Source organism: Vidua chalybeata, chromosome 24 (assembly GCF_026979565.1).
Source record: "Vidua chalybeata isolate OUT-0048 chromosome 24, bVidCha1 merged haplotype, whole genome shotgun sequence".
Lineage (NCBI taxonomy): Eukaryota > Metazoa > Chordata > Aves > Passeriformes > Viduidae > Vidua > Vidua chalybeata.
Genome location: NC_071553.1, coordinates 2,565,984 through 2,703,049, shown reverse-complemented (window position 1 = coordinate 2,703,049; position 137,066 = coordinate 2,565,984). Strand labels below are relative to the sequence as shown.

Sequence of the window (137,066 nt, the reverse complement as noted above, 5' to 3'; positions counted from 1 at the left end):
GTGGCAGTGGAATCACCAGGATTGCAGGGTGGGAGCGTGGGGCTCCCCCATCCTCACTGCCCCTGCTCCGTCTGTGGGTCAGCAGCAGCCTCGGACTCAGCCAGTGCTGGGGGGTTGCTCTCTCCGTGCCAAGGCTGGTTGGCATCGGGGAGGGATGCAGCCAGAGGAGGGCTTGGTGTTTGCAAGGGAAGAGCTGGACCTGCTCCAAATTTCCAGGGTGAGAAAATCTCCCCAAGTCACGCTCCAGCTCCAAACAAATGCTCGGCTCCAGGGGCTGCCGATGATTCACCCGGGTGAGACCTCAGTGCTCCCACCTTGCAGCCGCCCCCTTTCCATCTGAGAACTCTCAGGGAGGGTCAATTCCCAATTAAGGGGGGATGGCTCCAAGATTGCCTGGCTGTTGCCCAGGGCTGTGATCCCAGCCCCACTCGCCTTCACTCCCCCGAGGTGGCTGCGCTGCCCGGGAGCCCTCCTTCCCTTTTATTGCCACGAGGTGAATTAATACCCATTTCCTGAAGCTTTTATAGTTTCCTCCCAAATGGCTCTTACACCAGGGGCATATTGGGTTACAGCAAATACCAGCAGCAAGGAACGAGCCCAGGCTTTGCTGTTCCTAAAGCCACCGGTGCATTTGGGGACCACCAGCCTCCGGTCCCTCTCCCCCCAGCCACTCCCTTCCCCCAGAGCCGGGTGGATGCTCCCAGCAACAAATGATTCCCTTGAGATGTTGGGAAACAACGAGGACTCTTGTGAACCTCTGCACGGGGAACACTGGGCTGGCTGAGCCCCTGGGGGGTGGGGATTTGGGGGTGGCCCCTGGTTTCGGGCTGGTTTCGGGGTGCCTGGTGTGGCTGCTGAGGCTCCTGTCTCCGTCTCGCTCTGAGCGCACGCACACCTCTTGGGCTGGTTACTGTAGAAACGAAATTAGCACGGGGAGGGAATGCAATCCCAGAGCTAATTAAGGTAATTACAGCTTCACACCAGCTGCTCACGAGGTCCAAGGACCTTCTGTAACTTGTGGAGAGGATCAGGCGCTCCGGGGGACTTTGAATTCCGATTCCCTGGGACCACGCGGCTTCCGTGGTGGTGGCCCTTGTGTCACTCGCCAGTGTGACATTGAGCTGGGGGGATGCACGGCGCCAGATGTGCCTCCCAGATGTGCCAGCCCCATTGCAGCAGTGGGTTTCAGGCTGTGACTGGGGCCTGGGGTGTGTTTGGGATCCCTGGGGAGTTGCTTTGGAGGGGGGGTCAGTGCTGGGGGGCTGGCAGGAGGTGCTCTGTGAGCCCAGGGAATCCTGCTGGAGGCTGTACTTCACAGATATGTCAATTTGGCTCTTCAGCTGGGGACATGCTGACCTGGCAGGGAGGGAAACTAGAACTGGCTTGGGGTCCCCCTCCATCCCACATGGATTGGCTGGCTGGGGCCAAGGGTTGCAGGATGGGTGCAGGCAGCGGGGAGGTGGCAGGACCTGGAGCTGTTGGGTGTCACGGATGTTTGGGTGGGGTGCTGGAAAATGAGACTTCTGCTCCAGGCTTGGATGAGCCCACTGGAACCAGTTAGACACGCTGGGGATGGGGTGAACGACCATGGGGTCTGGCACAGGATCACCCCCAGCATCCAGGGGGGCAGGAGCATCCCCAGATCTCCCCAGCCTCCTTTCAGCTGGCAAAATGCTACCACCCAGCGGGAGCCTTCCCAAAACCCATGGATTTTTGGAGCTGATTCCTGGCACTGGTTGAGACGGGAGCCAGGAGAACGTGGCCAAACGTGTTTGTGCCGTGGCCGAAAGTGCCCGGTGGCCCGGCTGGGGCAGCGGGGGCTCCGCTGCCCGGGGACCCGGCGGGCTGGCGGGGCCCAGCGCTGGGGACAGGAGCGCCGAGTGCCGCGGTGTGTCAGCAGCAGCGCCGGGAGCGGGCGGTGATTCACGGCTTCCCAGCAGCTGATATTTATTACTCAGCCTCGCTGCGGGGCCGACATGAAATGTGGTACGGGGAGGGGGAAACAAGCACGGAGCGGGGGGCGGCAGCGTCGCCCGTGAAACCTGATGGGTTTCCCCATCCTCCCCCTCCCGCTGCTCTCTCCGGCTGGTGGATTTTGATGGAGGAAAATAAACGCTCACAGAAATTGCTCTCTCTCTCCCGGCTTGTCCCCGTTTGCCCTGTGCTTTGGCAGCTCCGCCGGGGTGGGCTGGGACGTGGCGGGAATGGGAGCGAGGAGGGAGGGACGGCAGGAAGGGGCTCCCCTGGGACGCTTGGCCCCAGCAGGGTGATGGGACTGAACTGGGACTCTCCTTCTGAACGGGACCCCCCTCCTGCAGCCTGTTCTCCGTGGCTTTGGAGAAAGCCAGTCATGCTGTGGAACTGCCCGAGGTATGCGGGCATGAGAACTGCCCAGGTCGGTCCACGGATGAGAGGCAGGGATGGGATCCCATGGGATGAAGAGGTGGGGGAGAAGGGGGCAAATCCCCGAGCTGGTCCCCAGAGCTCGTCTCACACACTGAGGAGGGTGGTGTGGGGAGAGTGAGGCAGTTCGGGTCTGGGGGTGGATCCTCGGCAGCAGGATGGATCCACGGTATCAGGATGGATCCACGGTATCAGGATGGACCCATCAGGATGGCAGCAGGTGGATCCTCGGCAGCAGAATGGATCCATGGCAACAGGGTGGATCTGGTGCAAAGCGAAGGAGCCAAAGCAGAACGATGCAGCTGCTGCGAGGGGACAGATCCAGCACAGAGGGATGGGTCGGGTGCGGGCGGCTGGTTGTGCTGCAGGGGATGGAGCTGCTGCAAAGGGACGAGTCTGATGCAGAGGGATGTGACTCAGAGTGACACGAGTGCGGGCGGGCTTTGTGTATCTCTCCCCAGCCCTGCCATCAGCCCCGGGCTGATCCCCTCTCCCACACTGGCAAGCGGGTCCATCACCTCCCCTCGCCCTCCCAGCAGAGCCCCACCTGTGCCTCAGTTTCCCTGTGCAGCAAGGGGCAGAGGCTGCTCCGTCCCCGTTTCCCTGTGTGCCTCCATGTGTCCGTCCACCCCTCCGGCGGCACGGCGAGGACGGGGCTCCGACCTCCTCCCGCAGCAGCCGGGAAGGGCCGGTGTGAGCTTTCCCCGGGGTTATTTATCACCAGCTCCAAGTGCCGGTGCGCGGCGGCAGCTCCCGGGGATATTTTTAGCCCGCTGCAGGGAATCACGGCGGCGAGGGCTCGGGAGCAGCAGGAGGGAGGCAGAGAGGGAGAAGTGCCGCAGCACGAAGCCCTGCCAGCATTCCTGCTCCAAAAACCCTTTCCATGGAGGAACCCTGCTCCAGGATGGCTGCGGGGTCACGCCCGGGCTTGGTGCCGTCGCATCCCTTCATGGCCTGCTGGGACCCGAGGGACCAGGTCCCTGCGGCACCCGAAAAGCGGGGGCTGCAGGCTGGGCTGGGGCACGCACCGAGGAGCCGAGGGCGGCTGCAGCACAGGAGCTGTGCAGGCTGCTGCCGTCTGCTCGAGACAGGAAGACATTAGAGAGCAGCACTGTCTGCATCCCTAATCGGCCTCGCTCCGCCGCTGCCGCCCGCTCCCCCTCCCAGCGCTGCGCCGGGGGCTGCGGGAAAGCCGGGCCGGGGACCCCCGGGAAAGCAGGGCCAGGGACCCCCGGGAAAGCAGGGCCAGGGACCCCGGGAAAGCTGGGCCAGGGACCCCCGGGAAAGCAGGGCCAGGGACCCCCGGGAAAGCAGGGCCAGGGACCCCTGGGTGCTCCATCCCTGCGGTGGGTGCTGCTGCCCGCCCCGCTGCCACCCCTGTCCCCGTGGGTGGGTGCTCTGCAGCACCCGTGTGGCACTGCCACACACCCCCGTGTGCACATGTACACACACACACACACACACACACACACGTGTGCATCCCTGGCAGGGAAAGAGCACCCACCGTGAGCTCTGGGCTCACCCACCCAGGCCTTGCTGAGCAGGGAGGGACCCCTTGTGCCAGCCCCCCCAAATGCTTTGTTGTTTTGTTCTCCTGTGACCCACTTACCCCCAGTGCCAACCAACAACACTGCCCATTTCCCATGCCCCAAAGCCCGTTACACCCTACAGCAGCTGCAGAACACTCGGTGGCTGCCTCCCAGACACCCCAGGATTTGGGCACATGAGGATCTGGGCACGCAGGACTGGGGCTGGGCATCCCTGGGTGCAGGGCTGGGCACACAGAGCTAGGGCTGCACACCCCAGGGTGCAGGGCTCAGCACCCAGGACCAGAGCTGGGCACCTCAGGGTGCAGGGGAGGATTCCCAGGATCGGGGACAGACACCCTGGGGACAGGGACAGACAGACATTCACCCCTGGCAGCACCAGCGGGGCAAGGGGCTGATGTGTGAGGCACCGCCCTCCTGTTCCAGGCAGTTTCCCAGTTTATTTTCTCCCCTATTAGATTCCAGCTGGCAGGATGGTTCCTATAAATATACATAAGGGCTCATTTACATGACGGTTTATTCGGGAGCAAATTCCACAGCTGCCTGGCAGACGCTCGCTGCAGTGGGTGAGAGTCGTGCCCGAAACCAACCCTGCCTCAGTTTCCCCATCTGCAACCCAGGCGACAGGGAATGGCTTTCCCCACATTTTTGACAATCCGTTCCTGGAAAACCCAGCGTGTTATTATCAAGGCTATTTATAGCCTGGTAAATGTGTTATTAATATGATTATTTGCCGTGTGGCAATGGGTAATTGCCCTGGGTGGGGATAACACCAGCATGTGTGAGGTGCTGCATGGGGACAGTCTCAGACCCAACCTGCCTCCAGAGGGGGAAACTCACCCCAAAACCCCAGGAGGGCACTGGGATGTGCCTGGTGGGTGATGGGGTCCCAGGGCACAGCCAGGGACTCAGGGCAGGTGAGGGGCTTTGGTGGCTCCGTGCTCCAGCGCTGGAGTCCAGCTCTTGTTTCGATCATGATGATTAGCTGAGTCACAGCTGGGGTGCTGCTAATTAAATGTATTTCTTAATTAACAAGATCACAGAGAAGGCCTGCCAGCCCGGCTTGGCTTTCAATCACGGCTGACAGAGGCAGCTGCGGCCACGGGGCACGGCGGGCCCGAGGTGTGGCGAGCACCCCGGTGCCCCGCGGCCGCCCCGCTGCCCTCCTGCTCCACAGGGCCGCTCCCACAAGCAGCAGGAGTGTGAGGATGAGGAGGGCTCATGCCCGGCATCACTCAGCCCTGGCTGTCCCACTCTGGGGTGCAGTGAGTGTGTCAGGGCTCAGGGCTGGGCCACCCCCTGCTCCTGCCCTGTGACTCAGGGCTGCTTCATCCCTCCCTGCCACCTGAGCCCCGACCGAGCCTGGCTATTAATTAATATTAATAATAACCCCCTGCAGCTGCTATTCACTGACCTCAAAGCACAACCTGAAGTAACCCCTGTCCCGATGGGGAAATCTCCACTCCCTACCGGATAGGGAAACTGAGGCACAGGAACTGGGGCAGGAACCGTGCCAGAAGCTTTCCCTGCTCACCCATAGAGCCCGGAAGATGGGGAAGCAAAACCCCAGGGACTCCCCCCAGTCCCACGGCGACGCATGGACGGATGAACCAGAGTAGGTGGAGAGGGTTTTCCTAGCTGGAGAAAAAAAAAGAGAGAGAGAAAAAAAAAAAAAAAAAAAAAGCCCATTGTGCCCCCCATGCTGAGCTCTGCCCCGCGGCAAGGGGCTGCCGTCTCCCTGGGAAGTGGGAGGCTGAGCTCCCCGAGGGGATTTCGCGTGTCCTCGCCCGCCGGCGCGGGCGGGAGTCGGAGCTGGGGCTTCTCCCGGTTTTTGGCAGTCTGGTCATGTCCTGCCGGCAGAGCAGCAGGACTGAGTCACGTTCCAGCGGCAGCAGTGACTCACGGCCACCCCAGCCTCCCGGGGAGCAGCCGGCACATTGCAGAGATTCCTGGATGGAGGAAGGAAAATAAAATTAAATAATAACAACTGCCAGCTTCCCCCCCCACCTCCGCCCCTTCTTCCTTCCCCCAGCCTCCTGCAACACAGGCGCAAACAGCAAATTCCTGCGCCGCCGGGAAACACCTCCCGCCTCGCCAGACGCCGGGATGCACGACCTGCTTCTCAACTGCACGAAATGCCCTTTGCCGGCGGGGGCCACCGAAAAGCAGGTGGAAGGTTTGCCCCCTCAAACTCTCCCCCGAGCATGGGGACACCCCCACACCCTCACGGCGAGGTCCTGCCCGTGCATTGCAAAAATGGGGTGCAGCTGGGTGGATCCTGGGATCCCCCTCCGGATCTGAGTTGCTCCCTGAGGGACTTGAGGGGGTGAAGAGCAGGGGTGGGGTACCCCAGTCCTAAGGTTACACAATTCTGGCTGTGGGGTTTGTTGGTTTGGTTTGGGGTTTTTTTGGGTTTTTTTTGTTTTTTGAGGGGGGATATCACCAATATTTTCCATCATTTAGCATCATGTCACATCTGTAAATCCCCGCATGCAGGGGGTGCCCCCCAGACTCAGGGGACACAGGGTTCCCACGTGTCCCCGCAGCCCTGGCACGGCGGGAGCGATGCCCTGGGGCAGGGCTCTGCTGTGGCTGCCTCCCAATTCAATTTATTTATTATTTAAAGCGCTTGGCGGGAGCAGCGGAAGCCCCGCTGGGCTGCAGAGGCTGCGTGGTGGGAGAGGCTGCGCTGCCGCAGCTCCGGCACCGCGGCGCTGCGGCCGCAACTGCCCGAAATGCCTCGGCGAGGGGGCAGCTGCCCCGCTGCCCCACAGAGAGGGGTGTGCCACCCAAAATCTCACAGTGAGGGATGTGCTGCCCCAAAAGCCCCACGGCAAGAGTTGTCCTGTCCAGTATCCGCAGTGAGGGATGTGCTGTCCCCGAGCAGGGACTCTGTGGGTCACAGCCCCTCCAGGGAATACCCCTGTGGAACTCAACACCTACAAGCACTGTGTGGGGCTGGCCCCTATGGAGCCCAGCACCCATACAACCAAAGCCCAGGGGTTATAGAGCAAAATCTGCTGCCCCAGCAGAGCAGACACCTAAAGAATAGTCCCTAGAGAGCACAAAACCCATCCCATGTAGTGCAGAGGGACCTGCAATTAGTGAGTGAGAGAACATGCCCAGTGGAACAGTCCCCGAAGAGGGGGACTGCCAAGCATGTAGAGAACCCCCCTACAGAGCCTGTCCCTATGGATCAAGAGCCCAGACCCCACAGAGCAGCTCCCAGAGCAGCCCTGCAGGCTGGGGCTGTGGGCTTCTATAGGCCCACATGGTTTCATGCCACCCCTCACCTGGAGGGGCACCAGCCCAGGCCCCGCTCAGCCCCTTCCTGGGGATCAGGGGGAGATTGCACCACACAGAGCCCTGCAAGGGGGGACCACAGCTGTGCCCCTGCCAGCCCCCTCTGCTCACTCGTGCCCTGGAACCTCTCCACATGCCCCTCCCGCAGCGGGGATGGAGGTGTGGTACCCAGCCAGGGTTTGGGATGAGCACGGGGCAGTGGAGCTCTGCAAGGCAGCAGCTGCAGGGACACCGGTTCCCCTGGGCCGGGCTGGGTGCTCTCTGTGCTGGGTGTCCCGGCCCCAGCACAGGCACTGTGGCTTTCACAGGGTATTTTGGTCAGTGCTTACGGGAAGAGGTGTGGGGGGGCCCGTGGGGGGATGCCAGTAAATGGCCTCTGAGCCTTCCCCATTCTCGAGAATAGGAAACTGTGGCTTCTGCACGGGGGTTTCACTTTCTGTTCTGGAGGCGGGAGGCCAAACTGCTCTGCTTGACCACTGCTGTGGCACCGCCCAGGGATTGAGACAGGACAGGCAGGGAAAATTCATCAGTGTATTCTCTGCACGTGTAAAAATGTTGGGGTTTGTTTGTTTTGTTTTTTTGTTTTTTTTTTTTTTTTTTTTTTTTTTTTTTTTTTTTTTTTTTTTTTTGTAGGAGAGCGGAGTTGGGGAATCATACAAACCCCCTAAAGTTTGGTCTCCCACTCTCCCGTTTGGGGATGCTCAGGGCAGCGATGCAGTCTCCCTGTCTTTGAGGGTGGCACGATGCCAAAGCCACACCAGTGGCCTGCCCTAGTGCCCTGCCATTCGTTCCATCCCTGGGCCACCTCTCCTCTGTGGCAGTCCCCTTCCCGAGGCACTCATGGGTGCTGCAGTGGTCCCGAGGGTGCTGGGGGGTCAGGAGGGAGGAGAGCAGGAGCTGGTAAAAATAGCCCCAGGTGCCCTCTGCCCCGGGAGCAATTCCTCACTGGGTAAACAGGAAATTTATTCTTAGGCCATTCACGAGCTGAGGGCAGCTCTCTGCTCGGGGCTTGTTTTGTTCCTCGCTGACACAGCGGTGACACCGAGGTGGAAGGGCCACCACGCAGAACCTTCCAGCCCCGCGGGCTTCCCCTTGCTCACTCTTTCCTCCCCGCAGCACCCTGCACTCCCCGGCTTTTCCAGGGCTGCTGGGGTTTCCCCTTCCCACGGGGTGAGGTGGGAGGTGAGGGCTGTTTGGGGTGTCTCTGGAAAGCCTTGTTTGTGCTGTTTGCATCTGGGCTCAGATGGCATCCTGAGGGGCAACTGCTTTGCAGAGCTCTCATCCTGACATCCAGCTTCCTCCTCTTCCCCTTCCTTGACAGGATCTCTTGAGCTGGAGGAGGTAAAGCCACCATAGTTTACCCTTTCCCAGGATGAGCTGAGTTGAATACATTGAGGAAGGACATTGCTCACAGCTTTTTCCTGTCTCCTGAAACCCCCCAGAGTGATGACAGCTGTGGTTCATCTTTACCCACTCCCCCATCCTTTCCCCAGGTGTTGTTCCTATTTGCAGTACCCTGCTCCACCTCCCTTCCCAGTTTGCAGGGATGTGTTCAGCCTGTGACACCCCTGGGCCCTGCCCGAGGCTGCTGTGCTGGAGCTGCTGCATGGTCCAGGCAGCAAGCCCTGCCTGCCAGGGACCGTGGGCTCCTGCAGCTCTGTGCACGAGGCCCCTGGCAGGCTCAGAAGTGGCAACTTCTGCCTGGGCAACATTTCTGGGGAGCTAAAGAGAATGCAGAGAGAAAAATGTGGGGCTGCAGCCTAAAGCACTGAATGAAATGAACAGGGGTGCTCATTATGCTGATGGTGGAAAGGGGGGGATCCCCCGTATCTCCCCAGCATCACAGCAGCACCTGTGTGGACATGACCTTGTCCCAGAGTGTTTTCCCCCGGACATGTAACTGAGGGAGGTACAAGGGTGGAAGGTGCTTGTGGGCAGGAGAGTGCAGGGAAAGTCTGGGATGGGCAGGAGTGTGGGCTGGCTCAGTGAGGCAAGTGAGGGCTCTCTGTGGTTAAGGGGTTCCCCCACACCACGGGACTGCAGTGTGAGGCCAGGAGTGGTGACAAGCTGGAGAAGGGACATCCTAAATCCAGCACTGGGGTTCCCTGGGCTGTGAGGCTGAGCTACAAGCTGGGTGCCTGACATATTTGTGACATATACATCAATGTGGAGCCACGGGGACAATCCCACGGGGCTCTCTGCAAAATAGACGCCCAAAAAAAGGCTACACGGAGTGCAGAGGGGGGTCGCAGGTGGGGTTTATCCCAGCAGTCCCCGTCCCACGGGCTCGCCCGGCTCGGGGCATCCCCGCCCGGCTGCGGAAGGACGGGGCGGTGCTGCCCTCGCGTGGCCGCCGGCGGCACCGCACAGCGCCCGGGCTCTGCGGGGCGCGGGCTCCCCAAAATCCCCCGCTCCCTCCGCTCTGTCCAGCGCGGAGCGTGAGCAGCGAGGGAAAGGGGATCCAGCTTGTCCGTGTGCTGGCAAACGTGTCCCCGCCTTGCCCCTATCACGATGGAAAACCAGAATGCAGAGATGTCGGCGGTCTGCCCAAAGCCAGCAGTGAGAGCAGGCAGGGGAGGTGTGACCCCCAGACAGCGCAGGGGTGGCAATGGCCTCATTCTGCTTCATCTGCACCCTCCTCCTCCTCCTCCGGGTGCGTGATCCCCGCTGCAGAGCGTGCCATGGCCTTCATCCAGCGTTGCTTCAGCTCCTCAGTGTCGGCCACGAAGGTGAACACCTGCCGGGACTGCGCCAGCTGGAAGAGGTGCCGGGACTCGCTCTGGGGCATGTCCCGCACATGGTAGCCCAGCAGGGGGATGGAGGTGTGGGCTCGGACGTCCTGCCAAGGAGAGACAGCGGTGGGAGGCAGGGGATGGGCACAGCGGGAAGTCCCCTGGGCACAGCAGGGATGTCCCCTGGGGGTGGATTCGCGGCAGGCCTCACCTGGGGGGCTGCATAGATGTAGAGCACGAGGGGATCGTCCTGTGGGATCACGAACCAGCCCCGCGTGCTTCCCTTGCCGTTCTTGTCTAGCAGCTGCAGGGAACTGCAGAGCAAACTCCTGCTTGATACCTCTGCAGCTCCTTTCTGCCAAAATAACCAACAAATCCCTCAATACCCAGTGCAGGTGGCAGAAAGGACACCGAGCGGAGAGAATTTCCTGGGGAATTCCCTGCCCACTTCAGGAAACCCCCCAAAGCAGGTCCAGGTGAGGGGCTGTCCTGGCTGTAATGGTGCTGCTGACATTCCGTGGTGAAGGGAGGCTGCTTGGTCCCAAGGCTTGGAGCACGAGGGAGGGAGGGAGACCAACTTATGCACCTTCTAACTGCTGTGGGAGTGACTCCCACCCCTCCTGCTGCGGGTGCAGGGCCAGGCTGGGACAGCGAGGCTGGAGACCGGGGTGGGTGGCAGTGCTCAGAGCAGGGCGGAGCTCACCTCCAGGATGCCTTTGTGCTTCCCCTTGCGGTCCTCGAGCACCGTGTGGCCGGTCAGGAAGATGAAACACTCCTGGCAGACCCGGTTTGGGCGGTTCCCATCGTACTGCAGCTCGGCCTTGTAGTCAGAGCAGCGAGCACACACCACCTGCAGCCACCAGGCAGCGACACTGGTGACACTGGGGCAGGCTAGGGGACCCAGCGACAGCTCCATGAGGAGCTGAGGGGCAGGAGCAGCCCTAAGCCAAGGAAAGGGGTACAAGGTGTAGGAGAGGGGCACTCCTGGCCCAGCAGCCACCTGAGCAGGCCAGGAGGGAGGGAGGGGGGCGCGGGGGGGGACTCACATATCCACAGGCTCGGCAGTGGTGCCTCCGGCGGGTGATGGCGTTGAAGGGCTCCTTGCAGCGCATGCACATGGTCACCAGATTGTCCCGCACCCACTGCGGGGCTCGGCGGCCCAGCTCCTCTGTCTGGGGGTGGGAAACCATAGTCTGGGTGTCCTCACCCCTTCCCCTCCTCAGCCTCCCCCCAGGTCGGTTTAGCTTGGGAAACTGAGGCACAGCAAGGGGTGTTCTCCCAGGTGGGGCACAGGGAGAGCAGAAGGGTTACCTTCAGTGCAGGGGTGTCTGTCTCCAGTCCATGGACTGCTGTCTTAAAGGTCTCACTCCTCTTCTCCTTCCTGTCAATGGCATCTTGGAAGGCCTAGAGGGGAAGGCAGGGTTGGAGGGGCACTGGGGGTGCCCTGACCCAGGGCATCCAGCTGGGATGGAGGGGCTGTGCCCCCTCTTCCAGCCCTCCGTGGTACCTTGATCCAGGCGTTCATCTCCTCCCCAGACCTGGGTACAAAAAGGACCTGGATGAGCTGTTGTCCCTCCTCCCCGAGGGTCTGCATGATGTCACCCTTCCCCTTACCTGGCTTGGAGCTCCAGCGTCCGCTGCTTTCCCGACACCAGGAAGGTGTGAGGGAACTCAGCGTCCTTCAGCTCCCGCACCTGTGGGAGACCAGAGAGAAGATGTGGAGCTGAACCCACTTCCAGCAGCCCTGGACCTTTCTCCATGACGTGGGGCACAGGGATGTCCCTCTGGCACAAGCCCTCCAGCTCCTCAGATCCCACAGGCACAAGATTTCACTGGCATTTCCCAGGATCAAGGTGTCAACTCCACTCACAAAGCCAACCCTGCCTCCAGCTCCTCCCTCCCTCCCTCCCAAGGAAGTTCGGGCAGCAGCCACATCCCAGAGCAGGGGCTTTTGGAGCAGGCAGGAGCTGGGGGAAGCACAAAGACAAGGTGTCTGTCTGACCTTCATGCCCCCCACATCCATGCGGAGGTGGACCTGGAACTCGGCGCCCACCTGGATGACCTTGGGCACGCAGTACAGCAGCATGTTGTTGAACTGGGAGGGGAGAAGAGGGTGGGTTGGAGCCCAGCACCGCCTGCTCCGAGCTTCCTGGGGGGCTTCCCTGGGGTCTGAGCTCCTTCACTGCCCAGAGCTGAGCTGGTCCTTGGGAAGAATCCCACCTAAAGCGTATCTGTTTCTGCCTCTGCCCCCTCCCACCCTGCAAAGGTGAAGCATCTCCCAGGGCTGCCATGCCCAGGGATCAGCAGATTCCCAACTGTGCCCTGCACTGAGCGAGGTCAAACCCCCATCCCCCAGCTCTGAACTCAGCCCCTCTGTGTTCAGGTGACCCAGCAACACCCTGGCCAGGCTGTGCTGCCCCTCTCCCCACTCCTATCCCATCTGCTCCCTCCCCTTGCCCCAGGCATCCCAGCTCCCACCAGGAACAGGTACTTCTCCGATGTGCTGTTGTTGCGGGTGGAGACTTTTTGGATTGGTCCCTCCTTGATCAGCTCATTGGAGGGATCCACGATGTCATCCTCGAGGCCCAGCCTCTGATAGACCACCCAGAGGTTCTGCAGCCGTTCCTGGGGGAGGCAGAGGGACCTGTTCTTGTGGGGTGCTGAGCAGCCACAACCCTGTCACTGCTGGGTCCCCTCCATGCCCACCTCCCAGCCTGTTGCTGAGCTCTGGAGAAGTAGCACAGCTCTCTCAGCCCAGACTGATCTTTGGGAGCAGCTCCCAGCTTTGACCAGTTGGTCACACCCCACCTGATGTTACAGATGTGTCTTCCCCAGGCTTGGGGTGGTGAGGTTGGGCATTAAGAGCAGGGTTTAAGCTCCACAGCTGAACCCACAGGGCTCTTGTACCCTTCAGGGGACTGTGCTGTGAGCTGCAAAGCATTTCCAGCTGGGACAGGGCCTCACCATCTCGGCAATAGCTGCATTGGAGTGCTTGGCCACCATAAAAATCATCTCCAGGGCCTCTGCAATGAGAACAGACAGGAGGTGAAACACCTGCTCTGGAGCTGTGGGAGGAAGCTTCTGGCTCTGTCCCTCATGGATGCACATGAGTAGCAGCTGCTGCCCTTCCATGAACACAACCAAAGTGGCCCTGAAATGCTGTGCAGGAGTCTGGGTACAGCTGGACTGCACATGGAGGGGCCTTGGAAGGACAGACAGCCCACTCCTGTATCCCTCCATCCCAGCAGGGCTGGGAACTGTGTTATCCACAGGGGTCTGAAAGCTCCCCCAGCTGCTACAGGTCTCTTTAGGGGATACTGTGGACACCTGACACACCATCCTTCCCCTCCCCAGCTCCTGAAAAGGAAGATTAATCCCTCTCCCTGGTAGAAAAGGATCAGACTGAGAGGTTTATCCAAGGGCACAGGGCAGCTGGTGAGTGAATCCAGGTTTTCTGGTGCCCACGTACAACACCAGGGGTTGTTATTTCCCTACAAACCCACCCTGCCGTCCCCACCGTGGAGATGCAGATCCCTTACTGTCGGCGTCGCCCCTGTCGGGGGATTGGGGCGGGAGTTTCCGGACGTAATCCTTCAGGAGGAGCTCGTAGCGCGGGATCCTCTGCACAGGTTCCAGCATGTGGTGCTGCAGCGTCAGGTTAGCGCAGACCTTCCTCTTCTGGGCAGGGACAGCAGGCACGGAGAGAGGAACAGCGACCAAGGCAGCTCCCACCCTCTGTTGTGTCCCCGCTCCCAGGAGATTTTGGGAGCTCTGCTGCAATTCCCCCAGCCTGCACTTACCTGGATGTCAGCAATGAGCTCCTGGAAGGGGGGTGATTTCTCTGACCAGGCAGTGATGAGCTCCACGGCCTTGTCGAAGTTCTTCACGTACTCCCCATACATCTTGAGAAAGGGTGCAAGCTTCTGGATGACATCCCCAATGCGGGGGTTGCGGTTCCTGCAGGAGGGAACCACAGCAGCTTCCTCAGGACAGACAGACAGTGAGGGATGAACTGAAGGACCACGGTGGAGGATTGAGGTTTTCCCTGCTGCAGGCAGCTACATCCCCACACTGTTTCCTGCTCTCCAGAACAGGAATTGTCCCCACCTTGCAGCCAGCCTGGGCTGTTCATACCCAGGCACACCCTCAAACCACCTGAGATGTCACCCAGGTTTCCATACTCTGATCTGAGTGTTTTAAGGAAGTGTTTTCCGGCAAAAGACACTTGGAGCAAAACAGGCTGAGCTCTGGTCCTGGTGGGAGCCCAAACTCAGTGCTGCTCCCCAACTCTGGCCAAACCACCCAGGTGTCCTGCAGCTCACCAATCCTTCATGCGCTTCTGCAGCTCTGGCAGGAAGAACTCAGCGTGGAACTGGTAGATGGAGGAGATGTTGGAAAAGATCATTTTCACTACCTCCTCTGGGACTGTCTTCCCAGTTTTGGCTTCTTTCATCAGCTCTGAATAGAATACCTGGAAGAAAGAAGGGTGAACAAAAAGGGTCAGGGAGATGCTTGAGGATCCCACTCCCTCTCTGAGACTGGTCCATCACCCAGTGAAAGGCCTGACTGTGCACTAGGAAAATCCCAGGCCCCAAGAGGAGAGAGGGATGGAAGGCTTTGCTAGGACAAGGGTGCTTCCCAGAGGTGTAGGGTGTAGAAAAGGCAAAGGCCAGACCCAATCTCTGGCTGTAAAGACCAGCAGCCCACGTGTTTCTCATTTTTACACCTTCAATCCCTCCAAGATCCCCTTGCACTGGTCCCTCCACTCCCCAGTTCACCTGGTCAAGGAGGTGGAGGCGGTTGACATAAGCCTGCTCTGTCTCCAGCAGCTCCAGTGCGATTTTCTTTTCCTCTGGTTCCTGCATGGGGAGCAGGGCTCAGTCTCATGGGCAGGGATGAGACCCTGAGCCAGCCATGCCTGAGTGGGTCTGGGGGGCCACTCTGACCAGCCAGAGTGCCTGGTGGGCACCCACCAGCCTCTGGAGCTCACCTGGCTGCCAGGCTCCAGGCCTGGGCCCTGTGGCCTCCTCCAGTTGTCCTCACGGATTTTGCATCGCAGAGAACGGAGGCATTTGAAGCTGAGTCCACGCTGACCTTGCTGATCCTCCTCCTCCTCATTCTCTTCTCTGGTCAGGGAGCACCTCTGGCTGGCAGGGAATGCTGGAAGCTGCTGGGGCTGCCTGCCTGCCTGCCTGTCCCTCTGGGCTGATGTGCTGTCCCTGCTACAAAGGAATGTGATCAGCTCAGCCATTCCCCCAGCACAGCCCCCAGGCCCAGCTTAAAGCCACCAAAAGGGACAAGAGCAGCAGCTGCCCAGCGCTGACACTGCTCTGCTCCGCTACAGCCCTGCAGTACAAACATCCTCAGCATCCTCCACGGGGCCAGGATCCAGCCTCTCTTCTCCCAGAGCCCCCTGCTGCTGTGCCCAGTCCCTCTCCTGCTCTAGAAAAGCAGGATCCTGCTGTTTATCCCACCCACAGCTCTGGATTTCTGCCTGCTGCCACCACAGAGGAAAGCAGGGAGAAGCCAAATAGCCAAGAGTTTTGAGCAAAGGGCAGGCCATGTGTGGGTGGTTTTATAGACAGGTTGTTTTTGGTGGTGTTCTCTGTTCCCTTTTCTGGCAAAGACAAAGAAAGCAGATCCAGAGAAGCATGAGGGAGAAGCCAGGCCATGAAGGTGACAGCAAGTGACTTGTCTGTCATCCAAGAGCTGGTCACTGCAGGAAACTGCTCTGGGCAAAGACATCCACTGTTGGCCTGCAGACAGGAGTGGGATGGATAGGATGGGAAAGACATGAAGAAATTGGACACCAAACTGCAAAGTTTTGAGGATAGGAAGTGACTTGAGGGGCAGAAACTCATCTGAGGACGATGTCAGCTCCATCCTGTGCTCAGGATGTCTGTGAGCTCGGGAGTGCACCCACAGCCATGCACAAATCCCCTCCTGTGCAGGGGGGCTGGCAGAACCCTTCAGGGACAAAGAGGCTTTTTCCATCTCTCCGGTGCCTCCCAAACCTGTATCAGCCTAAAGCCACAGCTGAGTCCCAACAGGGAACTTCTCTCTTTCTACTTATGCTAACTTAGGCCAAACCATTGTCTGCTCCAAAATGCTCTGCTCATTCCCAGGTTCCTCAGCTTCCTCTGAAAGTCCCAAGTTACTTTTATTTCCTCTAAATCATACTCGTACTCCAGGGCAAACAACAAACACACTGCAGCAGTGACATGGGGGCAGATCAAACACTGCAGTGGTTCCAACACAACATCCCTGTGGGATGATGGGGACAACCACAAAGCCTGGGAAAAAGCACACAGCAGAGATGCAGGAGTTCCTGGAATGAAAGGAACTCTCGTGCCTGAGCATCTTCAGGAATTGCTGCAAAACTCACCTGCCCAACCACCCAGCCCCTCCAAGGCTCACTGAGAGCATCTCATGGGTACAAGGAATGGCAGGATTCCATATCTTGATCAATCAGATAGAGAAACTGAGGCACAGCCCTGACAATAACTCACCTGAAGCCTCAGAATTACTTTTACACCAGCACCAGGGCAGATCCCCTTGCTCAGATGCCAGCACATGCTGTCTGAGGGTCCCAGCTCACACTCCAAAGGAAGGGGCTGTTTTATGAAAGGAATTCTCTCTTTCCCTTAACATAATGCTTTCTGTTTCCTTTCCTAGGAGCCACATCTCTGCAAACAGCTGGACAGTCTGAGGCTGGGACCCTCCCAGACACCCAGGCAGTTAATTCCCAGTGAAAATGCCTGCCTACATATTTGCAAACCACAATTGCTTTCCCCAGCAGCAGCAGCAGCAGCAGGATGCACCAGGCAGGCTGAGTGTGAAGATGCTGGGTGTGGGGGAATGGCCTGCCACAGCCTAACCCTGAGCCACACAGAACTACTCACACCCCACTGAGGTTTTCACATTCTGCTCATGACCCGCAGCAGGAGGAGGACACTGAGGCAGACCCAGAGCTTCTCCACAGGCTCCAAACCACCTCCACAGTGGGTTTCTTCCTTCCCAAACCCACTCCACGTGGAGCCCTAACACACCCTCAGCACCCAGAGCCCTCCTGCCTTACCAGTGCTCTTCAAACGCAGCCACCAGCTCCACCACACTCTGCTGATAATCTGCCTTTCCCTCCATGGCACGGGCTGGGAGCAGGTCCTGGGTGTCCAGGAGCTGCAGGGGCAGGTGCTGGGGGCTGCAGCTCTTTTCTCTGTCCCCCTGTCTGCTCTGAAGTGTTTCTGGCTCCAGTTTGGGAACAAGGATTTGCACGAGGCAAAGCCCACCCGCTGCCCTCTCTGTGGTAGCAGAACTTGTGTCTGTGTTGGCCTCAAAAGGGAAGGGAAAGAGGAAGCACAGCACTTTGTGGGTAGGAGAAATGCTGAGAAAACACTGGGAATCACTTCAGTTTGGGAGGGATCCAAGTGGTGGCACAGCCAAGGCCAGAGCAGCAGCAGGGATGGTGCAGGGCAGGTGACCTGGGACACCTCCCGGCCGTGCAGCCCAGGCGGGCTGGGCTGTGTCCCACCAGGGTGGGCTTCAGGGTGGGAGTCTGGACAGTCCGGATGGCTGGAGGGGCCAGGAGGGGCTGGCAGGACCCTGGTGCCCAGCTGGGGCTGATGTGCCTGTCCCAAACACCAACACCTGCATGGCCGTGGGGCCAGCCAGGGACCGCTGGTAACAACAGACAAGGATTTTGGTAATAACCATGAGAAAGAACAAGATGTGGCCGGAGAAGGGGCCACGTAGAGGTAGGGCAACACTTTTCCAGAAAGGTCTGAAAGAGCACACTGTGCATGAGAACCAATTTGCATGGCAAGTGAGAAACCCTTCCCAGAGCTTGTGCCCCAGGAGCCTGGGCATCCCATCAGCCAGACCAATGCTGGCACCAGCACTGGAGATCTGCTTTCCTCTCTCCTCTTTTCTTTTCCTTTCCGTTTTTTTTTTTTTTTTTTTTTTTTTTTGTTTTTTTTGTTTGTTTTTTTTTGTTTGTTTGTTTTGGTTTGGTTTTGGGGTTTTTTTGGGTTTTTTTCCTTTCCCCTTTCCCCTTCCCTTCCCTTCCCTTCCCTTCCCTTCCCTTCCCTTCCCTTCCCTTCCCTTCCCCTCTCTCCTCTCCTCCCTCTTTAACTCGTATCCTCTTTTCTCTCTCCCCTTTCCCCAAACCCCTCTGCCGTGTGCCCACAAACCCGGTCAGGCACTAACACCCAACTCCACAAATCCCTAAGAACCCTCTCCGCTTTCCGCGGCCCCTCCGCCTCTCCCGCCGCCGCCGCCATCGCCGCCCCTCAGGCCGGGCCCCCCTCCCGCCCCGCGATGGTTCCTCCCGCCGCGGTTCCTCCCCCGCCCCCGCGCCGCGGTGGTGGCGGCCGGCGCGCGGCGCGGTGACGCGCGAGCCATGGCGGCCATGGCGGCGCTGCCCCCGGGGCCGCTGTCGCCGCCTGGCGGGGGCGCGGCGGACGCGGCGGGGCCTGAGGGCGCCGAGGGCCTGTTCGTGCTGCTGGGCGCGGGGCTCGCCGCCGCCAGCCACCCCCTGCTCTACGTCAAGCTGCTCGTGCAGGTCCGCTCGCGGGGGAGCGGGGAGGCGGACGGTGGGGTGGGAGTCCCGTGTGTAAAGGGGGTGGCGGCTCCAGGATAACGGGAGGATTTCCCGTTAATGCTCCCACGGAGGCCTCCGTGCGCTGGGGGTCGCTCTGTGTGCAGCTCTCCCCCGTATAACGGGCCCCCCTGTGCCATGGGGGCACCTGTGGAAGGGGGGGGGGGTCTCAGTGCATGTAACGGGATGGGGTCCCAGTGGGTGCTGGGGGATCGGGACCCCGGTATAACGGGAGGAGGAGGATTCCTGCAGTGTCCCTGTGGAAACCCCCGTGTGCTAGGGTTATATGTACGGTATGTACAGCCCCCCTCGTTACAGTGGGACCCCCTGTGCAATGGGGGCATCTACAGAATGGGGGGCACCTACGGAGTGGGGGACCCCCGTATGTAGCGGGGTGGGGTCCCAGTGGGTGCTGGGGGATCGGGACCCCAGTGGAACGGGTGCGGGTGGATTCCTGGTTCGTGCCCCTGTGGAGGCCTCCGTGCCCCGGGGGTCACGGTACAGCCCCCCATTAGAACGGGACCCCCTGAGCACTTCCAGAAGGACGGACATCTGGGTAATGGGGTGCCCCATGTGTGAGGGAGTGGGCTCCCCTATGCACTGCTGGACCCTATACAAAAATGAGATCCTGTATAATAGGAGGATGCCTTCCACAACATGGGCACCCTATTTAGGGAATAGGGGACACCATATAATGGAGGCGTGAGGCCCCCCATACAGTGGGGGGTCCTTTGTAGTGGGGTGTTGGGACCCCTCCTGTGACAGGGAATGGGGACACCCAGTAATCTGGGAAGCCCTATAAAATTAGCCCTCTACCATGGAGCCTTCCATGTAAGAAGGGATAGGAAACCCCAAGACCCTCTCAGTAACAGAGACCCCCTAAAATGGGAAAGTGGAGGACCCTCTGTAACCTAGGGACCCCATAAAATGGGGAAAGGAGTGCTTGAGAGCGACAGGGGGATGCTGGGATCCACCCTGTTCATCCCAGGGACTTTGGGAACGCCAGAACAGAGACCTGCTGACGAGGTTTCTCTCTCAGGTTGGGCATGAGCCACTACCTCCAACAATTGGAAGAAATGTTTTGGGAAGGAAGGTCCTGTACCTGCCCGGCTTCTTCACCTACGGTGAGTGACTGTCCCTCCCTGCCAGCACGAGGTCCTGCCCTCATGGAATCAGGGCTGGGAGCTGCCAGGCAGGCTGAGCTGACCCCCAGCAGCACTCCCACATCCCCTTGGGATCATCCCGAGGCTGCAGTGAGGCATAAACCACCACAACTCCTTGTAAGGCTGTCAGAGTCATGTACCTGTTGCTGGAGAATAGGGGTGTTGTTGCTGCATTGTGTCCCTGTGGCACATTGCTCTGGGTTTGCACCGTGGTGGAGGGGTTTGGGGGGTTTTAGGTGGTGTAGGCTTGTTGCAGGAGGTTTTTGTGTGTTTTGGAGGTTGCAAAATACTTTCCTTCTGCTCCAAAACAGCCCTGGAATAACCTGCCCCCTGCCCTGCTCATTTGTGTTGTAGATGGAGCCCTAAAGGGACAGAAATACCAAGAAAAGGGCAGGTAATATGTTTAGAAGGAAAAAAAAAAAATCAGTATTTTCCTGTTTTTGTGGGTGCAGCAGCATGGGAGAGGTGGGTGAATACTTTGTGACCTGCTGTCACAGCAGGTTTGCTGTGGGGAAGGGGAATGCACTGTCCTGGCAGCTGACCTGGCCAATCCCAAAATCAGCCAGTGGTATCCATGGGGTGGAACCAGCACAGGAGCAGGATGAGAGCGCTGGAAGCCCATCCTGGGACACCCAGGGCTGGAAATGCTCCAGTGCTGCCCTTTGGAAGATGCAATTTCCAAAGAGATGGGCAGTGTTGGGTGATGGGGAGGTGCAGAGCCCACCTGGCTTTGCGTGGACAGCACAGGACAGGGGCCAGCAGCAGTCAGCAGCCACCAGCACATAGTGGGTTCTATCCCACCTTATTATATGTGGGAGAAATGGGATCTCTGGGCTTTTTTTGCAACTGGAGACCTGAGGAAGTTTGCCTGGGTGAAGGTGGTGGGGCAGGAACTGAACATGGGTTTGTGAGATCCATATGAACCCTGAGTCAGACCTTCCTGGGGTGGAGGGAGGAGGTGACAGCACAGAGCACATGGGATGATCCCCCCTGCCTGGTTCAGTCCAAACTGCCTTCAGGTGAGCAAAACCATCAAAAGACAAAATAGCCCAAAATCGCCCAAAATATTGGAGCTGTCCTTCTAGATTAGGCAGGTGGCAGTAAGAATTCTTGTCCTCCAGTAAGAAGTTTCTTTAGGACTGTTAACAATAAATCACTTACTGTGGGGCCGTGGAGTGGCTGCCGTGCTGAGCTGAGCCTGGCGTGGTTTCAGCTGAACTCTGGGGCTGTTGGGGTGCTCTCCATGCATGGTCCCCTTGCCCACTGACAGCAGCCTGGTGTTGTCCCACCCAGCCAGACACATCGTGGAAGTGGATGGGAAAAGAGGCCTCTTCCGTGGCCTGACTCCTCGCCTCATCTCAAGCACTTTATCAACCATCACCAGGGGGAGTGTGAAGAAGGTAAAGGTCGGCTTCTCTCTCCATTAATCACCTGCAGGGTCAGTGCCACTGCAGCAAGGGCTGCACAGGAGGACTGATGCACCCAATCCTCTCCATCTCCTAAGGGAATAGTCCTCCAGTGCCCTCATCCCCAAAGCATTTTTAAATTTATAAACCATTTACATTTGATTTGGCATCCCCGTGCCTTGTATCCTCTATCACCAGTTTTGTGACTCCTCTATTCTTCTATTTTACTTTCCATCCTTTCTTCTCCTGTGTTCTTTCTTGCCTGTTTGCCTTGTCCTTGCATCTAGAGCATGGCTTTTCATGGTTTCCCTCTGTCCTCAGACATTGTGGATCAGCATCTCCATCAGTTCTGACCATGTTGCTTCCCTCTCCACTCAGGCTTTTCCACTGGAAGACATGGAGCATGTGTCTAACAAGGATGATGTGAAAACTTCACTTAGGAAAGTGGTCAGAGAGGTGAGAAGTGGATATTGCCCATTAATGAGTGGTTGGGGATGTCCCTGGGGATGTGGGTGAGATTACTTGGAGAGAAACTGGGGTGAGAAGTTTGTGGTGAGAAGTTTGTGGATTTGTTTGTCTATCAGTTTAGTGGCCATTCTGTGTCCATCCATGAAATAAATCACAGGAGTAGAGGTTTACCACAAGAACAGATCTCAAAAGAGGGACCCAAAATGTGTTTCCCCACACTAAGGGAAAGGGTCTGGGCTGTGCAGGAGGAGCAGCACAGCTTTTCTCACAGGTGTTTTCTCCTCCCTTCCCAGACATCCCACGAGATGATGATGCAGTGTGTTTCCCGGCTTGTCTCACACCCGCTGCATGGTGAGTCCTGTCCCCTGGCTGCAGCCCCCTCCAGACTGGGCATCACCCCAAACCCTGCTTACTCAGGGGGATTATTCTTATGATACTTCTCTATCATATGAGGCTGATGCTGGGCTTTGCCTTCAGGCACTAACACAGCTGAGCAACGAGTTTCTCTCCCCACTCATCCAGGACCTTGTCCTAGAGATCCCATTGGGGTTAGGGCCAGTAGCAGCCTTCCAGAGCCTAAAGGGGGTCCAGGAGAGCTGGAGAGGGACTTTGGACGAGGGCATGGAGAGACAGGACACAGGGAATTGCTTCCCACTGTCAGAGAGCTGGATTAGAAATCCTTCTCTGTGAGGTGGGCAGGCCCTGGCACAGGGTGCCCAGAGCAGCTGTGGCTGCCCCTGGATCCCTGGAAGTGTCCAAGGTCAGGCTGGACAGGGCTTGGAGCAACCTGGGAGAGTGGAAGGTGTTCCTGCCCCTGCCAAGGGGTTTGGAAAAAGATGATCTATCAGGTCCCTTCCAACCCAAACTTCTCTGTGATCCTCTAAAATCCTTCCCGCCACTTATAGGCTCAGGAAAGGCCCCAGCTTCTAATGAGTCTTGCAGTGCTGATGACCACTGAGAGGAGCTGGAGATGTTGTGAGTTGAGGGAGAGCAGAAGGGTCATGTTTCATTTTCCTTCACATCCATTACAACCCAAACTGGATTTGTTTGTCTATCAGCCCTGTGTTTGTTTCCTCCCAGTGATCTCCATGCGCTGCATGGTCCAGTTCATAGGCCGGGAAGTCAAATACAGGTGAGTGGCTGCAGCTGGGAAGGGTCTGGGCTCAGGGGTGCCAGGTGCTCCCATGCCATGAGGAATAGGGTTATCCAGGAGGCTTGAGAGACTGAAAGTGAATCTGAGCTGTGCTTAGAGACTGGGGCTTGAAGGGATGTGGGAAGGCTGGGCTCTGTCCCTGACGTGCCTCTGTTCCACCTTGTGCCTGTGGGGGTTTGGGGCTCTATCACCCCTTGCTGATCACACAGCGAGTCTCCTGCCTTTTTCCTTTGGCTATTAATGGAAAGGGAAGGCAGCAGGGAGGCAGAGTGGATAACACAAAGCTTTGCTGCAGCCCTGCTTAGTCTGTAAAATTTTTCCAAGCCTTTTGCAGCACCAGCTGCCTCTCTGCAGTGCAAAACTGCCTGTGGAGTGGCGTGGAGGCACGCTAGACAGGATTGCAGCCAGCCCACGACAGCCAGCTCGAGCTCCCAAAGGCAGGACAGGGTTCTTGGGCTTAGAATCAGCCAAATCAAACCATATCACACAACATCTGTAGCCACTCAAAAACCTCAGAGCTCTTGTACCTTCAGCACTGAGCAGTTGTGTGCAGGTTGGGTGTTCTCCCGGGTGTCACTGCAGACTGGCAGAGTGCAGACACGACCTTCCTTCCCTCAAACCTGCCTGGTCTGAGGAGAATAAGCAGAACAATCTGCCTTCTGCTGGAACAATGGCTGGGGAGGCACTGCCATGGCTGGGGGCTGCAGGATGCGTGTGAAGCTGCACAGGGAAGAGGTGGAACAACTCTGCACTACCACAGCTCTTTTCCTTTCTTGGCAGCGGAGTGTTCAGTGCCATTGGCAGGATATTTAAGGAAGAAGGGATCCTGGGATTCTTTGTGTACGTGAGTTGCTGTTTAAATACTTTCTCTCGTAGCCTCAAGGCACTGATGGCTCTCCCGGCAGCTCTGCCAACCCCAGCTGGAGTCACACTGAGCTGAAGCCTTGTCTGACCAAGGGAATCCCACATCACTCCCACGATTAAATCTGTGCCTTTAACAGCACTCCAGTTCGACCATTAAGTTTGCCCCAGATCTTATCTTCAATCAAACCTTCAGAGCCCAGAGGAAGCTGTATTTTTTCTTATCTTTCTTTTTCCCTTGCTTCTTTGTGTTTCAGTGAAGGGCCTTTTAAAGCATTTGTTTGTGCAACAGGCACCAAGATCAAGTGTAACAATAAGTTCCCTTGTTGAAATGAAAGCCAAGGCCTGGATAAGCATCATATTCCTCTGCAGAGCACCGTGGGTGCTTGTAATGAGCAGGTTTACCTGTGTGCTTGGAGTGTGGTGGTGCCTGGACCAGGAGGATCTGAAAGGTGTCTCCAGCTGCTTACAGAGTGTGGGAAATCGGTGCATCACTGAAATGGAAGTTTGGTGGACACCTTTTTGCTTGAACCCTTAATTAATGCTTCCTGCCTTTTTTTTTTTTTTTTTTCACATCTGTATAAAAGCAGAACCACCTGCTGTCTCTGCTCATGGTGGGGAGATAACTCACTTTATTATGTCAATAATAGTAAAGGGAGCTCTGGAATTTCAGTAGGGGTTTTCAGGATGCCTTTGGCTCTGCAGTCATAAAACATGGACCTCCAGATGAAACCTGAATACATCAGGAAGAGGGAAGCAATCACAAGGGGTCTCACCCTGTCCTTCCCAAAGGGGAAATGGCCAAGGATCTGCAGAGACCCCATCCCTTGAGTGTCACTGCTTCTTCCTTTGGCAGCCCACAGCTTCTCAGCTGAACTGTGCAGCTCCAAATCTGCTCCACTAAATATAGGATCCTCTGGGATGGTCCCTGTGAGTGGGGCATGGCTGGAGCAGGCTGCTCAGAGCCCTCCACCTCCCAGGGAAGTGATTCTGAAAGAAGCGGCCACATTCCCTTCCATCCACATCAAATAATCACTGCTGGTAGCCTAATGAAACTTAATGGTTCTCAGGAAAGGCTTTAACACAACCCAAATTGTCTCAGGAGGGCTCTGAAGTTCTACATACTCTATAACCCTGTTAGGAAATCCCACTGCTGTGAGGGTGCACAAAGTGCATCTGAAGGACCAAACTGCTGGTTTTCTCCTCTCAGCCCTGGTGCAATCCCAGCACATCCACTGCCTAAAATCGTGGCAGTGCACTTGTTTCTCATGGCCTTACAACCATCCCCAGCAATAACAGTGGCACACACTCTCTGGGTGTGTGCCTGGCTAGAGATAAAGATTTTTCAAGGATGCATTTATCTCCCTTTCCCTCACATCTGCATCAGGCTCCTGCCAGCCCAGGAAGGTGTTCCCTGAGCTCCAAAGCTGCTGGGCTTGGTCAGCTCAGGGATGGCTTGTCCCAGGTCCCTTGCACTGGGGTTTCTGCTGTTGGGTCACATTACTGTACATCATTGAGGCTTCCTCCTCTGCCTGCTGCTATTCCAGCTTTTCCTTATCTTCCAAAAATATCCCCAGTTCAGATCTTGGACATCTCAGCAGGTGTGAGAATTGCAGCACTCACTTTTTTATGTCAATAGTAGTAAAGCTGTGTAAAGGCAGCACTGGAATTCCAGGAGGGGTTTTCAGGCCTGATGCCTTTGGCTTGTTGGCTTTTTTTAGTTCCTTTCTGCAGCTCTCAGACTCCTGGTTTCCAGTCATCCAGCTCAGGGTCAGCAGCTGTCATTACTTTGGAGGGGAGAAAGGGATGGGATCCGTATTGGAAGTGGAATAAACAGTCTGATTCCCTATCAACAGTTGGGTGAGGTTTTCCTTATGGGGCTGCCCTGGCCCAGACCTTTGCTTCTGGACTTTATTATGTTCTGTTGTATCTGCAGCAGCTCAGGAGCTTCAGACTTAACTTTGAGTTAGAAAAAGGATGATTTTTACAAAGGCTGAAAGCCAAACACAAAACAGAACATCTCTTTGGGGCCAGAGAGCTTTGATTTCTTTGTCCTGTCTGTTGCTCTCATGTATCACATCTTTGAAGCCAGTGAATCTTCTGATGAAGGTTTCTGCTGTGCCTGGCCCCTGAGACCTCAGCTGCATTCCCAGGGCTGCTGGGGCTTAACAATGCACAGGTTATTCCCAAAACCAGTCCCAGTTGCTGCTCTGCTGCAGCAGCAACCACAGCAGGAAACAAACTGGTCCCTTGCTGTGAGGAGGCAGCGTCGTCGTGTTTGGGAAGAAACAAAAGACTCAGATGAATGTGCCTGGAGGTGGCTCTTTGCAGCTCAGCAAACTGTGTCTCTTGACAGGCTCCTTTGCAGAACTGACCACATCTGCTGGTGAAACACTGGTTTGACACACACCTAGATCCTTTTACAGTGGAACAACCCCTGCAAGAGCAGGAAACCCTGCACTGCTGCAGCAGATGCTGCAGAAGGACCAACAAACTGGAGAAGCCCTCTGGAATATTTTGTTAAAGTTTTAGTGCTATTATCTGCAAAAGCTGGCAGTGCTGTGCTGCTGGGAGCTCTAGTGTGTCAGTGGGAGGCATTAACTAAAGAACTGTGCTCCTGGGGGCAGCAGGGACTGGGAAAAATCAGTGTTTCCCCAGTTATTCCCACTTCTAAGTGGAGCAGGTTGTGCAGGAGCAGCCCCTTTCATTTTGATTTCTAAAAGAAGGGAGATTCCATAAAGAGATGAACTTCTCATTCTGCATCCAAAAGAGCATCTTCAGAAATGGAAACCACTTAATCTGTGTCTCGCTTGGGTTTCTCAGCAGGAGTTGGGCCAAGAACAAGGGGAATTGAGTCATGCCCAAAAAAACAGATCCCCAAAAAATCTCAGCCAGAGCAGCACGTGTAGTACCAAGTTTGAAGGCTGAGAGAGCTCTTCCCTGAAATCTTCCTTTTCAGTTCCTCCCAAAGTAAAAATTTCATTTTGGGGAAGTGGAGTTCCTCTGAGCTTGTGGAGGGAAGAAGGGCTGGGCATCTCAGGAGGTGGCACTGGGACCCTCCTGCACCTCACACCCCTTTTTTTGCCCTTGCAGTGGGTTAGTCCCTCACATCCTGGGGGATGTCATCTTCCTCTGGTGCTGCAACCTCCTGGCTCACTTCATCAATACCTACGCTGTGGATGACAACGTGAGTGGAAGTGCCTGAGGGAGGGTTTGGGGTCTGGACCAAGCACCTGCAGTGGGAAGGAGTTACTGGGGAGCAGGGGCTGATTTAATACAGACCCCGGGCTTTGGGGACATCCCTGTGAGAGTGTTGGAGGAGCTGTGTCTGCTCAGGGCTGTGCTTCACCTGCACTTCGGGGGATCACAGTTCCCCAGATGCCTTCCCAGACTCTCAGCTGGAATGCAGCTGCTCTCCCTTGCTTTCTGCCTCGTCCCCTTGCCCCACAACGCCTTTGGTTTCTCTCTGCAGTTCAGCCAGGCATCGGTGATCCGGAGCTACACCAAGTTCGTGATGGGGGTATGTAGGCAGCTGCGTGTCCTTCCCCCTTCTCCTGCCACCTCTGGGCTGAGGGCTCATCCTCTGGGGACTAAGGCTGGTCTGTACTTGACATCCCTTATCCACGGTTAACTCTGCTAACATGCAAAAGCTGGAAATAGCGTTTTTGACATGGGGAGCATTAGAGAGGCTGCTGGTTTTCTGTGCTTTCAGATCGCTGTGAGCATGCTGACCTACCCGTTCCTTCTCGTGGGAGATCTCATGGCAGTGAACAACTGTGGGTATGTCCTTCACACTGAGATCTAAAGCTTTCCCTTCCTTTCTTGCAGCCCCTTGTTGTCTGAATGGGCTGCTAACGACCGTAAAGCTTTCCTACAGCCCCGTAAACTCTGTGGCACCTCGAAGAGCTGGCTCGTTTCCTGTCCCAGGTTGCTTATAATTTTAGATCAGAGGGCACAGACACGAGCAGCAGAAAAGCTCAGGTGGTGAGAAATCGGGAGAGTTGTGGTGGTGTGGTCTGATCTGAGCTGAGCTGGAGGTACAGGGATCAAAGGGACAGTGCTGGCTCCAGGGAGCAGCACGAGGGAAGCAGAGCTCTTACTGCAGCGATGGGAGCAGACAGGAGCAGGACCAAGCTTGCCTTCCCAATCGCACTGCTGCAAATCTTCTGCATTTTTGCTCATGGAACGGGATCCAAGTCTGGTGCCGTGTTTTCTCAGTATCTGCTGACTTTTGAAGGTGTAGATACGGTCCTGGACTCTCAAAGTCTCCAGGTAACGCTCCTTGTTTGTGCACTCCAGGGGTAATTAAATTACAGATCTGCTGCATTGTAAATAACGAGCTGTCACTTGGCCACCAGCCCGGTGCAGACACTGTCCCCGTGTCCTCATTCACACTTCCTGCTGCTCTTTTGTTACCTGTGAGGGTAAGGTGACACATCCACCTCAGCTGTTCCCTGTTGCCGTGCAGGTTGCGTGCAGGCCTCCCTCCCTACGCTCCTGCCTTTGCATCCTGGATCCACTGCTGGAGGTACCTCAGTGCTCAGGTGAGGGAGCGGGGCACACACGGGGCTTTGGGCTCCCTCTGCTCCTTTCTCAAATCTCCAGCATTCCCCAAAAGTGCCTGTGCTGCATCCTTGCTGTGCTCTGTAGCCTGCTTCTATCCCTCCAGTTCTGGCACTGGTACCAGCGTGGCAGTGCTGCTCTGCCCACTGCACACCCCAAGCTTGCAGCCTGCAAGCTTTTATTCCATGCATTGCACACAGCAGAGTCTGCAGCTCCCCTCTGCATCTGTCACCCCTGGGGGAAATGCTCAACTCCAGCAGCCACAGGGCTGGAAACTCACTTTGTCCTGCAGAGCAGCCCAGGGTGCCCAGGCCTTGCAGCCCTGCCATGGCCATGGAGTTGGGCCCTGCTAAATCAGCTGCAGTTCCCTGGCCAGGTCTCAGGCTGCCCTGACCCCGGGCTCTCCTCCTCAGGGGCAGCTGTTCCGTGGCTCCAGCCTGCTGTTCCGCAGGGCGCCCATCCCAGCCGCCTCCTTCCCCATCGACTGACGCCTCGGCAGGGACAGCTCATCAACGTGGACTCCTCAAGAAACCCCAGGCTTGTTTCGATATCTGTATATTTCTATTTTCTGATCCAAAGTCCATGGTGCCAGAACTGACACCTCCTCTCCAGCAAGGCCAGGAACAGACTTCTGGACATCTGGCTCAGGCTCCAGCTGGACCAAAGCTCCATCCTCATGGCTGTCTCAACTGGGATGTATAGCAGAGAGAGCAGAAAGCCGTTGTCTCTTTGATCCAGGCTGTAGCTCTGGAGTTGCTGGGGAAGTCCAGGAATCCAGAAAATGCCCAGGTACTAAAGCAGCCAGCCATGAGCTGCAGGGACAAAAGACTGCTTTGTTCTGCCTGAGCTGAAAAGCAGCAGGAGATCCAAGGTCACCTCCCTGGGAAGGTTATGCCAGGTGACAGCCTCCTGCCTCATCCTTTCTGGAGAGAGCACCTTTGCCTGGCAGGTAGCTCATCCTGGGCAAGATCAACCTGGCATCCATATTTAAGATTTGAGGGTACCTGAACACCCAGAAGCATCCCACCTCCCATGGGCAGGAAAAGGAAATTATAGGATCAAAACAGGGAAGGGAAACTCAGTCCTACTGCAAAGAACAGAAGAGTCCCAAAGAGATGGGTCCAGCCCAGCTCAGGGCAGCAATGGGATGTGGACATGGAGGGAGCCCTTGGGAAGGGACGTGTGCTGCCAGTGGTGCTGCTTTGGGCAGGATTTCAGTCATGGAATGGGCTTTGTTTAGGATACACCCAGCAGAGCTGTGGGCTGGGCAGGCAGCCTGCACACACTCTGGGGGAGGCAGGTGCTGGGTTGGACTGGCCTGGCTGCACCAAGGGGCATCTCCCAGCCAGCAGCACCACGAGCCCTGCTGGGCTCCTGCTCCTGTCGCTGATGGAAGCGGAGCTGCTGGGATCTGAGAGCTGCTGGGATCTGAGAGCTGCTGGGATCTGAGAGCTGCACACAAAGGCCTTTCCTGCAGCAGGGGCAGCCTGCAGCCTGCCCAGGGCTGTCTGCAATGAAGGGATACACCTTGAGCTGGCCAAAGGCTGGTGAGGCATCCGGGTCGAAGGCTTCTGGTGCTCAGTGGAGCATGGCTGGCTCTGTGTGTAGCAGAGCTCACCAGTGGCACCAGGGCAGGATTGATGCTCAGCTCCCCACATAAGAATTTCTTTGCACCAGTCTGTGCTGTGATGGCAGCCAGGCAGATTTCCCCCGTTTCAGTTCCCCACGAAGCAGTCTTTTGCACAGAGGTGATGCTGCACTCCCTGGGAAGAGGTTTAGCATTCCTTGAGGAGGTTCCCATGTGCTGCAGCAGCAGCAGCTGGGTCACATCTCATCCTGGTCCTCTGGGGACCTGCCATCACAGGGGGCTTTTTCTCCAGCAGCCAGGGTCGATGCACACCCCCAGGCAGGGCTTGCAGGACAGTGGTGGTGTGTGCTGGGACTGGCAGCCCCCACCCAGCTCCCTTCAGTGTCGTGAAGTTGGTCCTGTTTGTCCTCCCTCGCTCCCAGTTTGTGTTACAGTTAAATAATGCATGGACCTGTTCCCTAACAGCAGAGATGATTTCAAAGAGGATTTAATTATGCTCCAAAATACAGTTGTAAAACAACTATTGGGTGGTTTGGTTTTTTGGGTTTTTTTGTGATTTTTTTTCTGTGATTTTTTTCCCCTGCATAATGTGCTCCCTCAGTGAAGGTTTCAGTTTAAGACAGGCACTTCCTTTGGTCTTTTCTCCAAATCAGGTGCTAAAACAGCTGTTTAAAACTCAGATTCCCCCTGTTTTTCCTTACTTCCATGGAAGGTGGGTATATTTAGGCTGAGCAAACTGCAGTGGGTGCACCTGGAGTGGGGGTGGAGGCAGCAGAGGGCTTGGGTGCTTGAAATAACGTATGTGGAATTAGGTTTTTGGAGTTAAAATTGACCCTGACATCTTCTGGAAGGGGTGATGGAGACCCTTTGGTGCTCTCAGACTGGTGAGGTGGGCTCAGCCATTCCATCTTCCCCCTTACAGCTCCATCCTTCTCCACTGGCCTTTAATCACCTTGTTTTATGACCTGCTCCAACACAGGGCATTGCACCTGCCAGGTCACACAGCACCTGCTCAGGAACGAGTACCTTTGCCCTCCAAATTAAAGCCACCTTCTGCTGCTCACATGCCTGTCAAACTTCTGCAGCCTCTGCACAGCCTGCCTGCAGCCACTGCAGGGAAAAGTGCTATTTCCTGTCCTTTGAGGAATTTACCTGAAGAATTTACCTAAGGAATTTACCTAAGGGATTTACCTAAAGCTGCACCAGTGTATGCATCCTGCCAGTAATTTCTGCCCAGTTCATCAGGCCCACAAACTTGGCTGAAAACCCAACAGTTGACTCCCATTTTTGCTCAATTTAAATGAAAACCAGGTTTCAAAGCTTTCAGTGCACTGCCTTCCTCACTTTGAGGCAAGGGGCTGCCATTCTTAGGATGATTGTATATTTTCTACCTCCTGATTCTTCTTGTCCCATTCTTCATTTAAGGGGTCCCACCACAAGGACAAATCTCTGCACCAGGAGCAGGCAAGGAGACAACCCAAACCCTGCTTGGGCATCCCTCTCCCTTAAATTGCTACCCATTAGTCAGTGCCTGGCCCTGCAGCTGGTGCTCAGATATCCCAGCTGAAGGGGATAGGGCCCCAATCCCACAGGAGAGGGGATCCAGGGTGGAACATGTGGTCGGGAGAACAAATGAAGGGGTGGAGGAGGAGGTTTGGGTCTGGCGCCCAGGATGGAGCCGGGGGTTTCTCCCACTGGCGCTCCCCTGTCTGCCCAGGAAACAAACTCTGGTTTAAATATTGACTCTCCTGCACAAAGCCAGGCTGGGTGGGGATCGCTGCCGTTCCGTGCCCAAGCCGTTTATCAGCCTCCAGTGGAGAACTGAGATTGTCGGGACTTTGGCCTCATCTGCTCCCAGCTGCCCGGGGGAGAAGGGAGGCAGCGACAGCAGCCAGGAGAGGGAATCTCAGGTCAAGGCTGGTCTGTCTCTCCGCTGGGCATGGATGCTCGAGTCTGGCGGGATCTGGAAAGCAGCAAGATGAGCCTTTGTGCCCGGGAAGTACAGCTGAGCTCAGAGACAATGTTCCATCCTCTCCTTTCCCCTGCAGAGCTGTCCTGCTGAAGACCCTTCAGTTCAGTCCAAACCCCCTCCTGGCCATGCCACTCTCCTGCCATGGAGCCGGGAGGGAAGCATCCCAGAGAGCTCTCTCGATGCCTGGATGGTGCCTGGTGTCTCCCTGGTGTCTGGTCAGTGGGAAGGCCAGGGGCTGCCAGTCCTCCCCCGCAGCCACGGAGGGCCCCATCTTGCAGCCACGCATGAGGAAGTGCCCTGTGGCACAGCTGCCCTCGATAAGGCTGTTTGCTCTGTTCTCCTGCAGCGCTGAGCTCCACGTAGGCAAATAATTCCTTAAAAAAAAAAAAAGTAAAAAATAATAACCCTCACAGAGGAGATTCTGCTGCCGAGGTGGTGGGGCCGGCTGGTGCCAGGAAATGCTCAGGGTGGGGACTTGGACTGGACCCAGGCAGCGGCAGCGGGTGGCCCTGGACCTGTCCCTGTCTTCACACAGCCCCATCCCCTGGGATAGCCTTCACTCGAAATGGGGAATTACAGAGGAGCCAGGTCCTCATGGATTTCCCCCTGGATAAGGGAAATCCCATCTGGAAACAAGAAGAGGCCACAAAGAGCACAGGAGCAAAGCTCAGCACAGCGGCCTGACCTGCCACGCCGACAGTGACAGCTCCGTCCATCACTCACGGCTGGTAAGAGGATGGGAAGGATGTGGGGAAGCTGCTTTCCATGCTCCTGCTTGCATGCTGCAGGCTTTTTTTTAGGGCAAACTCCCTCAAATCTCCCTAAACTAAGCTGCTGTGTTCCTTCCTGGGCAGTGCTCTCAGGGGGAGCTGGTGGTATTTCATCCCACCCTGAGGGGATCTGGGTCTTTTGGGGAAGAGGTGGCAGCACAAGGTCAGCACAAGGTCAGACTCCTTTCCCTGCAGCCACCGTGACCCCTGCACACCTGCCTCCACACTCACACCGTGCTGGACCCCCACATCCCAGGGGAGAAACAGGAGGGGCAAAGTCTCCCCAGCTTAAAACTCAGCCCCTCTCCCCCTGCTGTGACCCCAGGCCGGGCTGGCATGGCAAAGGTCGGCATCGCCGCGGCTGCGGCCCCGGCTCGAGGCGCTGACCCTTGCTGCAGACATGTGAATGCTCCCATCCCTCGGAATGGAGTTTCTTCCTGAAAAGCCGCCTGCGCTCTGCAGCCGGGCGGCTCTTGTCAGCCTGCCAGAGGAGGCCGGAGCAGCGTCACATGCAGCAAAGTTTTACAAGGCGAGCGAGCGTCTGGGGAGAGGGACGGGAGAGGGACCGACCGCCGCACGCACACACTCGGACGCGCACGCGGAGAAACCTCCTCCAGGCTCCCTCCAGCTCTCATCCCAACGCTGATTTTTTTTCTTTCCTCCTTTTTTTCTTTTGTTTTTGGAAGAACAAAGACTTTGGGGTGGGTTGGCGCTGTTGTTTTTCCGGGGTTGCTGTTGGTTGATGGGGGGAGGCTGGAGGTGGAGGGGGGAGTCGGTGGCTTGAATGCGAGAAAGTCCCAAATTTCCCTGGCTGAGTTGCCAAGATTGTCTATGCGAAACTTAGGGGAGGAAAGACGGGGGGGTGGGAAATAATTAAAAAATAAAATATGATGACGTCACTCGGAGCAGGGGTGCCTTCCCTGCTGCCTGTCAGATGCGCCTGAAAAGAACAGGGCAATAAAACAACAGCCGCCTCTGTCTCCCTCGTTAAACACGGCACTAATTGGATGTTAATTTTTCCTTGCTCTTCTCGCTGCTCGATTGTGAGGGCTCTGCCTGGCTCTCCCTCTCCCGCTTCCTTTCTTTCCTGTTGCAATGCTCTTGGCAGCTCTGAGGGACTCCGGACTGTGCGCTCCCCTCCCGCTCGTGGACTGGAATAATTCAGGAGCTGGGAGAATTAAAAAAGACGAGGCGCGGGGGCGAACGGTTCAGAAACGGGGCGGGCGTGATGGATTTCGAGAGCTACGCTAATCTCCCCGTTTCCCGTGCATTGTCCTGCCGACTTGGAGCTATTCTTTTCCCATTTGATTTCTCTTCCCCTCCTTTCCCTTCGCGTTGGGTTTGGACTGCAGGGCAAAAATATATGTTTCAAAAAAAAAAAAAAAAAAGGCATTAAAAAAAAGGGGAAAAGGCAGGAAGAAATAGAAAAAAGACTAAAAAAATGGGGGAAAAGAGAAGAAAAAAGCCAAAAAAAAAAAAAAAAGAGGAAAAGAAAAAAAGCCTGGTTCAATGACGACAAACCCCCAAACCTCCTCCCAGCTCCCCCCGTCTCGCCGCGCTGCCTAACCCCTGCGTGGAAACAGGCGTTTTAGGGAGCCGGAGCAGGAAGTTGTTGTTCTCTGTCTTGCCCAGGTCATCCTTCCAGGGTATGTGTGCAAGGGCAGCGGGCACGAGGGCTCGGTGGGCGCCCAGCAGCCATCGGCCGCCCCTCACACTACCCCTGGCCAACGAGGCGGGTGAGCAGCGCAGGGGGAACGGGGGCCGGGTGGTGTTTTGGGGGACGCAAGAGGGGCCCAAGGGACAGGATGGGTGGGGGAGCGGAGGGGAGGGAGCAGGAGGCGGAGGTGGGGGGAGAGAGCGAGAGCCGGGGAGTAAAGTCCTACCTGGGATCGGTGCCAACTTCCTGCAAAGGGTTACAGACCCGCGGCTTTGAGAGCCCACCAGAGGCGAGTGCGCTCTTGTCACGGTTCCAAGGCGAGATGAAGGCAGCGGGAACAGGTACAGCAGATGCCGAGTGGCCTCGTTTGCCCGCCGAGCAGGGCTTCGGCTCGATTTAAGCCTCGCCGACGAGGAGCCTTCGGTGCTCCCGCCGGTGGGGGCCTCGCCATCCCTGCACGAGGCCACTGGGGCTGTCGGGTGCCAAGGGTGGGGTGGGTGGCTCGGTGGCAGGGGGGGTGTGTGTGCATGGCACGGGGGGGCCTCTGCCGCTCGCTCGCCTTCTTGCCGTTTGGATTAACATGCGGAAGATGCGCCTGTCACTTTGCTTACTGTCAGCGCCGGCTCGGGGATGGGTGACGGCTTTGTTCGGCGCAGCCGGGGGAGCCGTGCCAACTCGGACTTGGCAGGCGAAGCCGGGTGGGCAGGGAGAGGGGGACGAGGGAGCGGGAACGGCTGCTGGGGCGGCTGTGGAGGGACGTGGCCGCAGGCCCGCGTCTGAGCACGGCGGCTTTCTGTTGGCGTGCGTCTCCCTCTCCCTCCCTCTCTCCCGCGCTCGCCTGCGCCCAGGCTGGTGCAGACAAAATGAAAACGTGTTTTGTTTTGGTTTTTTGGCATCTCCCCAGCAGCGCTACCAACCCCAGCTGCCCCCCCTCCACTCCCTTCCCCAACCCGCTGCGACTCCCTTTTACAATCGGCATGACCCAGGTGCTTGGGCAGCAACAAAATAAGGCCAAAAATACCCCCTGGCAGCCAAACCACCCCAATCTGCCACCCTGGGCAGCAACTGCTCCCAACTGTTCTCCATGGCGGGTGGGTTGTTGTTTCTATGTGTATATATATATATATATTTTATCCTCTTTTTTTTCTGCCCCCATCGAGTCCCTCTTGCGTTGGGTGTATGTGTTCCTATTCAAGGACCCGCCACCTCCTGTCGTGCTAAAACCAGGAAGGAGGGAGCCAAGGGCTCATTTCTGCCTGGACGCCGGGGCGGCGTGCGAGGGAGACAACGATGGAGGACAAGAGGAGGGAGGAGAGGGATGGGAAGGCGGGAAAAGGAGCATGGGGAGGGCGGAAAAAAATAATCCACCTCCCCAGGCCTTTTGTTTAATCTGCGTTGATGCAAAGAGGGGTCTTTTCCTCCCCTTGTCCTTTTTTTTTACCATGTGCTTGAGCCTCATGGGGCATTTTCGAGTCTCATGGGGCAACTTTCCGGAGCGGGCGGTGTCGGAGGTTGATTTTTTGGGAGGCAGCAGGCTCGTCCCGCAGGCGCGCGGCTCCCAGTGCAGGAATTCCTGCCAGCTTGCCTTTGTGCCAGCCTCCGTTGGCCTTGGGTGTCTCGTTCGGATGGAGCCTGGCATCCAGGCACCGCCCATTTCTTGGCATTGAGCTGCGAGGAGAAGGAAAGGGGAGAGAGCGAGCGAGAGAAGGGAAAAAAAAAAGCTGTCTCACTCAAACTGGCCTTTCTCGGAAAAGGATCCTTCCCCGATGATTGTCCGGATAAGCGGAGCTAAATCCAGCCACTACTCAACAACAAAACCACTCTCTTCCACGGTGCGTCTCTCTTGCTGCCTTGGTACGAAATCGAACCTCACTCTTAATTTTGGTTGTTTTTTTTTTTTTTTTTTTTGTCCGTGCGGTTGGGGTTTTTTTGCCTTTGATTTGAAATAATGTTTTGTTCCTCCAGTTGCTCCGTTGCTTTGTTGTTGCTGTAACCTGCCTTCTCCCCAAAATCCCTTCCCGCCGAGTCCTCTGGCCCTTGGTGCTAAAACACCCGACTTTAATCGGTCTCCTAGAGAGGGATATAGCAGATAGGCAGGTCCCTACGTGCAGCATCTGGAGCAGAACTGGAGGGTGATTTCTCTCCCTGCCCTCGCCCCACCACCCGGGACGTCCCCAGGAGCCGCCCGGAGCTGGGCGTTGTCGCCCGGGTGCCTCTTTAGTTCCCCACCGGGCACCACCGACGGGGGAGAATGTGTCGAATCATGTCGGATTTGCAATTCAACATGGCAGCCGGAGCAAACGTGGTGGGAGACGCTGGGCACGGGCGCCCCCGGCAGCGCCAGCGCAGGGTGGGGGCACGGCAAGAGCGGATGCACGGACAGGGAGGACGAGAGGACAGCGGGGAGGACACCAGGGTGAGGTCAGAGCAGGAGGATAATTTTATTTCATTTCATTTGAAGGGTGTGAGTTCCACCAGGAGCGGTCTGGGAAGGAGGGAACTCGGGCCGCCTGGTTTTGTCAGCATTAACTCTTTAGAAGCTGGCTGGTTCCCCACGTTGGCACGGCATGCCCAGGCGGGCACGGGGCTGGGAGATGCCCGGCAGCAGGGCGGGACAGGGCACTCCGGAGGCGGCTTTTCCTGGAGCCACGGCAGCCTCAGGGCTGGGCCAGCTGCTGCTGGAGGAAGCCCTGCGAAGGCTCGGGATGTTCCCGGGCCGTGCGGCTCCTCCGGCCTCGTGCAGGTTCGCGCCTCGCACCGGGGCGAGGTTTGGCACGACTGAGGCTCCACAGGGTGGCCCGGCCCTACCCGAGCCCAGGGCTTGCCCCAGCATGGGGGAATATGCCCTCTTTCTGTCAAACTTAATTTAGGCCTGGCTGGGACACAACAAAAGCAGCTTGTTTGCAGGGCAGGGTCCTCCTTCCCGGCTGCCGCGCACTCCGCAGGCGCTCAGAGCCATGAAAGCCACCCCTCCTCCTTCACCGAATTTTTCCTCCTCTTCCCTGCTGCCCAGCCTCCTCGCTCCTCCTCCTTTCTCTGAAAAAAAAACCCTTTTTCAGTGAGCAACGCATGGCCCTACAGTAAAACCTTCGGACTGGCCACAAAGCACCCAAATGCTGCTGCCCTTCTCTGCCTCTGTGACCCAGCAGCCTGCACTGGTTGTATCAGCCCTGCTCTGGGGACATTCCCAAAACTGCCTTACCCACCTGGATGGTGACAGCCTCCCAGAGATGGTGTCCTGGGCATTTCACATCTTCCTGACCCCGCAGGGAGCTCTGTGGCCTTGTGCACCCTGGTTTGGTGGCTGGGACGCTGAGGTCCAGTCCTGGACTTTGCTTGTTGTGCTGTTCCCACAACACCCCACGGCTGGTTTGCCAGATGAAATTTCCACATTGTGGGAGCTGGGGGCAGTCAGGCATTTGTGGGGTCTGACCCCCAAAATGTGCCAGGATGGTATCTTCAGCAGAGTGTGTGGACACAGTGGGTTACATCCAGACTCTTAATTCCAGTGAAGAGGCAGCACAAGTGTTTAAGTCATCATTCCAGCTTTTCCCTTGCAGATTATTTATACAAAGAGGGGCCAGGGTGAAACCAGACCTTTCCCAATTTGCTCCCAATCCCTATTGCTTTCCTGTGAAAATCTGGTGTAGAAAAAAATACTAAAAAACCCAAAAGCCCACTGAAGCTCCTGCAGGCAGCCTGAGAGGAAAAAAAGTCTGAACTCAAGCAAGGCTTTTCTGACGTGTCCTAAGCAAAACATCTGGCACCCCTGGAAGAGCCATCCAGCCAAGGGACACAGCTGTTTTATTCCACAGCTCACAGCAAAACAGGGCTTGTGCTTCCAGAACATGGCTCAGCAGAAAGGGTGAATTCTTGAAAGGGGGAGTCAGATCTTTCTGCTGTTTATTGCCTCTGAATCCCTGGGTTGCTCTCAGGCTGCTCTGGTGTGAGCTCTGCTCCATCTCCTGGCAGGAGACCAGGAGCTTTGCTCTGAGGCTGGAGCCTCGTTCAGCTGCTGTAACCCCCAGCAGGCAGCAGAGCCACTCTGGATTTGCACAGACATTCCTCACAGCAGGATCAGGCCCCCAGGTTTTTCGAGGGTGGCTCTGGGTAATTTCCTTTCCTTAAAAGGACCAAGTTTGGCCAAGGCAGAGTTTGAATTGTGATTTCCCTTTTTCTTTTTCCTCTTTTTTTTTTTTTTTTTTTTTTTTTTGTAATCCCCTACAACTCACAGCAAAATTTATATTGGTGAGAACTGCCTGATTTACAGCTGCAGAAAACGCTGAGCTCTGTGTCTCCACAGGCCAGACCTGAGGGAGAATGGTTCCCCCATGCTGGACCATCCATGTAAGCAGCTTCACCACTCCAGGAACCACTTCTTGTGGGGAAAGAAGGGGTAAAAGGCAATGAGAATTATTTGACTTCTGTGGGCTCCACCCTCAGCCTTTCCACTAATTGTTCCAAGGGACTTGGGGATACAAGTTTCATGAGATCCTTGTAAGACCCATCCAAGGGAGAGCTGACACTGGCAGGCTCCATGGGGAACACGGTGTCCAAGCACAGCCAGATTGGATTCACCCTCTGTACCACCCACAGCTGGGCCTCAGAAGAATCAATACCATTTCTTTTTCTCCCTGCAGTGTTTTTCTCTCTCTGCCACCTCTCTCAGCTCCTAATTTCTCTCTAGCTTTTTTCCGTGGTACTGGTTTTTTATGTTGGAGTTGCTCGTGGCTACTGTTTAACTTTGGTGATAATTGGCTGCTGTGAAAGGTGAGGTCTGGGAGGACACAGGAGGTGACCAGTTTGTTATTGTAGGGCTGCTCATGGGCACTGAGCTGTGCTGTCTGGCTCTGCAGCCGGAAAGCCCACGAGACACGCAGGGTTTGGCATGCTAAGGCTGCTCTCCAGATAGTCCTGGCCACAGGAAGTGTAAGAGAAGTAGCCCAGCAAAGGACACAACCAACACTGCTGTGTGAGGTGAGGTCTGTGCAGTCAGAGGTGATGGCACCCAAATATCATCCTGTTCTGGGAGGTCTCTGGGGGTGGCTTCACGTGAACCTCTCCTGCTCATTCCCACACCAGGGCTTTTCTCCTCTGTGGTTGCTGCCAGCGTCACCGTCCTGCTGGGCTTGGGAGGCCCTGCCCAAGGGAGGTGGCCGTGCATCCCTGGCTCCTGCAGGACTGGGCAGGTTTCTCCTCATCTGCAAGACCACCACAAATATTGTGCTTCCTCCTCCCTCCTTTCTTCTCTTCCTCTTCCCCCCAACTTGAGGGCTTTGCAGGGCAGCCACAGCCACCTTTATCTCAATCTTAGGTCCTGTTTGGACTCATGGGATGATCCATGCTGATGTTTTATTGCCAGATGTGGAGACCTGAAGCAGCTTTGCAAGGCCTGGGAGCTTCTGGGAGTAACACCAAGAGTTCAGATTCTCCCATCCTTCGGTCTGGGTTTGCTCGGTGCTGGGCATCAGCTCTGATGAGGGAAAGGGAGGTTGTGGGGCAGCACGTGGCATCCTGGCACGTGAGCAGAGTCAATCTAGATGGGGAGCAGGCAGCAGGGTGGCAGCAGGCACAAGGTGGGAGCAGGCACAAGCATGGGAGCAGCCTAATTTGCTTGCATCAATTTTGACAACAGAAACGTGAGTTCAGGTTGGTAGTGGAGGCACCCTGGGCATGCAAGGAGAGAAGATCCCAAAATCCCAACTCAGAGCAACAAGTTGGGTTATAGAGTTTTCTGAGCAGGAAACTCCTCACAGAGACTCCACCAAAAGTCAGGGCAGCTGCTGATGCCAGTGTGATTCACAACTTTAGTGTCTGCACATCTGCTCCCAGAGCTCCAGTTTGTGGGAGGAGGATTGGGCTAAGACCCTTGGAGCTGAGCAGCCCCACAGGGAGGATGCCTGGGACCATCCCTCCAGCTGCTGTGTTGGGAGCACATTGCTGCCTCTGGAGAGAACCGGAATGAATGCAGAGGGACATGGATAAAAGGAGGGCTTTGCTCCTTCCTCCAAGGTGGTACTGCAGAAAATCCAAGCAGGTGATAAAACCCAACCACTTGGCATGTTTCAGTGTCCCAGATGTAATACAGATGAGGTTTCCAACATCACCTCCCAATTCAGTCTGGCCAGTCATCCTACAGCATGGTGGGGAATTGCTTCTGTGGTTTTCAATCCACAAAACTTCCTTCTCTCCCTGTCCCCAACAGCCACGTGCTGTGAGCACACACACCACCCTAAGAGTGGCTGCATCTCAGCAGAGGTGAGGAGACACACAGTGTCAAACCCAACAGTCTTTGTTGTTGACCTTGCTAATCTGAAATCTTCCTGGCTTTTCAGAGAGGCAGCAGCAAAAGAAGAGCCTGACAAGCAACTCACAGAGCAGGGAGAGCTGAGCTGATGGAGCCTGGCTGTGCTGGAGCTGGCAGCCAGGATCTGCCCCTGACCCGGGGCTGGATCCAGCCGTGCCTGAGCTCGGTAGGAGTTCCCATCTGGATCTCAGCTTTGCAGTCCAGGCCCTCCCCTGCCCAGGGGATTAGCAGAGCTGCGGTTCCCAGGGCGGGGGAAGGGCTAATGAACAGAGACAGGATAACGAAGCAGGTATGGGCTTCCTGTACTTTAGGGCTCAGGAGGAAATCCTGCAGCTGGTGAATCTGGATACGATTAGTGTCCATTTCTCCCTGTGTAATCAACCCATCTGTTCATCCTTGCGCATCAGCCGTGCACGCCCCACTGCAGGCAGATGCCTCTCGGGCACTGTTTTCATCCCTGTCTGCCACGGCCGCTCCGGGCGGGATGAGAACAAGGCTCGCTCTGAGCCCTGGCAGCGCCTGCTCCGCTCCCCGCTGGGCTGGCAGCCGGGCCGGGCTGGGGCAGCCCTGGGGGAGCTGCAGCCAACGCGGCCACGATCCCAAACAGCAGGACCCAGCGCTTTTTTTCCTCCTTTTATCCTTTTTTTTCGCCATGTGCTTGAGCCTCATGGGGCGTTCGCCTCATGGGGCAACTTTCCGGAGCGGGCGGTGTCAGAGGTTGATTTTTTGGGAGGTGCAGGGCTCATCCCGCAGTGCAGGCCCCAGTGCAGGAATTCCTGCCAGCTTGCCTTTGTGCTGGCCTCCCTTGGCCTTGGGTGTCTCGTTTGGATGGAGCCTGGCATCCAGAAAAAGCCGCTGCTCTGGCGGGAGGGAGGGCGGCTCCTCCAAAGGGCTTGGAGCAGTTCAGAGGGATCGCTGTGACACACAGATAAGCTCAGCTTTCCAGACTCTGCCTGCTCATCCCAGCTCAGCTTTGCCACAAGCAGGTAAAGGTGGATTATGTTTGGCTGCCTGGCTTCAAAGCCTTGTTCATGCCATGGGATGCTGAGCACAGGACACACGGGCCCCTCATGGTCAGGGGAGGGACTGAGCTCTCAGTCCTGCTCTGTAAGAACACTGGGAAAGTTGATAGGTGCTGTGCAGAGGATCCTGAGGGTTCATTTCAGCTTCTTTTCCTTGGCTATGCAAAAAACACGACAGCCCTGCAGTGGGTTACAAATATCAGGTAATGCACCGGCCTGGGCTGAAATGAAATCAAAAGAGGAGCTGGTGTGTGGATCAATGAGTTGTTTTTTGTAGTGCAGTCTCTCAAGTTTGCATGGTCCTTTAGGGTCTTCTGAAAGGTCCAGCTTGGTGACAGAGTTGGGACAAAACTCAGGGTTACAATTCCCAGTCCTGGTGTCCTGTATTCCCAAACAGTGTCAATCTCCACTGAAATAGCTCTTACTGGTGGTCACTGGAGTGTCCTGGGGATTTGTCACACCGAGTGCTGTCCATGACGAAGGTGGTCCCTACCCAGGGGAGTTTACATGTGCAGCCCAGTCCTCCCCCATGTGTGGTGTTCAGGGATCCAGGCACCTGAGCTCCTGCCAAAGTGTCGTTACAGCCAGAAACAATCTCAGGAATGCAGCACAGGTTAAACATTTCATTTACTTTCAAGGGCTACTTGTTGCTTCATTTCTAAATGCAACCTGTCCTCAGCCCCTGTTGTATTGCTCTGGGCTGCTCTTCGGCTCCTAAATCTTCTGATATTTGTTTGGTTTGGAATGCACTGATTTACCATAAGGAATAAATGAAAATCAAAAGAAAACAGCAGTACTTGTTTGCATAGGCCCTACATTGTTCTGTGCTCTGCTGCTACTGAAATAGGAGTGACAAATCCCAATCCCTGGACAGAGGTTTTTTGGGTGGTGGCTGTGTGCAAACAAGGCTGGGGAAGATAAACAAGCAGAAGAAAAATGGGTTTAGGAAATGACAGTTGAGGATGGTCAATCAACTGATGGGCCAAAGCCAGCACAAGACCATCAATTAGCAAAGCCATATTGATATTGTTTCTCCAAAGCATTTTTGCATCCACAAAAAGGGCCGAGAGCTAGATCTGTGGTCAAACTTGGCTGCAGTTAGGAATCTGTACAGTTTCTATATTGCAAAGGGGGAGTTTTAGAAAGGATTCTGCCTGTAGAAAATATGTCCACAGTTCCAGAAGGGCTCAGCCAAAAGGGTGATGAAAATCTGTCTGTTGGTGTCATCGTCAGAACTGCTGGAGGTGGGAACATTTGCTAATCTTGCTTATTTTAGGGGCCCTGCTTTCGGAAGCAGTTCAGTTCTGAAAATGCAGCTCTGAAAACTCAGCTCTTAAGAGTCTCATATAATACATGCCTCAGACTAGACTAAAGAGGGATGAATTTTTCAGACTGTAGGTTCTTGCTTGCCTAATTATGATTTTCAGCTTCTTTCGATTCGGTCTTTGCATTGTGTAAATGTGACACAGAAGAAATAGCTGTGACATTGCCTGGCGTTTTCTGTTCCAGCTGGGGAGGAACCAGCTAAACCTGCAGGGTTTCAGAGCTTGCAGAGCTGATGTGGAAGGAGAATTTAGTTTCACATTTGGGAAACAAACTCAGTTCCCTGAGTAATCTAAACTGTCACAATCTCTCTTCCTCCAGCACCCCCAGGCCTGGGGACGGTGTCACTCTTAAGGGGTATCTTTGGCACTCTGAGGCACTGCAGGGTTGAGCAGGATTGTTATATTCATACCAAACATGAATTCAAGGCAAGCAACCTTCATCAGCTCCACTGGTTACATCTCTATTGGAACCTTTCAGTAGGTTAAAATCTCCTCTATGGGTTTTGACTTCCCTGCTCAGTTGCCTCAGCAGACACATAAGGTGCCTGAAGATGCACAAAATGGCTTTTGGATGAGCTCAGGACTGGCCAAAGCCTAAACTGGTTTGGCTTGCAGGATTTGTGGCAGCTGCAGCTCCAAATCCAGCCTGGGATGGGTCCCAGTGATATGGATAGAGAAGCGATCTCTCACTTCAGAGAGTTCTCTGCCACCATCCAGCTTCTGGAAGAGAGAGGAGAAGCTGCCCTGGGTGCGAGCAGAGCTCTAGAGCAGGGTGAGATGTGGGTCACAAACAGACTGCTGGGCATGTACTAGAAAGGTCAGCAACGTTGTCAAAAACCCTGGCTTGGGGTTTTTCTGTGTTTCGTGGGTCTGGAGCCCCAGAGCTTGGTCTGTGATGTGGCAGTTTCATCTTCATCCGTAGTGGGAGCAGGAAAGAGCTTGGATGGCCTTTGTGCTTCAGGATTGCCAACAGTATGAATAATGTATAGGAGCTCAATTCTCTCCCTGGCTGAGGGCAAGGTGTCCCAGCTGATAGGAACTGGAAGCCCAATCTTGTTAAAGCCAGTGTTAGACTTAGACCTTCATGAGATCCACTGCCTCAAGCAATTCCATTGTTCAAAGCACATTTGGTTAATTAGTACATTAACTAATAACCTTCTCAGCATCCCAGGTAGGGAATATCTGTCTCCCAAAGGAGGAAACAGGCAAAGTGACTCACTAAGACTGGATGCAGAAGCTTAGCAATGCAGCTGTTAAGTCTGGGCTTTTCTGTCCCAAATGATTTTGTGTGACTGCTGCTGCCTTATGCACATAATTTCCCTGAGACAGAAATGGAGGAGTCCTAAAAAACTCCCAAGAGAGTGCTCAGGCCCAGTGAGGGAAGGTACCCCTGGACAAACCTGAGAAGAACTGAATCCGTCCAAATACTCAGAGGAGGCAATTTGCTTCACCCACATGCACCAGCTAAGGAATGAAAACAAAACCACTTCTCCTCATTTTCAAGGAAAGCTTTTCTCACCACCTCGGCTTTTCACTCACATCTTCATCTACTCTAAGTGTCATGAGCAAATGGTCAGTGTGGGGAGGAGAGAGCACACAAGGAATGGCAGTGGGGCTGTGTTTGTACAGGCTCACTGGGATGGGATCAGACCAGAGGGATAAGACCTGAAGAGATTCAGACAAACAGCCAGAGGGGAAACTTTGATGCTGAAGAAGTCCTTCGATTCCAACACATGATGATGAGCAGCTGATTTACACAGCTTTGCAGCGTGGTTGGAAAAAACCCTGAGCTAAAGCACAAGGGTAGAGTTCTTTGGCTTGCCAGACCCATGACAAGACCACAGATCCTTTCTCACGAGCCCTGATCCCAAACAGAAAGGAGAAGCTTGTTCTCTCCACCCAGCTCTGACCTGAAGGCGCTTTGTGCTTTGCCTCCTCTCAAATGACAATTCTCAGCTGCAAGGATGTGTGTGCAGAGGAATGAGAACCAACTCCTGCATGCAGGGATCCATCCCTGAGGAGGAGAATCTCACGGGGTTTAATTATGGGGCCACGTGCCTTATCAGTCTGCTGGCTTCCAACCAGCCCAGGCAGCCACAGCCCTGCTCAACACTGGAATGTCAAGGGAGTGCCTGGAATGAGGGACCTGGTGAGGTCACAGAAGCAGAAGGCAGCAAAGCAAGTGGCTGTCCTGTAGAAGGGACTCCTTTCCTTTGACCACAGCTTAATGCACCACCAGTTTGCTGAGCCCACAGCAGCCCAGATTGGAGGCTACAAAAATATCCCTGTTCAGCAACTCCTCCCTTGTCCTTTGTGAAGCTCCAGCATTTTAATCATGTTCACACCTCCCTCTCCTGACACAAACCATCTCAGCTCCCTCCCAGGTCCACAAAACCTGTGCATTCCTGGTCTCATTCTCTTGCTTACACGTCAGACACTCTCCCCTCCATCAGCTTCCCAAATGTCCCCGTTTCTTATTCTCTGTATTCCCATCTTCCCCCCCCTGCACCCTCATTTGACTAAGATTTATGCTACTGCTGAGGGGCTACATGCAGCTCTGGGTGTGCTGTTGATAGATTGAGCATCCTCAGCTCCATGCATGTCCCCAGTCCCATATTTCTCCATCTTAGGACCACCAGGAAGACGCTGCTGATGTAGGGGCCCTGTTATTGGGAAAGGCAAAACACCCCAAATGTGTCTTGTAAATGTGTCTCATCCTGCTCTGTTCATTTTCACTCAGAAAAAGGGTAAAAACAGAGTTCCTCAAGTTGTTGGGGGTGCCAGAGCAGCTGAAATTGGTTTTCAGTTTTAGCTTCAGGCTGACATGCTGTGTGTGGCCATCCTTGATCTGTTCCTATACACATCTAGAGCCCTTTGGTCATCATTCTCCAACCTGTTTTGCTGGTTTTCCTAGAAGAGTATTACACAAGAAATGCACTATTCTCTCCACGCACAGGTGTTTTCAAGCAAGCCTGGTCTTCTCAAAGCCCAGTAAAATAAACCAGACTTGGATCTCTCAAATACCTTCAAAATTACCAGACTTTGAGGTTAATACAAAGTGCATAAACCTACTTGTGGGGTCACATGGCTCCACATCAAACCCATACCAGAAATCAGGATATCCTGAGCAGGCTTTCAGTGGAGTTTGTTACAGGTGATGCTTTTTCTAAGGGACATTTTAATAAGCCTAATTGATCACAACAAATTGCTAATAAATCCATAACAATTTTCACCTGGAGATCTTAGGTTACTTTGCCAGAAATTGCAATGAGGAATAATGGTTTTTAAAAAAGACCTAAAGATTTAACTTTTTTCACAGGACAATTCAAGATGTTGCTATTATGCTTCTGCTCTGAATTACTTTGCAGAGAAATTACCCTCCCCACTGACTTGAGAAAGCTGAGCAGGTCCAGCCTCTTGTGCTTAAATTTATCCCATGTGAATATGGCACAAAGTGCCTCATCCTATTGACAACCTTCCTTACAAGATTTTCCTGCAGGTCCTGTCACAGCTTCAAAGCTGTGCTGGGTTTTGGCATTTCCAGTTCCCTGCATCCTCAAAGGACAGGACTTCTAATGCAGAGATCTTACCAGTCCTAAATCCTAGGAATACTCCTGATTTTCACAGCTTGTCCCATCTACAGAAGCAGAAATCCAGGGGTGTTTGATTTGTGTCTTCCTAAGGGTCTTCCAATGCCGGGTACTCCCAGACACGTTTGTGAGGTGTTTGCCTTGCTCTAAAAACCTGTCTTTGGTTTTGATGAGGATTTGGAGGAGCATAATGCCTGTGGTGGAGGGTGGGATTCATCTGTGTGTCTTGTTGGATGCTAGCTGGGACTTGAGCCCTGTGCTTCTGGGAGAAGAGGGTCCAGTGAGAGGCGTCTCTGGTTCCTCAAGCCACGGGTGCATTGCCAGGATGGGCAGCTGTGGTGCTGCTCTGTGGAAGGGCAGCAAGATAAAAGTCGTGGAGCTCACGAGGCTTTTTGTGGGCACAAGGTCCTGCTGGAGAGAGCCTCTGTTTCGGAGGCAGGCACGTCCTGACGGGACTGAGAGCGAGCAAGAAAAGCTCGGATTGCTGTTCCCGCGGGTGCCGTTGGGATCCGGGCTGTAGAGGCCAGGCTGTCCCCAAGGCCGGGTTCCTCTCCCCCTCTCTGCGGGTGTTATTTACACCATTTCCTGCCCAGGGAAGTTCAGGAGTTTGATGTTGCTGGGTTGGTTTCCGCTCTCCTGCCTGGCTCCCTTCGGGAGCTCTCGCAGAGCCCGGCAGCAGCCGGGCCGGACCCCGCGGGCGGGATGGAGGTGCCAGCCTGGCCCAGGGAGGGGAGTCTCACCCATGTCAGGCTGGACAACTCGGGCTCAACCAGCTTGGGAGGGCTGGAAAACCAGCCCTGTGTCCATCCCTCCGGCTCAGTCCCGCGGTGGGACTGGACAGGGCCGGCAGGAGGAAGGAGGACGCGCCCGGGCATGGCTGCAGAGCTTTTGGGTTCCTGCCGAATTGACGCCCTCCCCTCTCCCCCCTCATCCTTCCCGCCTGGCCTGCGTCTCCCCTCCCTTCCCTTCTCCCTCCCATCCCGCAGCAAACAAAATGGCTGCTCCATGGCCATTTTGTTTCCCGTCTGGAAGGGGGAAGCCGGGACGCTGGGACTTGGCTCTTTTTCGGAGGCTGCGGCCATGTCCGAGCCCAACTCTCCCGTCTCTACGTGGCACCGGCTGTAGCAAGAGAGAGAAAGGGAAAAAAAAAAAAAGAGGAAAAAAAAAAAAAAAAGGACATTTTGGAATGAGACCAAAGGCAGAGGCAGAGAGTGGGTAGTTTTGGCGTATGTTGAGCACTGAAAATGCCTGGAATTGCCAAACTGAGCTTTTGTATGAGCAGCGTAAGGGCTACTCGGTGCACGCAGAGCCGCGGGGCTGCACGGAATAGCCGGACGGAAAGGTTTGTTCGCTATATTCAATAAAACAGCCCTCCTTTCTTCTGGATTTATAAAGTACCAGAGAGCACTGTTGTCTTAATTTGTTTTTGGACGGGCGGATGGTTTTACACATCGGCTTGGTATGACCAGAGCCGGTCATTGCCGGACGGTAGCGTTTTAACCTGTTGTGTGTCCTCTTGTTTTTGGTGCATACGGGATCTGACCTTTCCACCGAGCTGGCACTGCCTGGATTTAGCTGATGTAATCCGGAGGATATTTTTTTAGGGATTTTTTTGTTTATTGCCTTCTTGCCTTGAAAGTTTTCATCTCAGGAATAAAAACATCTTCATTTAAATATTTAAAGCAATAGCTGTTCTTGGCTTTTTAAGCCCTTGCTTTTCTCCCAAGGCTGGAGCTGTACTGTGCTCACAAGCTGTTTACTGCACTCTGTGTGTATCCTGCACACGTTAAGGTGTGATACACAACAGAAACACCATCAACAGGAACACGCCTTGAAAGTTTAAAGCAACTTGGTGGCATTACCGTAAAATTTTGCGCAGAAGCAGGGCAAAAACACCAGAACATGCGCCAGATAAAAGTGATTTTTTTTTTTTAAGTGATTCTGCATTTCCTTCAGTAGCCTGGATGTCTTGGCATTAGTAGCCACGTCACTTTGTTTGTGGACACTCTGAGGAGCAGATCCCTGCCCTGTGCCACGGGGGGGATCAGGCTCTGATAAGGTGCTGGAATGATCATCCTGCTGTTCCTTGAGTGGCTTTCCAGACATGTGGAGAGAAGCAGACACTTCCAGAGCGGAGCTGGGAAGGAGAGCAGAAAGAGGTGAAATGGCTTTCCTTGCACAGAAAGGTATTTGATTTACCTCCATATCCCCTTGGCTTGTTTGCAAACAGACAATAGAGAGAACGGCAGGGCCACGGTGGTCCTGGAGCCGGGGCTGCACGGGCGGGCGCTGGGCGGGTGCTTCATGGTGCAAATGTAATGTTCTGGTCCAAATCTACATTAGAGGTGGACATTACCTGCACACCTTTCATGAGCAGCTTGTGAACTCAACGTTGAGAAGGTTAACAGTATTATAGAACAGTTTTATAGAGTATTACAGAAAAAAAAAAGATTTTTCTTTCGATTTTTGAGTTAACCTATAGAATTGAGTGCAGAACAAGTAAAAATTAGTCTGAAGGATTTTTTTTTTCTCTTATAATTAGTATTTAATGAAATTACACTGTGAAATATCAGTACCACCTATCTTTTATGACAAAAATTCTGGGACTTTTTTTTTGCTTCAGGAGATGGTGAGGTATATAGAAATTTGCAAGGAAAATGCACAAACATTTAGAAAAAAAGCATTACCTTTATGGCCACCTTTAATAATGCATTTAGGAAAGGTTAATAAAAGATAAGTCATATAACAAGCAGGTTACTGATGCCTGCATTATAGATAACAATATCAGATTCATTAATAATGATCCAGATGCTTAGAAACATCTGATAGGACTCAAGACAACCCCTAAGAGACGAGCATCTGTTTATAAAGATACCTGCTAATTGTTTAATAATAAATGCGATGACAAAGTTGATGTGAAATATTCCCTGTGTCATTAAAAGTGTGTGGAGTAAAAGCATTGCTGAGAGACATGGGCTGTTGCAGCATTGAACTGTAAATATTTTTGCTTCCATTTCTCTTTCCCTATTCATGGTGTCTTTGATTAATTGTTTCAAAGTGTGATATTTAATATTGACTTTAGCATGGGGTGTTTGCAAAGTTGCTTGGCCTTGCTTTGCTGAGAGGTTTGCCTGGCCTGGGAGAAGTTATAAACAACTTGTCTTCATGGCTAGTTTGGCAAATGTCATTTTTTATTGCTTTCCCGTGGCACAGGGTGTGTCCAAGATGGGTTTTTGGTTTGTTTTCTGCTTTTCGTGTGAGCGGGTTCTTCGCTGCCAGCCGGATCAGCAGCTCCGATTGGCGCTGTGGGTCCCCACAATGATGGGGAGTTACTGAAAACCTTCCACCCTTCTCTTGGCTTATTTTTGGTTTGATTTTTGCATTTTTTTTTTCGTATGTTTGGGTTTTTTTATTTTTCCAGCCAGGTTGGGAGGACATGAAGCCAAGGGAACAAAATGGCCACACTCGGCCATTTTGTGCCAACGCCGCCGTTCCAGGGAGCCGAGGCTGGTTCTGCCCCAGCTCCAGGAGGCTGAAAATCCTCTTGGAGACTCAGGGTCCTGATTTCCCACTGAGAAGTGCTCCCTGTCCCTGGCACGTTTCGGCACCGACACAAAGGCTGAAAGTGGTGTCAGCTTTTAAAGCAGAGTCTTTGTTGTGTTCTGGTTTCCTCCTCCCCCCTCCTCCATTTCATTCAGTGCTCCTGAATGAACCAGATCAGCTCCTCAAGGCTTCGGAGCCTTTCCAACTCCTCTCCGAGGTGGGTTCCTTTTAAATGCAGACACTTGGCCATGCTCAGGAATCTCTGGTGCAAAGATGTTTCAAAATTTGGGGGGCATTGTCTTGGGTTTTTGTCTGGGGTCATCACAAGCCACCCTGAGCCCTGATAAATGAGAAGCAGTTTAGGTCACTTCTTGATTCCCAAAAACAAGTCTGAAAGCTGGACTGGCAATGCTATTTTTATTACAGCCTGGAGGATCTTACTGTGAAAAAAAAACGTACTCTTTGCCTCCCAATTTTCCTCACCCCTCCAAGCACCTGTAGACAGTGGGACCATGTAGTGACACACTCTGCACACAGGGACCTTCGTGCAGAGGTGTGCAGAAACCAATGAAGTGTTTTCACAGAAACCAGATTTGATCAATTTTGAGGGATCCATATGAATCTGGAAAGTGGAAATTACAGGGCCACTGCCTTAAGGCCTGCACAGAAAGTGGTGTTTTTTGAAGAGGTTCTTGGCAATCGAGTATCCAAAAATCTTTTGAAACTAAGTGTAATCTCAGAAGGCAGTGACAAGCTTTGGGTGTGGGTCTCTGACTCCTACAGACCCTCTTGGCTGTTTTATCCAGAATTTTGCATAGCTGCATCACATCCAGGCAAATTTGGGCACATCTCCTTCCCTCCATGTCTTTTGTCTTGATGGTTTAGACCTCGGGCCATGAGGAGAGGGAATTCCTGTTATTGCAATTTGTGTAGGACAAACAACTGTGACAGCAATACTAAGGGTAGGATGCTCTTAGTCATCCTTACTGGGCATAAAAAAATCCCCCTGTTTGATCCATAAATCCTCCTGTTTGACTCCTTTCTTCACAGATGCTGCTAAAATCAGGATTCCAGAGTCAGCAGCTGGGTATTCCCAAAACCTATACTCATTAAGACAATTAATATAATTAAGTCTTCTATTTTCAGTTTTACTTATAGAAGTCAGAAGGGATTTTTTTTCCCCTCTCTCCATGTATAATTATATCTATGTGAGCTCAGAGTTATTTAATGTAATTTCCCACCAACAGTTTGAGATTGGCTCAAATGCCTGTTGTCTGCAAAGGTATCAGGAGTGACCTTTGAAATGCCTGCCTGATACATCTGGCTTATGTGCTTAAATTAATAGAAATCACCAGATTTGGAACCAGGAAAATTGTTCCTCCAGGTCAGTTGCTAAAAGTCTCTTTGGAGAAGACAAACATCCTCTGCCTCTATGCATCACCCAGGAATCATCTAGATCACCCACCCTCCCAGTCCCTGACCAGTGCAGCATCTGATGGTTTCTTGCCACCCTTCTGCTTGATGCTTGTGGCAGCAGATTAATTTCTGGGAAGCTGAAACATTTTAGTTTAAACTAACCCTTCTGTCCCCAGGGAGCTGAGCAGTGACCGACCTGATGGACCCTAAAGCCTGGCTGTCACCTCACCGAAGCTCTGGCTGATGTTGCATGTGCTGAGGAGGGATGTGCAACCCCTGTGCATCACTTTCTATGCTGATAAAAACAGGAGAAACAGCATTTCCCATCAGGAGGCTGTTTGGGATGCACTTGGCACCAGGGATGGGCCGGGCACTCCAGTGCTGTAGGAACCAGTTCCGCCACGGTGGGGTTTTGACGTTGTTCATACCCTCTTACACCAGGAGAGGCCTGGGCCAGATGGCCCAGCACAGCGGGTCGTTCCCTGTCAAGGACCAGTTTGTCAAAGGAAATTAAGAGAATTACCTGGCATTACTGGAGAATGCCAGTGAGGAGAGCCTGTGGAGAGCTCTGGAAGAGGGCAACTCCAAACCTTGCTGCAGAGATACCCTTGCACCTGAGGCCATCCTAAACTCTCACAAGGATTCCAGCTATAGTAGTTGGCCAAAGCTGTGGGATTATTTAGGCTGTTGCCTGGTAGCTGTGGAAGCACATTAGGCAGCTTTTATCCCTTTGGAGACTTCTGCCTGAGCGCCCTCCTCTCCCACCACAGCATTCAGCAGATGCTTGTGGAGGCTGGGGACATCTCCTGCTGAGCTCCCATGGGAAGTTATCCTTTGGGACTGTGCTGGGCTGCACATGCAGCCTGCTTGGCGTGGCTCCCTCATCATTAGGGCTTCTTTAATCTCCAAGGGGAATTCTTTCTTCTCCTTGCAAAAGAGCCTCACACATTTCTTTCAAACTACCAGATTAATACCTCGCCTCTGTATTTGGGTGTGCAGAGAGTGAAGAAGCCTCAGAAGGTGAGCCAAGGGCTTGGGGGAAAGCCAGTCTGTCTCGGATCCATGCTAATACTGCTTGGCTGGGCTGGAGCATTAGAGGGACAGCACGGCTGCATGTTGCACTCATTTGTTTAGGAAATAAGATCTGCCTTGATGTACTCGATACCATTACATTTGCAGCCTAAAAGCTTCCTTGTACTTAGTTATTTCTAATCTGCTCAATTCCCTGGAGTGCACAGCAGCTAAATTGATGGATTCTCTTATCTGGTCTGGCAGGTTTGTTCTAGATATGCTGTGTGTTCAGGAGGTGAGGTCAGCCTGGCCGGTTGTGCTTGGTGCTGCTGCAGCTTCCCGAGAGCTCTGCTACCTCCATGTGTAGCCCCAGGTTCCAAGGGCAGGGCTGCTGCTTTTGTGCACCCTTGGGTGCATGAAATCTGCAGCCAGTGTAATTGCCAAGCACAAGGTAGAGTCCAAGTGGGCTGAAGGAGGTTTGAAGAAGGAGAAGGAGCTCCAGGACAAGGTTGGGTATGACTCCTCTCCCCTGCCATCAAGAATTCTGATTTTTCATGCATTCCTCTTTGCAGGACCTGCAGAGCAGCCAATGCCTGGATAAGGCTCATCCCAGTGCCTGGATAAGGATCATCCCAGTGCCCGGATAAGGATCATCCCAGTACCTGCATAAGGATCATCTCAGTGCCTGAATAAGGCTCTTCCCAGTGCCTGGATAAGGATCATCCCAGTGCCTGGATAAGGATCATCCCAGTGCCTGGATAAGGATCATCTCAGTGCCTGAATAAGGATCATCCCAGTGCCTTAGGCTGCCACGGTCCCAAGCTGTCCTTGAGGCTGAGGTAGTAGATTGAATAGTTGTGGAGTCCGGTCCTCCCTCTGAGCTAACTATACAATCTACTGTCTTTCCTAAGGAGACAGTCAGGTCTTCAGGTCTGCACATCCACTTCTACACCAGGTGTGGGGACAGGTGGTGCAAGTAAAGCAAATCCGTGCCCGTGACCCGTCTGTTCTGCTCTGTGGAGGTGAGGTAGTAGGTTGTATAGTTTGGTGGGAGGGATTTGATCCCATTTCAGGTGATAACTATACAGTCTATTGCCTTCCTTAAAGAGCAGCAAAACCAGCGGAGGAGGAGCTCCCGAGGCATCGCTTCTTTTGTTGATGATCCAAAAACGCAGCATGGCATTGTTAAACAACTCAGTGGGTGTTTCTCTTACAGCATCCAGAATTGCGTTCTTCCAGGAATTGCTTCATGCCTCAGGCGTTGGAGCATGGAGCCACCTGCTTCCAGGGAACCCACCTCTCTTTAAGATTCGAGGGAAATGAGTTTGCACAGCAGCTCCCAGTGTTCAATTCTATTCTTTTTTTCCAGGAGATGGGTTCAAGTTGTAAAGTGCTTAAATGTGTTGATCTTTTCTGGTCTGTCCTCAAGTCTGGAGGGAAGCAGCTACTTTTGTATAAATGGGACAGATCTGAGCTCATGATTTAATTTTGCTGTGCCCAGTTCTGAAGTTTGGGTCAGAACCAGACCCAGGGGCAAGCTTAGCCTGTGGACTCAGAGCCCTAGGAGTTGATCAGATTTGGCTGGTTGGCCCCTGCTTAAGAAGTGCATTTTGTTTTGGACAAGTTCCCAGCCTGTCCCATGGAACAGAGTTGGAGGGTGGTTCTTTCTGATCTGATAATCCCTTATCAACTGAACTCCCTCACATGCAAACCTTGTCAGGGAAGTTTGGGGCTCTTTGGTATTTACATATGATGAACCAATGATTCCAACTAAAATCTTGTCCTAAAGTGGAGACAGGTAAGCAAGAGACATGAGCCAAAAGGAGCAGGTTCTAATCCTGGCTTCTCCCAGGCAGTCACCTGACAACAGACACTCGAGAAGTCATCACGCTTCAGAGCTCTGGCCCTTGGCAAGGGACAGGGAACTGTTAATTCTTCTGTTTCTTAGGAGCAGATGGGACTATCCCTCTGCCGTTTTCCAGAGTAAGTAGGATCGAGACCACGAGAGGAGCTGTAACACGATCAGGGCTGCATCAGGAAGGACATTTCAGGCCATTATCACGACCATCTTACTGCCAGGGAGACTGTGAGATCCGAGACACCGGGGAGCGAGGGCAAGCAGAGGACACCTTCTCAGATGAAGTGGGAGGGAGAGAGCAAAGAGAAATTGGAGGCCTCAAATTTCACCCTGAGCAAAGGCACAGGGAGAGCCAGACCTGGCTGCCGGGGCCGTGGGAGTCCCCAGAATGAAGCAGCTCATTTCAGGCCCCTCTGCTGGGACTGGGCGTAGCTGCAGCGAGGCTGGGACACAGCTGGTGGGTGGGGATGCTGCAGTTCCAAGCGGCAAAGGAATGCAGCCTTCTCTCCATAAATCTGGCTTTTCAGCAGTCCTGGCGACTTGCTGTGCAAAACTACAGCTTGGTCCTCTGAGCTGCATTATTATCCTCCAGCTGCTTGCTCAGGGGCAGGGCTCCTGCCCGCACATTGCTCAGAAGGTACCAAAATAGCAGCACAAGCATGGGAACAGGGTGGCATATCCACTTCATCTGGAGAGGTGTCCCCTGGAAACGAGCTAATCCCACGTGTCTCAGATGGAATCTGTTCAGTCCCCCTGCATGGCATTGATACTAACGCAGAGAATCTCAAACAGTGGAACTGTGTGAGCTGGAAGCCATGAATAAAATATTGCTGGAGATATTCCCTTGTGAAAATAAACTTGATTTGACTTTTTAAAAACAGAGTCTTTTTATTGCCCTGGAGTGAGCTTGGCTGGTGAACTGGGACCTCTTGAGGGGTAGTCACTGTTCCTGACTGACCAAAATCCTGGGTGTGTGAAAGGGGAGCCACAGGATGAGGATGTGGGGCAGACTGATTTGGCCAAGCAGCTTAGACCATGTGTGTTGGCTGTCAGCAGGTGCTTTCCTGACACAAATTTTCTGCACAACTCCTACACAAAGCCCGACCTGCTTCCTCACCCTCAGTCAGCTCAAGGGCTGCAGGTGGGGCTTCCCTCTGCCTTGGACAGTCCTTGCTATGAACATGTTTATAATGTGCATACCAGCAAGAGGAGAACACAGGGTCCACTAACCCAAATAAATCCCACCAAGGGCTAAGAAACCAGCCCAGGTAATGTTTAATTGCTCTAATGCATGCTGGCACAAAGGAAAGGGCAGCTTTGCCCAGGAGGAGGGTGACCAACCTGGCTGAGCTTCCACCCATGGATATGTGGGACACCCACCTGACTCACCGGCCAGGATCCACAGCACACGGCACTGGGGCAGCCACATCATCCCTGACCACAATGGCAGGGAGGAATAGGCAACACCTTTTAGCAAAAAGCAGCCAGGAAGCAAGATCAAGAAAGGTGGGTCCTCCCCAGACCCCCTCAAGACACTGTGGGACAAGAACACTTTCAGACCAAACACTCTGAGGGAATACTTGGAAGCTGGATGGAACTGCCAGCAGCATACACCCAAATGCAAATACCCAGCAGGGTGTAGGTGCTCACCCCAACCTTTCTGACCCACTGCATTCACAGGAGATTCAGGAGCTGAAGCAAAGGAACTTTCTCTCACTCAACCAGCAGCAAACACCTCCCTGTCCCCACTGGGAACAGGCCCAGGGATGGAGGGAACCCAGCAGGTGAGGTTCATAAAGAAGCCAGGCCTCATAAACACCCCAAATCCCACCATTTGACCCAAGTCAGCACAGCTGATGGATAATGCCTTCTCCTCCTCTCAGCACACAAGGCCACGGGGCTGTAAGAACCTGGCAGAATCTTTGCCAGGGTCACCCCAGTGCCAGAGTCCCCTTGATGCCAACCCCCAAAACGGAGTGGAAATGCTGCAAAAGTCTGCCTTGAATGTTTGTGTGCACTCCCCTGTGCACCAAACCAAACCCTGCCCTTGCCTAAAGCCCCAAAGTCAGGATTAAGCCAAGCCCCCCAAATAGCTGTGTGGGCAGGCTCAGCCCCGCTGTCCCGGGGAGCAGGGCAAGAGGAAAGCGGATTTCCTTCTGGCTTGGAGTTTTCTGCTGCAAGGATCTCTATAAATAGGTCCTTGCACAACAGCCACAAGTCAAAACCTTCAGGAAAACAAAACCCAAGAGTTTTCACAAGGTTCACAGCCCCACACCAGTGATAAAACACTTCAATCCTGGAATTCTGTTGGTGGCTGATAATCAGCAGCACCGCTGTGCCTCGATGGCTCTCAGCAGGGTGGGGGATCCAGTGCTGCAAAAAATCAGGGTTTGCCCGAGTGCCCTGATCTCGCTGGGAGGAGAAATGTTTTTCTGCTCTTGGTAGTGTTTCTAGGGAATTTTTAAGGAATGCCTCACTGTCCTTCACGCAGATGCAAAAGCAGATGAGGACCTGAAATGCTCTCCCAGCTCCGAGCCCTCTCCCCTCACACGGCTGAGGAGCAGCCTCTGGGGCTGCATTTTTTCATCTGTCCATAAGGCAGGGAGGGATTTCTCCCCCAAAGGCAGCTCGGCAGCAGGAGCTCAGCCTGCCCCCAGAGCGTGCAGCAGCCACGGCACCTGGGCACGAGGCTATTTTAAATCTGATTCTTAACTACATCGGAAGCTGGCAATGAAATAAAGCTCTGAACTGTGGGCAGGGCTGAGCTGCCCAGTTCTCAGCGGTGCCTCTCCCAGTGCCATCTGCTGGTCACCTCCTGGCTGGGCTGGACTGGCCAGGGACCTCAGAACAGTCTGCAGACAGCTGGGCTCCTGCAGGACAGCTGGTGCTGCCGGGCTCCTGCAGCAGGGGCTCGGGAGAAGGGGAATGTGGAGCTGCAGGGCAGCTTTGCTGGGAAAAGCAGGGGCAGGAGGATGGGGAAAAGCAAAAGGCAAAGTCAGATACCAGAATCACTCCAGTCCTGATTCTGCCTCTCGAGGCCCTTTCCCCCTATGCTGCTCCCAGAAGGATGTTCTGAGGCGATAGTGCTGCAAAAAAACAGAATCTGGGGATGCACACTTGTATTTAACTTTTTTCTGTGCCGCAGAGATGAAATTGTGTGTGAGAGGCTTGTGCTTCCTAAAGCAAAGAACCAGATGTGCTCCAGCCATACATAGTTTTTATTTTTTTTTTTTTGTTTGTTTGTTTTTTTTTTGTTTGTTTTTTTTTTTTTTCTCTTAGCTCTTTTTCCCTTGCTTTCCTTGTCCAAGAATTCCTGGTGGGGACACATTTTTACTTTACACTCAGCTGGATGCTCAAGAAAAATTCCCTGCGTCATCTGCAATCCCCATGGCCTCCTGCTGCTTTTACACAGGTTTAAAAACATTAAGTTACACCCTTACAAAAAGCAGCACATGGATACTTTTGGAAAGCCAAAAAAACCCTTCAGGACCCACAGAAGTCATGTTGTCTTTTAGCAACTCTATGTAAGCACATAATTAAGGGCATTTTACAGGTATAATAAGTAGCTCCCAGGTGTCCAGATCCCCCAGAGAGAGAGTGAACAGACTTTCACAACAGGATTTATTCAGTGCATGCTCTGGGGATGCACAGGACAGAGCAGTAGTGGAGGAAATGAATAATGGCCTTCAGGTCATCCTCCACCTCCTCTGTAGAAATGAAAGGGTGCAATGACCAGAGAAGGGGCTGTATCTCCCTGTTATCTTCCTTCCACCTGTCTGCAAAGCTTGTCACATATTTAACACACCTGACTGGGAATCCTCAGGTGAAGGGAGGAGAGACGTGGGGTAACAAAACACGGTGGCCCAGACAATGCCAGTGGTCCCAGGAGCCACCAAAAACCTCTAACAAGGTCACTTGTATCTCTGGAGCTGAGATTGTACCAACACATGTGGGGACTTGTCCTCCTTGACCACACACACACAGATTACATGTCAAGAGGAATCTGTATCTAAATTCAAATACACTGAAATTATGCAAAGAACGAAGCCATGCAGGGAAAAGCTACATGGAGGAGCTGGTGGCCTCTCTCAGCTCTGAAGGTTTCTCTTCTGTGCGTGCACAGGTGCAGGCACATGCGTAAAATAAATCTGTGGCTTGGGAGGAGGCAAGGGCTGCAGAGTGTGAGGAGGAGAGGGGGGAACAGCTGGGCAGTACTGGCCAGAGCTCCACCAGAACCAGGAGGAAACTGAAATCCTCAAAACAGCCACTCTATTTGGACAAGAAGGGAAAGAGGTAAAACTTGTCCAAAATTGAGACGGACACATTGGGAAGGGAAAGAGCATTTCTGCTGGAAAAAACCACCAAAGCCAACCACCATGTCTCATCTACAAACACCAAAGCCAACCACCATGTCTCACTGTCCCCAGGCCACCCTGCTGTCCCCAGGGTCAGGCTGTGGCGGGGCCTGCCAGCCACACGGGCAGGTGGGTGGGAGAGCTCAACACTTCCAGCCTGGAAATGGAACAGAAGCCGGGAAAAAGAAGAAGCATCCAAGGTCACCAGCATTATGGCAAACACCCTCCTGCCCTCAGGTCTCCTCAGGAAGGGGACAAAGTTCCCCAGCACTGTTGGCTGCCCTTGGCTCGCCGGGGCTGCAGCAGAGGAGGCAGCGTAAGGAGGGAGTGTGTGAATTGTCCAAGGAGTCTCCTGAGCCTACCAGGGCTGTGGACAACCAGCGCTGACAAAAGCCTTGGTGAGGGGTGCAGGGAAGCTGAGGAAGACCCTTCAGAGCAGAAGGCCCAGCAGGATGGCACTGGGGAGGAGGAAGAGCGAAAGGCCCAAGCAGGTACTGGGGGCTCCTCCTTTGGATGGATCCACACTTGTCTGGTCCGAGTTTGTCTCCAGTTCTTCTGTATCCAGGGCACCTGCTGGAAGAAGAGAGGAAAATGTGGAGTTAGAGGGGAAGATCTGGCGGAAGAGAAGCTCCCACTCATGCAGGTGTGCCATGACGTGCCCCGAGGCTCCGTGAGGCAGCAGAGCTCTGGTCCAGGGAAGCTGTGCGTTAGTGGGAGCAGGCTGTGAACGGGACCATGCTTCAGAGATGAGACATCCAACCAGCCCCTCAGGGTTAGAGCAAAGAGTGAGGAAAAGGCTTGGTGCCACATACAAGAGGAGGATCCAAAGGACCAGTCTGACACTGCTCCTCCCAAGCCCTCTCCATGCTGCTTGGGGATCCCTGAATGTCCAAGTGTCCATGCCAGGACAAACTCCACGGTTGCCTTACCTGAGAGGGAGGTCTGGAAATGGGGGCTCGGCCCTTTTTTGTCTTTGGAGGATGATGTTAAGTGCAAGAACGTGGGCTCTTCAGGGCTGAGGACCCCTGACTTGGAGGGGGTTATGAGCTCAGCACTATTGAAACCTAGCTTCATCTCTGGAACAGCTTGGCTGAGGGATGGAGATGGACTGGGAAAGGCTGATTTCTCTTTCCCATGCTCTTTGACACTTTTCTTTATTTCTGGGACTGATCTGGGGCTGAAGGCTGTGCCCATGCTTTCTAATAAGGCTGGATCCTCTGTAGTGAAGGAGCTAAGAGGCTCTCCAGTGTCTGCCTCTGGAGATACTTTATAATCTGGGTCTAAGGTGGGCTCAAAGGAAAGAGTGATCCCGGTTGCCTCAGTAGGATCAGGCCTTTCTGGTTCTGGCTTTGTGGCTGTGGCAGTTTTCAGCTGTGTCTTTGTTGTTGTGGCAGGTGCCAGTGTTGTAGCAGGAGGTGTTGGCTTGGCTGTAGTGGTGGTAGATGTTGGTGTGGTGGGTGTTGGTTTGGCTGTGGCTGTAGCAAGTTTTGGCTTAGCTACAGTTGGGGTGGATTTTGGTGTGGTGGGTGTTGGCTTGGCCATAGTTGTGGTTGGCTTTGGCTTGGCTGTAGAGGTGGTTGTGGTGGGGTTTGGTGTGGTGGGTGTTGGTTTGGTGGTGGTTGTAGTAGGGTTTGGTTTGGGGGTGGTGGTGATGGGTTTTGGTGTGGTGGGGTTCGGTTTGGTGGTGGTCGTAGTAGGGTTTGGTTTGGTGGTGGTGGTGGTTGTGGTGGGGTTTGGTTTGGGGGTGGTGGTGATGGGTTTTGGTGTGGTGGGGTTTGGTTTGGTGGTGGTGGTGGTGGGTGTTGGTTTGGTGGTGGTGATTGTGGTGGGGGCTGGTGTGGAGGCTGTTGGTTTGCTGGTGGTGTTTGTTGTGTTGGGTTTCAGGGGGGTGGGCGTTGTCTTGAGGGTAGTGCTGGTTGTTGGCTTAGTGGCGGTGGTTGTTAGGGTGGGTTTTGGGGTGGTGGGTATTGGCTTGGCCATAGTTGTGGTGGGCTTTGGCTTGGCTGCAGTGCTGGTGGCTGCTGGCATGGTGGGTTTTGGCTTGGCCATGGCTGTGGTGGCTGCTGGTGTTGTGGGTTTTGGCCTGGCTGGGGTTGTTGGGAGGGTGCTGGCAGGTTTTGGCTTGGCTGTGCTGAAGGATGCCTGTGCTGGGGCTTTGGGCTTGGCTGTGGTTGGGAGTGTGGCTGTGGGTGGTGGCTTGGCTGTGGTTGTGGTTGGAAGTGTGCTTGTAGGTTTTGGCTTGGTTGTGGTAGACACTGGTTTTGTGGGTTCAGATTTGGCTGTGGTGGACGCTGGTGTGGGTTCAGGTTTTGCTGTAGTGTGTACTGGTCTTGGTGCCGGTTTGGCTGTGGTGGACACTGGTGTGGGTTCTGGTTCAGCTGTGGTGGACACTGGTGATATGGGTTCTGGTTTGCCTGTGGCTGTGGGCTCTGGTTTGGCTGTGGGCTCTGGTTTGGCTGTGGGCTCTGGTTTGGCTGTGGCTGTGGGCTCTGGTTTGGCTGTGGGCTCTGGTTTGGCTGTGGGCTCTGGTTTGGCTGTGGGCTCTGGTTTGGCTGTGGCTGGGGTGGATGGCCTTGCCTTTGTTGTCACAGAGGCCGGAGTGGTCTCTTCTACAACGAGTTCTGGTGAGAGATGAAAAGTGCCATGGGTTAGGGCTGGCTCAGCTGACCTCAGTGGATCCCCTGCACTGAGCAGGACCAGCAGAAACCAACAAGGGGCTGTAACAGCAGCCAACCCCTCTCAGGTCACTCTGGGCCATCCCCCACTCTGGGGCTCCCAACCTGGAGACATCTCATGTCCCTCACAACCTCCTGCCCCACAAGGGGCAAAAACCGCTGCCTAAAGGGGTACAGGCTCCTCCTTATGTTAAGACAGTTGTCCTGTCTCATGGTCCAGCCCTGGAGCTGCAGTTCAAGGGCTTCCTGACAGCTCCAGGAGGGTTCAGAGCTCAGACCCAGCCCGGGGTCTCAGTCCCAACAGCCTCTCCAGGGGCTCTGTGGCTCTGCTCACTCACCACACAGGTTGTTCACACAGACTGTGTCCATGGGGCACATTTCACACGAGGGTCCTTCCATGTAGGGCTTTTTGCCTTTCATGTTACCCCTGGAAGCAGAAAATGCCAAGATAAAGAAGGCGTGAGGAAAGGGAAAACACCCATCCCAGAGAGGGGGCTGATTCAGCTGGCATATCCCAGCCAAGGCAAAACTTGGGATTAATGTAGAAAACAGGTCTTGGTCTCCTGCCACGGCCTGTCAGGGCCATTTACTCACCAGCCTGACCCCAAGGCAGCTAAAACCAGGGCAGACAACTCCATGGAGCAGATCCCTCACGCCCCTCAGAACAGAGCAGGGGATGGATATTGGGACAGGGAATACTTGTCTCACTTCTGCTCCAGACCCCAGGAAGGTCTGCAGCCACTGGCCACTCTTGGTGCTCTCAGCAGCTCCAAGCAAGCAGTGCCAAGGCTGGTCCCAGGGCTGGGAAGGAGGTACCCAGCTCTGCTCCCACGTCCAACCCTTCCTGCTGCTCAGAATGGCTTCTCCACCCCAGGTGACAGCTGCTGCTGACAGGGAAGAACAAGGCCCAGGGCAGGGAGGTGTTTGTACCCTCAGTTACTGCCACCTCAGCCTTGAGCAGCTCTTGGGGAAGGTCCCTCCCTGGCTGTGTTCCAGGAGCTGAACCAGCACTCAGCAGTCACAATCACAGGCCAGGATCTCCAGACAACCCTTCCTTAGTCTGGGACCAACCCAAGATAACAGAAGCATTATTTGGAACTTCTATTTCTGACCAAGGACAAACCCTGCTGTGACATAAGGGCTGAAGCCAGGGTATTTCCAGCACGGAAACCCCACTGAGATGCACCAATCCATGCAGGGCCTGGGACTTACGGGGGATAATAGTTGCAAACAAGCAGGTGCATGTTCTCTGTTTCGATTCCATCAATCTTCTCACAAAAATGTGCCCCGCAGCCAATCTGATGTGTGCTTGACCAGACAACCTAAGGCAAAAATCCAGGGTGGAGGTGAGGAGATTGGGTGAAGGCAACTTGTCCCCTGGCCTTAAAGGCTGCTCCAAAGACATCCTCATCCCACAGAGTATGCCCCAGTTCCCACATCCCCATGTTGCTTTGGCATCCACCACCATCTCTGCTCCTACCCAAGCTGCAAAGAAACACTCAGACTTCATCTCTCTGTCTGAGAAAATCTGGCACCCAGCTCTGCTGAGCAGCCACCCCTCCACCCCAGCAGCTGGTACCTGGGTGTAGTGGCCACACATCTGCCCGGGGACACACGTGGATGTTGTCAAGTTGTAGAATTTCTCCTCCCCGTTCCAATCTTCCACGGCGAATTCTAGTTCCAGGGTTGGGGCCATGGCAAAGAGGTTTTCTCCCCGTCGGCCCCTCTCCTTGTTGTGGTCCCAGATGCACTTCTCTGCATAGGATTGAGCAAGGGCCTCCAGCTCCTTGTCCCAGGTCTGAAAGGAGCTTGGTGTCAGCACACAGAGAGGGACACTGGGCTCTCCAACAGGAACAAGGCACTCACCAAGGACCCCTGCACTGTCTGGCTGCAGTTTCCCCATTCATGAGGAAAATTCAAACCCCTACCCAACACAGTCCTCAGGAGAGGGGAGCTCCATGGTCAGTCCCAGCACAAACTGAACTTTGGCTTATGGGTCAAACAGGAGAAGGTCAGGGCACCAGCTCAACTCTCACAACCTCTCCTGGAGCTCATCTAATGGAGCATCCTCAACTCAGCATGGAGAAACCATGAAGTCATGGAGGAAGAAGGAAACCCACTGTGGGTCACGCCAGAGAGGTCTGGGGCCATCCCTCCTCGCCCAGGGTGGGGATAGGAGGGGAATGGGACACATCTCTCCTGGCAGCTGAACAAAGCCTGGGAGCACAGGCTCCTGGGAAGCATCATCTGTTTGCCTGGAACCGAGACGTGGCTGCCTGGCTGCCGGCCAGGAGCCCCCTCTGGAGCGGCAGCGGCCCCGCCACCAGCTGAGCCCCCGGCCACAGGGATGTGCAGGAGGAGAACGAGGAGGAGGAGGAGGAGAAGGTGGAGAGCTTTTCTCACAGGCATGCATCTGGGAATCCTGCACTGCAGCTGTTTGGACCATCCTTGATGGAGAGAGCGGCTTGGCTCTGGAAGGCAGCCCTGCAAACAGGGGTCCTGAGGGAACACCTTCCTGGACAGAGCCAGGGCTGCATCCAAAAGGTGCCAGACAGGAGGGCATGTCACCATTGGGGTGTCGAGGGGATGAGGACAGGCCTGAAGGCAGCTGGATGGGACACAGGGTGTTGGTTCACCTCCCACCATGGCCCCAAGCCACGCTGACAGAGATGGCTGGAGACCCAATTTGGGGAGCACACCCCCCTCTTCCTCTGACACAGAGCTGGGCTCCATAAACGGGGGACTCACACCTGCAGATTTGCCTCATTAATAAAGTGGCTTTAGGATACAGATCCCCTCCTTCAACTAAATATTTCCAGAGCAACCAGCCCCATGTCCCAAAAGGAAGCATGAAGTGATCTCAGCCAGGCACAGTGCCACGGCAGCAGGTGAACCCAGAGGCAAACTCAGCCCAAACAAAGGTCCCAGGAGGGAGACGAGGACGGTGTTCTCATGGAAAACCTCTACTGAGGAATCGTCAGGGCTGCTGTGAGCTAAATATTTGCTGGGCTACAAATTGAAAAAGCCTTTGTCCCCAGACAACGAGCAGGTCCTGTGTGTTCAAGCAGGAGCAGAAGCTGCAGAAGGAGCATCTCAAAGCACAGGGGCTGCAATCAAAGATTCAGCTAGGAGCAGCCCCCACAGGTTTGGAATTGACTTAAGGACCCTGAGAGATCATTTCCCTCAGGCTTTCTCTAAGCCTTTGGCTCCAAAGCCCTGATACTCTGAGTTTGCTGTGCCTGGTGGGTTTGATGGGATCATGGTGCTGAGGGTTCTGGCTCTGTCCCCTTTGATTCTGCAGTCACTGGTCAGGCCTTCTCTCCCTGAGTTTAACTTTTTGCTTCTTCTGATTGTTAAGCTCTCATTTACCAACCCAAAAAGGTTTTACTCATTCTGGGCAACTTCTGGGCCAGGCAGGGAGGTGTCCTCAAGCACACTGTGACCCAAAGAGGAAAGGACTCCAACTCTCCATGATAAACAATTATCCTTCTCTGTGTGGTTTGCAAACAGTGAGGAAAAATCACATGTGGTGCAAGATAAAACTTCATAGCCAAATTCTAATCAAATCAAGAGTCTGAACAAGACAGAAAGCAGCAGCAGCAGCACCAAGCTTGTTTTTGGTCCTACTACAGGTTCCACTGATGACCTGTAGTAGGTTTGATTGACTTGATTTCCCCAAACAAAATAGGGGAGCCCACATCTCCAAGACACCAAGTCATGGCGAGGATTAGGAGTGTGATGAGCCCAAATAACTAAAAGACCTTGACTGACAAGCTGACATTCCCTCCAATACATAAAAGTACCTTCACCTGCAAAGGCAAATACAGAGCACTGTGTGATGTCCCACACAGCAAGATTCCCCCAACACCTCTTGGTAATGACCATGACAAAGTCTCCAGGTCATGGCACCTGCTCATGGCAGGGTCTCACCTGCCCTTCCTGCCATTACAGGGAGCTCCAGCAGGCACTCAAGTGAGTGAGAGCTGCATCACTCTCATGGAACAGCATCTGGGGACTCACATCACACTTAGGAACTTCTAGAACATGATCAAAGACAACTCCAAAGGTAAAGGAAACTCTTCTCTTTAGAGGCACTTTAGGGAACCCCTCCATTAACACCTACTTGTAACCCTACACAAGAATTGCTCTGCCTCCCCTAAGGAACACCCCGATCCCTCCTCGCATTAAGATTGAGCCTTGGACCACACAAACACTCCAATATTCCTCTGTAATAAAAGCCACTCACCATCTTCATCATAGCCTTGGCAGGAGGAGATACCTGGGAGCGATATTTATTATGCTCATCCAAGATGATCTTCTTTTCTTCATCACTCAGGGACCAGCTCAGCTCCAGCACTGAGAGCACCAGCAGAACGGGAGGAAGACCTGAGCTCAGCATCGTGCAGGCAGCTTCTGCTCTCAGCAGCCCACGGCTCTGGCAGTCAGATTTAAAGCACCTCCCAAAAGCAAGGAACACCCAACAGCTTGAAGATTGGGGAGGAAATATATTTATTAGAGTTTTGGAGCCATGCAGAACACACCCATCTCACATATCGGCCTTGATGGAGAGGCAGCAGTGCCAACAAACACGCAGGGTCCTCTCCCTGGGACAGACCCTGTGCCTGAATCCCAATCCCTGGACTGGCATTCTTCATCCAAGCCTGTGCTACTCCAAACCTCAGCCATCCCCTGAGCCCTCAGTTACGGGTCCTCTCTTCCACCTCCTGTTCCATTTCTTCTAATCTATAACAATAATCCCACAGCAATTGACACAGCCCTGTTTTCACACGGGTCTTCCCCCGTGCCTGGAATGCAGCTGCCTTAGAAACAAAGGCAGCAAGATGCAATTGCTGAGAGCAGTTTGCAGCACAGCAACTCCCCAGACAGAGTCAGAGCCACCTCGGCCAGCCCCGTGTCTGTGTTGGGGGGACAGCGTTTGGCAGCTGAGGAACAGCCCCTGGGCTGCCCAGCCTGCTGGGAACAGGGGCAAGCAGAGGGTTGATGCCTCTTCCCTGAACCATCAGGAGAAGGGGGAGCAGGAAAGGAAGAACAGGGTACAGAGCTGAAATTGCCCCAGACAGAAGAGTTGGGAATCTGTGGCTGCCCTCAGGGCTGGCTGCAATAACCAAACCATGGCTCTGCGGGGACAGGCTGTGCTCCCTCCCCGCAGACACCTGGAGGGCTCAATATCCGTGTCCCGCAGCCCCCGCGCCGGAGCCGGTCTGGCCGAGCCCCCCGGGCTGCTCCAGCCTCGGCTCCCCATCTGCGATTGTGCAACCGCCCGGCCCGGCTCCAGGAGCTCCGCTGGGATCACAGCCTGTTAGAGAGGATCAGCGGGTGGGCAGCTCTGGAGAGCAGAGCCAAGTTAATCACACGCTGCCGGCTTTGCCTCCCCCCTCCCCTCCCCACTCCCCAGGCAATGCTTTGTCGGTTTTCCTTTGGTTTTGGACCACACGGATCACTTCTCTCACCACAACAGCTCTCCTACTGCCCCCCAGATCTCTTAGCTCTGTGTATTACCTTGTCCTTCACTAGCTTTGGGGTCAGCCATGCCCTCAATTCTCCAACAATTCCTGCAAGTGGGGTCTGAGGCCAAGATCTCACTAGATCTTCAACTCAGATGGTCAAACTAGAGATTCCCACGTATAGCTAAGGTAAATCTGTTTCTTGATGGAGACACCTCAACACATTTGCTGTTGGATCTCTGGAGACCTGAAGAAGCATCTAGCAAACATCAACATGGGCTGCAGCTCCTGCTGGCCAGCTCACCGTGGCCTGGCTTACATGGAACAAGGCAGTGCTGAGAATTTTAGAGCCATGGAATGGTTTGGGTTGGGAAGAACCTGAGAGCTTATCTCATTCCAACCTCTCTGCCATGAGCAGGGACACCTTCCACTAGACCAGTACAGGTGCTGGTCTCTCCAAAGGCGATGTGGAGATGCAGGGCCAAGTTGCCCATAGCCCCTGGCACTACAGCACCCTGGCTGAGCCCTGCAGGAGATAGTGTGGCAGCAACGGTGAAGGAAAATGGGATGCACAGAGATTGTGGGGAAGAGCAAACAGCCCTGGAGGAGTCATCACCAGGGCATGTGGCTCATGGGGAAACATGAGTAAGAGCTGATGCCTTTGGCAAGTGCAGGGCGGCTGCCAAAGGGGTGCAGGGTCATTTCTCAACTCCCAACCTGCTCTGACGGCTCCTTCTGGAGCCAATGTCTAAAGCTCTAAAGCATCAAGATTAGCAGTGCAAGGTCCAAGCCCCACCCTGGAGCTGACACTCGTGTCCAGCCGGCATTAGGTAAGTGTGTGTGGAATGCAGCTTTCCTTCTGCTCTCTCAAGGAACAGCCCCATCCCCACACCCCGGGGAGCAGCAGCCACTGCACGGGGACAGGAGCCACACACCGACACCTGACAGGCTCTGCTGGCTCCAGAGAGGCCCCACTCTGCAGCACACAAGTGACCAAGCCTGGGCTTCTACTGACTCACGTCTCGAGGGTCTCCAGCAGGGCTGGCCGGTGTCTACAAGGCTCCTGCACAGGTGTGGGAGTAACAGGATCTCTTTTCTCCCTACTCACCCAGATTTATGAGCTCTGGAGGAATTTATTGTCTTCCACGCTATTCATTCATCCATTCTATTATTTAAAAATGCTGGCATGCAACTGTTGACTGGGAATCCCTCTGAGCTGGGCAGGGTGAGAGTGGGGTATTGTCCAAACCAGTACAGTGAGTGCCCAGGAGAGCTGAGGTGAGGGAGGCCACAGTTAGACACCCTCTCTGTGACTCATCTGATTGTGTCTGTCACCACAATGCCTCAACAGCTGCAGGAACAGCCCCATTCCCACCCAATTCCACCTCAGCAGGTCACTAGGAACACCAGACTCTCTAGGGAGGTCCCAGCTTCCTGCAGCCTTTCCAAGGATCTGTGAAACTGGAGCTCAAGATGAGGAAAATGACCAGGGCTCACTTGCAGTTCTTTGGCCAAGGTATCAAAACCTCCCCTTGGTCATCCCAGTTTTGCCATTGTGGGTTTCCCACCCTGACAATGCAGAAGGTGTGAGCACCACTCCCCTCTGGCAGCTGAAAACAGGAGCTACTCTGGAAGCCGTGCTGCAGACTGGGGCGTGGTAGATTTGGCCAAAATAGATTCCTTACCACCAGAAGAACTGCCCTCCTGTTTTAGTTTTGCAGATGGTTTCAATGGCCTTGAAGGGCAAAACCTTTTAGCAAAAAGCAACCAGGAAGCAAGATCAAGAAAGGTGGGTCCTCCCCAGACCCACACAGGACATCGTGGAATGAGAGCATTTTCAACCCAAACACTCTGAGGGAATATTTGGAAGCTGGATGGAACTGCCAGCAGCATACCCCCAAATGCAAATGGCTGTGTGGGCAGGCTCAGCCCCGCTGTCCCGGGGAGCAGGGCAAGAGGAAAGCGGATTTCCTTCTGGGTTGGAGTTTTCTGCTGCAAGGATCTCTATAAATAGGTCCTTGCACAACAGCCCTGTCCCCACAAGTCAAAACCTTCAGGAAAACAAAACCCAAGAGTTTTCACAAGGTTCACAGCCCCACACCAGTGATAAAACACTTCAATCCTGGAATTCTGTTGGTGGCTGATAATCAGCAGCACCGCTGTGCCTCGATGGCTCTCAGCAGGGTGGGGGATCCAGCGCTGCAAAAAATCAGGGTTTGCCCGAGTGCCCTGATCTCGCTGGGAGGAGAAATGTTTTTCTGCTCTTGGTAGTGTTTCTAGGGAATTTTTAAGGAATGCCTCACTGTCCTTCACGCAGATGCAAAAGCAGATGAGGACCTGAAATGCTCTCCCAGCTCCGAGCCCTCTCCCCTCACACGGCTGAGGAGCAGCCTCTGGGGCTGCATTTTTTCATCTGTCCATAAGGCAGGGAGGGATTTCTCCCCCAAAGGCAGCTCGGCAGCAGGAGCTCAGCCTGCCCCCAGAGCGTGCAGCAGCCACGGCACCTGGGCACGAGGCTATTTTAAATCTGATTCTTAACTACATCGGAAGCTGGCAATGAAATAAAGCTCTGAACTGTGGGCAGGGCTGAGCTGCCCAGTTCTCAGCGGTGCCTCTCCCAGTGCCATCTGCTGGTCACCTCCTGGCTGGGCTGGACTGGCCAGGGACCTCAGAACAGTCTGCAGACAGCTGGGCTCCTGCAGGACAGCTGGTGCTGCCAGGCAGCAGAGCCACCAGTGACCTGCAACAGCATCACCTGTATCTCTGGAGCTCAGATCTTTCCAACACATGCAGGGATTTGCTCTCCCTGACCACACACACACAAGTTACACATCCAGCAGGATCTGTATTTAAATTCAGATACACTGAAATTATGCAAAGAATTAAGCCATGCAGGGAAAAGCTACATAAATTAACTCATGGCTTCTCTCAGCTCTGAAGGTTTCTCTTCTGTCCGTGCACACAGGTGCAGGCACACACATAAAATAAATCTGTGGCATTGGAGTGACTGAGTAATGGGACATGTGCCAGCAATAGAGAGGGAGGAGGAGAGAGGGAGGCCTCAACGGCTGCAGACTGTGAGGAGGAGAGGTGTGAATATGATGTGGAGAGGGGGGAACAGCTGGGCAGTACTGGCCAGAGCTCCACCAGAACCAGGAGGAAACCGAAATCCCCAAATACCCACTCTATTTGGACAAGGTAGGAAAGAGATAAAGTATGTCCAAAAATGAAAGAAACACATTTGTAGGGAAAAGAGCATTTCTATGGGAAATTCCTCCTGGCAAACACCAAAGTCAACCACCATGTCTCATCTACAAACACCAAAGCCAACCACCATGTCTCACTGTCCCCAGGCCACCCTGCTGTCCCCAGGGTCAGGCTGTGGCGGGGCCTGCCGGCCACACGGGCAGGTGGGTGGGAGAGCTCAACACTTCCAGCCTGGAAATGGAACAGAAGCCGGGAAAAAGGAGAAGCATCCAAGGTCACCAGCATTATGGCAAACACCCTCCTGCCCTCAGGTCTCCTCAGGAAGGGGACAAAGTTCCCCAGCACTGTTGGCTGCCCTTGGCTCGCCGGGGCTGCAGCAGAGGAGGCAGCGTAAGGAGGGAGTGTGTGAATTGTCCAAGGAGTCTCCTGAGCCTACCAGGGCTGTGGACAACCAGCACTGACAAAAGCCTTGGTGAGGGGTGCAGGGAAGCTGAGGAAGACCCTTCAGAGCAGAAGGCCCAGCAGGATGGCACTGGGGAGGAGGAAGAGCGAAAGGCCCAAGCAGGTACTGGGGGCTCCTCCTTTGGATGGATCCACACTTGTCTGGTCCGAGTTTGTCTCCAGTTCTTCTGTATCCAGGGCAGATATGGAAGGAAAAGAAGAACAGATGAAGTTAGAGTAGAAGATCCTCTTTAGTGAAGGAGCTAAGAGGCTCTCCATTGCCTGCCTCAACCTCTGGACATGGGTCTAACATGAGCTCAAAGGAAAGAGTGAGCCTGTTTGTCTCAACAGGATCAGGTCTTTGTGCTCTGGCTGTGTGGTTGTGGCAGTTTTTGGTTGTGTCTTTGCCGTTGTGGCACATGCTGGTGTTGCAGCAGCAGATACTGGCTTAGCCAGAGTTGTGGTGCGTTTTGGCTTAGCCAGAGCTGTGATTGTGATTGGTGTTGTGGGTTTTGGCCTGGCTGAGGTTGTTGTTGGGAGAGTGGTGGCAGGTTTTGGTTTGGCTCTTGTGATGGATGGGTGAGAGTACTGGGGGTTTGGGCTTGGCTGTGTTTGACAGTGTGGCTGTGGGTGGTGGCTTGGCTGCGATTTTGGTTGGAAGTGAGTTTTTGATGGTGGCTTGGCTGTGGTTATGTTGGCCTCTGATGCTGTGGGTTCTGGTTTGGCTGTGGCTGTGAATTTTGGCAGGGCTGTTAGGGTGAATGAAAGAGATACAGAGATGAAAAGTGCCATGGGTTAGGGCTGGCTCAGCTGACCTCAGTGGATCCCCTGCACTGAGCAGGACCAGCAGAAACCAACAAGGGGCTGTAACAGCAGCCAACCCCTCTCAGGTCACTCTGGGCCATCCCCCACTCTGGGGCTCCCAACCTGGAGACATCTCATGTCCCTCACAACCTCCTGCCCCACAAGGGGCAAAAACCGCTGCCTAAAGGGGTACAAGGCCCTTGTCCAATCCTCCTCATCTTGAGCCAGTTGATCTCTGTTAGGAGCAGCAATTGCTCCTGATGTCTCATGGTCCAGCCCTGGAGCTGCAGTTCAAGGGCTTCCTGACAGCTCCACGAGGGTTCAGAGCTCAGACCCAGCCCAGGGTCTCAGTCCCAACAGTCCCTCCACGGCCACACATGGCTCCACTCACTCACCACACAGGTTGTTCACACAGACTCTGCCCCTGGGACACATTTTACACGAGGGTCCTTCCATGTAGGGCTTTTTGTCCTTTATATTACTCCTGGAAGCAGAAAATGCCAAGATAAAGAAGGCGTGAGGAAAAGGGAAACATCCATCCCAGAGAGGGGGCTGATTCAGCTGGCATATCCCAGCCAAGGCAAAACTTGGGATTAATGTAGAAAACAGGTTTTGGTCTCCTGCCACGGCCTGTCAGGGCCATTTACTCACCAGCCTGACCCCAAGGCAGCTAACTTCATGGAGCAGAGTTACCTTCCTCAGAACAGAGCAGGGGATGGATATTGGGGCCTGGAACTTACGGAGGATAATAGCTGCAAACAAGCAGATGTGCGTTCTCTGTTCCAATTCCATGGATCTTCTTACAAAAACTGCTCCCACAGCCAATGCGAGTTGTTTCTGCCCAGACCACCTAAGGCAAAGACCAGGGTTGAAGGTGAGGGGACTGGGTGAAGGCAGTCTCAGCCCTGGCCTTAAAGGCTGATCCAGTATCTTCCTCATCTTCCAGCATGTGCCCCAGATCCCCATCCCCATGTTGCTTTGGCATTCAGGATCTTCTCCCTTGCCCCCGTCTGAACCAACTTCCCAAGGTCATATATTCCAGTGCCACAGCTTTCCTAACATATAGTCCACCCAGGCAGATCATCACCACCTCTGCTTTGGTCTTGGAACCATCCATCCATCCATCCATCCATCCATCCATCCATCCATCCATCCATCCATCCATCCATCCATCCACTTACCACCACCATTGCTTCTCTTCCTTGCTCTCACCCAAGCTGTGAAGGAAAACTCAGACCTCATCCTTCTACCCAAGACAAGCTGGCACTGAGCTGGCACTGCTGAGCAGCCAAAAAAAGGGCTGCAGAGCTTCTTTCAAAAAAAGGTCTTCTCCAAAAGGCCATTCATGACTGACACCATGCCCAGGTCTGCCTCTATCATTGTGAATCCCACCTGGTTCCCTGTCCTTTTGCAAAGATTTTGGGAGGAGCTGGGGCAGTGGTACAGCTCCTGTCCCAACAGCCCCTCCACCCCAGCAGCCGGTACCTGGGTGTAGTTGTCACACGTCTGCCCGGGGACACACGTGGATGTTGTCAAGTTGTAGAATTTCCTCTCCCCGTTCCATTCTTCAATGGCCAGTTCCACATCCAGGGTTGAAGCTGTAGCAAAGAGGTTTAACCTGCCTGGGCCCCCATTCTGGGTCCAGCTGCACTTCTCTGCATGCTCTTGAGCATCAACCTCCAGGTCTGCGTCCCAGGTCTGAAAGGAGCTCGGTGTCAGCACACAGAGGGACACTGGGCTCTCCAACAGGAACAAGGCACTCACCAAGGACCCCTGCACTGTCTGGCTGCAGTTTCCCCATTCATGAGGAAAATTCAAACCCCTACCCAACATGGTCCTCAGGAGAGGGGAGCTCCGTGGTCAGTCCCAGCACAAGCCTTGGTTTATGGGTCAAACAGGAGAAGGTCAGGGCACCAGCTCAACTCTCACAACCTCTCCTGGAGCTCATCTAACACCATCATGGAGCATCCTCAACTCTGTGTGGAGAAACCATCACAGTGCTGAGAGTTCTGGCTCTGTCCCCTTTGATTCTGCAGTCACTGGTTAGGTCTCCTTTCCCTGATTTTTTGACATTGTTTGGTTGTTAAACTCCCATTTACCAGACCACAAAGGCTTTACTCATTCTGGGCAACTTCTGGGCCAGGCAGGGAGGTGTCCTCTACACACACTGTGACCCGAGAAGGAAAGGGCTCCAACTTTCCAGATACACAGTTGTCCTCCTCCTCCCCATGATTTGCAAACAGTGAGGAAAAATCACATGTGGTGCAAGATAAAACTTCATAGCCAAGTTGTAATCAAATCAAGAGGCTGAGCAAGACAAAAAGCACCATCTCTAGAGCTCAGTTTTGATCCTGCTGCAGCCACATATGATGTGGGACCTGACTTGATCTCCTCAAGCAAAACAGGGGATCCCTCACATCCAAGGCAGCCCTGCACAAAGCATGGGGAGGAGTAGGAGCATGATGGGCCCAAATAACTGACAGACTTGGCCGACACGGTTGAAGTTGATGCAGGCACAGAGCACTGTGTGATGTCCCACACAGCAAGATTCCCCCAACACCTCTTGGTAATGACCATGACAAAGTCTCCAGGTCATGGCACCTGCTCATGGCAGGGTCTCACCTGCCCTTCCTGCCATCACAGGGAGCTCCAGCAGGCACTCAAGTGAGTGAGAGCTGCATCACTCTCATGGAACAGCATCTGGGGACTCACATCACACTTAGGAACTTCTAGAACATGATCAAAGACAACTCCAAAGGTAAAGGAAACTCTTCTCTTTAGAGGCACTTTAGGGAACCCCTCCATTAACACCTACTTGTAACCCTACACAAGAATTGCTCTGCCTCCCCTAAGGAACACCCCGATCCCTCCTCGCATTAAGATTGAGCTTTGGACCACACAAACACCCCAATATTCCTCTGTAATAAAAGCCACTCACCATCTTCATCATAGCCTTGGCAGGAGGAGATACCTGGGAGCGATATTTATTATGCTCATCCAAGATGATCTTCTTTTCTTCATCACTCAGGGACCAGCTCAGCTCCAGCACTGAGAGCACCAGCAGAACGGGAGGAAGACCTGAGCTCAGCATCGTGCAGGCAGCTTCTGCTCTCAGCAGCCCACGGCTCTGGCAGTCAGATTTAAAGCACCTCCCAAGAGCCAGGAACACCCAACAGCTTGAAGATTGGGGAGGAAATATATTTATTAGAGTTTTGAAGCCACGTGGGACACACCCGTGTCACATATCAGCCTTGATAGAGAGGCTGCACTGGGGCTGGTGCCAACAAACATGCACGGTCACTCCCCATGCCTGAATCCCAATCCCTGGATTGGCATTCTTCATCCAAGCCTCTGCTGCACCAAACCTCAGAAGAAGAAATTGGATAAGACTGGACCGAATACTGATCCCTGGGGAATGCCACTGACTACAGGCCTCCAGCTGCATTCTGCTCTGCTCACGACCCTCTGAGCTCAGCCATTGAGCCAGTTCTTGATCCACCTCAGTGTCCATTCATCCAACTCACATTTCCTGAGCTTGTCCATGGGGATGTTACAGGACACAGTGTCAAAAACCTTGCTGAAGTCAAGCTAGACACCATCCACTGCTCTCTTCTCATCAACCCCTCCTGCCGTGCCATCATAGAGGGCATCAGATTGGTCAAGCAGGATTTCTTCTTGGTGAATCCATGCTGACCACTCCCAATAACCTTCTTTACTTTCAGGTGCTTGGTGATGATCTTCAGAATGAGCTGTTCTATCACATTTCCAGGGATGAAGGCTGGCTGGCTGGGAGTTTCCCAGATCTTCCTTCTGGCCCTTTCTGAAGGCTGGACTTAACACTGGCTTTTCTCCAATTATTGGGCACCTCTCATTCTCCAGGGTTTTTTAAAGATGATCAAGAATGGCTAAGCAACAACCCCTGCCAGCTCCCTCAGCACCTGTGGGTGCATCCCACCAAGGATTTATGGGTGTTAAGTCTGCCTGGCTGATCTCTCTCAACTTTCTGTGACCAAGGGGAAGCTTTCCTTTCTCCATCCTTCATCTCTTACTTCCAATGTCTGGGATTCCTGAGGGCTGCTCTCAGCAGTAAAGCCTGAGGCAAAGAAGATGTTGAGTCCTCTGTGCCCAGGACACCTACTGGATTCAGCAGCAGCCCCACATTTCCCCTAATCTTCCTTTTGCTGCTTATGTACTTGGAGAAGCCCTTCTTGTTGTTCTTGATATCCCTTGCCAGACTCAATTCCAAGTGGACTGCACCCTTCCTTGTTGCATCCCTGCATACCCCAAAGATGTTCCTGTAGATCTCTCACGTGCCTGTCCCTTTTTCAACATCCCATAAATGTCTTTCTTCCATTTGAGAATTGCTAGAACCTCACTGCTCTTCCATGCAGGTCTCCTGCCCTCTTTGCTTGATTTCTGGATCATGGGGATACACTGGTCTTGAGTCTGGATGCTTGAATATTGACCAGCTTTTTTGGGCCTCCTTCCCTTCTAGAGCCCTATTCCATGGGATTCCTCTAAGTAGGTCTTTGGAAAGGTTGAACTGGCTCTCTGGAAAATCAGGGTTCTAGCCCTGCTACTGCTTTGCTTCCCACACAGGATCCTGAGTTTCACCATAACAAGGGTCACTACAGGCAAGGCTTTCCCCAACCTTCCCATCTTCAACCAGTCCCTCCTGGTTTGGCAGTACAAAACAGAAACACACTTCTCCTCCTTGGCTCCTCCACCACTTGTATCAAAAAGTTGTTTTCAATGACCTGCAGGAACTTCCTGGACTTCCAGTCTGTGCAGGGCTGTGCTGTCTCTCCAATAAATATCAGGATGATTGAAGTTCTCCAGGAGAACCAGGACCTTTGACCATGAGGCTACTTCCAGCTGCCCATAGAAAACCTCATCAGCTTTCTCCTCCTCACAGGTGCCCTGTAGTAAATCCCCACCACAGTGTCACCCACAATCTATAACAATAATCCCACAGCAATTGACACAGCCCTGTTTTCAGACAGGTCTTCCCCCGTGCCTGGAATGCAGCTGCCTTAGAAACAAAGGCAGCAAGATGCAATTGCTGAGAGCAGTTTGCAGCACAGCAACTCCCCAGACAGAGTCAGAGCCACCTCGGCCAGCCCCGTGTCTGTGCTGGGGGGACAGCGTTTGGCAGCTGAGGAACAGCCCCTGGGCTGCCCAGCCTGCTGGGAACAGGGGCAAGCAGAGGGTTGATGCCTCTTCCCTGAACCATCAGGAGAAGGGGGAACAGAAGAGGAAGAACAGGGTACAGAGCTGAAGTTGCCCTAAACAGGAGAGCTGGGAGTCTGTGGCTGCCCTCAGGGCTGGCTGGAACAACCAAACCATCAGCTCTGCAGGGATAGGATATGTGGATTGCAGCTTTCCTTCTGCTCACTCAAGGAACAGCCCCATCCCCACACCCCGGGGAGCAGCAGCCACTGCACGGGGACAGGAGCCACACACCGACACCTGACAGGCTCTGCTGGCTCCAGAGAGGCCCCACTCTGCAGCACACAAGTGACCAAGCCTGGGCTTCTACTGACTCACGTCTCGAGGGTCTCCAGCAGGGCTGGCCGGTGTCTACAAGGCTCCTGCACGGGTGTGGGAGTAACAGGATCTCTTTTCTCCCTACTCGCCCGGATTTATGAGCTCTGGAGGAGTTTATCGTCTTCCACGCCTCAAAGTTTGGCTAAAATAAACTGAATTGTGAAGGAAAGATGGAGATTGTTACTGGGAAGAAAAGAAAGGAGAGACAGGCAGAGCTGTGGCATCAACTTTGTTCAGAGAATCAGGCTAAAACCCACAGAACTTTTCCCAAACTGCTCCTTTTTCACAAAGTGTTTCTTACGACATTTTCCTAACAAAAGTGTTCTGACTTTTCATTTAAAATTACACTTCCCTTAGGAAAAGTCCCCCAAAAAAGGTTAAATAACCCCTCAATAACTGACATGCAACATGAAAATAAAAATCAGGAAAAGGGAAAGGGGTCATTAACACTTGTATTTAATTGCAAAAATTAAAAACTTTTTTATTCTTCTTACATACAAATCTCATTTATTTACATACTTTACAGGCTTTTCCCAAGTATTTACAAAGTTTGCAATATATTAAATTAGGACCATCCATAAAATTCTGCATTAAGTGCATATTCACATTCTTTTTTTTTTAATCCATCACTAAGTTTAGTGTTCAGCATTGAAACAGTCTTTATACATATATAGCTTTACTTCCCAGCACCTCTGAGCCTTTAGAATGTGGCTCCCCTCCCCAGTACAAGGAGATAATGCTAAAAATAAATCACCTGCCATTTGTTTGAATCTCCAAAACAAAGGGAAGTCCAGCATCTCCTCTGTCTAACTCAGCAGGACACTAAATCTGCCCTTTACAAGGAGGAGGTTCCTGAAGAGGAGGATATCGAGTTCTACCTAGAAAATTTACCAAGAGGAGAAAGTTTGGTTTGCAGGAAGCAAAAGCTCTTTGTGCACCCACTGAAATGGCCTCACCCCAGGAAGTGTTCAATTCTCCGGGGGGCCACGGGGCTGAACGAGGACCTGGGACTGGGGTGTGTGGAAACTTCCCTCTTGGAACGAGGGAACAAGAGGGTTTCAAGGCAGAAGATTCCCCTTTTCTGAGACACTGGTGTTTATATAGTTCACATCTCTATCGTGAGATGCTCTCCTGCTCCCCACCTCCTCCTGCTGCTGCTGGAGCCCAGGAGGTCATGAGGGAAGGGAGGTGCTTTGATCCAGCCCAGACAAACCAGCTTCTCCTCCAGAACATTGCAAAAACAGGCCTGGTGGGAGAAGCTGCAGTCTGGAGACTCATGGGAAATCTGACTCAAAGCTCTCCAGGGCCTTGCAAAGAGACCCCTCAGGGGAATCAGTGTGTGCAAAAACAGTGGGCAGGGAAAAAAAATGAAACAGAACAAAGAGAGCAAAAAAAAGAATCAATAGAAACTGCCAGGTTGGCTCCCGTGGGGGCCGCTGATTCCTGGTACTGAAGTAAATCATAATAATCCTTTCTCCTCCTTTCAGTTACCCTGAGTTCAGGACTGACTGACAGCACCGGTCAGTGACCCCTGCTTTGGGGAGCAGCTTTAAACCACGATCCTCCTGCCCAGCTGATGGGGACAGCCCATCCTTCCAGCCTGGCAAATGCAGAGGTGAGCCCTCCTCACCTCTGCCCACTGGGCTCGTGGGTAGTACCAATTTCTGGTATGATTTCAGAGCAGCTTTGCAGCCTTTGGGATGTGGGGTGAGGAGGAATCCATCTCCCAGCTCACAGGTGATGAGTTCTGAAGCACACAAAGGGATTTTAAAATGTGTTAACTGGGAACTTGTGTGAGCTGGGGAGAGGGAGAGTGGGAGATTGTCCAAACCAGCACAGAGAGTGCAAAAGGGGAGCTGAGGTGAGGGAGACCATCGTGGGACACCCCGTCTGTGACTCATGTGATCATGGCTGTGAAACCTCAATAGCTGCAGGAACAGCCCTGCTCCCCCCAGTTCCACTTCAGCAGGCCACCAGGACCACCAGCCTCTCTAGGGAAGTCCTGCAGCTTTTCCAGGGACTCTGTGAAGCTGGAGCTCTGGATGTAGAAGACAACCAGGGCTTAATTGCAATAAAGGTATCAAAACCTCCCTTTGCCATCCCAGTTCTGCCATTGTGGCCTCACCTCTGAGCTCCCCACCATAGCTCCTTGCCTGCCCTGGGATGTGGAAGGTGTGAGCACCACTCCTCTGGCAGCTGGAGACAGGAGCTGCTCTGGAAGCCGTGCTGCAGACTGGGGCTCTGCACTTCGGCCAAAATCGACTCTTTATCAGCAGGAGAACTGCCCTCCTGTTTTAGTTTAGCAGCTAATTCCTTACAGCTTTTGGAAGAGGAAGAGAAAATATACCAGAGAGCTTAAAAACAAATGATGTAAGCTCCAAAGGGAGCGAGGTTGGGACATATGCAATGTATCGCTGAGGCAGAGCTGGAAACTTATGCAGAGCCCATAAAGTGCACTTGGAAGGCTGCTCTGCAAACAGGCCAGACTCACCAGCTCCTGTCCAACCAGCTGCAACTCTTCGAGGAAGGCTGCAACTCTTCGAGGAAGGGAGAAGCACTACATGAGAACATTTCTGCTAAACAGGCAGAAACCTGCCCCTTCCTCTCCCTCCTCCCCCTAGTCCAAACAGCAACTGTAAATAAATCCATTTTCTCTGCTTCTTCCCGAAAGAGCCAGACAGCCACAATGGCTTAAGTGTGACTCTCAAAATCCAGGCATTTCACAGACACTTGGGAATTGTCTCCGCAGCTCTTTTACAAGTTACAGTCAAGGACACTTAGCAGTGACAGTGTCACCGAACCGCCGCAATCTCAGCAAGAATGGCTCCAGCAGCGTCTTTGAGCAAATGCTTTACAAAAATGGGTCAGATACAAAACCAGTAAGAGGTGAAGTAACCTGGTCAGCCTTCGAATTTGATTTGAGAAGCTGCCAAAGTGTAAATAGCAACAGTCACTAATGAGGCCCTAATTCTGCCATCACTGAACTCCCAAATTTCCATTAACTAAGACCCAGGCTTTAAGAGGGAGAGGGGTGGTGTGTGTGTGTCTTGGCATGTACAAGATTGAATGTAGTGTCATGAGTGTGAAATAGACTCCAAGAAGTGAGAATACTAATGGAAGTTATATTAGTCCAATTCCCTTTAATACTTGGTAACAAATTATATTAGTCCTTTTCTATCCTGAGAGAGCCAGACTCTCCCCTTTTGGTTCTACTAAATCTGGTGTGTGTCCAGCACCAAGGGCCATGCACAGACTGACACAGGTGCTGGGCTTGTTCTCATTGTTTTGACAAGAGAAAAACAAGGGTTATGCATAGAAATGTTTGTAGTGTCAAGGCCTCAGACTAAATTCTTTGGAGCAGGAACTGTCCTCTGCCTTATTCTTGTACAGGAGCCAGATATGGTCATCCCACTTGGCAGCTTTTGTCAGCTCCTAATCAGATTAGCACAATGTTTGCTCCCATTCTCCTCAAAAACAAAGGCTGAACAGACATTTTCCCAATTTGTCATTTTACATGTACCTAAAATATTTACAGAGAAAAAGGCTCTTGCTCCTGAGAACAGAGTTAATTCGCTGTCAAACAAAACCCCTCCCAACTCCATATTAACAAGTGTGAGAATATGTCCTGAACTCCAGCCCTGGCCTATGAGTTCAGCCTGACACATCTGTAAATGATCTTCAGCAGCGGGATCAGACCCAAAGGATCAGACTTGGAAGGGACCGGAGCATCCGCAGTCTGCAAACACCAAACCCGAGCCTCTCTCAGGGCACTGGAGACAGCACTGCTCCAGCAGCAGGAAACACGCAAAGGCAGCTTGGAAAGGACCCAGGAAAAACCAACGTTCATTCTGAAGACAGAGTTCCAGGTCTGGAAGGAGTCAATGCAAAAATATGCCAGGGAAGAGAGAGGTTTCAGGTGCTCCCAGAGGTACCATGGGCTGGGAATGCAGGCAGTGCCTCCAAAAACAAGGAGCAGCTGAGAATGGCTGTGCAGCCCTTGGTGTCTGAGGTGAAAACTGGACAGAGCTGCTCTCTCCCAGCCCCAGCTCCATCCAGAACTCCTGCACTGCCAGCACCACTAACACATGTGTTGGTGTTTTTGCAGGAAAGGAAGTGGAGGTGAAGAAAAGCACAATTACCATTTGACTCACTCATAACCTGCTGACACAGAGCTGCAGAACGGTGATCACAACACAGAGAGGCCTGAAGGGATTCTTTTGGTACAAGAAGGATGCAGTGGGTGAGAGTTTCTGCCCTCAGGCTCAAGGCTCTCCCCAGCCTGGGAGCAGGAGCCAAGATCAGCTCTGCAGGGCTCACACAGCTGCGGACGTGAGGGAGCTGGGACACATCACCAATTCATTCCCTTTATAGAACTGGCCTGACTACACAGGCTCAAAGCTTCCTCCTCAGGAGGAATGTACACAGAAATGTCACACACCCCATCCACTCCCAAACCCCCCAGGAAGTTTCAGAAGTGCCATAATCCACAAAGAACATAAGGTGAATTTCATCCTGAGAAATCCATCTGTTGCTCCTGGAAAAAAAAACCCTTTGCAAACCCAGGGCTTACCTGAGGGGACAGGGAGGGTCATAAATAGCTTGAGTTTCTCCCAAAATACATTTGAGGAAAGGCAAAGGATTACCTCAAGGGTCAGGAAAATAGTCCTTTTTAAACACTGTAAACATGCAGGGTGGCAAAGCTGCCTGCCCCAGTTGCCCCGGCTCGCTCCTCTCAAGACGTTGCCTTGGCTTCAAAGCTGAAAGTCTCCTTGTTCTGGAACAGCTCTGTTTTCCCACCCCAGAATCCTTAGCTGGCAGCTCCATCACAAATCACCGCTGGCTCTGTCCCTCTGGCCATGAAGCTCATTGTCCAGTGATCTGTGCTGGCATAACCTTGGGAAAAGGCAATGGAGAGGCTCTGTTAGATGAGCCCATCCTTAATGAGTGCTCCCATTTCCCACAAAGGGATGTGGTCATGCTGGAGCTCTTTGGAAAGACACTTCCCTCAGTGGGCACTGGGTTTGTAATACCCATTGTGTACCCACACTGCTCAGCTTTGAGCATCTCCAGTGTTGGTGTTCCAGGCCACAAACTCCCAGACCAGGAGGGATCACTCCCTGTGCTGTGACAAGCAGGCACACACCAGTCTGGAGGTGACAATGGCACAAACCACTATCCCAGGTGTCAGACAGAAAAGACCCAGCTGGAAGCAGTCTCCTGATTCCACTCCCACTCCCTGCACGCCACAGCTCTGGTACTCACCCAAATCCCCAGCTTCCAGCTCCACCTTGAACACCTCACAGTGTCCCCTGCACGTGTCCAGAGGTGCAACAGTCAGGGTGAGCTGCCCACTCCCAACAGCGAAGAGGCTGTGCAGGCTGTAGCTCTAGGACAGGAAGAGAGGATTTCAAAAGCCTGGACACCTTTCCTTGGCTCTGTCTGCCCAAAGCAGGGACAAGTCACTGTCCTGCAGGCAGGTGAGACGGAGCAAACAACACGTTTGCTGCTCCACCAGTTACCAGTGGATCACAGAATCTTAGCTGAGGTCAGCTGCATGCAAGGGTTCTCCTCTCCTCCAAGGCAAGGCAGGGCCTGCACATCCCAACTCAGGAAAACACAGAGGAGGAGATCAGGCCAGAAGCCTGAAGTGTCTCAGAATGAGTGAGCCTCACTGCCAGGAACAGTTCCTAAAATGCAACTCTTAAAACAATTCTGCCCAACTGTGCACAGAAAGACCTCACCCAGCTATAGAGCAAGGCCAGACACATGAATGGAGCAGGCAAGGTGTGTTGGAACAGGATGATCTTTAAAGTTCCTCTGTTTCTGTGACATTTCCAGCTGCCAAGGGAGATGGGCACAAGTTATCTCCTGCCCCAAACTAGACACAAGTGCTTGGAGGCAAAGCCACCTTGATATGCCACTTTACACAGGGATGGACAGAACTGATATAACCCCAAATGCTCCTTTTCAGGACTGTATCAGCTAAAAATATCCTGCAAATCCCACAAAAACTCAGAGCTGCTGGGAGACAACTCACAGACAGGGGGAGAATGCCTTTGGAATTAATTTCTCACCTTATTCCCCAAATTTGGGTGGCGGATGAGGAAGCAGCTCTCCAGGGACACTGTCTTGGGGAAGGACAGCAAAGAGGAAGCAGGGAAAAATTCCTGGAGAATCCGGGATCTATTCACAGACTTGTTCCTAAACAAACCAGCCCGTATTAAAGACTCATCAGACAATTATAAGGTTTGCATTTAAAAGCTACTTTCCAGATAAAATTCTTGCCAAACATTCATGCTTGATAAACAGCATGACAGACTTGCCCTGGGAGTCAGGAGCACAATTCAACCTCAGCCTCCAAACCTGTGCTCCTTCCCACTTTCCTCTGGGCTCCTGCTCTGGGACCAAGTAAAGAGGGAACAAACAGATCCTTATGGATACCTGAACTTCATTTCCCTCTCCTTTTCCCTTAAAATCATCCAAGTCACTGACCAGATCCATAAATTACAAAGATGCAGAGAGGTGGCATCATACACAACCATAACTGAACCCACATGGTGAGGCAGGGGGGATGCAAGGCTGTTCTCTAGACCAGGAAGTGTAACTGGAAAAGGCCAGGTGGGGCTTGTTATCTTTACATCCCTGTCTAGGGGACTGACATTATTAATTCTTCTGTACCCTGACCATCCCTCTACCAGTTCTTACTCTGACACCTCAGAGAGCTCCGAGTTGCTCACATGTCTTGTTCACATTAAAGGCTTTGGCCTTTATGGGGCAAAGAGCTTTTGGTTAACAGGGGCAGGATTAGAGTTGGCCATATTTTCTGCACAAGACCAAACACTAATTGCAGGATTCTTTGACTTTCCAATATTTCTCAGTGTTTGCAGAAGTCATGGCATCTCTTCTCAGTCAGCTCCAGTGGTGGAGGATTTCCACTGAGTAGACAGAGGTGACAGAAATGTGAACCAGTGGCTTCAGGTGATGAGATCACAGCCCAGATGATTTACAGCCTGAAGAACAGGACCAGGCAGTCCCTGGGACAATTTTATCTTATAAGGGGAGCAATAGCTGGAGATCAAGCACCAAGTCTCCATTTTTAGTGCAGCAGTCTTGTCCTCAGAACAAATCAGTGCCAGCAAGCAGAAGCAGCCTGTAACCCACTCCTGTACACCTCTCCTCCAGTTAAACTGCAACTTGCAGGCACTGGTGGTTCACACAGGCAGAGCCTGAGCACCCCTACAGAAAGGATGTGTCCATCCATCACATGTTTCATGTGACTCACCAGGGAAAGAAAAATGGGCAGCTCCATAATTCAGCTGAATTTTCTTCTATTATAACCTCTGCCAGTTCTGGATCCTGGGACTGAAAATGCTTCAGTTCTTCATAGGAGAGATGCTGCCCTGTCTTAAAGAACATGAAACAAAGATAAAAGCTGTGCCCATAGGGCTGCCCCCTGCTCCCATTTCCCTCCCACTAGAAAACATCCAAGAGCAACAGCCACGTGGATTGCTAAGTGTCCAAATACAATGATCATTAGTCAGAGGAACAATGCAGGGAGCTGTCTCCTCCCACATCTTTACACTGGTGTGAGATGTCTTCTTAGACACAAGTCCTGAATGAGTAGTGTGGGTTCATGGGTGAAAATACTGGGCAGGGGTTCTGGGCTTGTGCTGTTCAAGAGTTGGGACTCATCACCCAGCCCCACAAATCCCTGCATTACCTTGATTAGAAAAGGCTGGTGCCTCTGGATCTTTTCTGATAGCTCTCTGAAGTCTGTCACTATGTGAAGGCTTTTCACAGCAGAACAGACTGTGCAGTTTGCAGGAAGTGCGGAAGTGTTCTGTCTGCAACCTGCTGCCCACCAGTCCTGGCATTCTGGGGAAGAAACAAGGGAAACCTCTTTAGCAAGACCAAAAATGGAATGGAAAGGAAACAAATTCAATGATAAACTCATTATCCCTAACATGAAACACTGAGATTTCTTATAGTTTCTGGTGGCTGTAATTCAAAAAGAAGCAGCTTCACCAGGCAGGGAACTGGAGGGAACGTTTCCAGCACATTTTGGAGACACAGCTGAAGGTTGTGAGCAATGGGAGAGCTTATGGAAATTCCACTTGTCTGTACATGAGGCACACAGGCTCAGCTACCCTTCCATGAGCAACAGAGGGATGGCAGCCATCATATGTAGTGTAATTAAACTGAAACAAGTCCATAAGCAAAAGAGCAACCCAAAAGTGTTATCAAGGAGATAACACCCAGTAAACAAAAAAAGATCCAGGGTGGAAAAAGTAATTCCCACATAGTTAGCACTGGTGTCACGAACCCTGTTAGGACATACCTGAAATCATCACCCTCCCCTTTACCACTCTGTTAACTTAGAAATACTTTGTCCCAAGCAATGGTTGCACAATCTCTGATGTGCAGAAGATGCTGGGAAAATGTCAGATTTCACCAAGACATGCTGCTGCTGTTTTCATTCATCCCATGCATTGACTTGAAGATGAAATTGGGAAAAAAGTCCCAGCAAACCCTGGACCACAGCCACATTAATTTTAAATTCCAAAAATTGTTTTTACACCACAGTCAGCTGAACTGGCCTACAATGAATACTGCATATGTTTACATCTTCAAAAATTTAATTTGTACATGAAAACACAACTTGATGCCTATATCCGGCCTCCCTCCTCCAATTAAAAGCTCTCCCAAAAAGTCAAAGAAACCTTAAGAGAAGGGACTTGTTGCAGCAGGGAATGAGCAGGACAATGCTGAACACGCCATGTATTTCTGTGTAAAGGATGTGCAGAGCAGCCACCACACTGAAAGGGTGTGGCTCTAATTTACAGAACCACAAGAAGATCAAATTCCAGCTCCTGGCCCTGCACAGAGACATCCCAAACTCCCTCCCTGTGTTTGAGAGTGCTGTCCAAACACTTCTGGAGCTCTGGCAGCCTCAGGGCTGTGCCCATTCCTTGGAGAGCCTGGGCAGTGCCCAGCACCCTCTGGGTGAAGAAGCATTCCCTGATATCCAGTCTAAAGGCCCTCAACATAAATTTTATATTTGGAGATACAGCAGCAGGTTCTTAGAAATGGGAGAGCTTAATGGAAATTCCACTTCAAACACAGATTTTATGGCAGTGACAGCCCTTGTTCTGCAGCCTTAATCCATCAGGAGAGGCTTAACTTGGGCAGTGGCAGCAAACCCATCCCAGGCCTGATCTGTCAGCGTGGGTCAGGAAAAACCCAAGGCCTGGGACGCATCTCACGTGAAATCTCCAGGGATCTGTCCTCACCAACAGGCCCACCCTGCCAGCACATGTCAAAACAGCTCCAGAGTCTCCTGGACATTGCTGCAGGCAAACTTGGAAAACAGAGGGGATGGCAAAGGGAGAAAGAAGAGTGAAGTCTGGCTTCAAAATCAAGTTGGGAAACAAGGATGCACAGCAGCTTCTTGGGGCAGAAAAGACCGTGCACAAGCTGCTGTCACTGCCACTGTAATTTCCAGCCACACTCATGCTCCTGCACAGGGCTAAGAAGGGATGAACAGCACTTCATAGGGAAGCTCTTGTTTTATTTTCCCCTCTGACATCTGCAACAGGCCATGAAGAATGCTACAGAGGATTTACGTTCATTGGGACATAACAAGAAGCAGACAACAACAACAAAAATTCATTTTGCTTCTTTCTTGCTGAGTATTTTCAACTCCCAAATGCTGCATTTCCCACCCTACTGCTGGGATATGGACTGGAAGGGATCAGGATATAATTCCTAGTCTTTCTGGAAGACACATCTAAACTGCTTTCAGGGAAAGGGAAAAAAGGCAAAACAAAGTGTAAAATCCTTCTTGCGAGCAGAAGTCCCAGTCCCATGAGAAACTGCTCCAATGTACTTTCCCTCCCTGCTCACAAGAGAAAAAAGAAAATCTTTGTTCCCCTGCCTGCAGAAAGCTTCAGTTTTACAACAACAAAAAAACTCAACTCACAAAAAACAGCTGGTCAGTGACAGGAAACAAAAGGCTGAAAGATCTCAGCAGAGAAAGGGCAGTCGCTGTGAAGAGAACACGAAAACATCTCTATGGTCTGTCATCAGACGGGGCGTAGCAAGACTGTAATTTCTCTCTGGGCAAAACTCAGAAACCTCATCCCTCAGCATTAAGCACAGTTGTCCCCAAATTTTCCCTCTAGGCTCAGGGCAGTACCCCACAGAACAGGATGCTAATCAGCTTGACAGTACAGAGCTTGATTCCTCTTTTGAGCCAGGCTGGGATATTTGCATTCTCAATTGCTCGATTCAGGAGGTGATTTCTTTTCCCCATGAATAACTAGAGCAGAGCACTGGTTGAGACGCATTTCAAATGCTGCAAGTGGGGTTGTGGGATTTTTTTTTTCCTAGTAATTAATCTTTTTGATTTATTGTGGAGGGTGTTAGTCTGTGCACCAGCATGTGTGTGACTGGCATGACAAGTACGGGCAGCGCCTGCCCTTCCCAGGGAGGGCGGGAGAAGAGATGGTGCACAGAGGAGCCAACTGCCACTGGGGACCAGGGCAGGATTTTACCCAGGATGCTGATTTTCTCTCCTTACTCTCCCTGCATTCCTTTTACATTATCACCCTGCCTGCCCAGACACCCTGGGGATTGTTCTGGTGGAGCGCACAGTCTGTGCACACACACGGCTGCTCGGGGATGCAAATGGAAGTTGCTCTTTTCATCCCAGCACAACCCTCACACCGTGGTCCCATCCACACGCTGAAGTGCTGGGTGTGGGCAATTATCCCTGTGGAGCTGGAGTGCAGGAGAGCAGCTGTAGCAGTGACACATCCAACTATCCATTACACGACAGAAGTGTGGCCAACTTCTCTCTGCTTTCTCACCCCTTTTTGAGGGGCAGCCTTCAGTTTGCTCGACAGAATTTCAGTTCCCCATCGGCCATAACCACCTAATATTTCCTTTTATGTGTTATTATTTGTCCAGAACAAGAGCTGCCTTCTCCCCCATGTCAGGAGAGCTCCTAGCAGAGCCAGAGCTGGGACTTTCAGCTGCTAACACAGCACAGACCAAGAGATAACAATCTTCCCTTAAAACACATCTATGATTAATACTACAAGGAGTTTATGACTCTACTTTCCACTATGCAGAAAAATAATTTTCAAGTCACCCTCAATTTAAAATGAGTACCCCGCCCTTCTTGGCTGTTTTCACAGAGGATCTCCCAAATTTTTGGCTGCCCACAGCACTAGAGAGGGGTGTGTGTGCACAGCACCAGAGATGCTGGGTGTGGATGATCAGACTGTAAACTCAAGGCTCGTAAGAAGACCTGGCCCTGCTTCTGCCTGTTGCAGCAAAGCAAATTAACTCATGGAAACTTGCCCACATGGTTGTGAGAGCAGGATCTCAGCAAGTCCTGCTCTCTTTAGGGACCACAGAGAGGCTGCAGGATCAATCTGCCAGTGCAGAAAGTTCAATGGGAAGCCTCTATCAGGGAGAACTTTTGTTCCTGCAGGATACAGAGCCAAGGGCTGCTCCTGACCCTAACAAAGTGTTCAAAACACAAAACTTCCTGCTTGTAGCACTGCAGGTGCTAAGGCAGTTTGCTGGCTCCCCACCAAGCTGGTTTGCTCCCTAGCACTCAGGGCTGCAAGGCTGAAGCAATGTCCACCAGGCAAGCACCAGCCAGGTCTGCACAGAGAAGTCTGGTCCCAGGGAAGACCCCCCAGGACTTCACAGCCCCCCCTGGTCCGTAGGGGCTGTTGCTGCCATCACCCACAGTAACTGACAGGAAGCTCCCTAGAGGCCTGGCTGATGTACTGAGCAGCTCCACAACCTGCAAAGGCTGGCTCCAAATCCCAGATTCCTCTTTCTGAGGATGAGACTATTCCCCAGACCAACCACGTACTTCAGCGGGGCCAATCCTTGGAATATTCAAATAACTTCAGCAAGCATTGGATGAACTCAGGGCTCCCAAGAATGGCTGTGCATTGGATATTCCCCAGACATTTCTCTATCCTTTCTTGTAGGACCATTGTACAAACCTGGGTGTTTCATTAAAAGGGGATTCTGCCCCTCTGCCCCGCTCAGGTGAGAACCCACCTGCAGAGCTGCCTCCACTCTGGGACCCCAACACAACATGTGGAGCTGCTGGAGTGAGTCCCAAGGAATCCACAGAAATGCTCTGAGGGCTGGAGCCCCTCTGCTCTGGAACCAGGCTGGGAGAGCTGGGGTTGTCCATCTGGAGAGGAAAAGGCTCTGGGGAGACCTTAGATCCTGTTCCAGTGCCTAAAGGAGATCCCAGAGAGCTGGAGAGAGATCTGGGACAAGGCCTGGAGTGCCAGGATGAAGGCGATGGCTTCCACTGCCAGAGGGCAGGGATAGATGGGATATTGGAAAGAAATTCTTCCCTGTGAGGGTGGGGAGGCCCTGGCACAGGGTGCCCAGAGAAACTGTGGCTGCCCCATCACTGGAAGTGTTCAAGGCCAGGCTTGACGGGTCTTGGAGCAACTTGGGATAGTGGAACAATTTAGGCATCAATTCATGATCACAATCCATGACACAGGTAAATCCCATCATTCTTACATTCCTGGATGTAGGAATTCCAAGCTCTATAATTACCAGGTGGCACAGTTTGGAAGAGGCATTTGGAGCACTTTGTTGCACAAGCAATGTTTCCATCTTGCTGCAAATTCTTCACTAGGCTAAAAATTAATTTGATCATTTATAATGTCATGTCAAAGTCAGACTAAACTGATGGGCTCTTAAGTAAGTCAGGCAGGAAACAAGGATTATTAATTACAGCCTGCAAGTCCTGATTAAGGACTGCATCACAGTGGGGTTTTAAATATATACTACAAAGAGTGTCCCTGTTCAGCACAAGATCCTCACCCCTCCCTCATATTGAACTTTTATTGTAGCTCTGGGTATACTGAATATATTTATGCCACGAGAAGAAAGTACCTCCCAGTTTGGTTCACAACATTTTTAGGAACAGCTAGGAACAAAATAACAACTACAAAAAAACCCATTATCAAGAACCCCTTTATTGTTGTTCTGGGTAGAAGTCAACAGCTTGAAGAACTACTCGTTCATCTCACTAATGGGTAACGGCTGCTCCACCAGCACAGGGATCATTAGTCAACCTCGAGCAAAGCACGAAAATGATTTTGATCCAACCAGACATTGTGAAATCAAGTCTGCTGAGCCAGGCCCAAGAGGAATTCACAGCCCACTGGGGCAAAAGAGTATTATTTCCAGGAGAAATCTGCACCTACCAGTCTCAAGAATGGAAGGCAGGGGCCAAGCTGTCAGGAAAGCATCCAAAGTCCACTCCAGCTGCACCTCTGGTTACCTGCCCCAGCAACAGCTTGTGCTGCATGAGCAATCTGCCTCAGAGGAGCAGCTTTGGAAACAAATCCCTCCCAGCTGCTGTCACCTGCCTGATGGTGGCCTCAGCCTGTAACAGGTTTGACATGTCTGTGTCACAAGTGCACAGAGGGCTCTGCCAGGCTGCTAAATGCCTCTGCAAGAGGACACCTATGGCAAACGCTCATCGCAGGGAAGCAAATCCAAAGTAAGGATTCACTCCACAAATGAGGAAACAAGAAATTTTGGAGGCTTCACAACATAGAAGTAAAAGGAAGAGTATTTTGTGTTCCACAGCACCACAATGGTTTGGGGTTAGTTTACTGCCAGCAAACCCAAATAAACAGCTCATTGGCTGAACCAAGGCCAAAGTAACACAGTATGAACAGCTTGGCACCACCCTGCCCTGCAAAGTCAGCCGTTTTTTTCCCCCTTTGAACGAGCCAACACATGTCTGCTGGTTGCTCTCAGGTTATATCATAAAAGGGTTGTTTACACACACAAAGATCAGATAAACTGGCAGCTGTGCAGTGATGGGAGGGAGCCCTGCACATGCTGTGACCCACAACCACCTCCAAATGCTTCAGCCCCCAAAGCAGGTGCATGAAAGCACGCACAAAAACAAGAGCAAAAACCAGCTCAGCTTTGCTGAGCTAAAAAAAAACAACATCCTTTGAGAGCAAGAGGAGAGGCAACAAGTTAGAAATCAGATCCTGCCTTACCTCCCAAGCAGCATTATTGCTCAACCCTTCATTCAGAGCAGGCCCATGCTCCTTGGACTCAGGAATTCCTGAGTCAGAGCATGGGCTGCAAAGCCCATGGGCAAAGGCTGGATGGACACCTGGGTGCTCGGTTCACAGGGAAAGGCTGGATGGACACCTGGGTGCTCGGTTCACAGGGAAAGGCTGGATGAACACCTGGGTGCTCGGTTCACAGGGAAAGGCTGGATGAACACCTGGGTGCTCGGCTCACAGGGAAAGGCTGGATGAACACCTGGGTGCTCGGTTCACAGGGAAAGGCTGGATGAACACCTGGGTGCTCGGCTCACAGGGAAAGGCTGGATGAACACCTGGGTGCCCACGCTGCTCTCAAGAAGCAGCAAGTCTCCATGCAAGGCAGGCATGCTGGATGCTCCCCTTCTGCACAAAGCTGTGCCAAGGATAAAAACACTTCAAGGCTGGAGTGAGGGAAGCATAGGGAAAAGTGTTTTGCCTGCAAAGGGTTAAGACCAGGGAAGAGACAGGGGCTGGCCAAGTGCCAAGGCAAGTCTCCAGCTAAACCCAAGGTGGGCCAGCCAAGAGGCAGAGGCTGCTGCCCTCTCCCAGTAACCAGCTGCTGCCCTCCCCCAGTAACCCAGCCTGCTGTGACCCATCCCCACAAATAGCTCTGGCACCCAGCAGGCTTTAGTAACACAGTGACAGGCCATTTACAAGGTGTTGCTAAACACTGCTCCTCCAGCTGGGCTCCTTTCTCTACAATAATTACACACAAACCCGTAAACGTGATTTTAGCCCTACTGGTCTAGGCAGAAAGGGGTATTTAACACGTCTTCTCCAAGCTGGGGATAACTTGCACAGGATCTCTTTTCCAGCACTGAGATCCATGTGTGCTTTTGTCTGATTTTAGGTGTGCTGTGCAGTTACTGACCCAGCTGACTCTCGGCTGTGCAGGATGAGTGTGCCCAGGACCAAGTCATTATTAAAAGCAAAGCTGAATTTTCCTTGAGGTCATGACAACCTCTGCTACCAGTACAACCAGTACAACCTCTGCAACCAATGCAAATTGTCACATTGGACCACAGCCTGTTCCCTACTGAGAGACCTGCTCTGCTGAAGTTTTTAAGCTGCAAGGACTGAACTTAGCATGGGCAGACACACAAGTTAATGTGGGAGCAGCTTAATGCTCTGCTCATCACATCATTGCATAGCTGGCAGAGAACAGTTACCAACCAGCTGACATCAAAAATCATATTTGGATATTAACAAAGCTATAGGGATGACAGTTGTGAAGGAAAGAAAAATCAGGTAGAGTGACCACCAGTGTAGTTTTAAAATTTCTGTTAAAAGAATAGAAAACCCCTTTGCATTTGGCTTTACTGCAGACTTTGAGAGCTTATGTATTCCTAATGCTTCCTAATGCTTGCAGGGAAGAGAGGAGCACTTGTACCCCTATTTTGCACCAGAGAACTGAAAACAGAGGCAATTGTCCATCCCAGCCTATGTGAGAAATTAATCCAGAATGCTTAGGTCCTACATTTCCCTGGAATAACATTAGATAGCCATGAGTTAACCCATGTGCCCATCAAAATACACCGTGTTCCTCACAGCAGGCAGACCCAGAGGTCTGACAACCCACTGCCTCTCTGGGGCTATAAATGAACAGCTGATGTGCCAAGAGCTGCAGGCCCAGAGCAGCCAACGTGATCCAGCACCAGGGCTTTCACAAGCTCTGCATAAACACCAGCTCAGGAAGAGTAAATGCAAACCACATTTCCACAGACCTTTTCCCCAGCCACAGGGACCTTGCCCTGGGAAAACAGCTGGAAGAGAGGCACAGACCCAAGGGTCTAAGAGTCAGCTATCAAGGAACAAAGGGTGGGAACATAAGGTTTAATATGGGAATTGATCTGGGGGAAAAAGTCAGCAAGAAAGAGAGCACAGAGACAGGCAAAAAGGAAATTTACTTTGGACTCAATCCTATAAACAATGCAAGTGAGTTTTGTGGATGCTGCTCCTCACCTCGGCTGCTCAAAGGTCCACCCACAGCCACTGACAGACAGGCATCCCTTGTCACCCACAGCACAGCTCTTGGGTGGAAGGGACAAGGATTGAGGGCAGGTCACCATGAGCAGAAGGGAGGGGGGAGCACATCCTGCACCTCTGCACCTCCCAAAACCTCACCACCATTCTGACTGGAGCTCTTGGCTCTCAGGGGAAGCCCAGCAACTGAGCTGCCCTTGTTCTGCAACACAAACCTGGCTGCTCAGCCCACACCTCCCAGCAGACCGGGCTCCAACCTCAACCCCGGTCACAGGAAAGCAGCCCCAAAGCTCAGGAGGGACTGCACAGCCCAGGCTGCCCCTGCCTGCCCAGGCACAGAGGAAGGAGCCAGACCACCCGTGTCCACACCACGGTAACGTGTGCCAGCACTGCCGGTGGGCCACGGCAGCCTCCAGCTGACAACAGGTGGCTTTCAACAGGAACAGCCCGAGCTGGCTTTGAACTGGTGCCCAAGCACAGACAGCTCCAAGCTCCATCCTCAGCCCCCTCAAAATTTTCTTCCCAGAACCTACGTAGGGAAAGGAAGAGAAGTCTGTATGTCGAGTCCCTTCATTAGTGGTTTTCTCTGCTGCTCGGGCACAGTGCAAACATCTCCCTTCTAGAGACTCAGAGGGGATCTCATTAAGGCATATAAATATCTCCAAGGGATGCCAAGAGGATGTGCCAGACTATTCCATGGTGCCCAGCAAGAGGACAAGTAGCAATGGCCACAAACAAAAACACAAGAAGTTCCACCTCAACCAGAGGAAGAACTTCTTTCCATGGAGGGTGGCAGAGCACTGGAACAGCTGCCAGGGAGGTCATGTCCCCCCACTCTGTACCCATTCCAAACCCACCCATGCCAGGTGACCCTGCCTTGGCAGTGGGGTTGGACTGGGTGACCTTCAAAGGTCCCTTCCAACCCAAACTATTCTGGCATTCTGTGATCAGAGAACACCAGACCTGCCTGCAAGTCCTCCTGGACTTAAACTCTCATCAACAAACAAGACACAAAATGCAGCTTTATCCCCTCCCTTCAGCAGACCACAAGGCCAAAATTAGGGGCAAAATAGTAAACACATGCAAAGCAGGGCTGAAAGGGCTTGGGAGATCACTCAGCCCCAAGCCATGGAACTCCCTCTTCCAGATCCCTGCTGGATGGTTTCACCAGTGTCCTCTGGGCAGCAAGCTGTGATGGTGACACCAGTGTCACTGGGACAGTGTCAGTGGCTGCAACTGCCTGCTGGGAAGCCAGGACATGAGGGATTCCCACAGGAACCCAGCCAAGGTTCAGGCTGGGTGCTGCACTCTCCCATTTAAATAGCCAGGGTCTTGTCTAGTTCCTTTTGCCGAGGCAGGATCAAAGTCACTCCAGCCAACCCCAGTCAATCTGTTAATTGGGACATGCTGTGGCTTCTACCACAATCTAATTCTGTGGAAAAGAGAGCAGGAACCCTCTCCTCTTTTTCCCAGAACTGTATTGCTGCCCACCCTATTGCTCATCACTTCTGAAGACTAACAGGATTCACAGAGGCATGAGGGATTTTATGAGAGGCATGAGGGATTTTATGTGCATTTAAATAACAACACTGCATCCTTCCTCTCCATCCATCCTTCCCTTTTCCTCTGTTCCTATGGATGTTTTCCCATCTCCTCATCATTCAGCTGGTTTTCCCAAAGGTAGGCCAGAACTGCTCCTGCTCTTATTTATCTTTACAAGGAGATCCTCATGGTTTCAGGCAGCCCTTGTCCTACAAACCTTTAGGTGTGCCAAGAAACCTCCTTGGGCTCTTCTCGTCCAAAGGGACCCTGTGGTAGCTGAAGGAAGAACCCATCAACTTTCTGAACAAAATCTGATTGAACAAACACAATAGAACCACAGAATGGTTTGAGCTGGAAGGGACCTTAATATTCACCTTGCTTCACCCTGTGCCATGGGCAGAGACACCTTCCAATATCCCAGGCTGCTCCAAGCCCTGTCCAACCTGGCCTTGAAAGCTTCCAGAGATGGGGCAGTCACAGCTTCTCTGAGCAACCTGTGCCAGGGCCTCCCCACCCTCATAGGGAAGAATTTCTTCCTAACATCCAACCTGCCTTCAAATTTAGGCCATTCCCCCTTGTCCTGTCACTCCTGGCCCTTATGAAAAGTGAAATGAGCATTAAAATTCCCACTGGATTCCATCTCAGTGCAAGAGCAGGGGAGTGTTCACCCATGGAAAAGCTGGAATGCAGTAGATAAGCAGGCTCTTAATGTCAAGTGCTTATCAGAGCCATCTTCTCACCTTTGTTTTCATTCCCAGAGATATCCCAATCTATAAGGAATAAGAGGAACAATGGGGGATACCCTGTCCCACCCATACAACTTGGAATCAACAGAAATCCCACGTTAGCGTCATCGGAAAAGAGGGAGGGAGAGAATGCAGAATGGTGCTGGCATTTCAGGGAGCTCTTTTTAGCTCTGGCAGGAAGGTCAGAGCCAACACAGACAACTCCAACACAATGAGGTGCCCAAGCTAAATATAAACCTGACAAGGGCACGGCTACAGGAGTTTGTTTTTACAGTGAGCCACCAGACCATCAACATTGTGCCACATCCCTGCTTAAAATAATTCACAGCTTTATCATCTCTGACAGTCTTTGTGTTCCAGCAGAGGCAGAGCCCAGGCTTGCACCCACCTGCCAGGCTAAGTCAGTGAAATGATTAACCAAAATGAGAAATAGCCAAACTTTCCCATTTCTATTATGCCATTCTAGGAAAATCTAGAATGTTGCTCTCCTGTGATGGGATCACCTCACAGGGAACCTTTATCTGACTTCCTCACACACACACACTGCCCTTAATGTCACGTAAACATGACAGCACTCAGTATGCCACTTGGCAAAAACTCCTTTTCCTTAAACCAGGCCACAAGTTGAGGTTTTTACACTTTGCTCACAGATATCAAGATTTGGTTGAGAAACTGGTTTTACCTTACTCAGAAAAAACAAGAAAAGGTGACATTTCCCTAGCAGAGCTATCTCAGTTCTGGTTCTCAGAAGTGCAAAGATTTCTAGAGAAAAGGGAACTCTTGTGGAAGAAAGACCCAAGGTGTTAAAAGCATGGAAAAGAGACTGTGCAAGAACAAAATTATCAAGTTAGAGATAAAATATGCCTCAGTCCCAGTGAAGCTAGAACTCAGGATGCTATTTTTAAGTACAGTGGTAGGAAAAGGGAAAACCAAGATGCCAAGCCAGCAACACATTTGTGGTGCCCTGGAGATGTTCGAGTGACTCTCGTGGCTGGTATTTAAGTTGGTATTTCTTGCTAGGCTTATGTTACAGCAGGGAAAACATTTCCTTACTCTCCAACATGTACTTCTTGGCAATGGGCAGGGACAGCAGCCGGATGTGCCCGACGAGGGAGCCCCAGGCCTGGGCTCTGGAGAGCGGCGCTTCGGGTGGCAGCGGGTTGTAGGGCTGGATCACCAAGTAAACAGTCAGCAACACCAAGCCCAGGGTGAGCAGTCCCTGCAAGGGAAAACAGGCACAGAGTTAATCACACTGAGGGAGCTGAGGTGTCCTCACACCAGGACACACCTTCTGCTGGTATCAAAGGGCTGTGGCTGTGCACCACAGCACGAACACTCTTATTTTTGCTGTGTCTCCTTGTTCAGCTGCAATGCTATTTATGTACACAGAGTTGTCAGCCAGTTTTATTATTAGGGCTGTCCACGGATGAAATTAAGCAGCCATCAAACCCAAGCCACACAAACAGCTTTGTTCCTGTATTTTAGCACTGCAAATAATCCAGCATGAGATCAATCAGGATTATCTACAGATAGTTCCTTTTCCTCCCTACCTAATCAAATAAAAGCTTGCACTCCTGCCATGCCTCTTACACAAGGAAAACCCCGTGGCTTTCGCAAACATCCGTCATGCCTCGAAACACTTTGGCAGAGTTGGCACCAGCTCCCTCCTCCATACCAGAATCCCAAATAAGCCTTAAAGAGATGACATGACGCATTTCTCCCCCTGGCCAAAGTCAAACTGAATCAACAGCAAAAACAAGAACAGAAGCTGAAAGTTCAAATTTGCAGTTTCCTGTTCTCCTGCCTCATTTTACAGCTTTTTATAGGACATGAGGAAGAGAGCTTGAATTTTTTTCCAAATAAAATCCATTGCAATGGATTTGTAGCGATGACACTAAAGTATTACTGAATATTATGTCAGTGGGAAGCTTTTCAGACTTGAAGCAAACATCTGGTCTAGTGGAAGGTGTCCTGCCCATGGAAGGGACTTGGAACTAGATGATCTTTAAGATCTCTTCCAACTCAAACCAGTCTGGGATTGAATGGTCTTAAACCTACCCAACAATAGCATCACTTTGCAAAAGTTTTTACAGAATCTTTTAGTTAAGGCTTTTAAAGCATTTTTCTACCATCAAGCATGATGATAATAGCTTTATTTCATAGACCAGAAGGAGAATAAAGACATGTAGAAGTTTGTGGTAGGGTCAGAAACAGAGCCATGTTCACTTCATTACTCAACCATGAACTTCAAAAATCTCTTTCCTTCCCCACATTTCCATTCAGGATGCCAACACTAGGAATCTTAGTCTGAAGAATCAATCCAAATCTCATTATTTAATAATTTATGGAGAGGAAGATGTGGACAATGTAAATTTACAGCACACGTGAGCAATTCCAAATCTTGGGCAGCTATCTCCTGTTCTCAAAGCAGCTCATGGCATGAAGGAAGGAAGCTACACTTGACAGCTTTTTAAATAAAGATCTTGGAAAATTCATCAAGAAAATGCAATGGGAAATAAAAAGCTGAGGTGCAAAGGAGAACCCTGACCCTCAAATGCTGTGTTCATGCACAAGAGTCGTCTTACCTTGTAGAGAGCCACTAAGACGGGGTACCGTGGAGGGCCCCTCTGGGGTTCGTTTCTCTCCAAGAGTTGCTTGATGAACTTCTCAATGGCTTTTTCTGACATGCCACACTGGTGGCCAGTCTGCCTCACCAGATCAATGGTCTCGGAGAGCTTGTCATAGATGCTGAGCTCATTGGCTGAAAGCTCCATGGCCTCTGAGGAGAAATCCCTGAGGAGAGATGGGGTGCGTTAAGAGGAATCAACTGCAGCCACACAACCCAACAGCAGCGTGTGCACAGCCAGCCCAGGAATGTGGCAGTGCCCAGGAAAGAAGGAAGGCTCCTCTGGAGCAAACCTGCTCCCAGCCAACAGCACAACACTGAGCTGCTCTCCTAATAGTCTCTGCTGCTTCAGGATCTCCCACCGACTCAAAGAAGCCGTGAAATTTCCTGACAAGAGCAGAACCGGCCAAGATTCGCAGCTTATGTAAATGAACAAAGCTTCCCAGAAATCCATGAAACTCCATTTATTCATCTCCTCCAAATGAATCCGTCCCATATAGCAATTGCTCACCAAGTACAAAAGCCAACAATACAAAGCCGATCATCACACGCAGCAGCCCTGCTAAGCCCTCCCGCGCTACAATTTCAGTCGCTTATTTTAACCCAGATTTGTTTTCATTAAATCCCCCGTCAGCGATGGGACAGGACAGAGAAACAAGCACAATGTGTCGGGCAAAGTTTGGCAGTTTACAATTTGTTTAAATTTTCGCAACCTAATGTCAAAGCCAACTGATTATTGAGTAACAGCAACGTGAGAGCAGCTGCTCTGCAGGCAGCAAAGCCCCCACCTTCCTCTCCAAGTTTGCCTGCAGGTCAGAGATGCCACAGAACTAAATATCCCAGCAAGAACTCCATTATGCTGGGTGACAAAATGGCATTTGACAGCAAATTATTTCTCACTTATAGGAACACACCCATGAGAGATCAACATTAAGTTGCAAAAAAAAAAAAAAAAAAGTATATTCTCTACCACTTGCACTCTGCCACAAAGACCTCTTTGAGAGCAGCTGATTGGCTCAATAAAAGAGGTAGAGAAATTGCTGGACAAGGTACAAACTGCCAATGTGAGAATCACACTGTAAAAATTTTTCCCATTGCCTGGGAAAAACACTGGCACTGCCTGGGGGAAAGGCAGAATCTGCAGAGTTTTGCTTTGCCTCTTGTTTCTGATGTGGGTAACACTAACCTGATCAAACTGGGCCAGCTGGGAGAGAGTTGAGCAATGCTCTAGCCTGAGAGCACAGCCTGAGGGTCATCACATAAAAACACAAGAAGCACGATGGATAATCACAGCTGAAAACTGAAATCGTGCCCCTGTCCCCATTTTGCTGTACAGTTTCCTGGCCCCAGGAAACAGCTCATGAATCCACTTCACCCAATTCACCACCTTGCTCCTCAAATTCTGTCCCTGCACTGTGAGAACTGTAACTACTCCCAGGGCTCTGCACACAGCTGCCAGCACAGCCTGCCTGGGAAAGCAGAGACCTGCTCTGCTCACCTGAGCACACACTGACCAGCCCTGAGTAACAAGCCACCACAACTTAGATTTGCTCAGCTGTAATTTGTTCTGGCTGCTCCCACAGCACAAATCAGCCATAACTTCATGTATGGATAGAACTAGAGACATGATAAAGTTCAGATTTGAACTCTGATTTGCCTTTAAAGAACCGGCTGACAGCTCTCCCCCTAAACCACCTACAAGTCACAACTCAAGCAAGGGTGATGTAAATATCTTCTTTTTAATGCAACACTGGGATGTATTTTCAAAAACTCCCAGGTTTCACAGCTTCAGCGATTGCTCCTCTCCCCACAAGATCACCCCTGTTCTGCCCTTGCACATTTGTTTATGTGGTCATGTGGAGCATCAGATCAGGAAAATTATCTGGCTGAAAAATAACCCCAGTTTGTTTGGTCAGCAGCTGCCTAAGCATTCAACTCCAGCAGTTAATGTCAGATGTTATATTGACATCAGTGTCAAATTTCTAGCCACAGCCACAGAAACACCAAAAAGGTAAAAATGCCAAATTAAAACCCAAGCCCGAGTACATACTGCACTGCATTGCCAGGTTAATTAGCTCCTCTTCTACGGACATTCCCTGCATTCTATGCAAATATTTGTCCCAGATCTTGCCACCTGAGCAGCCCCATGGGCAAGCAAAGCAGGTTGGGTCAATAATATCTCATATTAACCTCTCCAAGACAAGGACTTTTTTTCCTCACCTGTAAAGCACCTGCCACACACATGACAATAAAAACAAGCCATTGCTTTACTAACTCTTTCATTCATGCAATACCCTGATTCATGGAACAAGCAGGAGCCAGCACATCTGCAGGATATTAAAGGCCTTTTTTTTCCCCTCCAGCTTTTCTGGTTACTCCAGTTGCCTGGACACTGTAAGTGGTGTGCTAAGTGGTCTAAAAGATTATCTAGTGTCTTCTGGCTCTCGAGTGCCAAAGCTTTCCCCCCTGAAGTTGTCCCGTGCAGAATTCCAGCAGATTCAACAAGCTTCTCCTGCTTGCAGGACCTGCCTGGAACCACTGATAACAAACATCCCCCCAGAAATGCTGTCAAACACTGTGGTTACCCCTTTTCCAAACAACAGAAAAATCCTGCTAAAATACAACACTGAGCTATATCCCAGTTCCCTCCCCTCTCCATTTACATTCCACCCTTGAACAAACACCTTTGTAGACACCCCCTGTAAATCACAGACACTAAAAACCCAATCCAGCTTTTTGACAAATTCAAGAGTAACTCAATCCTCAAGCTAGGAAATAAGGCATTATGCTCCCACATTGTTGGGAGAACAGATGAAGCCTTAAAAAACAAATAACAACCCATTATTTCCCTTCCTATCCCTACGATACAACCGACAAAATAATAACGACTGTTATTGTACCCTCTTTGCCAGCACACACACTGAGCAGGGCTCATCCCTTGCAAACCCTTTAGAGAGAGGCCTTTGAACGAGGAACCCATATGTTATTCTGGTTTTTTATGAACTCCACCACCCTGGGAGGAATCAGGAGCTCTCTCCACGAACAGAAACAGTGATGGCACTTGGCTTGCAGGGTTTGCACCCCAGCGCCCAGTTCTGCCCACAGACCCCAGGGTGGTTAGTCCAAGGCTTTAGAAGGTAAATATTTAGACATAAAGGGTGCTGGAGGAGTCTTTAAAAGGGAAAGCTCGCTCACCTTGCGGGTGAACATACAATGATGTACATATATAGAGATATAGATATAAAAATATATTCCCATCTGCTTGATGCCGCCTCTCTCGCCCTGCCAGGGGATCAGGTCCCAGCCTCGCGCTGAAAGCCCTCCGGAGGGACCCTCACCCGGCCACAGCCCCACAGCCTCGCCCGTGTCCCTCTGAGGCAGAGGAGCCCCAGCCAGGGGGGTACTCTTAAAAATAAATCAATAAACTAAGCAGGACACCCCCACCCCCGGCTCCAGCCTCCACAAGCCGGGGAGCCCCCCAGGCCGAGCCCGCAGCGAGAGGCCGCAATCCGGGTTCCCCCCGCGACCCCCGCCCGCGCCCGCGGCCTCACCCCGCTCGCGTCCCGCCCGGCGGCTCCTCCCGCTCCGGCTGCGGCCCCGCCCGCCCCGCTCTGGCTCCGGCTCCGGCTCCAGCTCGGGCCCCGGCCCCGGCCCCGGCTCCTCCCGCTCCGGCTGCGGCCCCGCCCGCCCCGCTCCGGCTCCGGCTCCGGCTCCGGCTCGGGCCCCGGCCCCGGCCCCGGCTCCTCCCGCGGCGGGGCGGGCGCGGCCCCGCTTCCGGCTTCCGGCACGGCCCGGCCCGGCACGGCACGGCTCGGGGCCTGCACGCTGCCCGGGGAGCCAGCACTGCCCAGGAGTGCAATACTGCCCGGGGAGCCAACACTGCCCGGGGAACCAGCACTGCCCGGGGAACCAACACCGCCCGGGGAACCAACACTGCTCGGGGAACCAGCACTGCCCAGGAATGCAATACTGCCCGGGGAACCAGCACTGCCCGGGGATGCAACACTGCCCAGGGACCCAGCACTGCCCCGGGACCGCCACATTGCCCGGGGAACACCAACACTCCCCGGGACTCCCAACATTGCCCGGGGAACCAACACTGCCCCGGGGAACCCAGCACTGCCCTGGACCCCCCACACCACACCCGGGGCCCTCAGCACCCGGGCCGGCCCAGTCTGGGACCCCCAACACTGCCCAGGACTCCCAACACCCTGCTTGGCCCAAAGCCTCAACATTCCCCAGGATCTCACCAACACCTGCCCCTCTGCTGTCCCAAACACCCCTCGGGACCCCTCAACACCGCCCTGGGACCCCCAACACTGTCCTGGGACCCCCAACACCCGCACTGGCCCCAGGGCCTCACAGTGCCACAAACATCCCTCAGGACCCTCAACCACCCCGGTACCTCCCAACAGCCCCCAGCACCCACATCCCTCCCTGCTGGCACCCCCAATGTCCCCTTGAGACTCCTTTCAGCCCAGAATATGGAGACCCCCTTTTCCAGCACCCATGATTATCCCCATGATTATCTCAGTCCATGCTTATCCCAAACCCAGACCAGCCTGAGCCTCCCCTGGATCATCAGAGCTCCTCAGGACCCCTAAGACCCTTCCCAGCACCCATCTGAACTCATAAACACCTTGAGACCACCCCCAACAACTGCCTGACCCTGTCATTACACACAGACACCCCACCAGTATCTACCTGAGCCCATAAACACCTCGAGACCACACTCCAGCACCTGCCTGATCCCCCATCACTCACAGACCCCCTAAGAAATACCCGAGCCCCCAGGCCCCCACCAACACCTTGAGACCTCCCACACAGTGCCCACATGAACCCTCAGCATCTTCCTGAGCCCACAGCACACCCAACACCCTCCAGAACCCCCAAAATCTTTCACAGCCACATCTCACAGCATCCCTAACACCTCACTCCACCCCCCAGCACCCCAGCACTCCTCAGTATCACCCCGCAGCCCCCCCAGACCCTCCAGCACCCCCTGGGAGACCCTCACAAAGCCCCCTTGAACCTCACTTATCCCCAGCCCCGTGGGGGACTCATGAGTGCTCATTCCCACAGGTCAAGTGATAAGCACTGAGCACACAGTTAACACCCCCCCAAAAAATTCTGGGAAAGCCCTAAAAATTGTGGGAAGGGCTTTGAGGAATAAAGGGCTGGAGATGGGGCAAGAGAAGGTCCCTAGAGGCACCCCTGGCATGAAAAGCTTGGGAGAATGCAGGAGTGAGGGGTCTCAGCCTCACCCTACTGTCAGACATGAGCTTCAGTCCTTAGCTGCAATTAAACATATTTTCAGTCAGCTCTTGATTGTGGGTGTGATGGGTGGTTTTGGTATCTCTCTGATGCATTTTCGAAGAATCCTGGAATGGTTTGTGTTGGAAGAACCTTAGAGATCATCTCATTCCACTCCCTCTGTTCCACTAGACCAAGTCCCTTTAGAGCAACCTTGTTTAAATTTCAGCCTTGTTTAAGTTCCCGGCCTCAACAACTTCCTGCAGCGCTGAGTTCTGCAGATGAATTAAACATTGCAAGAAAAAGGACTTCCTCTACTCAGGTTTGGATTTCCTGCCCTGTCAATCCCAGCCCAGGGAGTGGGATTGTCTCCTCATCTCGATGTTCCTGCCTTTCCAGGGGAATGGGGTGAAATTCTGGGAGACACTCCTGGGCAAAACCCAAATCCCATGGCTGGGGCACTGAAAGCTGTGGTTGAAGATTTGTTCCAACTTGTCAGAAGCTCGTGTGGGTTCTCAGCTTCCAAGGTGGATTCATCTGAGCAGGATGATGGTAAATGCCCGCTGACTTTGGGCTGCGATCCGAGATCTTCCCAAGCTTGGCTTGGCTGAGGCAGCTCCTCTAATTCTTGTGGAGCGCCTTGAGGAATTTCAAACAGCTTTAAAGGAAACCACCTGATTTAAAAAAAAACATCCTGTGGTCCAAACAAGTATGCATTTCCCTCTTGCTATTAATATCCCAGGCCTTGATCCTCCTCCAAACACTGTGCAGGCGTTTAATGGCTTGCAAAGGAGCGGTGCCTTTGATCCCAGAGTGGGAATGTTTGCTGGAATGTGAATTATTAAAGGTGCTTTCAAGTGCAACATGCTGCCCATGTTTTCCAATGTGATTTATTGCCTGCCCGGTGTTTCTCCCAGCCTGGCAATGAAAAATTCATTTCCAAGTTTGATGGGGAGGTTTGGAGTGTAGTAACTCATGCTTTGGGCACAAACTCCATCCTTTTTTCTAGAGGTGATTTCCAGGGCAATAAGATAGACATTTCTTTCTGCCTGCTGTTCTGGGAAGGCTTTTTTTTTTTTCAGCTTCCACTTTGGGCCCTGTTCAAGCTCCCTGGTCCTTCCCTGCAGCAGCAATATTGCAGTGGGGAGGAATTGCTGCAGCTGCTGCCATCTAATGGGAAAATTCAGCCTCCACGGCCTCAACTCTTCATTTTGGAATCAAATAAAACCGTTTCTTGCACAATCCTGCTGCCACTCGGCCAAGCAGCATCTTCTATGTGTAATCCCAGCATATTTAGGCAAAAGGAAAAGCAGATCTGATGGGTGGCTTTACATGGGGAAGTGTTACAGACCTGGTCTCCACACAGACCCAGCAGAAAGTTTTTGGGTTGATCGGGCTGAAATGGTGCTTCTCTTATTATGGATCAAATTTGCAAAGTACACTTGGATTTATATTATTTTTAAATAAAAGAAGAAATAGTGAAGAGGGTCCCAAAGAATAAGAAAAAGCTATTCCAGATATCCCAATTATCAAACCCCTCAGGCACAGCTCTGAGCTGAGCCACATAAATCCTTCCTGATGAGCTGCTTCATCACTAAAAATATTGTATAAAGAAATACAGTAAAGAGGGATGGACAGGGAATGGGAGCATGAAATATATTACATTAAGAAAATTAAGTGTTTGAATGATGGGGCCAAAGGAGAATGATTTGAGGTAGGCTGGGGGGAGATACAGGGGATGGAGACTTAGGGTACAGAGGTACTGGAGTGATAAATTGGGGTGTGCAGGAGAAATAAATCATCCCTAAAACACTCAGAAATTCCAGAGTCACTGCAAAGTTGGACCCTGGCTGGTGAAGCTGATATATATAAAATATATATAATTATATATGAAAATATATAGTGTTGCTAGAAGCCCAACTCCTGTTGTCACTTTATTTTTCTAAAGCACAAACTGGCTACTATTATGCTTTGCCATTATGTACATATAAATAATAATGGCAACAAAAAGTAAATCCAGCTAGGCAGAATTATTTCTGCAAACTCTGCACTTTAAATACACCTGTTGAACTGCTGGGAATTTACATGGGACACATAATACTAAAATATAGCACTTGTATTCTTATTTATTTAGCCTGTATGTCTTTTTTTTTTTTTTTCCTGCAAAAAATAGAGTTCAATCAAGCTGTAAAAATATTTTTTTAAAAAACCTTGAAATTGTGATGTGCTTATTTAGATTTTTTCAGGCTGGATTTAAAACCAATTCAGTACTTCACAAAGAGCAGAAGGGCAGGATGCAGCAGCTCATTCTTCTCTGCCCAGCCTGAAATTTGCTGCAATAATCCAGAATTCTGCTCTGGGGACAACACAATGAAAGAAACCTCTTGCAAGCATTTATCTTCATATCCTGGATGTGCTCTTGGGGCTTTTGAATTTATTTTAAGCAAAATATTTAGTAGTTTCTGACAAGCCCCATCACTGCTCACTGGCAGGATAAACCACGGAAGGGAAAAATTAGCTTTACCTTGTGTCATTAGAGATTTAAGTGCATTTAGAATATATTGAATATTTCATTGTTCCTGATCAAATCCAATCAGATTACAAAGCCAGAGCAGAAGTCCCCACAGCCCACTAAACCCCCTTGTTTTATACACTTGGATGGCTTCAGGTTTTCATTTCTTCTATCCCAAGGCTTGGGTTTACTCCCTGCTGCTTCCAGTATCATTGCAGCATCTCAGACTCAGCTGGGTTCCTTTTCTGCCCCTTTTCTTGGCCTGTTTTTGGTCTCCAAAAGAAAGTTGCAAAGTTCCCTGAGAAGTATTTTGGAGGGCTGGTGTGCTCTGGGGGAATGGCAGGGGGTCCCACACAGCAGCTTTTGCTCTCAGCGTCCAAGCAAGATCAGGCAAGGAAGACACACAGGAAAAGAGAAGGTGTCCAAGGACTATTTTTATGCTTTTCTGGCTGTTGGTGCAGTTTTAGATCAGTGTGTGGGGTGTCTGTCCATCACCAGCAGCAGCTCTTTTTGTTCTGGGGTGCCTTTGGTACCTCTTCTGCCTTATTTTTCAATTCATCTTCACGAACTTTGAGCAACCTGGGAGAAAAGGAAGCAAATTAGCTGGGTAGTTCCCCCGTTTTGTATTGCTGTGCTGTTTGTTTTGACAAGCCATGGTACAAGAGGCTCAGCACAGCTGAAAGGAGTCAGGATCCTTCCAGTTCCATGTGATCCAAGAGCTGTGGGTGCTGCTAAAAATTCCAACCTAAATCAAATCACAGACAGAACTTGTTTCAGTCAAGCCAAGGAGAAATCAGCAGCATCCCCAAAAGGGTTTAATTCACCTCCTCGCAATGCTGGTTGTTCAGGAGACAAGTTAGGGCAGTGCTAAATGTTCATCCCAGCAGGTGTTTCCCTGAGTTTTCCCTGACATTTGGGCATGGAGTGTCTGGTGATGGTGACATCCAGTATTTGGAGTTAAAAAACCATGGAGGAAGTCCATTTAATTGAGGACAGCTAGAAAAATCCAAGAACATGGCTCACCTGGTGAAGCTGACCATGGACTCGAAGACGTTGTGGCCCGAGGCAGCGCTGCACTCGTAAAACATGAGCTGGTGCTCCTGGAAGACACAGACCCCGAGTAGAAATGTAATGTTCTTGCACTGGAATAGTTTAATGTGGGAATAAACAGCAATGGGACAGTCCGAGTCAAGGGGAAACAGGAGGGGATCAAGGAAACAAATAACTCAATAACTTATTTACTGGAACATGAGGGTGAAATCCAGGTTTTCTGGTTGCTACAACACCAGCTTTTAATACCAAGGAAAAGGATGACTGTGCAGACAGAAGAGTTTGTGATGCCTTCTGCTTATGGGAGCAAACACAGAGAGAGGCATAACTAGATGTTCCCAACTCTTTTGCTCCCTACCAGTTTGGGAAAATAAGCGTCTATCCCTCATCTCCATTAGTAAAACTGGTCCATGGATTCTGGCCCAAATCCCATAAGCTTTAAAATTAAGTCAGTAAAGGTGAGATTCTTCTCATTCTCCTCATCTAATTTTTTTAGCCATCTATATGTGAAGAGATTAATCAAATGTTGATCATTTCATTATCTTTAAACCAGTATAGTGCTCAGTGGGTTTGTTATTTCTGTGATGCTGGGAAGATACTTAACACTTCACAGCAAAGAAAGGCAGAGCTTAAAATGTTTTAATTTACAAATCCAGTTCCATAAACCAATTTACTGGGATGGTGCTGAGGCAAAATTGAAGTGGCAAAGGGAAAGCAAGGCAGGGAAGGGTGAGAGATGGGTTCAGAGAACATTTTGTCAAACACTGCTGCATGAGGGGTAAATTAAAGGCTTTCCCCTTTCTCCAGCTCTTCAGGTTGGTGGTGTTGATCTTGAGCTGTCCCTGCCTCACTTGGGTGGCTGTGCTTCACCACCTACCTTGGCCAGGCATTCACCCTCCTTTGTAGGGACCTGTCTCTGGGCAGCACAGTCGGTTTTGTTCCCAAGAAGCAGAACAGCAACCCCATCCTCTGCTCCTTCCTGAGTGAGAAAGAAGGGAAGATCAGAACAGCTTCGAAATCTTCCTTGAATCCCAGCTGGCCACACTGCCTACACATATCCTGAAACACCATGACTGACACTCACGGATTTGGGCTAATAACAAAACTTTAAATTATTCAATAAGTTCAACAGCATTTAAGATTTTTATTTTCCTTAAATCATCTGCCTATGTCTATTAACATGGCAGAGCACTGGATGAGTTACACTTGTAATGAATTCACTTTGTGCTCAACTACAGCAGTGTCTGAAGGTGCTCTGGCTGGGATTTACAGGCACCAAGCAAGGCAATATCCTATTTTGTTTCAGATTTTTAAACATTGGCTTCGTGTCAACTGGAAATCTCTGAAAATAAGTTTTTAATAGGCCTTGAATAACCTCCCATTCTCTGACTCAAAGTGGACTATTCTTGATGTAAAAACATTTTCCATTCCTTTGCACTAGTTTTTAATTGTTTAAGAGTTGATCATTACCCTACTGGTTCTATCAACAAATTACCCTGGGAAACACTGCCAGCGTGTGAAAATCATCTATATCTGACTTAAATCCTCTACGGAAAAAAAATTATTTTATAATGAACGCAATGCAGAATACCCTTTCCAAAGGGCTTGGCCTTTCCTATGAGCCCCCGGAGCTCGGGACCGCCCCCACCTGGATGCAGCTGAGCCAGTAGCGCACGTCGGAGAAGGAGTACTCGGAGGTGATGTCGTACATCAGCACCACCCCGTCCGCCTTCCGGAAGAACTGCTTGGTCATGCTGCGGTACCTGCGGGCATTTTGGATGATCACCAGGATGGTCTAAGGAGGTTCTGCCTAGGAGTGATGTGAAATCCTAGTGGAAAAGGTGGGAATGCAGGTCTACATAACAGGCAACCCCCAGATTTGGCTCTTGTCCTGTTGGCAGGGGCCATAGAACAGCCTGAGTGCCAGTTTTATCTTAATTACTTCCTTTATTATGCTTTATCAGCTCACATACTGTACAGAGTCCCTCCTTGAGCAATCTCACCTTTGCTTAGCAAAGCAAAGAACATCAGTTGCCCCTAAACTACAGGGGGAAAAACCCCAGGTTGTGTCCTTAAGCAGCACAGACCTCACCTTTCCTGACCAGCTGAGTCCCACAGGCGGAGAGCAAAGCGCTCATTATCCACAACCAGGGTTTTGATCTGGTAATCCAGTCCTGGAAGACACAAAAGAGGATATTTTGATACTGTAGAGTTCTGCCCTGTGACAGAAGTTGGATGGAGAAGAAACATGGTTCAGGGTGGTCTGAGGCTGCAGCTCCAGGGGTTGGTCCCAGGTGAACCTCTGGCTTTTAGATATTTAATCACTGGATTTTGGGAAGGTCTCTCATCTCATGATGAATAAAACCAGGCTGGTGAAGAAAGGAGAATGGAGCTGAAAGGCAAAGCGGAGAGGAAAGCCCTGGCCCACTGTTGCTAAGAAGGACAAGGAGAAGCAGCATTTCCTGCCCATGAGCACCCAGGCGTGGGGACTTGGTTCTGCTTGGCCCCTGGGGACTGGTTGTACAGCACGCTTGGCATGAGCTGAAACAGGCATGTGGGGACCTCCAGCAGCTTGTGGGGTGGAGGAAGGGGAATTGCAGCTGTGATCCAAGCGAGTGCCTGGAGGGGGGCTGGAGGAGACCTACCCACTGTGGCAGTGAGGTGGGGGTTGAAGGTGTCGGTGTGCAAACGGTACAGGAACGATGTTTTGCCCACGTGGGAGTCCCCAACGAACAGCACGTTGTAGAGGTGGTCTGGGTCCAGGGCAGCTCTAGGACAACCCCTCGGGGCAGCTCCTGCCCCGCCTGCAGTCACAGCCCCTGGCTCTCCTGAGCTGGGCTCACCTTCCTGGCTCATTTTCTGACCAAACTCTTGCATCTTCTCTCGTTGACCAACACTGAGGTCTTTGCTCTGTTCTCCCAAGAGCTGCCTTTGCCCCAGTGAGTTTTCTCTGAGGACCACCCCCAGCTGATCACTCCCAGCATCTCCTGGTCGCACTGCTGTGTGCAGTGTTGATGCTGGTGGCACCTCCTGCTTCGGATGCTCAGCAGATCCAGCAGCCGTGTGCTCCGGTTCCATCACGGGTGGTGTCTCCCCCTCTGGCTGTTGGGCCACCGTGTGAAGCCTCCCCTCATGTCCCTGTGCTGAAACCTGCTCCTGAAGCTCCCTTTGGTCTGCCTGTCCTGGAGCACAAAGCCGCCACACATCTGGAATGAGAACATCCTCCTGCATCATCGTTTCCAGCTTTAGGGGGCTGAGTTGTGACAGCACCTCAGAGACCAGGGAGGCCAACGCAGCATCATCATGGCCCTGGTTTAGTCCTAGACCCTGAGTTTTCACTCCATGCCTCACCTCTGCCTCCAGCCTCTCTCCCTGTGCCACTTCCAGACTGTGAGCTCCATCCAGAGGCTTCCCCTCTGCAGGAGCCCTCTCTCCCTGCAGTGATTCCTGTGCCTCCAGAATCTGCCCCTCAGGACCAATGCATGCTCCCAGTTTTGCTTCCAGACCAGGGCCCTCTGCAGGAGTGGCAGGCTCAGGACACAAAGCAGCCTCAGTTGGAGGGGGCGCATCTGCAGCAGCAGCTCCTTCCCATGGGTTTGCAGTGGGAGATGGACCCAGAACTGACTCCAAACCTAGAGTCAGGCCCTGCTCCCCTTCCCACAGTCCAGCTACACCCAGAGGTGTCACGTCTGCTTCCGTGCTCCCTCCTGAGCCTGATTTGGGCATCTGCTGATCTGTGAACAGCTGCACATCAGTATCAGTGCTCTGGGCCTCCAGTGCGTGCAGGCTTTCAGCCTCCTCCTGTGGCTGTGCTCCTGCACCAGCCCCCTCTCCCTGTCGGCCTCCTGCTCCTTCTGGAGAAAGCACAGACTCCTGAGGCAGCCCGTTCTCACCTTGCACTTGTGCCTCACCCTCCTCATCCTCCTCATTGTGAAGGGCTCTTCCCCACTCCCCTCTCCATAGAGCCCCTGGGCTGGGACCCTCATGGAACATCCTATCTTCCTGGACATCCTCTGCCTTCCTTTCCAAAAACTCTTCTTTATCCTCCTGATCCAGGGGCTGCACCTCGGGATCCAGTCTCCCTCCCTGCTCTGTCCCTGAGGATCCAGCCTCACCCAAAGGCTGCAGAGCTGCCTCTGGTCTTTCTCCTGAGGCTAATTTGAGCTCATCACCCTCTGCAATCAGCTGCACATTGGCACCAGTGCTCCGGTCCTCAGTAGTATCCAGGCTTTCAGCCTCTTCCTGTGCTTGCATGTCTTCATCAGCCCACTCTCCTTGCCTGACCCCTGATCTGTGCAGATCAAGCACAGACTCGTGTGGTAGCTCATCCTCATCCTGTCTTTGTGCCTCATCATCCTTCTCCTCCATCTGAACATTTGTTCCAATTTCTCCTCTCCGTGGGACTCCTGAGCTGAGACCCTCTGACAGCTGCGTGTCTTCCTGGGCATCTTCTGCCTCCCCTTCCTCTAACTCTGCTTTATCTCCCTGATCCAGGGGCTGCACCTCGGGATCCAGTTTCCCTCCCTGCTCTGTCCCTGAGGATCCAGCCTCATCCCAGGGCTGCAGATCTGCCTCTGTGCTCCCTCCTGGGGTCTGTCTGAACTCACCCCCCTCTGCAATCAGCTGCACATTGGCACCAGTGCTCTGGTCCTCAGTAGTGTCCAGGCTTTCAGCATTCTCCCTTAGTTGTAGCCCTGCACCAGCCCCCTCCCCCTGACCCATGGTCACTGCACGGGGATGAGGCATGGGCTCGTGTGGCAGCCCGTGCTCACCCTGTCCTTCTGCCCCATCCTCTTCCTCCTCAATCTCTGCAATCAGCTGCACACTGGCACCAGTGCTCTGAACTTCCACTGTGTCCAGGATTACAGCCTCCTCCACTGGCTGCACACCTGCATCTGTCCCCCTTCTCTGTCTGATGGTCACTCCAGACAGGTCAGGCACCAGCTCCTGCACGGGCCCACGCCCACCCTGTCCCTGTCCCCAGTCCCCAGCCCCATCCCTGGGCTGCACAAGTGCACTGTGCCCCCCTCCCTGGGGGGTTTCTGGGCTGGCAGCCACACTCAGCTGAGTGTCTGCCCAGGAGTTCTCTGCCTCCATTTTCACTACCTCTGCTTTATCCTCCTGATCCAGGGGATGCACATCTGGAGCCACATTCCCTCCCTGCTTCATGCCCATGGAGTCAGTCTGGATTAAGGGCTGCAGATCTGCCTCTGGTCTTTCTCCTGAGGCTAATTTGAGCTCATCACCCTCTGCAATCAGCTGCACATTGGCACCAGTGCTCTGGTCCTCAGTAGTGTCCAGGCTTTCAGCCTCTTCCTGTGCTTGCATGTCTTCATCAGCTGCTTCACCGTGCTCAGTTGCTGATCTGTGCAGATCAAGCACAGACTCATCCTGTGACAGCTCATCCTCATCCTGTCTTTGTGCCTCATCATCCTTCTCCATCTGAACATTTGTTCCAATTTCTCCTCTCCGTGGGACTCCTGAGCTGAGACCCTCTGACAGCTGCGTGTCTTCCTGGGCATCCTCTGCCTCCCCTTCCTCTAACTCTGCTTTATCTCCCTGATCCAGGGGCTGCACCTCGGGATCCAATCTCCCTCCCTGCTCTGTCCCTGAGGATCCAGCCTCACCCCAGGGCTGCAGATCTGCCTCTGTGCTCCCTCCTGGGGTCTGTCTGAACTCACCCCCCTCTGCAATCAGCTGCACATTGGCACCAGTGCTCTGGTCCTCAGTAGTGTCCAGGCTTTCAGCATTCTCCCTTAGTTGTAGCCCTGCACCAGCCCCCTCCCCCTGACCCATGGTCACTGCACGGGGATGAGGCACGGGCTCGTGTGGCAGCCCGTGCTCACCCTGTCCTTCTGCCCCACCCTCTTCATCATTCTCTTGGAGCTGAACAGCTCTTTCCCCCTTCCCTCCCTGGGGGTTTTCTGGGCTGAGACCCCCAGAGAGCTGCAGATCTGCCTCCACCAGTTCCAGTACCTGAGACTTACCTGGGAACAGCCCACACAAGTCTGGGCTGCCCACAGGTGTTTCTGCAGGGGAAGGACCCTCACTGTGCACTGCAGCAGCCCCCATTTCTTCTCCCAGCCCTACCTCTGGTTTATCCTTCTCCAGCTGCACACCTGGATCCACGCCCCCTCCCTGCTGTGTCCCTGGGGATCCAGCCTCATTCCAGACCTGCAGATCTGCCTCCACCTCTGCCAGCAGCTCCATGTTGGTGCTGCTCTGGGCCTCCATCAGTTCCACATCTGTTCCCACTCCTCCCTGCCCATGGGTGGGTAGCACAGCCGCTGCCAGTGGCTCCAGAGCGCCCGCACTCCCTCTCCACCCTGCGCCTCCCCTCGCACACTCACCCTGCAGCTGCTGCTCTGTCTCCCTGGGCTCTGCTTCCTGCACCTCCTCTTCCTCGCCCCTGGCTCTGCTGCTCCCTGCACGCTCAGCTTGGGCTGGCAGCACCTCCAGCACTTTGGAGTCCGCAGTCTCTCCCCAGGGCTGCACCTCCATCCTGGCACGCTCCTCGTCCAGCACTCCTGGGCCAGGAGCCACTGTCACCTCAGGGACACCACTCCCATGGGCTGCTCCCACTTGTGCCTCAGCCCAGGATGGTGGCTCTGGCTCCAAGTGCTCTCCCAGCTCAGTTTCCAGTTTCCCAGGGAGCCTCAGTGCTGGCTCAGCCCGTTCCTGCAGCGCTGTGCCCGGGGCCTGCACACATTCACCCAGCGCCCTGCCTGACTGCTGCTCATCCATGGCAAGGCCCTGTCCCACTGCTACGCCTTCCTGCCCAGCCTCAGGTGGCCCCAAACCTGCCTCCAAAATTTCTCTCTGGCTTATTTCCACTTCCTCAGCATCTCCCAGGAGTTGTGGTTTTGCCCGAGCTGTTGTTTCCTGCAGCCACTCTGCTCCCTCCACCTCCATCTGCCCCTGTTCTCCTGCCTCCATGCTCTCTCCCAGATGCTCAGCCACATTCAGCACCATCTCCTCCACACCAGCACCCTTTCCTTGCAGGAATGACATCCTCTGTGCCTCCTCTGGGCTCTCTCCCTGCTCTGCCCCTGGCTCCTGAGCCGTGCAGTGCCCAGCTCCTGCGGACGCACCGGCCTGTGTCACATCCGGAGCACGAAGCTCAGCTGAGGCTGGCCCCTCTTGCAGGTCTCCTTCCAGCAGCTCATGATGGATGTGGCCAGGGAGGGTCTCCTGCAGGACCCCAGGGGTGGTTTCATGGGCTGTTGCTGCCTCTGGCCCCGTTTGGGGCTCAGCATTGTCCCAGGGGTGACAGGGAGAGTCTGCCAGGGGTGCACCCTGTGTCTGTGCCTTCAGATGTTTGCTCAGAGCCGCTATTGCATCATTCATCTCTCTTAGCAAAGAGCTTTGGAAATAGACACCTTCCTCTTTTAAAGGTTCTGAGAAGGGGTCCTCTTCTGTAGAGCTTGCTTTCCGTGGGGCTTCTGAAAGGTTTATTTCTGATGGCAGCGTTTCCCAAACCCTGGAAAGGGCAGAAAATGGGGGCAATGAACCAGCTCCCAGGTCAGGCTCCAGCTCCCTCCCATCCCCAGTCAGTCCCAGAGGGTTTCTGATCTACAGCCTCACCCCATCCCTGTCCAAACCTGATTTTATTCCCCTCACTGCACTTGGAGTGTACACAGGCAGCAATGGGGGCAAGGGAAAGGGGAATGCACACGCAGGCAGCCAGACCCGGGGCTGCATCCTGGCCTCTGCCCAGTACCCATCTTAACATTATCAGACAGGAAAAGACAACTCTCAGCCACCTACAGCCAGTTCCTGAGCCAAGGGGGTGATGAGCTGGGATGAGCTCCAGGGTGAGAGATGAGTGGGTGGGAGAGGAGTGCTAAAAGGACAAATATCATTGTTTGCCTGGGAAGGGTGGAGGGAGGGCCTGGGGCTCAGCCCCAGCTCACAGACCCCAGGAGCACACACAGGAGCAGCAGGACCCCTTACACTTGGTGGGTGCTCTTGGCTTTGCTCTCGCTGCTCTGGGATCCCAGCCTGATCCGCATCTCAGAGCGGAACTTCTCGCTCTTCCCAGGACTCAGCTGTGGGAAACAGGGTGGGAAGAGGAGAGAGAGAAATGCTTGGTGAGGGAGAATATCCACCCAAAATGATGTGGAGTTCTCCAGCAGGTACCCAGCTGTACCCACGCAAAATCTGGGGGGTATCAGAAGTCAGGTGGTGCAACCCCCTCCCTCCCCAAACATCCGTGCCAGCCCTGTTTGAGAGAGATTTTAGGGGAGGCAGTGCTGCAGGAGCACCCTGTGCTCTTGAGCTCCTCAGCAGTCCCAAAAGGATCAGCACAAGGCCCTGGGCCTCCTGTCCTGTCCCCACACACCCAGCTGAAGTACCTGTGGGGACATTGGCACCTCGATGGGTAACTCTGCCACCACTCTGTCCCTGCAAACACAGAGCACAAGGGTCAAAATGGGAACTCCATCCTCTCCACCACATCCACCCCAGCACCAGAGCTGTCAGGGTAGTGATAGGGCAGGTCAGCAAAACCCACAGTCCTTGGATCTGTCCTATTGAGCCCTCCTGGGTGAAGGACACCCCCATCTCTCTGGCACTGCCTTCCAGGGACACATTCAGTGCATGGTGCTGATAGTGCTGCTTTTTCCTCCGATGCTTTGCACACCAAACCACGATTAACCTGCACCATGGGCAGCACTGGAGCACCTTGATGGCTGAGGCCCATCCAACTCACACCCCATCCAGGAGGAAATGACGTGTGTGGGGACACACGAGTGACACACGGTCACTCAGCTACTCACCCGGGCTCCCCCATGTGCTCCCAAGCCACTGTAGCCCTCATTGTCCTCAGGTGGCCCTGGGTCTGCTGCAGCTGCTGGTGCAGGTGCTGCAGGTGCTGCTGCAGTGCCTGGTTGCTCTCCTCCAGCTGCTGGTTCTCCGTGCTGGTGACTTGCTGGGAGCTGTGGAGGCTGCGGCAGCGCCGCTCCAGCTGTGCGATGGCAACCAGGACACTCAGAGCCAAAAATCCCCACGCAAAATGATTCATAATCACCTCCTCAAGACCCGGGGTTGAATTTCACACACCCACCCCCCACCCGAGGATGGTGGGTGGGAGGGAAAGTCAACTTGTTTCCTCTGGGGATGGAGGGGAGTGTGGGGATGGGGGTGGCAAATGTGGCGTAGAGGGTCCTGTGTGACAGCCTGCAGCAAGGGCTGCTGGGGACACACCGGGATCGGCTGTGCAGCACCGTGGGGTTGTTACAGCACAACCCAGAGACCCCTGACTCACAAAGGGGGTTGGGGCCAGCCCACCTCCATCTGCGCCGTGACCAAGCGCTGCACCTCCCTCTCGCTGGCATCCAGCACTCGCTGCAGCTCCTCGCCCTGCTGGCGGCTCCGGGCCATGCTCTGGGGTGGCACAAGGACACTGGCACCCACTCACCCATCGGCAGCTGCCGAGGGGGTTTGGGGTGCTGGGTTCCCCCAGCAGGGACAGCAAGGGGACAGGAGGAGCCGGGGACCCACCTGCTGCTGCAGCCGGAGCTGCTCCTGCCGGACCTGCTGCTCCAGGACCTCGCAGAGCTGCTGCACGTCCTTGTCGTGCTCAGCCACACGCCTGTGGCGACAGCAGGGCCGGGGAGGGGTGTGAGACCCCGCTCCAGGGGGTGCAGCCCCTGGGACCCCACACTGCCCTCGGGAGCCTCAGGCTGCGTCTGGGTTTGCCCGGAGGGCCACCCAGCACGGACGTGTCCGGCAGTCCGAGTCCGGCCCTTTTGCCATCCCTTCGTGACTGTAGAGGGAGCCCGACCCCAAACATTGGCAAAACCTCTGCTCCGGCCGCTGGTGGATATGCTGAAGGCACGCAGGTTTCTCCGCACGCTGGGGTGATCCTCCAGAGCCCCGTCCCTGTCCCCATCCCTCCTATCCCATCCCTATGCACTATCCTGGGGTGACTCACTTGTTCAGAGTCAGCTCCAAAGCCTCCTTCTCGCTCCTGGCTTCTTGGATGCGGTGCCTCATCTTGGCCAGGAAGTCCTCCAGGTTGTCCAGCAGCTGGGGCTCATCCTGCCGGAGCTTCACCCAGAGCTGCCAGATCTCCTGTCTGCAGGGAGTGGGGTGTTTTGGGGTGAGCATCCCCCCAGAAGCCCCAAAGCCAGGCCAGCTGAGTCACTTCACTCACATTTTTGAGGTGTGTGAGGGCAGATGAGCTCTGGGGTCGCTGTGACCCTGCTCCTGTGCTCAGGCCAAAGGCACCTCCAGGGAATTTCTGGGCTCCCTGCCTGTGTGGGGATCTCCTTCCCCTCTATCCATCCTGCCGCTTTCCCCCTCTATCCATCCTGCAGGACACCCATGGGTGCCAAGCAGGGCACTTACTCTTCAGAGAGGTTGTCTGTGCCCAGCTGCTCCATAAAGGCAGCGAAGTGTCTGCGCTCCTCGCTGTCCCCCGCTTCCAGCTCCGGGGTGGGGAGCACCAGCCGCACCCTCCGGGACGCCGTCTTCCTCCGCCGGTGCTCCCTGGCAGCTTTTTGGGAGCTCAGGAACTGCCCTGCTGACAGATACCCCAAATCCTCAGTGCCCAGGCAGGGCAACAGCAAAGCCCAAAGCCCAACACTTCCCCCTCCACGGCTTCAACAAAGCGGTTCAGCACAGCAGGACCTCGCACCAGGTGAGCCAGAGGCTGAGAGCTGGTCATGGGGACGATTCATCCTGTGCCACACAGCAAAGGCAGCACCTCACATCCCCGAGGAGAGCCCCGGGACCGTGCCCAGGACCAGCCCAGGCTGCACTTACGGAGCCCGGCCGTGAACTCCTCTGTGCCCAAGCGCCCGGTGCCAGCGGCATCCAGCCCATCGAAGACAAGCTCCAGCTCCTCCCTGCTGCACGGCAAACCTTCCTCCTGCAACTTCTAAAACCAAAGCAAATCAGGGTAAAACAATCACCATCTCCAGTGACCCCAGCAGTGCTGGAGCCCAGGGGACAGCCCCACCCTCACCTGCATGTCCGAGCGGGTGACGACTCCCGCCTGCTCTGTGTCCCTGTCTCTCAGCAGGTGCTGCACCCTCTGCACTATTTCAGATGCCCATGGTGGCTCCTCACCGGGGCCCTCCTGCAGCTGCTTGCGCCGGCTGGAGCCCAAGCGCCGGCCCTTGGCGCCCGCCCGGCGCTCGGACATGGCCTGGCCTGGCCTGGTGGGGACACTCGGCCAGCCCTGCCCTCGCTGGACACCTTCGCTCCAGCCTGGTAGGAGACAGCAGAAAGGGAGCGAGCTGGAAGTTCATTTTGCTGCTCCCAAGGGCCCAAACCCTGATTGCTGAGGAGGGTTTGGCAACAGGAAGGGAAGGCAAGCCCTTATCTCTGATTGCACGGTGCCAATGGAGCCTGGAACTGCAGCAGCAGCGGCTGCTCCTGCCAGCCATCCCAGGGGCTCCCAGCCCAGCTCCCACCTGCTGAACACTCCTCCTGCCAGCAGCCAAGCACCCATCCCAAATCTCCCCGTGCTCTTCCCTGGCTGTGGAGGATGCACAGGACACCGGCACCAGCAAGGGCCACCCAGGAGGTGACACCAGCAAAGGAGCAGCCAAGGTGATGCTGGAGGTCTGAGCAAGACGTGCTGGTTCCACCTGCCTTCTCAGAGCTCAGCAGCACTTTTTAAAATTCCTCCCCCAGTTTTCACAGCTGTGAGTCACCTCCGGGCAGAGGGCAGGAGGCCTCGGGAGGTTTCCGTCACGCTGCTGCTCGCCCAGGCTTGTGGGGCCTGACCTGGGGACCCCCAGTGCCCTGTCCCCAGCCTGGGTGGGTGGCCGTGTCACCGACAGCCACCATGCCATCCCCAAGAGGGGCTGTTCTTTGTGTGGCAAAGCTGAAACTCCGAGGGAAGGAAACCACAGCCGTGGGGAGCAGTGACGCAGAGCCGGGGCCGTGCTCGGTCTGGCTGAGCCCAGCTCTCCACTCCCAGCCTGGGGGGACAGCAGCTCCTCCAGCCCTCTGCCCCCTCCCTTTGCCATGAGAAACAGATCCTGCTAAACCCCAGTGGACATCAGAAATGGGAACAGGGCCCAAAACCAGCCCCAACCCCTTAAAGCAAGAGGGTCTTGTGGAGTTGCTGGAGTCCCACAGGACCAAAAAACACCCTTGTGGTGGTCCCAGGCTCGAAGACAGCTGAAGTGGGAGCTCTGGGGGGCAGGGGGGTTGTTCAAGGCATGGAGAAGCCCCTGGTTCCCGTTCCAGCTCCAGGGCAGCTGAGCTGCGCCCACAGCATGATGGAGGTGCTGAACAAGCAGGGGGATGGGATGGGATGGGATGGGATGGATGGGATGGGATGGGATGGGATGGGATGGGATGGGATGGGATGGGATGGGATGGGATGGGATGGGATGGGAGTTGTGCCCCTCTCCCCCAGCCATGCAGGGCCCCCCATGGCATCACCAGCTCCCAGTGTCCTGCCTCTCTCCACAGCACCCTGTGCTGCTCCCAGCCCTCAGAAAGGAGTCCCCAGCCATCATCCCTCACAGGCAGCAGGAAAAAGGCCCCTTGGATCACCAACAGCAAGAAAAAACCCTTAATTCTCTCACTTTTCTATTTCTGAAGGTGATGCCCCAGCCATCCCCGGAGCAGCAGGACTTACCCTGTCGGCGAGGGACGCTCAGTGTGGGGCACACGGGGCCGAGGGGCTCCCCAGGTCAGAGGGACACTGGTCCCACCCCGCGGCTGCCCGCGCTGCCCCCGCTCTCATCTCTCTTACTCAAGGCACTTTCCGTTCTGGGGTGACACCAACTGCCGGTGCTCACACATTTCCTGTTTGCTGCGTTGCAAGTGGGGTGCAGGAAGGACCCATCCAGAGGCTCACGGTGTCCCCAAAGTCCCCAGATCCCAAGGCAGCCCTGCAAAGGCACTGCCAGTGCCATCAGGAAGGGCAGCAAAGTCCCTGTCCCTTCCTGGTTTGCAATGGCCTGGGGCTGGGGGGTGTTTGGAGTGGGGGGAAGAACAGCAGACAAACAGTAAATGTTATTTTAAGGCTCCAAATAACCCAAAATACAAGATTATCTATAGCCCACAGATTATAACATCCTACCAAAAACAGAACAACCTGAAAATCCTCCCTGTGGAGGCTCTTTAGCCCCAGAATTTGAAGATGTCCCCTGTTCTCTGATGGTTTTTTTAAGGCTCCTGGCTGAACTATAAACTTGGCTTTAAACTCAGCACCAAACCCACAGGCTGCTGCAGCCACCCTGCTTCACGAGGGACAGGGGGATCAGGTGGAGCACAGGCATTTTTCCTGGTCTTTAACTGCAAAACGTGAAGAGAACTCAGGCAGGAGGAACCACTGTTATCTCTAGGGCATTACTCAAACAAACATCCCCTGGCCCACAGCAGATGTGAGCCCAGGCTCCCAGGGCAGGAGCTGTGGGGTGGAAGCTGCTGCCCCAACTCTCTCTGCCCATCTAAACAGGTGAAATCCCTCAGTGGGAACCAGCCACACTCTGCTCATTTGCTGTTTGACCTAAGGGAGCAGCAGCCAGCTCAGGTCCATCCGCTCCATCAGGGCCAACAAAAAGCTCAGCTGGTTCTTCTCCACACTCTGGGCAAAGCTGGTGCTGCTTACCCCAGACTGAAGCATCCCCTCGGTCAGGCTGGGGGGCTCAGCGTGTCCCCTCACCCTCCAACCCTCTGCGGTGTTTGTTACTGCACAGAGAAGATTGGATTTTGGCTTTCCCCAAGGATTTGAAGAGAAAACTTTCCCTTTTGAAGGGAAAACCCTAAATATCCGTGGGAGAGCTTGATTTGTGCCCTCTGCCCAGCAAGACTCTGGCATTGTGCTTCCAGTGGTCACCAGAGGGCACAGCCTGGGAAGGAGGGCGTGATCCAACCCCAAGGAGATGCTGGAAGGTGCCAGTGAAAAGGGATTGAATGTGGACAAGGGAAGGGAAGCACCTGACCCTCCCCCTGTGGGGGTTTGACCCTCAGCATCCCTGCTCTGTGCTGAGGCCATGCTGGGGTGGGAGCAGTAAAATCAGCCTGGGCTGAAAGTGGGAGCTGCTGGGAGCCCATCACTGTTTCGTGTCCCAAAGCTGGGGGGACACAGTCCTGGGGTGTCCTGGGGACTCAGAGCTCAAGCCCTGGTGCCCAGCAAAGCCAGAACCTGGCTCTTCTCAGAGCCACAAACATGGACAAGGGGGTTTCACTGATTTATTTCTCATTTCCTTCATTGCTACTGCTCCTGGCAAATGGGAGGTGACAGCAGGGGGGAGCTCCTGGCAGCAGCCAGGGGGGTTTGGAAGGACTGACATAAGGGGAAAGGGGCTAAATCTGTAGGGTTTGACTGAGCAGCAGCTCAAAGGCTGAGTGTGTGTCAAGGGCCATGGGCCCTCACTCCAGGGACAGGCAGAGGCTTTAGGGATCCTCAGCTGAACAATGACACGAGGTTGCTCATTGCCATCAGCTTCTTTTCATCTGGATCCTCTGCAAATCAGGTAATTTCTCACATTAACCAGAACCTGAGTCTGCATCCAAGCCTTGCTCAGTCCTCCAAGGAAGCAGCCAGTGGTAGAGACATCCCTGACTCCCCTGGGATCTCAGTGCCACCCAGGAAATGCCACTGCACATTTCCACCAGCAGTGCCACCACATGCTCTTGTGTCCCCATCCTACAGCGTGGGTCACCCTTGTGGCCTGGGCACCCAGCACTCCTCTAAAGGAGTAAGGGAGGGAGCAGCTTGCCCATGGCTAATGGCCACTTGCACCATGGGACTGGGTCCTGAGGGTTAGGGGGAACAGGGTCACAGTGGGGAAGGGGGAATGATGAGGGCAACAGAGAAGCCATGGGGCCTCCAGGGACATCCCACACAGGTGGCACTGGTTTCTGCTGGGGACATGCTGGTAGCACCCAACCACTGTCCCCAGGGAATGGGGTCAAGCACAGAGGATGTGGCAGGGCTTTATCCCTCTTAAAGGCAGATCCCAGCTCAGGGCTGCACCCCCAGAGGGATCCCCAGCCCCTGGAACACCCCTCTCCCCCAGCCAGACCCTGCTCCCAATCACCCACATTAACCCAGAATGCCTTTGCACAGGTGTTTATTCAGAGTTCACACTTATAGACAAACAGGTATTTCCCCTCTCCCCATATACACTTAATAGCATTATTTTAAATATAAATAAACATTTAATGCTGGGAGCTTGGCAGCTTCACCGACAGCAAAGTGCATCATGGTGCAAGGTGGGAGATCAACCCTGTCCCTTTTCTTCCTGGGACCATCTTGCACCAGTTTCCAGAGTCCAAATCCAGCAGAGCAGGAGATGAACTCCATGAAAGTGCTGAGATTTGACAGTGTCGAGTCCCTCAGGGACTCATCCTTCAGTGCTGGAACTGAGCAGCCTCTGCTCCAGGCCATCCCTTGGTCCCAGAGCAGAGCCAGGTAAGGGTCCTCTCCCTGCCAGCCCCAAAGGAGAAAAAGTCCAGGAATACAAGCTACAATTCCTTATTTCAGCATCATCTCTGCTGCTGAGCAGAACTTCTTCCTAGAGGAGCCCAGCAGAGCCAGGGCAGGGGCTCCCCAGCCTGGTGTCAGTGTTGAGGGAGGCAGGAACGTGGGGGCAAGCAGCACCACTCAACAAGCCAACAACAAGGTAAGAAAGTGGGATTTGGGGCCAGCAGAGTGCAGGGGATCCCAAAGCCTCCCGGGGGCAGTGTTGGTGCCCCGGTGACTGCTCCAGGGAGTCACCCCAAGGAAGGTTTGTCCAGGGAACAGCTTCCTCTGCCCAGAGCCGTGGGAAGGTGCAACCTCCACATCACTCTGCTCCCACACATGGACAAGTGCTCGGGTCCATCCTGCTGGGACAGAGGGCCACCCCCATGTGCCAGCAGCAGGGGTGTCCCAGGGCTCTGCAATCCACACCAGGGACTTTTCTTAAAGATATCTGGTGCCACCAGGTGGTTGGGACACAAGTGTCCCCCAGGACCAGCCCCTAGGCAGGGGACAGACCACGGCTGGACAGCAGGATGGCACAAGGACGGTGTTTGGACTCACAGGCACAGGGCATAGGATGCTTTTCTGCAGGCAGGGCTTTTCTTCAGACAGGGCAGTGCCTTCATCCCACCAGGTCCATCTCAGTCCTCCTCCAGCCCCACCGTGGGGCTCCTCCACTACATTGCACACAGTGAAGGTCCCTCAGGACCCCAGAGTTACTCATAAATAGGGAACTACAGACTCTACATTGCTACAGGTGAGCACAGCACAGGGTGGGGGAGCCACGCTCGCCCCGGCAGTGGCAGCTGCCCCAGCGAGTCAGGGCCGGGGCCGGGCAGGGACGATCCTCCTCTTGGCACTGTAGAAGTCTGGAAGGAAGAAGGAAATGGTTGGAAAGTATCTCCAGCCCGCTGGGAGCAGCGGAGCAGGAAGAGGGAGGTGTCCCCAGGGAGGCACCCCAAAACCAGCCCAGGTGGGTTTCACCCTAAAGCCCCCACGTAAAGCTGCTGGAGAGCAGAGCTGTAAGTCTGCATCATCTCTGCTCTTTGTCTCATCTGCAGTTCTACTCCAGGCCCTGACCATGGAGGATAGGAAGAAATTTTTCACTGTGAGAGAGGTGAGAAACTGGCACAGGTTGCCCAGGAAGGTTCCGGGTGCTCCAACCCTGGAAGTGTTCAAAGCCAGGTTGGATAAAGGCTTTGAGCAACCTGGGACAGTGGGAGGTGTCCCTGCCCTTGGGACCTTAAAGATGATCTTTAAGGTCTATTCCAACCCCTTAAAATTCTGTGATTCTATGATTGGGTCAGGCCATTGGAACTGAAGGTGATGAATTTGGGGGCATCTTCAGCTACAAAACCCACAGGCCCAATGCCAGTCCCCTGCACAAACCCAGCAGCCAAAAGGCACCCAGCTGATGGCCTTTTTCCCTTTGGAACATGGGCTCTGCTTCCCTAGGAGAGATCCAGGGAGGGTGGGACCCCTCCCCATGCCCAAGAGCCAGGCAGGGCTCTGGCACCCAAGTCCCCTCTGTCTGTCCCTGCCATGACATCAATGCCACCAAGCCCCAAGGAGTGACACCAAGCCCCAGCACTCACCTTTGATCGTGGTCTGCCCACGTTTCAAGCTCTGCAGGGAACCAGCCTTGTAAACCTTCGAGCTCTGCTGAGCCTCCTCAGGGCAAATCCTGCCAACACGGTCCGTGGGGGGGACCCTGTGGGCCAAGGAGCTCCTGCTGTCACTGCTGATGACAGCCCTGACCAGGCTGTGAACCTCCTGGGGTGGCTGCTCAGCCACCAGGATCCTCTCCCACTTGAATGGCCCTTCCAAGGGAGTCTCTGTCTCAAAGTTGAAGTTCCAGCGCTGCTGAGCTTCTTCCAGCTGTTGTTTTATCGTGTCCTCAAAGTCGTGCTGGAGCTGCTCGTGGTCCACGGGGCCAAAGAGGTTCCTGCAGGCCTTGCTGCTGCACGGGGTCTGCCCAGCCCTGCTCTGGGACAGCGGCATCGTGGCGGCTGCGGGGAAACCAGAGCGAGTTACGGGGGTTGGGATGACAGGAGCAAACACAGGGGAGTGCTGGCCACCAGGGCAAAGCACACGGTAGCCAAGGTGGGACAAGCTGGGATGGGTCTGCAGTGAGGCAGCCCAGAGGGGACTGACACATCTGGACTCTGACTTCGGAGATTTTAGCAAAGACTTGAGCATGGCTGATGTCAGCCACAGCCCAGTGCGAGGCAGGAGGGTGGGGAAGGTGTCAACATTCCCTACTCCTCCTCCAGCAGGCAAAGCCCTGCCAGGTTAGGGCATCCAGCACCTTGCTGCTGCCACAGACTCCACCCAGAACACCCCTTGGGGCACCAGCCTGAGAGCCACACCAGGATGATGCTCCCCTGGTCCCCAGACACTGCCCAACCTGCTCATTCCCACTTCCAAGCAGGCAAGGGCAAGTTGGCACACGGGCAAGTGAAGCAACAGGATGTTTTTCTGGCCATTTCTTCATCTCAAGAACTCAGACCCGGTGGTAAGGAAACCTTCAAGCAACTGCAAGAACATGCCACAAGCTTGACCACTTTGTTAACCACCCTCCTTATCTGCAAGGAGCTGTTGGGTAACCAGAAACAAGACTTTGTTTGTTTTTTTTCAAATCGGTGCCAAAAGCCTTGACCTTCCCAGTAAGTGACAAAGCCTTTCCATCCGAGCAGTCCTCCCCCGACACACATGTGGGGATAATGGATCCCTCACTACACCCCACTTATGAGGAACCTCGACATAGAATCAGAATTGTTAAGGTTGGAAAACACCTAAAAGATCATTGAGTCCAGCTGATAAGAGTCAGCACTGCTCTGGGATTTGAGTTTTCAGAGCTAAGGCTTGCCCCTGTTTGACAGCCACACTCACTAAGTCAGCTTTAAAAAAGGGAGATTCATAGCTCCCATTTCCCACCTAATCTGGGACTCTCAAATCAGGCCACAAAAGATCCTCCCCATCCCCAAACGTCCCCAAGAAGTGAGTTCTCAGCCTCCTGCAGGGAAGATTTCTCCCCAAACTCAGTACCTGCAGCCCCTCTAGATTGCCTGTGCCACATTGTCTTCCCCACATTCCACCCCCTGAAGTGTGCAAGAAATGACCGAATGTGGCACTCAGAACTCTGGTCTACTTGACAAGGTGTGGATCGGTCAGATTTTGGACTCGAGGATCTTGGAGGTCTTTTCCAGCCTTAATGATTCAATTATCCTATTACCAGGCATGTCACCAAGCCAGTGTGCCAGTGGGCAGCAGGGGAGTGCCCAGCCCAGGGGCTGGGGGGCCACATTCAGTCCCTGTGGCCACCCCCGTGGGCACCCTGTGCTCAGACTCAGCACCCCGAGTAAAAATAGAAATCCAGCTTCCTATCTCCGGGCAGTCTGAGCACACAGACAAGGGTGACCTCACTGCCAGGCAAGTCTCAGCATGCCCAGGCAAGCCCGGGCAGGTAGTGGGAGGGGGACACGTTCCGTCACCCTGGCCAGACACCCCCCAGCCCTCCCCGCCTGCGTCACGAGCTGATGTCCCCATTCTCAGGTCAGCGACGCGACTCAGGTGCCACCCTGGAGCCTCAAGATAACACCCTCGCCCTGACTCATGGCTGCAGATTGCCAAAGCCACCAGTGAGGGAGGGACCGGGGCCGGGTCATCGTCCCCTCCCATGGGGCTGGTGCCGCTTCCAGCGACCTCTGCCCAGCAAGAGCCCCGAGACTCCCGGCAGCCGGCGGGAACCCCAAGATTTGGGCGAGGAAGTGGCAGGTGCACGGCCCCATTAAAACCTCTTCCAGCCGAGCTGGGTGACGAGAGCACCCCTGGGGGACACCCAGCGGGGCTCCACAGACACCTGCGACACCCAGGACCAGTCACACCAGTCTGGGGAAGGCTGGGCGAGCAGGAGGGGCGGGGGGCACCCGCATGCGGGAGTGGCTGAAGCCGCTGATCCCGCGCAGAGAACGCCCGGCTCATGACACCGATGGGCCGGGGGGGCTGGCACGGGGGTGGCCGGTCCCCGCCCGGACCCGCAGGATGCTCGGTGGCGGGACCGCGCCCGCACCGCACCCTGCACCGCACGGCACCCCGCACAGCACCGCTCCCCGCACAGCACCGCTCCCCGCACAGCACCGCGCACCGCACCGCGCAGCACCGCCGCTACCGGGAGGCGAGAGCGACCCAGCCCGGCCCGGGGGCTCTGCATACCCCGGGGGGCTCCGCACCGCCACCGGGCGCGGTCCCGCTCTATCCCAGCGCTGGGGACGCGGCCCCAGGCGGAGCCACCCCCGCTACGGCGTTTGCCCCGCTCCAGGCACCGGCGCTTCCCGGGGAAACCGGCGCTTCCCGGGGAAACCGGCGCTTCCCGGGGAAACCGGCGCTCGCCCACCCTCCCTGGCCAGCGAAGGACCGGAGTCGCCAGTCACGGCCGCGCCCGGCCCCGCCCGCACTCACCGCCGTCTCCCCGCGTCTGCCGGTGCCCGGCGCGTCCCCGGCCTTTATAGGGAGGGCGGGGCGGAGCCGGGAGCCGGTCCCGGCGTCGCCCGGGATTTCCCTCCCGCCCCGCCCCGGACCGGCCCCACGGCAGCCGCCCCCGTCCTGCGTGTGCCCCCTCACCCCCACCGCCCCTTCCTCTCCCATCCCGGTTCCCGGGAATGTGCGCGGTGCCAGGGGAGACCCGGGCATTCCAGGACCGTGGGCACCGGGACCCCCTTGCTAGGGACGGCGGGGACCTGTGTCAGGGGATACAGGGACCCCCCTCCTTGGGGAGTGCAGGGACGCCCCTATAGCAGGAGGTGGAGGGACCCCCATCATGGGGAAGGGGGAACCCCTTCCTAGGTGGGTGCAGGGACCCGGCATCAGGGATCAGAGGGAAACCTCAGCCAGGAGATACAGGGCCCTCCCCCCTGGGGCGTGCAGGGATCTCCCCATCAGGGAATACAGGGATCCCTCCCCACTAGGAAATCCAGAGACTCCCATCCTAGAGGGGTCAGGGGGCAGGGACACGTCCCTGTGAGGGATGCAGAGACCTCCTTGTTAGAGGGTACAAGGAGCCCCTGGCAATGCATCCAGGGTGCCACATTCCAGCCGGGAGATGTAGGAGTTCAGCCGGTTCGAAGGGGGTCCCGTCCTACCCAGGCTGTCCCACCCACCGGACCACTGTAGGAAGGAGATTAATGGATCAAGGAAGGGGTGGCTCAGCCCCTCGGGGGTGCCAACCTGAGAACCACACGGTGATGATTCTCCCCTGGCCCCCAGGCACTGCGCAACCCATCCCGGGCCGCCCCCGGTCTCTCCAACTGGATTGTCTCCCCCAGGCCTGGCTCTGCTCCACCAGCTGAACCCCAGCACCCGCTGTGGGTGGAAAAAAGTGTTTGGAGTAGGATCTGCTGCTCTGAGTCCTGCAGATGTCCAGGCAGGGATGAAGAGGAGGAACAAGTCTGTGCATGTCCTGAAGGAATCTGTGGCAAGGATTTGAGGGGATCTGTGGCTTAGCTGGAAAATGCATCCAAGGAAAGGTGTGAAGACAGGTCAGCTTCTGCTGGGGTTACTCTGCGGGCCTGGAGGGAGCTGCCCTGAGCCTGGCCGGTGGCTCCATCCCTGCCTGGCAGCCCCAGAAGGGAAGGGATGTCCTCAGAGCCAGCCCAGCAGGGCACAGGGGCCGTGTCCTGCCAGCCCAGACCTCACGGCTCGGGCACACGGAGACAAACACAACCTGCTCCCGTGGGCACAAGGAGGTGACAGCACAGTTCCAAGTGACAAAGACTATGTTAAAGTGATCCCTTGGGAATGCCAGGTCTCCTTGAAATCCCCTGGAGGCAGCAGGTACCGGGGTGCTGAGGAGGACCCTTGGTGTGCAGACCACTCCTGCTTTTTCCAGCTGGACTAGCAGATTCCCACTGGCCAGGGCAGCTGGAAAATATGTTTGGGCATGTTTGACTGGAGGCTGCCACAAGCTGCAGGAGGATTTCACAATTACTCGTCCCCACTCTGTGGAGCTGTGCCAAGGTGCTGGAATTTGGTTCAGTGGTGGCTGTCCAATCCCCCAGAGAGGCACAGTTGGATGGACAGGAAAGGTGAAAGGAGGATGGGGAATGGGAAATCATCTTAAATTCATGCTACACTGCTGAAAACACATCCTGTAAAGATGCAGTCTGGACTTAAAGGCTCCAAAATTCATCCTTTCTGTTTGCAATAGGCAGGGAGAGGAGGGGGCAAGTTGGGACAGGGAACTTGTCACTAGTTTTTCCACCTAGGAATGATTTCTGCTCCTGGGTGCAAGGAACAGCCTTCAGAGCCTCATGCAGAGGCAGCTGCGGCACTGGGTGCTTGCGGATCATTTCCTTGTCAAGCTCCAGCTCTGCTCCAGCTGCAGGTGTGGGTTTGCTCCCTCTGGATGTGAGGGATGCAATCAGCACCGCCCCAGCCCAGGCATCCCCCGGGTCAGTGCAGCTCCAGTGCCACCTGGGACTCTGGGGTGAAGCAGCATTTACCAGAGGATGCTCTCTGCTTAAAACACATCCTTTTTTTCCCCCTCCCTCCTGCCCCCCCGTGCACAAAAGGAAATGGGAACATCAAACCAGCAGCTTTTTGAAGTGGCAGAGGAAGGAGCTTGTGCAACCCAGAGTGGCCCCAGAACCACTGGTGCAAGACTGAGGGATTCAAAAAGTGAGATAAGCCGACCAGCCTGGCTGCTGGGAACATCCCAGTTACGCCAGGGGTTCATCCCAGGACTAAACCAGCGAGAAAATAAGCAGATACAGATGTTCCCTTATATAGATATATAAGTAACTCTCAGTGATTTTTTGGTGGGGTGAGGGTTCACTCCCCACACCCTGGGATGGGAGGGTATGGGGAGGTTTCTGGCTCTTGCAAACTCCACTCTCGCTTCCCTTCCTCTGGGAGAGGGGAGCTCCAGCCACGCCGGCTTCCGAGGAGACCTCAGCCAAGTGGGTTATTGGAAATGGGAAGTGGGGAGAGGGACGGCGTCAGGGTCTGGGTCAGGAAGTCCATGGGCACGTCTGCAGTGGCATTACCAGAGGAAAGAAAAGGGGAGGTGGGGTGGGGGAAGAGTGATTAAGAAGGCAATACAGGAACTTTAAAAAAAAGTAGAAAATCCTAAAGGTGATTCATTGTGTGCGATCCCACAACACGGAGGAGGAGGAAGAGAAGGAGGAGGAGGGCAGACACGGAATTGGGGACCAGGATCAGCACCGAGGGCTGATGGGCTATTTCCTTCTCACCATTTATATCCACAGTGTGGGATCTGTCACCTCCCCTGTCCTGGGCTCACTCCCCAGGGCTCCCAAACCCCCACCAGGGAGGAGTGTGGTCGTGGGAGAATCCATGTTTATAATTTCCTTGAATAACCCGTCCCAATGCCTGGAAGCAAAAGGAATATATTAAACAACTGCATATTTCACAGCCTTCAAAGGGACCTCCTTCCCAGCACCGGGGGCACCCAAATACCGAGCAGCAGCTGCTACATCAGCCAGCGAGCCCTCGGGAGCATTTAATTCCCAGGGAATCTCCCCAGGTGGGTCCCGCAGAAGCCGAAGGGAGTGGAAGCCTCAAAAAGACACGGAAGCAAACGCATCACTCACGGCAGGCAGAGCCGGAGTGTGACTCAGCCCATCCGCACACAGCCAGGGATCCGACAGGGAACGTGCCCGGGCACATCGCTTCTGACTGAGGCTCGTCCCTGTCCCGTGTCCTCCTCTGACTCGGGAAGCAGCACCCCCAAACGCCACGGGGACATGGGGGGCAGTTCCAGCGTGGAGCAGGAAACGGCTTGGGTCTGAGGGAGGAATCAGGGTTGGAATGCTCCAGCCTTGGATAGGATGGAGAACGGGGAAATGTGGAACTGTGTTTACAGGAATAACACTCTGAAGTCCACCCCGTGCTCATCAGGACTGTTTTAAATGCACACAGATTCCCACATGTAGGGATTTTACACGGTTTTGAGATTTAGTGGTCAAAGGTCTATGTGAAGAGGGTTTTTTGGGGCAGGGAAGTAATATTCCTGTTAGATCAACCAGCATAGAGGGGAAACAGCAAAGATTTGAGCAATTGAGCATCCCTCAAGTCTTTTGGAATGGAGATGGCAGAGATCAGGGCACACATTTCTCAAGGTGAGATAAACATAAACTCTGCAAAAAGGTGAATTTCTACCCAGGGAAACACCCTGAAAATGGGGGGAGCTAACCCAGGACCTCTGCCCCAGCACAGAGAGTGGGGAGGTAAGCACATGGGGTTGGGGTTCAGTCCTGCAGAACACACCATCCTACACCCCAAACGTCCAGCCAGGGCTGTGTCCCACTCCATGGAGCACAGGGGTGATTTTTTTTCCCTCCTCAAGCAGCTTTTATTTGCCAGAACATCTCAGGCAGGTGGAAATTACTCAACTCAGGACAGCAGATTGCCAGTGACAACGTCCTGAGTATTCCAGCACTAAAAAGCCTCTTCAGCAAGATTCAAATCATCAAGAGTTTTTTCTCTGTGTTTTTTTTTTTTATTATCTCTGCTAACAAGCTTTTTTCTTTTAAGTGGGGAAAGTGAAGGCTCTTAATGAAACCCTCACGCTCCAGCAGAAGTCTAAATGAAGCCAGTGTTCGGCTGGAGGGCGTTTATATCCCAGCAAAGCCTGTTTTCCCATCAGCTCTTTGAAGTGCCCTATTAAGTGATTTTATACTAATAGGATTTTCCCAGGAAAGAAAGACAAGAATGACAAAACGCTGAATGCTTGATTAACTCTGCCCCTAAAAGAACTCGGATCGTGTTAATTGACTGTTCCCCTGCCATATCCAGCCCTTGTTTGCCCCATTTATGAAGGCATTTTGATGAGACACCAGACCCAGCAGAGTGGAAATAGAGTCCCACCAAGCACAAATAGGGGATGAGACAGTCCTAAAACAAGGCCTTTGCTTACTGGAAATATTCCTGGATGCGGGAGCCAGGCTATGAATCGGTCGCTTCATTCGGCCCCTCACTCATTTTCATCCAAGATTGTTTTTAGCCCCATTCATAGTCATTAACGTAATTGCTTCACTGACTTTCCATGAGCAGCTTGGAAGCTTTGTGGGGTTTTTTTGCTGGCAGCAAAGGCCTCATTGTTCAGAGTACGGCCGGGCGGCCGCAGTACCTGGCTCCAAACCCTGCACCCGGCTGCCCCTTTATTCCCTTGCTGCTCCACCTCATTGCCCACAGCCCCGGAGCACGGCAGGACGGGGCAGACACCGGAGGGGACACAGACACCCACTGGGAACCAGGGCGAGTGGCTCCAGCCTCTTGCAGTGCTTCCTGCAGGGAATAAGGTCCATCCAAAATGCTCACTGGGGGTTATTCCCCAGGGGCATCTCAGTGAGGGCAGGAGGAGGAACAGCAGGACCTTACCCAGCAGGATAAGCAAGTGGAGGGAGCGTGGGGCAGGATTGCTCCTGTCCATGCAGCTCACGGGTGCCCAGCCCTCGGTGCAGCCCAGCCCCTGGAAGCTGTCAATGGGTGTAACTTCTTCCCAATGCACAGCACGTGTGGCACGGTGCTGCTGCTGAGGGGTTTGCTGCTCTCCAAGCCATGGATGGCTTGAAATCCATTGGGAGCTCGATCTGGCCCTTTATAGCCACGAGAAGGAGGTGAGGATGGGGAGCTCTGACTAAGCACTTGCTCACGATGTCACCTCTGAAACAACCCCGATTCCATGGGGCACCCTCTGCCTGGAGCACCCAGACACCAGGATGAGGCGTCTCCACTCTCAAATGCTGGGAGTTTGGGTTGTCCCACACAACCCTGGGCTCTGGGACACGCACGCTGGCCCGTTTGCACATCCCAACACGCGCTGGCTCAGCGTGTGTCACCATCTCCTGGGATCTCCAGTCACACCTTTCGGGAATGCCCCAGTCCAGCACAGCCTCGTGATTCACTTTGTGCTGTGGGGCGAGGAGTGAGGCTGGGCGTGGGCAGAGGGAGGGAAGGGGCACAGCCAGGGGCAGGCAGACCCTGAACATGTCATGAAATGGGATCTGGAGGAGGGCAGAACCAGGACCCAGACCTCAGACAGACAGACAGACAGACAGAGAGAGCTCTGCCTTGCGCGGTGACTCGTGCACAGCCCAGAGCAGAGCAGAGGTCATGGGAGGGGACAGCTGAGATGGCAATAAAGGCAGGGGTGATGATATGGCAGCCACCACCTTGACACGGGGTAAGGGTCAATTGCACTTTTCCTCCTACATGTCAGTCAGGCAGAGCAGGATTTCTGGGAATGGGGATGGAGGAGCAGCTTTCACTCCACTGGCCCCTCGAGCTGGGCCATGGGGGTGGAAATGCTCCACACACTAGAGGGGCTCTGCCCAGTTCCACAGAGATTAAAGTGGGGGAGTTCCAAGTGCCAAACTAAAACTTTCTCTTTCAGTTTCAGGAAAAGAAAGAAGATTTGCTGGAACTTGGAGCTGTGGTCAGCAGTGCCACAGAGGATGGAAACAGGGTTTAAAATGTTCTGTACTTCACCCACCAGTAGCGATGCTGCACCAGAGCCCTTCCCACCTCTGCACAAACCTTGGCTTTGCAGAACACTGAGAGATTTATAGATTATCAATTGTAAATCCACAATGGGAATAGGAGGGAGACAAAGGGAGAGGGATGTTGTAAAGCTGGGAAGTGCCCCTGCCCCTGTGCTGAGCACTGCTAAGGCCACACCTTGAGTCCTGGGGTCAGTTTTGGGCCCCTCACAGCAAGAAAGACATTGAGAGACTGGAGTGTGTCCAGAGAATGTAACAGGGCTGGGGAAGGGTCTGGAGCACCAGGAGGGGCTGAGGGAGCTGTAGGGGCTCAGCCTGGATCAAAGGAGGCTCAGGGGGGACCTTGTGGCTCTGCACAATTCCCAGACAGGAGGGGACAGCTGGAGGGGTTGGGCTCTGTTGCCAGGGAACAGGGACAGAATGAGAGGAAACAGCCTCAAGCTGCACCAGAAGTTTAGGTTGGATATTAGCAAAAATTCCTTCACCAGAAGAGTTGTCAAGCACTTGTCAAGGCTGTCCAGAGCAGTGGCAGAGTCACCATCCCTGGACATATTTCAAAAAAAGCGTGGATGGGTTAGTGCTGGACCTGGCAATGCTTGGGGGAACAGTTAGACTTGATGATCTTAGAGGGCTTTTCCTAAATGATTTCATGATTCTATGAAACAGGAAACACTGAAAATATCTGTAGATTAAAAAATACCCCATGGGATCCTGTCAAACATTCCCTGCACAGGGGAACTCCTGACTCCAAATCTGGTGGAGTTTCATCCACGAGTTTCTGAGCAGCACGTGTCAGCCAGGCAGCTGCAAGGACAACTTGGCAGGAGTGGCAGCAAACCACACCTGGAGCTTATCTCCCCAGCTGGGGCAACCTCCTCCCACAAAGTTTATAGTACAAGAGCATGAAAAGCTGATCAATCCAGCACCAGGAAGAGCAGCACCCAGTGCACGAGGTGTAATAACACTGGTGTTGGGCAGAAATCCTTCTCTGAAATGAAGCTGAGGCCCTGGCACAGGTTGTTCAGAGAAGCTGAGGCTGCCCCAGCCTTGGAAGTATCCAAAACGAGGTTGGATGGGGTTTGGACTAGTGGAATGTGCTCCTGCCCATGACAGGGGGTGGATCAAAATGAATTTTAAGGTCCCTCCCAACCCAAACCATTCTGGGATTCTGTGAAACACCGACTGCAAACACTTTGTATCAAACACTGACAGCAAACCCTCCATCAGCAGGGAGGGCTGGGAAAGCGCCGGGACTTCCTGCTGAATATTTTTGAATATTCATGTTCTAAGCAGCCTCTGCCCATGAGGAGATAACGCCTCTCTCACAGCTGGCAGGGGTGATCTTCCCAAGTGACAGCCCAAATGACACAGTGCCCCACCCTGATACCACTGCTGCACCCCGATAGCGCGGTCCCGGCGGAGCGCTGGAGCTGCCCAGGGCCTGTCACACACCCCGGACTGTTTTGGGGGTGGCATCAGGCAGTGGCACATGACAACTTCTGTGTTACCCACCAAAATGCCCAAGAACAACAATGTGACTGTAGCAGGAGGAATCTCCTCATTCAGGGAGGTTGTGGAGTGATACCGCTGGCCATGGTGACAGGATCCAGATGGGAAGGACATGTGCTTCCCTTTTCCGACTGGGATCACTCCCACAGAAAATCTGACGGCTAAAATGACTTAGAGGAGCAAGCAGAAACACCACCCAAATCAATGTGAAGATTTGTTCGACTCCAAATTATGTCAGCCACTAAATTATTAAATAATAGCCACATGAATCACTTGGGAACGAACATAGCGTTCCTCTTGCATGTCTATTTTATATTTGTCTGGATCCCGTGTTTATTTTAGTCCCCAGCTGTGTTTGTTTGAAAGGCATGAACAGAGGAACTTATGGCCATGCCCCAGTGAAACTGCAGAAACGAAAGAGCAACCCCAGACAGTGATGGTGTTTGGAGAAAGCCAGAACACTTCTCACGTGAGAGCCTGGGATAAGGCTTCAGCTCTGGCAAGCCCCTGACCGACTGCAAAGCACGGCCAAGCAAAAATTGGCTTTATTCTGCCTCTTTCTGGCAGGTTGAGGTTGTGCTGCATTCCAGCAGCAGGGCAGTGGGGAGCTGCCTCTTTATGGCAGGTACGGCACAGTGCCATCGCCCTGTGCAGGAGCTAAGGTCCAACCGGAGCAACTGGAATTGCACTCCTGCCCTTCAGCCTTTTGTTTGCAAAAGGCGCTGATGCTCCAGTTTTTTCACTTGCTTTTTTTCTTTTTCAGCCAAGAGATTCTGCACTACAACAGCACCAGAGCAGGTGGACCTGTGGGGGGACTACAGCTCAGGTTTTGGGACAGTATTTGTGGGGCAGGATTTGAACAGGGGTACAGGGACAGGGATTAAATCCAGCAGAAATACGTTTGTCCAACATTCAGCCACTTTGAGGACCTGTGTATCAGGAGACATTGAGGCAGCTCAAGGTGATGAGATCATGGCAAGTGAAAGTAAAACTGGAAACTGAAAAGAGTTGATAACAGCAGTAAAAAGCTGCAGAAGTGCCCAGGCACTGCTGGGGGAATAGTTGGACTCAATATTAGTTAGAGGGCTTTTCCAACCTTAGTGATTTCATGATTAATAAACACAAAACCTTGAAAACATCTATAGGGCAAAAAATCCTTCCAGCAGTGGGTTCTGCTGACAGAGCCCCACCAAAGCAGGAGAGGTTCAGAGCTACAAGGTATAACCTGCCCAAGGCTGCTGCAGAAGATCCACAGGCACTGTGTGGTGTCTCTCTGGTTTCAAAAAGAAGGAAATGCAAAGGCAGAGGATGAAATGCAAGGCCCTTCCATCAGTAACACATTGCAGTTCCAGCTGTGGATGGAGGACAGAAGAGCAAAGCTCCAGAACCAGGCTGGGTTTGGATGATGGGGGTTAACACAGCACACCTGTTTGTCCAAGAGTAAAATAGCTCTTCCTTCACAAAGCAATGTTTGGCTCTGGACTTTTGCAGCTCTTTTCTGCTTTCAGAGGGGGAGCAAATTAATAGAGGAGAAACCAGAAACTGCCAGGCTGCACCTCTGGACAAGGATTTGGCATAGGGAAGCAGCAATCCTTCCCAAGGCTCAGCTGTGAAATCCACACACGGTATGATCCATACTGGCTCCCTTCAGCTTTCTCAACAGGGTCAGCTCTGACAGGATAAGGTACCCTAAAACCTGGTGAATTTGAGTGGAACAGAAAAAAACTATTTTTCAAGGGATTTTTCCTTGTTTTTCTAACATTATCTGTCAACCTTCCTTTTCTCTATTTTTGTCCTAACTAGCATTATGCATATGGACATGTCATCCTGCACATGGAGCAGCCTAACCAGAAGCACTGTCAGTGCTTGGGATGATCACAACTCCTCACCCAAGCACGACCCTGTCTGAAGGCCAGTGAAACAAATCCCAACAAAAGCAAGGACATCCTTAACCTCTCCAAATTCTAAGTGCAAGGCACATTCTTAACACAATCTTTGGTCATAAACAAAGAGCAGCATGTACATAAAAAGAAAAAAACAAGATCCTCTTCTTTGTAAACCCATTTGCACACAATGCTCTCCCCAGGGAAAGTGTATAAAATAACTGGGATTGTGCCCAGGCACTGCTGAGGACCTCTGAGGATTAACCCAAGGATGCTTCTGCCTGAAGCAGGGGCAGTTAAACCCTTCCCCAGATTAGAAACACTGTGTAAATCATTACTGTCAGCACCATGAAACCAGGCCCTGAAACAATTTGGAAGGTGTCAGGCAGCAGCAATTGCTCCATCACTGCAGGGGTCTCCAAAGCAGGGCTGTGGCTGAGGTTTTGCCAAGGAGCCTTGGATAGTGTCTCTCTGTCCTACCCTGACAGGGACAAACTGCTTGGTGACTCTTCCTGCTGTCTTGGGGGAGAGGAGAATCTTGGGGAGAGGCAAGGGATGTCCCTGGCCTCAGAAAACCAACACTTCCTTGTACATTTAATTTGAGAGCAAACTTTGTAAACACAATACTCCCAGGCTGGTCACTCCCTCAGACAGGAAGGAGATGCCTGAAATCCACAAATGTGCTGGTACATCAAAAATAGCTCATTACCTATACCCTGTGGGAAGGGCTGTCCAGTCAGTGTTTATACATATTTATACATTTCCCATCTTTCTCTAGAAACTGCTCATTGTGTTCCCCTTCAAACCTCAACCTGATTATATAAAACCAGATCACTTCTGATCTGAGGGGCAACTTCTTCATTCAGCTGTGGAGTAAAATAGTCAGAAACCTGAAACAGAAATGCTTCCAGTTCCACAAGACTGTTGCGTATGAAAACCACAACCAATTTCCCACTGTCTCTGGCACTTCAGATTTCTCTCCCTGCAGTAGCTGAACTACTGAAGGCTCCTTGTTCCCCCAGGTAACCACAGGAAGAACGTCTGTGCCGGCAGAGGCACCACGAGCTGCGACCCTTCCGCACATCTGACACTGCCAGAGGCACGTAGGGAAAGGGAACGGAACCAAGCA

At 53.2% G+C, this 137,066-nt stretch overlaps 7 protein-coding genes across 11 annotated transcripts; 1 reads left to right on the top strand and 6 right to left on the bottom strand.

The window, feature by feature from the left end:
- Window positions 1-9,485: 9,485 nt before the first annotated feature.
- On the bottom strand, window positions 9,486-17,939 carry FGD2 (FYVE, RhoGEF and PH domain containing 2). 3 transcript variants are annotated; one of them, XM_053964235.1, is made up of 16 exons: window positions 17,064-17,939; window positions 14,976-15,207; window positions 14,764-14,844; window positions 14,308-14,456; window positions 13,786-13,942; window positions 13,525-13,663; window positions 12,950-13,008; window positions 12,464-12,610; window positions 11,988-12,080; window positions 11,600-11,679; window positions 11,493-11,523; window positions 11,297-11,389; window positions 11,032-11,157; window positions 10,689-10,835; window positions 10,197-10,340; window positions 9,486-10,092 (listed from the first exon to the last, which is right to left on the bottom strand). In XM_053964235.1, exons 1-16 carry the CDS (start codon window positions 17,126-17,128, stop codon window positions 9,868-9,870), a joined length of 1,968 nt encoding a protein of 655 aa, XP_053820210.1. In that variant the 5' UTR covers window positions 17,129-17,939; the 3' UTR covers window positions 9,486-9,867. The 3 variants fall into 3 exon arrangements, with proteins under 3 accessions (XP_053820210.1, XP_053820212.1, XP_053820211.1); XM_053964237.1 differs by having other exon boundaries at window positions 14,308-14,357; XM_053964236.1 differs by having other exon boundaries at window positions 14,976-15,204.
- Window positions 17,940-18,383: 444 nt separating this feature from the next.
- MTCH1 (mitochondrial carrier 1) lies at window positions 18,384-30,303 on the top strand. Its single transcript, XM_053963910.1, has 12 exons — window positions 18,384-18,545; window positions 19,621-19,705; window positions 21,038-21,144; window positions 21,529-21,606; window positions 21,912-21,969; window positions 22,699-22,750; window positions 23,552-23,611; window positions 26,726-26,819; window positions 27,105-27,152; window positions 27,345-27,412; window positions 28,101-28,176; window positions 28,609-30,303. Exons 1-12 carry the CDS (start codon window positions 18,384-18,386, stop codon window positions 28,681-28,683), a joined length of 963 nt encoding a protein of 320 aa, XP_053819885.1. The 3' UTR covers window positions 28,684-30,303.
- A 27,245-nt stretch (window positions 30,304-57,548) lies between these two features.
- LOC128799493 (peptidase inhibitor 16-like) lies at window positions 57,549-65,721 on the bottom strand. Its single transcript, XM_053963959.1, has 5 exons — window positions 65,531-65,721; window positions 62,864-63,082; window positions 62,497-62,606; window positions 61,623-61,711; window positions 57,549-59,182 (listed from the first exon to the last, which is right to left on the bottom strand). Exons 1-5 carry the CDS (start codon window positions 65,681-65,683, stop codon window positions 59,040-59,042), a joined length of 714 nt encoding a protein of 237 aa, XP_053819934.1. The 5' UTR covers window positions 65,684-65,721; the 3' UTR covers window positions 57,549-59,039.
- Window positions 65,722-68,916: 3,195 nt separating this feature from the next.
- On the bottom strand, window positions 68,917-75,861 carry LOC128799497 (peptidase inhibitor 16-like). 2 transcript variants are annotated; one of them, XM_053963965.1, is made up of 5 exons: window positions 74,140-75,861; window positions 72,687-72,899; window positions 71,942-72,051; window positions 71,597-71,685; window positions 68,917-70,585 (listed from the first exon to the last, which is right to left on the bottom strand). In XM_053963965.1, the coding sequence occupies exons 1-5, from the start codon at window positions 74,290-74,292 to the stop codon at window positions 70,461-70,463; spliced, it is 690 nt and encodes a 229-aa protein (XP_053819940.1). In that variant the 5' UTR covers window positions 74,293-75,861; the 3' UTR covers window positions 68,917-70,460. The 2 variants fall into 2 exon arrangements, with proteins under 2 accessions (XP_053819940.1, XP_053819941.1); XM_053963966.1 differs by having other exon boundaries at window positions 68,917-70,582.
- A 1,326-nt stretch (window positions 75,862-77,187) lies between these two features.
- C24H6orf89 (chromosome 24 C6orf89 homolog) lies at window positions 77,188-101,387 on the bottom strand. Of its 2 annotated transcripts, none has more exons than XM_053963963.1 (8): window positions 101,323-101,387; window positions 97,731-97,938; window positions 96,199-96,364; window positions 84,469-84,623; window positions 84,031-84,152; window positions 82,823-82,949; window positions 82,011-82,134; window positions 77,188-81,641 (listed from the first exon to the last, which is right to left on the bottom strand). In XM_053963963.1, exons 2-8 carry the CDS (start codon window positions 97,917-97,919, stop codon window positions 81,556-81,558), a joined length of 969 nt encoding a protein of 322 aa, XP_053819938.1. In that variant the 5' UTR covers window positions 97,920-97,938; window positions 101,323-101,387; the 3' UTR covers window positions 77,188-81,555. The 2 variants fall into 2 exon arrangements, with proteins under 2 accessions (XP_053819938.1, XP_053819939.1); XM_053963964.1 differs by lacking the exon at window positions 101,323-101,387 and adding an exon at window positions 98,283-98,305.
- Window positions 101,388-105,220: 3,833 nt separating this feature from the next.
- On the bottom strand, window positions 105,221-117,735 carry RAB44 (RAB44, member RAS oncogene family). Its single transcript, XM_053964250.1, has 16 exons — window positions 117,556-117,735; window positions 117,354-117,468; window positions 116,937-117,108; window positions 116,521-116,664; window positions 116,088-116,178; window positions 115,875-115,970; window positions 115,364-115,551; window positions 114,941-114,989; window positions 114,540-114,634; window positions 113,678-114,066; window positions 109,232-109,792; window positions 108,679-108,760; window positions 108,235-108,349; window positions 107,464-107,565; window positions 106,560-106,636; window positions 105,221-106,115 (listed from the first exon to the last, which is right to left on the bottom strand). Exons 1-16 carry the CDS (start codon window positions 117,733-117,735, stop codon window positions 106,028-106,030), a joined length of 2,544 nt encoding a protein of 847 aa, XP_053820225.1. The 3' UTR covers window positions 105,221-106,027.
- A 3,881-nt stretch (window positions 117,736-121,616) lies between these two features.
- On the bottom strand, window positions 121,617-126,509 carry CDKN1A (cyclin dependent kinase inhibitor 1A). Its single transcript, XM_053964233.1, has 3 exons — window positions 126,487-126,509; window positions 123,621-124,034; window positions 121,617-122,894 (listed from the first exon to the last, which is right to left on the bottom strand). Exons 2-3 carry the CDS (start codon window positions 124,024-124,026, stop codon window positions 122,845-122,847), a joined length of 456 nt encoding a protein of 151 aa, XP_053820208.1. The 5' UTR covers window positions 124,027-124,034; window positions 126,487-126,509; the 3' UTR covers window positions 121,617-122,844.
- Between the last annotated feature and the right edge of the window lie 10,557 nt (window positions 126,510-137,066).

Excerpts from the sequence above, each read along its gene's own strand:
- MTCH1 (XM_053963910.1), top strand. The coding sequence starts at position 18,384 with ATGGCGGCCATGGCGGCGCTGCCCCCGGGGCCGCTGTCGCCGCCTGGC. Across the intron at positions 22,751-23,551 it reads GGCCGGGAAGTCAAATACAG|CGGAGTGTTCAGTGCCATTG; the intron begins GTGAGTGGCTGC and ends CTTTCTTGGCAG. Across the intron at positions 26,820-27,104 it reads CCTACGCTGTGGATGACAAC|TTCAGCCAGGCATCGGTGAT; the intron begins GTGAGTGGAAGT and ends TTCTCTCTGCAG.
- CDKN1A (XM_053964233.1), bottom strand. The coding sequence starts at position 124,026 with ATGCCGCTGTCCCAGAGCAGGGCTGGGCAGACCCCGTGCAGCAGCAAG. Across the intron at positions 122,895-123,620 it reads TGGGCAGACCACGATCAAAG|ACTTCTACAGTGCCAAGAGG; the intron begins GTGAGTGCTGGG and ends TCTTCCTTCCAG.
- C24H6orf89 (XM_053963963.1), bottom strand. The coding sequence starts at position 97,919 with ATGGAGCTTTCAGCCAATGAGCTCAGCATCTATGACAAGCTCTCCGAG. Across the intron at positions 84,153-84,468 it reads ACCAGCCTTTTCTAATCAAG|ACAGGGCAGCATCTCTCCTA; the intron begins GTAATGCAGGGA and ends ATGTTCTTTAAG. Across the intron at positions 81,642-82,010 it reads GCTGGAAGCTGGGGATTTGG|GTTATGCCAGCACAGATCAC; the intron begins GTGAGTACCAGA and ends CCTTTTCCCAAG.
- RAB44 (XM_053964250.1), bottom strand. The coding sequence starts at position 117,735 with ATGTCCGAGCGCCGGGCGGGCGCCAAGGGCCGGCGCTTGGGCTCCAGC. Across the intron at positions 114,635-114,940 it reads AGGTGCCAATGTCCCCACAG|CTGAGTCCTGGGAAGAGCGA; the intron begins GTACTTCAGCTG and ends TGTTTCCCACAG. Across the intron at positions 109,793-113,677 it reads TCCGGATGTGACACAGGCCG|ATGTGTGGCGGCTTTGTGCT; the intron begins GTGCGTCCGCAG and ends TTCTCATTCCAG.
- LOC128799493 (XM_053963959.1), bottom strand. The coding sequence starts at position 65,683 with ATGCTGAGCTCAGGTCTTCCTCCCGTTCTGCTGGTGCTCTCAGTGCTG. Across the intron at positions 63,083-65,530 it reads CCAAGGCTATGATGAAGATG|ACCTGGGACAAGGAGCTGGA; the intron begins GTGAGTGGCTTT and ends AGCTCCTTTCAG. Across the intron at positions 59,183-61,622 it reads CTGTGTGAACAACCTGTGTG|CAGGTGCCCTGGATACAGAA; the intron begins GTGAGTGAGCAG and ends CTCTTCTTCCAG.
- FGD2 (XM_053964235.1), bottom strand. The coding sequence starts at position 17,128 with ATGGAGGGAAAGGCAGATTATCAGCAGAGTGTGGTGGAGCTGGTGGCT. Across the intron at positions 12,081-12,463 it reads CGGAGAAGTACCTGTTCCTG|TTCAACAACATGCTGCTGTA; the intron begins GTGGGAGCTGGG and ends CTCCCCTCCCAG. Across the intron at positions 10,836-11,031 it reads ACTGCCGAGCCTGTGGATAT|GTGGTGTGTGCTCGCTGCTC; the intron begins GTGAGTCCCCCC and ends TGGTGGCTGCAG.
- LOC128799497 (XM_053963965.1), bottom strand. The coding sequence starts at position 74,292 with ATGCTGAGCTCAGGTCTTCCTCCCGTTCTGCTGGTGCTCTCAGTGCTG. Across the intron at positions 72,900-74,139 it reads CCAAGGCTATGATGAAGATG|ACCTGGGACGCAGACCTGGA; the intron begins GTGAGTGGCTTT and ends AGCTCCTTTCAG. Across the intron at positions 72,052-72,686 it reads CGTGTGACAACTACACCCAG|GTGGTCTGGGCAGAAACAAC; the intron begins GTACCGGCTGCT and ends TCTTTGCCTTAG.